We start from the raw sequence: 119584 nt of genomic DNA on the forward strand, positions 1-119584 counted from the left end.
CCCTGTGGTATTTAGTCGGTTCTTAAGTTTCCACCATCTGCTCTGCTTACTACCCAGTTCGACAAAGAAGTACCTGTTCTCGAGCATCCTTTCAATCAATTCTGTTAGATGGATGTCCTTGGTAAGCTCCAGGATGTTGTGGAGAAGGCATCTATGGTTAACAGTGTTGTAAGCAGCTGAGACGTCGACAAACACAACACCGGTTACTTTCCCTTCCTCAAAACCATCTTCAATGTGCTGAGTGAGGTTGAGTACTTGGCTCGTTGTTGACTTGCCGTGGCGAAAACCAGCTTGCTCTGGGATGAGTAGATTATCAACAACAGGTTGATGACCTGTAGCTAATACTGGTTCTGGTTGATTACTGCGCCAACACCTCATAAGTGGTTATCTCGCACAGACCATCCATTAAGAAGCAGGTATACCTGCTTCTTAATACAATACGATACAATATGATAGGATAAGACGATAGAACTTTATTTATCCCAGGAGGGAAATTGATCTGCCAACAATCATAAAAAAACACAAAATACATGAAACATGAAATTAAAGTGATGAGTGGAAAGGATGAGGGATGTGCAAAGATTGCGGGGGGGGGGGGGGGGGGGGGAGGGAGTCAGGCTCAGTCTCAGTCTACCCCACAACAAGGGATGGAGCTGCACAGTTAATCAATTCCCGCTCATCGAGGCATCATTCTGGTAAAACTTCTCTTTCCAAAGCCTCTTTCCACATCCTTCCTGTAACTGGGCGACCAGAACTGCATGCTCCAAGTGTGCCCCAGCCAAAGTCCTATAAAGCTGCATCATGACTTTGTGATTCTTATACTCAATGTCCCAACCTTTGAAAGCAAGCATACCATATGTCTTCTTTACCACTGTATCTACTTGTGTTGCCACTTTCAGGGAGTTTGTGGACTTGGACCCCAAGATCCCTCTGTACATCAATGCTGTTGGGGATCATTGCCTTGACTGTCTGCATGAACCAAGGTACAGCCTCAGAGACATAGGATATCAATGTGATCTACTAGAAAGAATGTAGTTGGTGCTGCCAGGGCTCTGACTCCTGCTACAATTTAACCTGCAGATCAGTAGGAAAACATATCAGCACGTAGGCAGAGGAGAGATGGAAAATCTGTAGAAAATGATTCAGAGAGTGAAAGAACAAGCAGAGGAGAGATAGGGATTGAGTGAAAAGGGGAAGGAGGAAGGAGAGAGAAGGGAAGTGGAGATGTGAAAGTTTATGTTTGAAAGCCTAGTCATGTACCTCAACTATCTACACCAGTAACTTTCAAGTCTATGTTTTGAAGACCTCTGAGCTAATGTAAAAGGTATACATGCTTCTTAATGGATGGTCTGGCAACTTGTGGGAAGATTTATGAAATAGCACCCTGTGTAGCTTTTCTCCCACCTGTTTAGGTCACAGGCTGCTAGACTGCGGCCAAAAAGAAGAGAATTAAATAAAATCTTAATATTGCAAAGTAGCACAGAGTTTTACTTTTTGATTTCATCTTCACACTCTCGTGGAGGATGGTATTAAATCTTCCAAAATGTCAATAATCTGTTTATAATTTGGCAGGGTTGATTGTCCCAAATTAATTTAACTCGAGGAAGATATGAATTTTGCTTTCCTTTATTTGATGACTACATCAGTAAAATGTTGATTTGAAAATCTTCTGCCATTGAGTTGTTTTGGTTTATTCAACTTTACTTTTGGCATTTTTCAAATATTCCTTCTTCTAAATTCTCCAATTTTGCAAACTTTCCCTCCTTAATTCATGCAATTATTTTATCACTCCTCATGGTCTATTACTTTGTTTAGCAGGCATTGTGTGCATTGTCATATGTTAGTTTTAACTCAATTTTGCATAAATACATTTGTATATTAAAGGTAGTAATAAGTTAGGCATTAAATAAAAATATACTATTTTTGAACTATGCACCTAGAACTATTGCAGTAAATCAGTTATGTGATGTTTTGTCCCAAATTTATCTGAAATAGGTCATACTTAACCTTGAACAGAAATTGGGCTGGGCCTTACCGCTACGAATGGTTCCAATTGGAATTGTTTGTATTTGGCTATTAAACCTGAGTCCCAAATTTCTATGTGCATGGAATCAAACACTGAAGCACGGGACATATTGACAGATTCAGAAGGCTATATCTGTCAATTTGCTCCATTACTGAACTCAAAAGGATCAAAAATCCTATTGATTTCAATGAGAATTATAGATCCAAGGACTTTGCATAATGTTTTTAATTATCTAAGTGTTTTAATTGTTCTGAGACAACTTCATTTTTAAATCATTTAAAAAACATATTGATGCCTTTAACTTTATTTTCAATGATTTACTTCATTTTTAACAGTGTCAGATATATTCAAAAAACTATAATGAATCAGTCATGGCTTTTACAGCTGTCAGCTGTCAAAGCTTATCAGGAATGTTTTGGGCAGGATCCTTTCATTTTGCTGGAGTTAAATTAATTTGGAACAAATAATCTTGCCATTGGCATACAGGATATGGAGGACAGTTGAGATAGAGATAGGTAAGTGCAAACTTGGGGGTAGGAGGATCTGAGGCGGCAATTCAAGGCAGGTAAATATTATGTTGCCTTTTGGATGAAATCCGATCTGTAATATAATTATCTTAATTGGTGTTTAGGAAAAATCTCATTGCTTACAGTATTTCTTTGTAGTTGTGTTTACTTATACGTGATAATCCATACTAGCAATAAAAGATCAGAGTAGCACTTTTTCACTAGAGAGTTAGCAGGCATGCACATCTTTCTTTAACAAGTACAGGAGTCCACCGTAATCCCTGATACTCCTTCTTAAGCAGAGTACATGAAGATAGAGGATGACTTGATTCCTCTCTAGTTTCGTTCCTTAATGACACCAATGTTGGAGCTGAAGATTCTTCCACAGATTGGGCGGGAGGCGGCTGGGAGGCCAGATGGATGGATGATTTATGAAGTAGAACACTCCCCTCCTGCTTATGTTCAGCTTCAATGCTCTCAAGGTAAATACATCCCATGACAGAAATTAATGGAGTATTTGTTTGGCAGTCAGGTATAGGTCACGAAATAATGTGGCTTGCCCAAAGTAGTCGATTGAGAGTAACAAAGTGGGGGATATTGGTCTAGGAGAGATGTTGACATTGATTCCCTCATCTCTCCAGTGACTTTGGAGGGATTTGTGCAAGCAATATTGATTGCATTTTTCAAATACCTTGACAAATCTGCTTTATGTAGTACAGGTCCCAGAAGCATTGCGGGACCAACAGAGACAGTTCATGGTAATCTCAAGCAATATTGCCAGAAGATTATCATGTGTTGTGAAAATTGATTGATCAGTTGAGTTTCCAGGTTTACAAATCCTTGGCACCTATCTGCAAACTTAGCGATCTACTGCACATTCAATTTTTTATTGGCGAAGTGCAATCTATGAAAAAGAACACCAATCTGTAGACTTAATGGTCAAAGCTGTTTGAATTTGTATCTGTAGGTGACCATTGAAAGATGATTAAAGTTTCAGTTAAGCAATCTATGTAAAGAGAATATATTTCTTATCTGAATAAAAACTACCTAAGCCTACTTAAGTTGGCAGACACCTCTCTCTTTCAGCAATTGTTTCACAACTTGGTTTGGGAACCGTTATGTCCAAAACGTAAGAAATTGCAGTGAATTGTAGATGTGGCCCAGTCTATCACACAGACCATTGACTCCATCTGCACTTCACGCTGCCTCGGAAAACTAGCCAACATAATCAAAGACTTTAAACTGCTGGAGTAACTTAGCGGGTTAGGCAGCATCTCAGAGAAACATGGATAGGTGGTGTTTCTGGTTGGGACCCTTCTTCAGAGTGATTTTGACTCGGGGGGGGGGGGGGGGGGGAGGGAGGGTGGAGATAAAGCTGGAAGAGAGGAGGAGCAGGACAAAGCCTGGTGAAGGGAGAGGGAAAGGTGGGAAAGGTCAGGGGGAGGTGGATACAGGTGAGGGGTGAAGGGTTTGACAGACAGATGGTTGGACAAAGGCCAGAGATAAAAAGACAAAAGATGTGAGAAAAGGATAGAACAGATGTGAATTGTGAAGCCAGAGGAAGGAATACAGTTGGAAGAGGAGGAGGGAGAAATAGGTGGAAGTCCAGTTGGGGCACCTAGGTGCAGAATAATAAGGATGCTTGTAGGTTAGTTACCTAAAATTGGAGAAGTCTTTGTTCATACCATTATGTTGTAGGCTATCCAAGCAAAATATGAGGCACTGTTCTTTCAGTTTGTGTGTAGCCTTCTTTTGGTAATGGCGAAGGCCCAGGACAGTATGGTCGCAATGGGAATGGGAATGGGAGTTAAAATGGTTCGCAACTAGAAGATCCAGCAGGTCCACCAAGACTTTTGGTACATTGGCATTCATCCTTCAGGATATTGAGTATGGAATTTGGGATGAACAAGATGTTGGTGAGGCCACATTTTGAGTATTGTGTTTAGTTTTGGTCACCCTGCTATGGGGAAGATGTTGTTAGGCTGGAAAGAGTACAGAGAAGATTCATAAGGATATTGCCAGGACTTGAAGACCTGAGCTATAGGGAGAGATTGGACAAGCTAGGACTTTATTCCTTAGAGCACAGAAGGCTAAGGGGTGTTTAAATCATGAGGGAAATTGATAGGGTGAATGCACAAAGTATCTTACTCAGGGTAAGGAAATCAAGCACCAGAGAACCTGGGTTTAATGTGAGAGGGGAATGATTTAACTGAAAACTGAGGGGCAACTTTTCACTAAGGGGGTGGTGGGTATATGGAATGAGCTGCCAGATGAGGTGATTGAGATAAGTACAATAACAACATTTAAAATATACTTGGACAAGTACATGGATAAGAAATGTGTAGAGGGGTATGGACCAAATATGAACAAATGGGACTAGCTTAGATGGGGCATTTTGGTCAGTATGGACAAATTGGGCTGAGGGGCCTGCTTCCGTACTATATGACTCTATGACTCTATGAATACTTATCTCAATTTCATTATCTTTCAAGTAACTATAAAGTGCACATTTAGTCAATTTAAAATCCAGAAATTCCGAAACATTGGGGTGGCAGACCATCTTGATTGTATCTATGTTTCTGAAACTGACAATATATCAGAGATTTGTGCTATTTCCTCAAAGATTTCTATTGAATTAGACTGGTTGTTGGCTGAAGATTTGAAGCCCACATGCACCAATGGGGCAATATTATCATTAAAAGTGACCATTGTATTGATACTTCATAATGCACTTTCAGGCAGATTTGAATGACCTATATCATGCCAATTTAGCAATTAAGAAGTCACTGATGCTATGTTCACTACAAACACTACAAACTCTTTAAAACACTACAAACTCCAAATACATTGAATTACATAGACTTGGGAGGGTTGTTTTTGAACAAAGCAGGCCACACAACCTTGCTCTCAACATCAATAAAACCAAGGAACTGATTGTCGACTTTAGAAGAGGAAGGCTGAGGATCCACAAGCCTGTCTTCATTGACGGGACAATGGTGGAGGAGTCAAAAACTTCAGATTCCTTGGTGTGCATACTTCTGAAGATCTGTCCTGGAACTCAAACATTGATATATCTACTTCCTTAGAAGATTGAGGAGATTTTGAATGCCAGCAAATACTCTCTTGAACTTCTACAGGTGTACAGTAGAGAGCACCTTAACAGATTACATCGCGGCCTGGTTCAGCAACTTAAACACCGAGGGATGAAGAAGACTGCAAAAAGGGATGAACACTGCACAGTCCATCACAGGTACTGACTTCTCCACTGTTGAAGGGATCTACAGGAATCGGTGCATTATAAAAGGCAGCCAGCATCATCAGAGACCCACACCACCCTGCCCACGCTTTCATTTCACTCCTGCCATCGGAAAGAAGGTATGGGAGCCTGAAAACTGTAACAATCAGGTTCAGGAGCAGCTTCTAACCAACAACCATCAGGCGATTAAACACCTCAACCTCCAAATAAGCTCCGAACTACATAGACTTGGGGGGCATTGATTTTGTCTTTGCATATATTACTATGTTAACATATCTGTTATGCTGCTGCAAATAAGAATTTCATTGTTTCATTTCAGGACATGTGATAATAAAACACTCTTGACTCTTGACTTGAAAAAGCAATGACTTGAGGAAAAGAATAATTCCAATTTTAAACAAATGATCTGTGAACATGACTCAACAATGTTACCATGTCCCAGGGCAGCTCAGCTGAGAGCAGATGTTTCTTTATCCCTATCACAACGATGTCCATATTCTTCATTTTTTACCACAGGATCTCCTGCTAGTTCTTCTCGTAGTTTCATATTTAATTCCTCAGAGTGAGCATATCTGCACATTGCTTGTTAGCTACTGCCATGTTAGCTACTATATGGAGTTAGAATTGTTACCCCTTTTTGTTGAACCTAATGCGTCAGTCAATTCTGAACTGATCATGAGATTTTCCTACAAGGTTAAAGAAAAGAATAATTTTAGAAAAAGTTATTGCTTAGATATTATGGCCATTCCCACAGTCCTGCAGCAGAGTTCCAGCTGGTCACTGTCTCCTTCACTCTGGCATTAAACAGTATTTCTTGAGGCATTGTGGAGGACAACCTTGAGCGAATCCTGTCTGCTGGCCTTTGGAGATTTGAGGCAAAGGTAAACTTGTGGGTGAGGGGGCTGGACTTCATTCAGCCATCCTGCCTCTCCCAGCTCCTAGTAGAGAAATCTGGCTAGTCCAATCCACTTGCTCCATGGACATTGGCTTGCAAACTATTTTACTTCAAATTGAAGTGTACATCGCATGGATTGTGGACAATAATTGGCATATTAAGACGATCATTCCGTCAAGGAATGTATCACTAATAGTTCTCTGGCTTGCATCAATGTCGGATGAAATTCTGGGGCACTCTGTGAAGAACTCTTAAATTAACTGCACTTGCCGTCCTTTTGCCTCATGCGCATCCGTCTGTGCACTCTGTAATACATTTCATGGGAGATTAACATCCCCTCAACCCACTTACTTTCCTCACACTAACCCTGTTCAATCTTGACCATCCTTTTTGGTTCTGTCTCTACTAGTTCTGCAGGTAGCCAGTTTCAAGACCTACAGTATAACCTTCCCTCTGGCTTTGCATTTCACTCCTCTCTTATCTGATTTCCTTTTTGTCTGCTTTTCATCTCTAGCCTTTGTGAACATCAACGCTCCCTCACCTGGATCCACTTATCACATAAAGAAAGACACAAAATGCTGGAGTAACTAAAGGGGTCATACTGAAGAAGGGTCCTGACCCGAAACATCGCCTATCCATGTTCTCCAGGAATGCTGCCTGACCCGATTTTGTGTCTTTCCTTGGTATAAACCAGCATCTACAGTTCCTTGTTATTCCACTTATCACTTGTCAGGCTTTGTACGATGGCCCCGCCTCTTTTCCAGCTTTCACCCCCCCCCCCGATCTCAGATCAGTCTGAAGAACAGTGCCAACTCAAAACGTCGCCTACCCATGTCCTCCAGAGATACTGCCTGGCCCACCGAGTTACTGCAGCATGTGGATTTATTTCCAAGACATGTCCCCTTGGATATTTTGAGATGGCTGAGAACTTTTGACTTTCTATCTGGCTGATATGTTCCACTTGGAACCTATATTTAGTGTCTCAGATGTGGCTGGAAACCTTTGACATGAGACGGTTCTTTTTTCAAGATAGTGGCATATTCCAACCCAATGATAAAAAATGGCTTAAACTACCCAGAGTAACAATTAGAGCCATAGCTCACAGTAGCTATTTTCTTGGACTCAGTCCACAGAGTTATTTGTACCTATGTAGTGAACATCAATGTCTCATTTCTCAATAGAGCCCCTGGATGAATTACAGAGCATCAGGAACAATAGGAAATCACAATGATAAGCAGCAGTTTGACTCATTTATTATAGATTTAAAAATATTACATATATATTTTGATTTGAGCACAGGCCCATGTGGTCTTGCAAGATCTGATAAGGTAATAATCTATTGCCTTGAATGAGATAGAGATAAAAGATATGTTTGTTTAGAATTGTAAGAAGATAAAGAAATGCTGCAAGAATCTGGAGAGAAGGTAATCTTCCTGCTTCATTTGAATAGCAAATAGAAAATGTATGCTGGTTAGTGGTATCTATATACGGTGGGTAGATGTTTGAAAATTGGATGGTAACCAGAGACTCCCTTATCCTAGAGGTTTATGAGAGGTCAGAAGCTCCAGAAAAAGAAATAATTTTAACCAAAGATCAGAAACAGATTCCCAGATTGTTCAAAAATGTATCTAACTCCTCTTGAATGAATGGTCTGGCCTCTATTACACTCCAGGCTAAAGAAGTTGATAAATTCACCATCCTCTGGAAGAAGAGCATCTTCATTTTAAAGGTAATGGACACTGCGTATTGTATTCCAGGCATGGCCTCATCAACACCCTGTACAATTATAATGATAATAATAAACATTTATTTTATATAGCGCTTTTCCAAATGCTCAAAGACGCTTTACAAAACAGTCAAAACATAAAAACAAACAAACTGATGGAGAAGCGGCGAACAAACAGCGCCAGCGTCCTCTCACGTCAGGATCCAGCAGTAAACAATAAAAAACACAAGACACACAATTACAATTTAACACAAACAGCCATCACAGTGATTGCTCCAGGCACACCCTCACTGTGATGGAAGGCAAAGAAAAGTCTTATCTCCTCCTCATTCTTCTCCCGTGGTCAGGCAGTCAGGACAACCGGGCGATGGGCGATTGTAACAATATATTTCTATTTCTAAATCCATTTTGCCTGGCATGAACGAAAATATTAAATTTGGCTTCTCAACTGCTTACTTCACCGGATGCTAATCTTTTGTGTTTCATATTTAAGAACATGTAGACCCTTCTTCACTTGATCATTTACAATCTTTCTCATTTAGGTAATATTCTGACTTTTGATTTGTCATATGGAAGAGTATGACCTCATGTTTTCTTGCATTAACATTCATTTGTTGTCCATCACTCAGTCATCCTATCTATATCCTGTTGTGAAATCGAAATATCTTCAAAGAAACATAGAAACATAGAAAATAGGTGCAGGAGTAGGCCATTTGGCCCTTCGAACCATTAAATATGATCATGGTTGATCATCCAAAATCAGTACCCCGTTCCTGCTTTCTCCCCATATCCCTTGATTCCCTTAGTCCTAAGAGCTATATTTAACTCTCTCTTGAAAACATCATGTGAATTGGCCTCCACTGCCTTCTGTGGCAGAGAATTCCACAGATTCACAATTCTCTGGGTGCAAAAAGTTTTTCCTCATCTCAATCCTAAATGGCCTACCCCCTTATTCTTAAACTGTGACCCCTGGTTCTGGACTTGCCCAACATTGGGAACATGTTTCCTGCATCTAGCCTGCCCAATCCCTTCAGAATTTTGTGTCTACACTTAAGAATTTTATGTTTCTATAAGATTCCCTCTCATCCTTCTAAATTCCAGTGAATATAAGCCCAGTCGATCTATTCTTTCATCATATGTCAGTCCCGCCATTCCGGGAATTCATCTGGTGAACCTACGCTGCACTCCCTCAATAGCAATAATGTCCTTCCTCAAATTAGGAGACCAAAACTGCATACAATAATCCAGGTGTGGTCTCACTAGGGTCGTGTACAACTGCAGTAGGACCTCCTTGCTCCTATAATCATAGCATCTGTTTTAGTGGCATCAGCAAACTTTGATAGCTTACATCGCCTCCGCCTTCATATCACATATAGATAGAAAATAACTGAGGGAATTGTACTGATTCTTGGGACACCACTTCATCCTCCAAGCCTATTATTGTACAGGTTATTTGCTGTCACATGACGTAGCCTGTCCAATCTTTCCCCATAAGACAACTTGTTCATTTCAGTTATAATCCAGAACACCTTCTCTGAACTGCTACCAATGCATTGACATAATTTCATAACTAAATAGAACATTTCTATGCACAATACTCCAGATGTGGTCTCATCCATGCTCTATTCAAGTGAAGCATAACTTCACTATTTCTGTATTTAATTTCCGTTAAAATAAATGAAACCTTTCTAATGATTTGCTAACTGCACACTTGCCTTTTGTGAATTGTGTACGAGGACACCCATAACTCTCTGCATTTCAGAACTGTGATTTCTCACCTTTGATATAATAAGCTTCTTTATATATTATTAAATAGGCAGTTTCATATTTCCCACATTATAATTCAATAAAGCAGGGCCTTGCCAAAAAACTTAATCTACTTATATCTCCTTGGAGCTTCCTTATAGCTTATTTCAGAGTGTACCTTCCTATCTATTTTTATGTAACCCGCATATTTGGCAACTATACATTTGACACTTTCATTCAAGTCATTTACAAACATTGTTAAACCTTGAGAGTGATATTTTATGTTAGCCGACCATTTTTCAACCTATGCCAATGTTACTTCCTACACCATTAGCTTCCACAATAACCTTTGACGTATCAAATGCTTCCTGGAAGCCTTAATATATCCATTGGGTCCTTTTTAACCATTGCACATATTTCTTCAAAGAACTTCAATAAATTGGTCAATCTCTTTCAGAGAACCACCGTGCTAATTTTCTCTGTAACAGATTTTGAACTTGATGTTTCCTGTTCTCTGTCTCCTTCCCATTTTGAATAAGAAAGTTAAATTACACATTTTCCATCATCAGATCTTCTGCAAATCAAGGGAATTTTGAAAAATTACAATCAACACGTCATTCATCTTATCAGCCATTTCTCTAGGAAATTATCATATTTACTGTGTGGAAGCATAGCTATGAATATATGCATTTAAAAAAATGTATCTGTTCATTCACAGGCATTTGACATTGCCAATAGCTTTATCCATTCTTAATTGTTCATAAACTGAGGGATAGTTAAGAACCAATAACTAATGTCCGTAATGACACATATGCCAGATAATAATGAGCCAGATTATTTTTTTTTTACAATTTTAGAATAATTTTGTGCTAACTGTGACCAATACCAGCTTTTTAATTCCAGAGTTCCACAATTAATTGTACATAAATCCTCCAGCTGCTGTGGTGGAAATCAATCTCATGTTTTTGGGTACTGGTTAAGTGACTGAACTATTGTGCACAGAGCCTGGTTTGCACACTGGAGTCAATAGCCCTGTCATCAGTGGAATAACATGGTCACCCTGTAGCCACCATTTTCTATAACCCTCATCCCTCACTTATAGCGCTTGTCCTGTTCTGCATTGTTTCTGTTCAATTTCTCATTATTCCAAGGATAATATTTACTATTGAACCCATATTCAAGAGTTTGAGCAGAGGAATTTAATGTCTATCACATCATTTTCCACAGACCTTTCTAACTTGAACCAGTTTTAGAAAACAACCAGACACTGAATTATAGCAGCAGTTGAAGTAAGTCAATAGGATTGAAAGTGCAAGGAGATAATCTGCTGAAATTGCATTGCTGGGGTCTTATTTCTTGTTGCAGAATGCGCACTTAACCGTACAAGGTTAAGAGAACATGTTGGCTGGAACATTGAACCTCAAATGTGCAGTGCTGGCTCAAATCTGCCTTGCATATTGATTGATGTTGATATCTGTCTGTGCTGCATACTTCCAGTGGACATATACCGTATATGGTATAATAGTTTTAACAATATGAAATCCAGCATAGAATGTCTCATGAGTTTATAAGTCTGCCATAAACTACTTTGGCACTCTGAGTACTTGCAACATCTTAACAAAATACTGTGGATGTGTTTTAATACATGTTAATTTCAGTTGCATAAATAGGCTTTATGAATACATTTGAATATATTTGTTTTACTGAATCAAGTTATTCATAACATTGTACTCTGAACAAATGCAAGCAACCTTCGCATAGTACCATCATCAGTGACTTCAATATATATTTAATCTAACAGTAAATTTGAATAAATTATCAGAAAATCCATAGCCAATTTCTAAATGACTCCATTGGTAATGGTAGTCCATTAGTAACAGCTTGGTAAATGTTAATTATGGAGAATGTTTCCTTAATTATGCATTCTATATCATTTGGTGAAAGGTGTAACCTCCTCAGAGAATATTATCTTATTTTTTTCAAAATGTTAAACATAAAGAGAAAATTAATAATGAAAAATTGCTAGCATTTCTGAATTTCTTCATCAATAAGAACAGTTTGAGGTAACTTGTTTTGCATTGAGTTCTAGGTTAACCATGGATGGAAGCATAAAAGAACATTATATTCTGACCATATTGGCTGGGTTATGTGCCCTCCTGGATTGAAGTGCTGATAGAGTATTTTATACCAAAGTAATTGTTTGGCAACCTGCTGTTTCCCAGATCTAGAAGAAAACCAAATGTATGTATGTGTACCACAAAGTTATTTTTGGTGGGATGAATCACCACTGTTAGAAATGGACGACGAATCTTTGTACTGCTTCCAAAGAAAGTTGAACTGTTCTGCACATCATACAATGGGTAACCGCAATAACTGTTAATTTGGGCACAAGGAATGCAGATGCTGCTTTACAAAAAAATGTACAAAGTGCTGGATCTGAGTATAATCAGGGTTATCCTAACCTGTGAGACATATCTATTTGAAAAGATCTTGAAGATAGAAAAGTTCTGATTTCTTTTGGGTCACATCTCATGTGATATTCCTCTGATGTGGAGATACTGAGCTTGTGGTGCTTGTGCACTGGTGATTCTATGTTAACCTTTCTGCAATTTGTATTAATAATATTAAGGATCTGACTCTGCGTCTGGTATCTTTCCTCTACCATTATCTATTGGTTTATGTCATGTCTCTCGGGGTCAACTTTTTTTGTTGTTCAGTTTCTTCCTCATGCAGGTCACAATGCAATTGTAACGAAGCTATGACCCCAAAATGCTGGAAGTTAAAAGACCGAAGGCTCAGATTGAAATGTATAAATGGTTGATAATAAACGTAGAAAATGCTAACAAAAGATTCAGCTGGACAGGCAGCATCTAAGGAAAGAGATATAGAGTTAATATTTCAGGTTGAAGTCATTTGGGTCTTAAATTATTGCAGGATTCTGAAAGTGATGCTTCGTTTGGTCATGTTGGAGAAATTGAAATTAGTCTTGTGGCTGGAATGGTTAGAATTTCGTTCTTATGAAGCAAAACCAGTCTGGTGATGCCTTTTTCATGGCAAACTAATGTGAAGTGAGCCTTTCTGGTGTTCTTCCACCATACCCTACTGAGGAGAGGTGTAATTGGCATAATAGCGTCTTCAGGAAGGAAAATAATTAGTTATTTTTGTCTCCCTCTTGTTCTCTTGATCTTTTGACCCTTGCCAAAATTATTCCATTCGATATTGCAATTTTTCGCTACAGTACCTAAGACATCAATCAAGTGGTTCAAAAAAGACGACGTGAGAACCATTGAAAATATTGTTTGGTTTTAAAATGTAAAGGAGTTAATATCGAAGAAACTCTGGAAATATTATTGACGAGTCAATTTAGTCAGAGATCGGGTTTAAAGACGTGCTTCAATGCAAGAAACTTCGGCAATTATAATAGCCGAATCTAGTTACGCTTTGATTTAATAGTACAAATTAGAAAAATAGCTATTTGTTATTTGTATGTTTTAATCCGTCAAAATATAAGTGACTTTAATGAATCACGACAGATTTGAAATTAAGCTTCAGCATTTCAGAGACTCTGACATTTGTGCCTAATTATATATCATGGTGTTTGAATAAAAAGAGACGCTAACTAAATCAGGGGGGGTGGGGGGAAATAATGACGTTTGCAAACGAGGCAGTAGCGTGCATTAAGGAAGTTGTGAATAATTAATAAGTAAACTGGAAACAAAACAGCGAGGGCCGCATAAGAGAAGCTGCAGCAGTATTGCAATGTTTAGAATGAATGGGTGGGCGCGCGCTGACGGGCGTTTGTAGTTTCAAGTCCCTCCGGGAAAGGGGTTGTGGAAGTAGTGCTGCCCGGCGGGCTGCTACACGGCAGGCAGGCAGGGTGATGCGGCGCAGGCTGGCTGACGCCGGGCTCGGCGGTTTGCAGCTTGTTGAATGAGCCGCAGATGGAGCGGCGGCGGTGGTGGCGGCGAGGACCGAGTGGAGGTGGCTCAGGGCAGGCACAGGTAATTAAACACATAACATTATCCCTCCCCCGGTCACAGATGCTTCTCTCCTTCAGCGCTCGACTCCCCTTTTGCTTTATTTATTTATTTTTTCCGTGGGGCGTTTAAAACGAGGAAAGTTGTCGCGTTTCTTCGCCTTCTTTTCCAAAAGTACTTTTCGACCAACATGGCGTCACTGGGGAGAGGGGCAAAAGTAGTCGGATCCAGAGGGGAAAAATGCAGCTCATCTCCCGGGAAAGTTCGTTTTTGTTTCAAGGCTCCCCGCTTCCCAGCTGCAAAATCTGTTTGTTGGTCAATTCTTTTGTGCGACTATTTTAACTCGTGCCGTTTGTGCTACTACGATTAAAGTTTTTTTTCCTCCCTTAAAAGTTAATGGGATGTCTTTTTCCTTGGGATAGAGTTGGGGTAACAACCACTTACTCCTTCCTGTCTCCAACGACGTACATTGTATTGGAATGATTTTCTGTATTCAGCTAACCCTGGTTGTGCGCCAAATACTATTTAACAGCGTTAAGGAGCCTATCTTTTTAGATCATACTAATATTTCGGATTATTTGTAACTGATTACACGATGAATCAGTTTTTGACTATCCAACTTTGATATGAATCTTATGAAATTGCCTTCCTGATTTCAATGTCTTTTTCATGGATCATTCGCTGAAACACAAAGTATCACAGCTACGCCACGTTTATTTTTTTTTCTTGTAATTAAAATATAGTACTACTGGACACCTAGCAACATGAGGAATGTTACAGTAAAATATTTATTTAAAAACACTTGGATTGTGAAAGATCTAATTTAAATGTACTTTTTACAATGATCTGATTATATGATAGAAAACGAATATTTTTTTGCCTTCCAAGCAGGTCTCTCTGAGTTTGTATAAAAGTATCTACTCTGGTTTTGATTGGTTTAGTTTATATTTGCATTTTAAACGAAACCTTTTATGATGAAAACATCCAATGTGAATAAGCATTTAGTTTGCAATGTCATGTGTTCAATACATTTAATTTATCTGTATTGGAGTTTTTTTTCCATATGCTGATGCATTATCTGCCATGCATTCTTCTTGGCGCTTTGACAGGAATCTCTTCAAGGCAGAGATTCAGTTACGAAAAGGACAGGAAATTTGTCCTTGTCTTGCTTTTTGTTCCCACCTCAATGTATCCTCTCATTATTAGCACTTTTTAACCAGCATTTGTTCTTCCTTCCTTTGGGTGAGCTTGAAGTTCAACTGTTTAGTTTAAAATGTTTTAAAAATAAATAGTATGTCCTTAAATTTCACTTTGAGCATGTTTAATTAATAGCTGGACTCTGACCAATTTATTAAACTAATAAGTGGTTCACATGTACATTGACATAAGTTTATCCCTGTTATTGATGAATACATATCCTTTAAGCTTGCTGTTTCTGTTAAACAACTGTGTATTATTAACATGCTGTTTTTTTTTGAACAGCCACGGTATATTTTTGAGGTACTTCTCTGAATCCTGAATTACTTTTGTGCATTTAGGATAATTTTTGCCCCTTGTGTTTTCTTAATACATGTGTTCATGTATTACCCCCTCCTTCCTGACTTGAAGATACTTCATGCACTTGGGAAGTAGTATGGACTGAGTTTGCATAAGGTTTTGCAGACACAAGTTGTATGTTGTCTGGGTAGAAGAAGCGATAGGTTAAGTGCAGTAGCCAACAATTTTAAAAATATCCTTCCCTCCAAATACTGGTGCGGAGGTTGAAAGCTTAATTTCGGGTAAGTTGATTAAAATTCTCAACTGAATAAAATACCTAGATTTGGAACACGTAACCTGGTTGCAGATGGTGATGGAGTTGTGTCATTAGTTCTTTACAACAGTGGTGAGTCATTTTATTACTTCATATTTGATAAAAATCATAATTGAATTTGGTATTGCGGTCCTTGAAGGTGTAGTTATGCTTGTGCTCAGCCAAATACCAGCAGATACATTTCCATTAGTAGGTTTAATAGACTTGTTAGTATTGGAGAACATTTTGGTCAAAATTTGAATAGGGATTTGAATTTAAAATAAATTTACTTCCTGTCAAATAATATTTTTTAAGTGAGACGTGCTTCTGTTTTGAAGTGCATTTTCAGTCTTGCACATGCTAGGTGTAATGCTTTGCATTTTTAAGATTCAGAATTCTATCTGAGAAAAATATTGCTAATTATACTGTATCTCATAAGGATTAAAACAGGATTTGTGTGTAATAAAAAGCATAAATAGTTTTCCATGGATGGAGAATTATTTTGTTAAAGTAGAGTTATGCGTTCCTCTACAATTTGGCTGTTGACTGCTTGTGTATGGTGTCTAGGTCCTTTGCTACAGTTTGTTCATGCTATTGGTCTTTGGTCGTCTTCCCTTCCATTGCCCAAGCATGGTGGGAGTGGGGATGAAAAGTGATTAAATCGGGTTTTAAAACTACAGTGAACATTGCACAACAAACAAAATTCAAATTTAAATTATAATGTTTTAAATATTTAAAAATTACACCATGAGGCTAGTGGACCCGATTAAGGCCTTGTTCTTGCATTGAATGCAAGTGAGATTGTGTGAGCAACAGCTGTTGTAGCAAATAAGATATGTTTTTGTATCATGCCTTTCAGGGTCTGAAAGCACTCTTTTGTCATTGAAGTATTTTTGGATATGTGTAGGAAAAGGCTTGCTATTTTACAGACAGTAAGTATTCTCAAATAGCAATGCGATAAAGACTAGGTAATAAGTTTTTAGTGATTTTTGTTGAGGCTTAAATGTGACCAGTGTATTGTTTTTTAAAACAAATTGTCCTAGGAGTGGAATACTCTTTACTTTTCTCAGGTGTCGGCCTAGATTTTGTGCTTTGCTCAATGAAAAGTGGGTCTTTAAAGGCAAGACTGTCACGGTAGACCATGACATCAACTGACTCATCGCTGACAATAAATAAGCGTTCAAAGCATCAAATTTTGTTTGTTGGCTCGATTGAGGTAAAAGAATATTTATTGGTCCATGAGAAACAAATTGTATGGTTTGTTTTGTCTTTTAGATCATCCACTTTCTGCCTCCTGCGCGACACGTTGATAATGTTCATTGTGAAAAATCAGTCATTCATTATTCTCAGTGGATGTTAGTTGAAGTGTATATAGCCGCATCCTGAGTCTGTTAAGCTTTGATTTTCCAGGTTTAAATAGCTTAATTGCATCCATTGCCATCTTGTACAAAAAAAACTTCTACCAGAAGCTGTACCATTACGAAACCAATTTTATTATGTACTCTTCCTATGTAGATATAATTAGTCTGAAGGGTCTCGACTAATTAGCCACCCATTCCTTCTCTCCAGAGATGCTGCCTGTCCCGCTGAGTTTCTCCAGCATTTTGTGTCTACCTTCGATTTAAACCAGCATCTGCAGTTCTTTCCTACACATATAATTAGTCATTGAGCTTAGAAACAGGCACTTTAGTTCAAACTCATCCAAGATGCCCCATCTAAGCTAGTCCAATTTGGCCATATCCCTCTAAACCCATCCTGCCCATGTAGCTGTTCAAGTGTCATCTAAATGCTGTTGTAGAACCTGCCTCAACTACCTCCTTTGGCAGCCCGTTCCATTAACCTACCACCCTGAGTGAAAAACTCACCTCTTGGGTTATTATTAAAACTTGCCCCTCTCACCTTAAACGTATATACTCTTGTTTTTGATTTCCCCTAAACTTGGAATTGCAAAAAAGGTTTTAATATAAAAAAAACTAAATTACCTTGAGGTGCACTGTCTTGTTTTGTTCAACACTTTCTGAAAATGACTAGTGTGAAACTAGACAGTGACAGGTGTTTTATCTGTTCCTGCAATAGCTTGATATGGTCAAGAAGAACCTTTTTTCTCTCTGCTATTGGGTAGCTTTTGATAATTTTCACTGATTATTTTCAAACTAAGCTTCTCGATATATGAGAAATAAAATGTAAATGCTCATGAATGTGATTTAATTGAGATTGAGAGTTCATGGTCTTTGTGGAAACCTAAATATTTGCTTCTAGGTTAATCTTCAAAAACAGTGAAGTATGAGTGTTGCTCTTTTAGAGATTCTGGTTTTTTTTTTGGATGAGAAGTTTAACCCAGGGCTCATTTCTTCCGTTGATGGGATCTAAAAAGATCTATAGTGCTGTTTTGAACCTCGGAGGGTGAACCTACATGTTTGCTGAATAATGTCAATGTCACATTACAACAGTAACTAAGAAAGTACTTAATTGGCTGTCAATGACTTTGGGACATCTGAAGTTGTGAAAGTTACAATTTTGGCAGCCTGTGTGTGATGGGATGTGTGACTTGCTCGGTTTTGTTAAATTGATTTGTTCTACAATTTGTGGGCTTTTGTTTGGGTTTTCATTGTTATTTGCCAACTTGAGTCTTCTGGCTCTGTCTAACAGAGTTACAAAGTACAATTTAAAGTTTTTTAATATATTGTTTGGATAAAAGATGAGATGTTGCAACGTGGTTCAGGAAGAAAATTGTGATATTTGGAAGAGAAAAATACCGAACACACATTATGAAAAGTACAGGCGACACTAGGGTTACAGTGAGTGGGGGTGGGTCAAGAAACAGGTTTAAAACAAAACACATTCTGTGAGCGAATATATCTTTTTGGTAATAATTTGTGAATTTCGCTACCTGCGCTGTTGTAACACGAGGTTTCCTTTTGCTGATAATTTATAATTGACGAGAGCTCCATAAAGAGAATATTTGAGTGCAGCATAGGTTGTGACGATTGAAATGCAAAAGCTCTTGTTTACTCTGAGCCTGAAAGCTTTAATGGACACACCAGCTATTCTTTATAAATAATGTACATTCCTTGTAATGTGGAATCCCAAGAGACTGCAGAGAAAGCATCATTACCAGGCTCTTCAACCTTCTTTGAAATCCTCAATTGATTTACAGCTCAGAAATGGTGCAAAATGATACTCTAGTCTACATCAGGTCAGTCAGTGAAAGTTAAGATGTGAGCCCATTATCCCAGATGTAGTAATTAAACCATTTGATTGGACAGGAAATCAGTGTATGGTGAGGCCCTAGTGTTCTGAGCAGTGGGTGGCCAATAGATTTGATTACTACGCAGTTGTTTTAAAAAAATAGTTCTATTTTAAAAATCATGTCAGTAGATCTGATACTATTTTTAAAAAAAGTCTTTGACCTGTGAAAATTGACATTTGGGTCAGCAGACTGATGGGTCAGGATAGTTTTTGTTTTTAACATTTCCCTATGCAATGAAGCATTTAAACTTTGAATAATTCTTTGCTGTTCAAGGGGTTTCACTTTTAAAGCCTAGAACCCCCACTTTCATCTACCCCCGTCTTAAATCAGTGAAAAATAAGATCACTAGCAATATCCTAATGCATTGTTTATTTTGCTGCGGTATCTATATTCCATGCAGGGTAACAAATCTCTGGGAATGAATTACAGAGCTGTAATTCAGTTGTGTTTTACTGATGCTGTAAAATGTGAGTGGTTGGCGAACATCAGCAGATCTAGAAGATTGAATTACTTTCTGCCAGGCTTGTTAGAGAACTGTATGGCTGCAGCAACTGCAAAATAGGAAGGCTTTGCTGTTTTGCCTTGGTGTCATGTTGATATCCTGTTCTGGATCCACAGCGTGGTATTTGTATAAAGTTAATGCTTATGGGATGATTCTGTGGTGTAAATACTGCATTCAGTTATATTCTGTGTCATGAAGGATTTCTTTACATTCCTATTTTAATTTATTTTGTCATTGAATTGCTTTTGTCCTTCAGATTTCATGGATGTAACAGATGATGAGGCAGAGAGTAGAATTTACTTGCCATTGTGTGGAGTGGAGAAATAATGAGGTTGAAATTGGGACTATCTTTTGCAGACTTCATTATTGTCAATCTTAATGTTTCCATCAAGTGCTATGCAGTCAAGAATCCATAATTTTTTGTGGTTTTTGAAGTACCATTTTACGTGAAGAAATATTTTGTAATACTGGTTTTAAATTTGCCTCTTATGAAATCAATCTTTATCCCACTTTTAATTTTCTACATGCACTTTACACCATGACACTCTGGCAACAAGTTCGTGCATTGTTATTTTTAATTACTTTCCTTTGTTGTTTAGTGACTTCCTTAATTTGTCTTTAATACTTTGCATATCCCCTTCTTGATTAACTGTCAGAACTCGTGTCATAGTTAAATGGTAGGAGTTTTATTTTGAACACTTGCCTGTGCCTTCAAGCAAAGTAAAATCAGCAAATTTAAGTAAGTTTTGCATAACCTTTGGGAAAATTCATAGTGTGCAGTTAGTGATGGTGTTTCCCTTCAATTTTTTTTGTGCCTATTTTGGCTGGTGAGATTTGTCTGATATCTAAACAAATGTGTTTGGAAAAACTGCATCTCCTGAAAATGTATGACTGTAGCTATCGTTTATCTGAAATTGGCTTGAACCTGCTAATCTATTACAATTGAGTGATAGAATTTTGCTTGTAATAGATGAACAACTTGGGGAGTTGAGGAACAAAAGGACAGAAATGATGCATGTAAAATTGGATCTATTGTTCGGCTAAAGAAAAGGACTCCATACTGGAGTAACTCAGCAGGTTAGGCAGCATTTCTGGAGAACATGACTAGGTGACGTTTCGTGTCAGAACGTCTTCTGTTGTATTTGTTCCCGATGTGGCCTGCTTTACATTGGCAAAAACAAGTGTGGACTCGGTGACTGTTTTGCCAAACACTTGCACGTGGTCCAGGGAGGACTGCTAGTTCTCTCGTTTGCTAACCATTTTAATTCCCATTCTCATACTGACCTTTCCAACCTAGGTTGTCTCATTGCCAGAGTGAGATAGCATGCAGACTGAAGGAACATCACTTTGTATTCTGCTTGGGTAGTTTACAACCTAATGGTATGAACATTGAATTCTCCAATTTTAGGTGACTAATCAACAAACAATCCCCTTTTCTCTCTTTCCCTGCCCCTACCCTCTGCCCCACCTGGACTCCTATGCATTTCTCCCCTTCTGCCCACATTTTTTCCTCTGGCTTAAGAATTTACTCTTCTATCCTTGTAACACTTTTTTGTCTTTTCATAACAGGCCTTTGTCCAATCATCTGTCTATTCTCTCTTTCCCCCACCCAAAGGCATTCCCATCTATTTGCAGTAACCTTTTTTGCTACCTTGCTTACCCTGCATCCATCTGTCAACAAAAACTATATTGATGAACACTTTGGTAGTGTACATATAACTTTTTGTTTTGCTGGACCTGCCTAGTCTTTTATTGAGAAGATTTTGTACACTTTTCCTCGTGATACCAGATGATGTATATGGTTTACTTCAACTTTAAAAATTACTGTAAGACATTAGGCTTTGTCTGAAATTAGATCAGAGTTTAAAGCCCAAGTTATGTGGTCTAGCTTGTCTGTGATTTTAATACTAAATAATGTGGTATATTTATAAATCATTTGTGGTATTTGCTTCCCCGTAACCACAATCAGCCCAACAAAGGGTCCCAATCTGAAACATTACCTATGCACGTTCTCCAGAGATGCTGCCTGACCCATCAAGCCTTCATTGTTTTTCACAGAAGACCTTTGTCCAGCTTATCCTGATCCTGATCGCTTTGGTTCTTGGTACAAAATTAGACTCCAGAGCATTGGAAAATTATCACCATTGCAGGTTTGCTGATCATCTGAATTATGAAAAGGTTGCACACCAAACCACAAGAGAATTGGCACAATACTATCTGGAGCCACTGGGTGGGGAAACCATCCACTTCTTTCTTTGGATCCCCACTTGTGCATCCATGTTCAGATCATTAAAGGTACATTAATGATCTGCTCTAAGCTAGTGGTTATTAAATGTCTGAGTAATGTGCAGTAGTCTGCCTTTGTTAGTAAATTAAAAATCCTCAAATTTGGTTCTAAACTTAAGTCATTTTGAGTCGTAGCCATGCAGCATGTATCATAAGTGATACGAGCAGAATTAGGTCATTCGGCCCATCAAGTTACCACCATTCAATCATGCCTTATCTATCTTTCCCTCTTAACCCCATTCTCCTGCCTCCTCCCCATAACCCTGACATCTGTACTAATCAAGAATCTATCTATCTCAGTCTTTAATATATCCATTGACGTCCTCCACAGCCTTCTGTGGCAATGAATTCCAGAGATCCATCACCCTCTGACTAAAGAAATTCCTCCTCGTCTCCTTCCTAAAGGAACGTCCTTTAATTTTGAGGCTATGACCTCTGGTGTGCCTGCGCTGCCCTAGCAGCTGCGGCTTGCCTGCAGTCCTTTTGTGTTTTTTGGTGTTTTTTTGTCTTAGTTGTAGTGTTAGATATGATGTAGTTTTTTTTGTGGTTATGTGGGGGGGAGGAACTGTAAAATTGTCTCTTCCGAGCGGAGACGCGACCTTTTTTTCTGGGTCGTGTCTCCGTTCCCGCTGCAGCCTACCATCGGCCAAACACCTGGAGCTGGCGGCCTCAAGCTGGGACCACCTGGGCTCTGGTTTGCAGAGCCCGTGGGCTGGACTCACCATCTGCGGAGCTGGCTGCCTTCGGAGGCTGTGATGGCGCTGCGAGAGCGGCTGTGACTCGCCGTCGGAGGCTACTTCGGCCGCGTGGACGTCGGAAGCTCGCAGGCCCCTGGGTGGGGGCTGACATCGGGAGCTCCGGCAGCAGCAGCGTCTTCGCCCGCCCCGAATCGCGGGGCTTGGGTTGGCCCGCCGCGGACCTTTCACCGTCCGGCGCGGCCTGGAATCGGCCGCGGGATTTTCTCTGCCCGGCGGGGGCTTCAATGTCGGGAGCCACGACCGCCCCGACGTGGCAAGTTCAACAGCCTGACCGCGGGAGAAGACGGCAGGGGAAGAGAAAAGACATTCTGGCCTTCCATCACAGTGAAGAGGTGACTGGAGGAGACTCACTGTGATGGATGTTTCTTTTTGTTTGGTGTTGGTTTATGATTGTGTGTGTGTTATTGCTTATTTTTATTGGTCTTAGTATTGTTGGACTGTGGGTAATCTTTCATTTCACTGCACATTTATGTGTATGTGACAAATAAATTGACTATTGACTCCTACTAGTGGAAACATCCTCTCTACATACGCTCTATCCAGGCCATTCACTATTCGGTAAGTTTATAATAGGGTCCCCCATCACCCTTCTAAACTCCAGCGAGTAGAGGTACAGGGCCATCAAACGCTCATCATATGTTAACCCACTTATTCCTGGGGTCATTCTTGTAAACCTCCTCTGGACCCTCTCCAGTGCCAGCACATCCTTCTCAGATATGGGGCCCAAAATTGCTCTCAATACTCCAAATGTGGTCTGGCGTGTCTAATGGAGCTTCAACATTACATACCAGTTTTTGTATTCTAGTCTTCTCGAAATAAAGGCTAGCATTGCCTTTGGCTTCCTTACTACCGATTCGACTTGCAAATTAACTTTTGGGAATCCTGCACCAGCACTCAAGTCCCTTTACACCGTCAATTTCTGAATTCTCTCCCCATTTAGAAAATAGTCTCCGCCTTTATTCCTACTACCAAAATACATGGCACCACACCTTGCTACGCTGTATTCCATCTGCCACTTCTCTGCCCACTCTCCCAACCTGTCCAAATCCTTCTGCTGAGTCGCTGCTATACTATCTGCCCTCTCCACCTATCTCTATATCATCTGCAAACTTGGCCACAAAGCCTTCAATCCCTTCATCCAAATCATTAATATACAACGTGAAGGGTAGTGGCCCCAGCACCAACCCCTGTGGAAGTGTGCTAGTCACTGGCAGCCAACCATGCATGTGAGGGTGGTTTTGATCGGTGGATGGATGGAGTAAGTGACAAAGTCTAGAGGTGAAAGAGAGATGAGGTGAGAAGAAGGGTAAAATTTAAAGCCAGGAGGAGTGATATAGATGGGGAGGGTGGTGGGGGGGTTATGGTAGAGGTGCATTAAAAGGGAGATGAGCTTCAGAAAGTCTTTCTTATTTCCCCTTGGACAGATCAACCTGAATTTTGAACCTCTGACTTCTGTCTCATTCAAAGCTTTCCAAATCATTTGGCTTTTTTTAATGTTCAGCAAAAACTTAATCTTACATATTCTGGTTGTTAGGTAAACCACCTGAATGTACACCCATAATTCTCTACATTGTTTATTCATTTGGTGTTGTCCCCTTTCTCCTGAACCCAAAGCTTTGTGTAAATTAGTATTTACGATTTTGATATGAACACTATCCACACCTGTTTCCTGTGAGGAGCTATGAAAAGGAACAGATGGGAAAAACATTCTATTTCCCATGACTTTTGTGATTCGGCTTAATTTTTGGCGGCACTCAATTGATATATTTGGAGGTTCATATAAAGTGTGTTCTTGGACAGACGTACCCTTAGTGCCAGCTTTGTACTGTTGTGTTGAATGGTTTAAATTCAAAAGAGGGATTTTCGCACCAAGATTGACAACTGGGTTATCTTGGATGAGGCATTGAAGTCTTTTGAGGAACTTTCTCCACAATGATCGCAATAATGATACTTTGATGAATATACAATGTTCATTATCCCAATTCCTTGTAACACCAATTTTTTGTGATCCTTTAGATGCAAAGCAGGTTTTAAATTTGCTTATAATACTCTTAAAAAATCTGCTTAATTGATGAATCATTATCCAGCTTGCGTGTGCATGTCTTTATAAATGTATGGATGACAGTTATAAACTACTAGACAGGTGTGCAGTGGTTGGGTGCAAATCTCTGCTGCGGGTGGTCCTGCGGGCGCGGCAACCCCAGTTGGGTGGAAACCTCTTCTGCGGGCCCAGCAACCCGTGGAGCCGTTGCCAGGCGGGGAAGTGTCCTCCGGGGCTGTGGGTGGGCGAGGGGGGGAAAGCCACTGATCTCGGCCCTGTTTCTCCTGTGGGCCGGGCATGGACCCGAAGCCTCTCCTGCAGCTCGACTGCGATCGGTGGGGAATGGCAGCGACTGCCATCTTGTTGGACCCTCTGCCGCCGCGTTGCACCACGGGAGGAAGGTCAGGCACGGGGCACTCCGGGGGGAGGGGGCGGAGATGCATTTATTAAAGTTTATTAGGTAAATTGTTTTTAAAAAGTAACAAAAGTGGATTTATTCAGACCGCTGGGGAATGGTGAGTAGGGTGGGTCTAAATTTGTCACACTACCGTGTACCTTTTTTTTCTGGATGAAAACCGCACAAAAAAACATACGAGACAAGCTAACGGGGGAATAAACATACACTGAGTGGGGAACAAACAAGATGAGAGTTTTATAAATATATTGCATTGGAATTGATCTCATTCAAACTTTGGTTATTGAGAAATTAAATGTCGGGAGGATCTTTCCTTTGGGGAAGGTAGACACAAAATGCTGGAGTAACTCAGCGGGATGGGCAGCATCTCTGGAGAGAAGGAATGGGTGACGTTTAGGGTTGAGACCTTTCTTCAGACTGAATTTCCTTCGGGGGACTTTGAACATGATTGGGACTGTGTTATCGCCTGAGGGGTTGATCATTTAAGACAGAAGTGAGAGAATTCCTTGTTGTGGATCTTAATTTGCTTGAGAAGTGTGGATGCAGAATTATTTAGTATATTCAAATTGAGTATTTTTAGATTGCAAGAGAATTGCATGTTATGGGGATTGGACAGGAAATGGAGTTTAGGTCAAAAGTTCAAATCAGCTATGATCTTCATGATGATATGCTCTAAAGGATGAATGTTAATGCTGTTTGTGTAAAAGATCAGATTTAAATTTCTATTGACATTTTTAAATTTTTATAAGAAATCCTGAATAATGACTCATTGGTTTAGCTTTCTAATCAATTTGTTCATGATTAAGCATTGATAAGAATTTTATTAAAATTAGATCAATGCAATAATTGTATATACACCGTTTTCTCGTAAAACACCATTTGAACTGAATTCCACTTCCATGTGAATATAGGTGTGATTAATCTTGTTTGCAGATGACATGGAAATTGGTGGTGGTGAGGATAGTGACAAAGCTTGTCCAAGGCTACAGCCGGGCATAAATCATATGGGAAGCTGGAAAGAGTGTCATACAGAATTGACATAGACTTGTCATCTACGCCGCCTTCCTCCTACTCATGGGGATGCAGCTTTGCAACTATGTATTAATTTGCCTTATTCTTCCATTTTTTCTTCCACCAGCATTTGGCATCAGCAGTAATCTCAAGATTATGACCCTAAAGTTTTTTTTTAAACCTTCTTAAATTCACTGTGGAAGACCTCATCCCTCTATGTCCCCATGTCATCAGTGCTAGCGTTCTATGAACTCGGGCTGTTTTCTATCCCTCCTTCAGAATATTCTGTACCTGCTCCGACATCCCTGATTCTGGCACCAGGACGACGGCATACCATTTCTGGAGTCTCGCCTTTGGTATAGAAATGCCTGGCTGTTCCCCTTATGAATTTCTGACTACTATTGCTCACCTAGTATTTTCTCTTCCCTGCTGTGCATCACAACCAACCATGTGCTACAAACCTGTTTGAGTGGGGATTGACTACAGGTAACTCTTACAATGCATTTCTGCCCTTTCTGGTGTTCTCCCATCTTTCTTCCTGTACCTGCAGTGTGTCTAATCCATTAAATCTACTATCTACCACATTTCTTCATAACAGATAATCTTCTGAGACTGACTAGGTTCAATTGCTCAGAGTTGGCTAATTTCCATTAGCTCTGAATATTTGCCCAAAAGATGTGTCTATATTTTTAGCAAGCTTGACAAATGTGATTATGAAGCTTCTTGGTTGCCGTGCATCTGCTCTCAGTACAGTCTCACCTGTACGCAGTTTAATTTATCAAGTAACACTAAATGTGCTGTGACTTGAAAAGAATTTAGCAAAATCATGTTGGAACATTTGATTTGACTAAGGTCCTGATGTCAATAAAATAATGTTTGTGTATTTATAAAAGGTAATATCTGCATGAGAATATTGTGCTAAATATTTTGGCAAAAGGCGAACTTTGGGCTTTGGACCAATGAGTTTTAAGTGAATAAACTATTATCCAGACTTTTGTTTAATTTCAAAGCAGTCGTGTGTTTTGGGATCATTAGTTTTATAATTCCTTTGGAGCATGCGAATGCTCATTTAATGCTATCTGCTGAAAGTTTAAAATCCAGCCGTACAAATTAAAGCCCTTTATATGTAAATGTAGCAAAGTCAGCAGGCTTATTTCTGTAATTAGCCATGCTGTATTGTTCATCCTCCTTCTTGATCTATTTGTATTCCCAAATAGACAATAGAAGTATTCATTATTAACTAACTCTAAGTGTGGCCTCTAGTTGTAGTCAGAGCATTTCCAGTAGATCTTTGTGTTCTCATTCTTGCAAGGGCACCACCCTTCATAAAGGATGTATCCTTGACTCTGACCTCATTTTTGCATGTGTTTTGTAATCTCTTCCTTCCATATGACCTGCATCCCTGCTGTGGTATTGATAGCACTGCGTTTATTTATCTAATTCCTAATCTCTGGAATTCACCTTGAACCATGCTACATTTCCATCTACCTCGGTCTCTTTAAAAGATCCATCTTATGATCTTTACTCACGGGGAAACTAGGTCCTTCCGTAATTACTATTTTCAATAATAATTTCCCTGACAAGTTGATGACAAAGTAAGAATTTTCAGATTGGTGTGGTTGGACTGGGAGCTAAGAGGTTAGAGAGCTTGACTTGAGTTGGGCATTGCTGATCTCTCGCCACTCTGCATCTAGAAATATAGCCATAGTAAGTCTTGCTTTAAGACATTAGCAGAATATACTTTATGCATTAAGGCATATTGATAATTACAGATGCTGACATGGCCAAAAATGAATGTTAATGATGAACATATGATTCACTGTACTCCGCTTGTCTTCCTTGTTGCTCACGATACTCTACATGTAGGTCAAAATAGAGCTCCCCATCACCTCAATAGAACTACATTCTATGTCCCTGGTGGTTCAATTTGTAACCTGTCTAACTCATCTTCCTTCATCTTTATCAATTCCCCCAATTAGAGGTTTATAATACAGTGAACTTAAACTCTGTTCCAATTTCATTTAATCTTTTTCTCGTTAATGATGTTGAGGTTTTGTTTGGAAAAAGTATCCTATCATGTCATGTGGTTAAAATACTTTCAGTTTCTTATGAATACTACATTTTCAGCCACATAATAATGTGTACATAAATACCTACACAGTTTAGTTTTAAATACTCAAAATATCCAGGTCAGTTTAACTAACTGAGAATAAAGTGGAGGCTGGTGGTAATGGTTTGTGTCCAAGTGTCTGCTTCCCCACATCCCCAACTAGGATACTCCTAAAGAAATATTGTAAGGAGTGTGCCTAAATTAACAGCAGAAGGTGGAGGATGTGAAAACCCTGTTGGCTTTTACAGCATTCAATTAGATAAGTCAATACATAATAGGCATGCATGAGAGTTTTCTGTCTATAAGTGATCTGAGCAAGGGGCAAATGTGGCCAATATTAGGTGCACACCAAGGGCATATAGGGCTAAAAGATGAGGTGCATGCAAACTGTCAGGATGAGCAGTGATGCAGGATATGGTTTGTGGCAGGGAAGATTAGTTTTGGTTTGGCAATTTAATTGAATATCTTCTGTGCAGGATGTCAGACTATCAGCATGAAAACATAGAGCCCAAGTGATGAACAATTTTGCCAAAGTATATGTGGTATGGGGCATTATGGGTGAATTTAAGAAATTAGAGACTTCCAAGGATAGAAACTTGCTGGGTTGAACTTGTGCAACAAGGCTCTTCTGTTCCCTTGATTGTATGACTAGTTAAGATAGGAATGGAACCAGGCAAATGCAGAAACTAGCTAAGTAACAGGTATTGCAGGAGGATAAAATGAACACTGACCAAAAGATATCAAGGATGGAGATGGCAGCTTATGTCCTTGTTAATCTTCAGTGTTTTTTGGTGGGTTATCTCTGTACAAATCTTGTCCAACTGCACCAGAAACATTAAATATGGGTGATACTTTGCAAGGAGTAAGCTCCAGGAGTGGGTGTCAAGGGTATTTTTCTTGAAGTGATGATGACACTTCTCTGCTTTTCACTCTTCCACTCACACATTGCTAATTGTTGCTGCTACTATTTTCGTAACTGAAATATGTTTGGGAATTTTGGGGAGAATAAAGAAATCATTTTAGTTTGTAATTCTACCAAAGGTTCTTAGGGCAACTGGCAGTTTCTATCAAACACCTGTGAAAATCCATTGTTTTGAGGAGGAGGAAATTATGTAAGAAGAATTCCACATGGAATGTTCCCATGAGTATTATGCAACAATGGAAAAATGTTGTGGCACAGCCTATCATTTTAAGTATATCTTCCATAAATATTTCCTTTGTTCATAATGCAAGTATAAATCCCATTACACTATGGAAAGTTGTTTGCACAGAACATAATTTAATGTGTAGGAAAGAACTGCAGATGCTGGTTTAAATCGAAAGTAGACGCAATGCTGGAGTAACTCAGCGAGACTGGCAGCATCTCTGGAGAAGGAATGGGTGACGTTTCGGGTCGAGACCCTTCAGTCTTCAGACGTAATTTAATGTTTGCTAATTAGCTCTGGAACATGTTTGTCCTTCGTGTAACATTGCTCATTGCATCCAGCCTCCCTTTGTAAAGATGATTGCCCAGTCTGTTTAGGTAATTAGATATCACAGTTTGTGTTTTAATTTTACTAGAAGGTAGAGCTTGGCTACTAACCTTACCTCTGTATGTTGTGGGTTTGTAAACTTTAGAATATTTGTAAAGAAGGCTTCAGTATTATTAAAGTCATCATAGCCCAAACATCCAAGGCCCACTCCACTGAAAGTCAGGGGGTCAGCTTGTCAGAGCTGAGATGGTCACTGCCTACTGAAATGCACACTTTGAAGACCACCTCAGAGTCATTCTATCCATTGAGAGGCGTGCACACGACTCCAACAGCACCTTATTTAGTCTGTCAAAATGGCTGTGTTTCAACTCCAACACAACCCTGGAAATGGAGGATAAACCTACTGGCAACCTAAAAATGCTTTGTCTGATTGTGGTAACCACAAAGATGGCTCTTTGCTGTTAAGCATAGAGAATCACCACCAGCATCCTTAACTGCCTCACAGTGAGTGAAGGATTGCTCCCCAATAGACGTGGATTTCATCCACCTAAAGACAGTGACTGATGTCCACTGTGTAAATCTCGTGTGCAGTATCGGCCATTATACATGGCTTTTTTTCAAATCTTAGCAGCCAGCAGAATGTGGAACACATTACTAAATAGTTTTGTTTTTTTAATGCAGATGTTGGATATCTTTAACAAAATCAGAAAATGTTGAATACAGATGCAGCCTGGCCTGTTAAGTATTTCCTGCACTTTTTTGTCTGAGAATGTGGAATACCTTTCACAAATTTAGCCGCCCAAGGACCTAAAACATGCTCCACAACAGCGCACAGGCCATGACACTAATGTGTAGAAGGAACTACAGATGCTGGTTTAAATCGAAGCTAGACAAAAAATGCTGGAGTAACTCAGCGGGACAGGCAGCATATCTGGAGAGAAGGATTGGGTGACGTTTCGGGTCGAGACCCTTTAGACAGATGTCAGGGGAATGGGTGATGCATAGATAAGGAAGTGTGTGGATAAGAAAGTGTAAGGTGTGAAAACAGGACATAGGGAATTGAGATCAAGGAAAATGTAGAATAGATCATTGTTAGTTGGGTGAAGGTAACAACAAAGCAAACAGATAAAATGTAGTCGGCAGTAAGACTGGTCGGAGAACTGGAAGGGGAGGGGATGGAGAGGGAAAGCAAGGGGTACTTGAAGTTAGAGAAGTCAATGTTCATACTGCTAGGGTGTAAGCTACCCAAGCGAAATGAGGTGCTGTTCCTCCAATTTGCGCTGGGCCTCACTGACAATGTAGGAGGCCCAGGCTAGAAAGGTCAGTGTGAGAATGGGAGGGGGAGTTAAAGTGTTGAGCAACGGGGAGATCAGGTAGGTTTAGGCAGACTGAGTGGAGGTGTTCAGCGAAACAATCGCCGAGACTGCGTTTGATCTCGCCGATATACAGGAGTCCACACCTGGAGCAGCGGATACAGTAGATGAGGAAGTGCAAGTGAACCTCTGCCTCACCCAACCTCATCTTCTGTATCTGCTGTACCTCACTTCCTTATCTATGCACTGCCCACTCCCATTACACTAGTGGGTCTATAACAGCACCACCCCTGAAGATCCACAATAACTGGAGGTCAAATTATTGGATATTTTTATAGCAGAGATTGATAGGTTCTCGATTAGTAAGGGAGACAAAGGTTACAAGGAGGTGAATGAGGTTGAGGGAAAAATAGATCAGCCATGATCGAATGGGGAAGCAGACACGATGGGTAGAATGACCTACATCTGCCCCTATGTCTTATGGTCTTGTGGACTAGTGGTCAAACAAGGCTGCATCATTGCTCAACACTTTTTTTGATTTTTCTTGGTGCAATGTTGAAATTGCATCAGGGGCCCTCAAGTATCTTTGATCGGACTTTACTGGCATTACCTTGCACTAAACATTTATTAACTTATGTATCTGTACACTGGCTCGATCATAATCGTGTATTGACTTTCTGCTGGCTGGTTAGCACGCAACAAAAGCTTTGCACTATACCTTGGCACATGTGACATTAAACTGAACTTAAATTTGCCTCCAACAACCATCTTGTGGGAGTGGAGCTAACATTCAAAATTTGAGAAGTTCAACATACTGCAGACTTTAATCCAAACTTCAGTAGTTGAACAGCAGTTAGTACTTGCTTTTGAATATGCTCTGGCCAAGCTCAACTATCATTTTCATTGAAACGTATAAGACAATGGCCCTTGCACTCTTGTCTTTTTTGGCTGTTAAAAGCCCCCAAGAGACCAATAGGTGAACTTCCATAGAAAAGAAAGCAGCGGTCAGTTAGAAGTTTCTGTGCTCGGATTCATTTATTTGCAAATAAATGAAAGGTGGAGTTGGATGTCATAAAGTCCCAGTGAGTAACTGTAGAGCAATGAAAAATACTGTCAATGAAAGGGGTAAACATTCTCTTGGAAAACTGTTTCTAGTTGGTTAAAAATGTAAGTGGATTTGTTTATAAATAAAGGGTCTCCAATAAGGTAGATGATAGGTCAAGATTGCTGTCTATCGGTGATAGGATGGCTTGACCAGCCAGTTTGGACAAGATTTATTTTTTTAACATTTGCCTGGAGAGTACACAAGCCAATTGATGTGAACTGCAATCTTGAGGCAGTGGTTTGATGGAGGGTGTCAGTATAGACCAGGCAACGTCAGTCATTAAATGATTTTCTTAAGCCTCCTTCGTTATTTGAGATCAATGTGTTAGGATCCAAGATGGATCATCAGAAATGTGCACAACCAGGAACTTGCAGAAACATAGAAAATAGGTGCAGGAGTAGGCCATTTGGCCCTTCGACCCAGCACCACCATTCAATATGATCATGGCTGATCATCCAAAATCAGTACCTCATTCTGACTTTTTCCCCATATCCCTTGATTCCCTTAGCCCTAAGAGCTAAATCTAACTCTTTCTTGAACACATCCAGTGAATTGGCCTCCCCTGCCTTCTGTGGCAGAGAATTCCACTGATTCACAACTATGGGTGAAAAAGTTTTTCCTCATCTCAGTCCTAAATGGCCTCCCCCTTATTCTTAAACTGCGACCCTTGGTTCTGGACTCCCCCAACATCGGGAATATTTTTCCTGAATTTACCCTTCCAATCCTCTAAAAATTTTATATGCTTCTATAAGATTGACTCTCTTCGCTGCCATTCTACCAATGGAGATGGATGCATGGTCCCTCTGCGTTCCATTCTTGAAGTCAACAGTTAGTTCCTTGGTCTTACTAACATCGAGAACAAGATTGTTCTGGCACCCCTTAACCAGATTAAAGTAGTGCATGCCTAAGTTTCCAGTTTAGTCTGGAAATATTTCTTTGCATTCTCAGTGGCCCTCTGCAGGTTGTGCCTGGATTACTTGCATAACTCTGGATTTCCTAACTTGAATGCCACCTATCTGGTCCAAAATGTGGATAACTTGCTTCATCAAAGGCTTCTAGTTGGCGAATGGACTGATGATCTTTGTAGAAATACACTTCTCCACATATTTCCTTATAGTCGGTAACAACAGCAGCATATTTGTTCCAAGTCAATTGGTGAGTCGAAGGTAGACACAAACTGCTGGACTGTCAGCAGGACAGGCAACATCTCTGGAGAGAAGGAATGGATGATGCTTCGGGTTGAGACACTTCTTCATACTTTTTGTCCCTTTCTCCTAGTGTTTTGTACAATTTGCAAATAGTTTGTTTAGGCAGTTTTGAAGTTTGGACCTCGTGCAATTGGTATTAATTTTGTCTTGACAATTAGTCCACTAAAAAATACTCAAAGTGAGCTTTTACAAACATTTTAGAAGCAGTGTATAAGTAGTGCGACAGAATGAAAATGCATTAAATCATTGTGGATCAATATTTTGCTCAGCCATGAGCAAAAAGTTGCATTTCTTTGGTTGAAGGGCCCATATCACATAATTCTTAGTTTTGACTAATTGGAGAGAGCAAAAATACTTCTGGAATCTGTCCTTGCATTTCTGTGAAATTTTAACATTTTATCTGGAAGATTTGAAATTGTGGAACATTTCTTGGCGTCAAAAATAATGAGAGGATAATATGCAGGTACTCGTTTTGGGTCTGAGTATCTAAAATATTTTGCATCAGAACAGCCATGTTGATGTAAAAAAAAATTCAATGTTGGGCTAAACTAACTTTGAAATGGGACAATTATGTTCATAATTGATGAAACAAGTACAGTTTGTTCATACAAAGCAAAATGCAACTCAAATTTAATTAATGAACGTAGAGTCCCATTTGTTTTTTGCTGTAGTACCATCCTCGGCAAAAATATATGCATTATAAATGCCTGTCCTTATCATGGTGGAGGACATCATTTTAGAAATATGCTTGATGTTTTCAAGCTAAAATGTATATATATATAAAAACAAACACATTTTCAGTCTAACTTTTTGCTTTTGTTTTCATAGATCTGGAGGAAAATTATCTGAACACATTCCAAACCAATTTGTGATTCTCTTTACCTGTGGATTTTTATAAACTTGACTGCGGAGTCAATTCTGCTGAAGTACAAACAGAGTTTCATATCTCGAGACTGGTTTGACGCTTCAACGGTATTCCTTTTTAGAACCACTTCTTCGGAACTACTTTTAATCTCTTGAAACCATAGCATTCCTGCAATTGGTTTCAAAAACTTTTTGAAATGACGACAATGGCAAGCTTGTTCTCGTTCACCAGCCCAGCTGTGAAACGACTACTGGGCTGGAAGCAAGGAGATGAGGAGGAAAAGTGGGCTGAGAAAGCAGTTGATGCATTAGTGAAAAAGCTCAAGAAGAAAAAAGGAGCCATGGAAGAATTGGAGAAGGCATTAAGCAGTCCAGGTCAACCTAGTAATTGTGTCACTATTCCTCGGTCTCTAGATGGTCGTCTTCAGGTATCACATCGAAAGGGCCTACCACATGTTATTTATTGTCGTGTATGGCGATGGCCGGATCTTCAAAGTCATCATGAACTGAAGGCACTAGAGTGTTGTGAATTTCCATTTGGCTCAAAGCAGAAGGATGTCTGCATTAATCCATATCACTATAAACGAGTAGAAAGTCCTGGTAGGTGGCTTAGAAAATATATACTTTGACCGTGTTAACTTCTTGACAGTTTATGATAAAGATGAAATATGTATTGCCAGATTGTTTTTTTCTAGCTTTAGCAGTTGTTTTTAACAAGACTTTTATTCTTCATATTGTATGGTTTAAGAACAGATGTCAAGCTCAACAACAGTGTATTAGTATCTTCACTGCAATCACCACTGTGGTTCCAAAAGGCAGCTCAACAACCATTTTATCAAGGTTAATTAGGGAATGCTGCCCTTGTAATATCCAGATCCTTTTATTGAATAAAAATAGCACGATGATAATTCGCAGACAAAACTGCCACAATGATTAAAATTGACCTTTTGCATGACAATGCCTAATATATACACTTATTATATTAATGGTGTCTCCTTTGTACATTATGAGGGGGAGTTTCTAAATTTTGGTAGAAATTCTCTGGAAGCCATGGACTGAAAGCAGAAGTAACTTTTACAGCGTATTGTCACTAATGTTGAGAAGAATATGCAGGAGAGCATCCATATGCTGCTTAGATGCCAGTTTTGTAAAATAAGGTTAAGCAAGCCACAATGCTGCTTTCAATGACAAATTAGTCCTGTTTTAATATTTGGAATCCTTTCATTTCTTGAAAATGTGCATTAATTGCTAAGACAGCCTTATTTTGGTTGGAATATACTTAATTCTATAGTTGCCATAAAAAAAAAGCTTCCGTGAGAAGGTAGTGCCCCATGTGAACTAAGTTGTTGTAGTTATTTATAATGAGATGTCCCAGTTCTGATGATACGATATTTTAACCAGAGCTTACTAGAAAAAAAAATTCATTGACTGGTTAGCACGCAACAAAAGCTTTTCACTGTACCTCAGTACACATGACGATAAACAAACTAAAATATACATGTACTTTAGCTATGAGCAGCTTTCTGCACCTGATTAATAGTTCTTGGGTTTAGTTTAATTTAGATTGGATTTATAATTGAACATTTCCTCATGTCTATCCAATGAGTGAACATTTGATAGAAAATTGGTTTTAATCGAAGCAAGCAGAGGGTGATAGTGCAAGGTTGCTTTTTGTACTGGAAGCGTGTGACAAGTGGTGTGACGGTTTGTTGCTGGGCCTATTGCTGTTTGTCATGTATGTACATCGATAATTTGGTTGTGAACGTACAAGGCATGATTTGCAAGTTTTCAGATAACACGAAAGTGGGTGGTATTATAGATCGTTTATAGATGGGAGCATTTAATAGGAACCTGGGAGGTAATATTCTTACACAGTGGTGGGTATATGGAACAAGTTGCCGGATGAGATAGTTAAGGTAGGTACTATCATAACGTTTAAGAGACATTTGGACAGTACATTGGATGGGATGGGTTTGGAGGGTTATGGGCCAGACGTGGGCAGGTGGGACCAGTGTAGATTGGGCATGTTGGTCGGCGTGGGCAAGTTGGGCCGATGGGCCTGTTTCCCGCTATAGGCATCTATTTGAGAGTCTTCAGTCTGTTTTAGTATCTTATTTTCAGTAACCAGTAGTACACAATTTGAAAACAAAATCGAAACAATGGATGGGAGCAGCCTTATTAAAAGGGTCATCAAATTGTGAGAACGGTATTGATTGGTTGAGTTTAACTGGTTATGGTGAGTTGGTGGTGGTTAACATCGAACATCTGAGAATGTTTTCTAGATTTTAGTCATGGATTTCTGGATTTCTCCTAAGCATTATGTGCTGGCAAAGTGAGTGCAAGAGTAAGCAACAATGCGTCTAAAGTGCAGGGAGGAGGCTACATGGCGAAAACTAAAGTGTAATGGGGAAAATAAATCCCAGATAATTTGCTGTGAAATATAATGCAAGGAGGCTGCACAGTTCAATGAGACTGTTGTAGGACTACATACCTGATGATGTAACAAGTGATTGCAAGTCAATGCTAGGCTGTGCCTGGTGACTAAAGTCTGTATTATTATCTCGGGAATATTCCAGGTTGCAGATGTTATTCAAACATTGGCCAACCATCTCACATCAACCTGGTAACAGACTTCAGCAGAAGCCATGAACTTCAATTACTTAATCCAACTATAAAATAAAAAGGGCACAACGACTCAAAGCATTTTGTCAGTTGCAGAATATTTTTGACATCAGTTGACCCCTAGGTACTTTAGGAAAATTACCCCTATTCCAAGCACTAACAAACCTCAAATCTTTCCAACCCTTGTACAATAAAATCCAAACAACCTAAGTGATGCTATGTCATTTTATGAAATTTGTTGAAAAGTTGGGTGATTCAGGGACTTTATCCCACAGAGAGCACGACATGCCCTTTGTTACCTATGTCATATGAACCTTTTTATGTGACAGTCAAAACCATGCCCTTGTGTAAAATCTGGAACCTTGTACAGGTGTTCCCTGAATCCAATATCTATTAAGCTTTCATTGAAGCTATTGCCAGCATCTCTGGCAAAGGACTCTGGTTTAACTTTCACATGTTTGACCATGTAGACTGGGTATAAGGTTGCCATAACGGTGCCCGATCAACCCTTATTATTTCTCCACACTAACATGCTGCATGTGATTACCAGCGAGTTTTCAAATACAAGCGAGTGCTTGCCATTAATCTTTTAAATGATGAATTCTGGAAGATCACTTCTGCTATGAAGCAAGGATGCAACCTGTCCTTTCTTCTCGCCTATGCACAGACACTTGAAACCCACCTCCAAATTATGTACTGTTTCTTTGAGATGTGTCTGACAGTGCTTCAGGAATCAGTTCTACATCTTGACTGCATGCAAACATGTACGCGTTTCCACATCCATGGCATTATTGCATCCTGTCTCAACTCATTTAAACTATGGCATTGTTGAGTTAACTGACTGGGTGTCAGTCAATTATCTCCAATGTGCATGCTAACCTGCAATGGCTCAAATTTAAAATGTTCATTCTTCTCCTGCGCCTCCAACTCTGGAACCGTCCCCCAATTGTGTAAATCCGTCAAAATAAAAGGACTTCCCAGTTTTTTTGTTGATGATTTTAATCATTCCACTACCAGCTATGAATTGAGACTTGCGCTCCAGGCTTGGGATTTCGGCCTGTATGCCATCTTCCTTCTCCGACATGCTGCTTTAAGTCTACTTTAACCAACATCTGTTTTCTTCAATATTTGTTTAATGAGAAATTTAATTTTGATAATGTGTCGTTAAAGTAGCTTGGGACATTTGCTATCTTGACAGCAAAATTAAAGTTGTTATTAAGGGTTGGTTTCAGCCCAGAGGGAAGTATACTACAGTTTCCCCTCAAAATTGTTATCTTATGTTTGGTAGAAGTGGTATCATTTTAACATTCACAGATTGCACAATACTAGTCTGAAGTAAATGCTAAACTAAATGATAGATTTGAAAAAGTATTTACCATCTTGATTGCACCAGTCAAGGAACTTGGTCATTTATATCCAATTTATTTTGCAGAATCTTTCTGAGCATGTGAACTTATTGATTTGCATACAAATGTGTGAGAATTAAGTGTCCTGTGATATATCTTGAGGATCTGAAAAGCATTCTAGAAATTCATCTTGCTGAATCAGCATATTTGTTGAAAAAGTATTTGAGGCCCCTCCCATTTTGCCTTTTCCGACCTCCTATCCAGAATTAGTATCTGAATCGCAAACCTTCATGACCGCGCCCCCAGTGGGACTAATGAGATCTTCGGATCATCGGTTTGCTCCCTCCCTCTGGAAGATATAAAATTATTTGGATTTAATCCCTAATTTCCTAAATTCCATGTTCAGGAGAATTTCAAGCAACTGCACCAGTGTTCAGATTATTAATGCTTGTGAAATGAGAATGGCCAGAAAATGAGGAATATTGAAAGATAGAATGGCTGCTAAATCCTGAGCCAGAGATTGGCAGGTAGTTATTAATTTTTGAAAAAACCCTTTTACGTAGTAGTGACCCTTTAAACGATATCTCTGTGTGCTTTCTTTGGGTAAAACTCTTTGTCCCAAGTCGATTGGATGTACTACCTCCTTAAAAAAAAGTGTAATATCTTGTAGTGTTTCTCCCAATTGGAAAACATTTCTTAAAGTTAACCAATGAATGAGTGGTTGTTCAATAGATATTAAATAGTACTTCAAAATTCTGTAGCCCCCCAATTCTTGAAAATGGAAGAAAGAATATTTCTAAAAATGGGTGCATTTTTCAGTGTGATTGAGCTGTGCTGAAATAGAAATATTGTCTCTATATCCCCTTGTCCATCATCCCATTTTTTCTCTCTATTCTCCATAAAACATGATAACCCATTCCCTTCTACCCATCATTCTAGATATCCTGCCCACCCTGAAAGCATGTTCAAAATTTGGATCTTTCTGTTTACTAGATGTATCTCTGTGTCTATTGTAACCAGTGGTCTATTAAACGTCAGTAAGAAACTACCACCTTTAACCACTGCGTTTCCAAACGTGAGCATTCTCCTACTCTGCTGTGGTAGTAATACGAGCAAAAAGATAGTAAAAACATAGAGCTGTCAGTGGAACTATTTAATCTGGAAAAGAAAGGCCAAATGAGAAACGATATCCCAAATGGAATTTTTCTAAAAATGCAGAAGGAAGGCAGCAACTGGGTAGGGCCCAAAATATTCCAACAGATATCAGCACATGACTTAGTATATGAAAGATTTTAACTTCAATGTGTTTGAATGATGTGCAGAATGGAACTAATTATGCCAGAATTAAATACTATTGTGATGTGAAGTGCCATGAGTTGAGCAGGGTATCATGGCTCATTTCAACAAATAGAAAATAACCTGGCATCTAGGAATATGATATTTCCAAAAGACAATGCTGAGAAGAGGTGGTCATAGAAACATAGAAAATAGGTGCCGGAGTAGGCTATTCAGCCCTTCGAGCCAGCACCTCCATTCAATATGATCATAGCTGATCATCCAAAATTAGTACCCTGTTCTGGATATTTCCCCCATATCCGTTGATTCCTGACCTAAGAGCTAAATCTAATGCTCTTGAACACATCCAGTGAATTGGTCTCCCCTGCCTTCTGTGGCAGAGACTTCCACCGATTTACAACTCTGGGTGAAAAGGTTTTTCCGTATCTCAGTCCTAAATGGCCTACCCCTTATTCTTAAACTGTGACCCCTGGTTCTGGACTTCCCCCAACATCGGGAACATTTTCCCTGCATCTACCCTGTCCAATCTAAGAATTTTATATGTTTCTATAAGATCCCCTCTCATACATCTAAATTCCAGTGAATACAAGCCCAGTTGACCCATTCTTTCATCATACATCAGTCCTGCCATCCCGGGAAATAACCTGGTGAACCTATGTTACACTCCCGCAATAGCAATTATCTCCTTCCTCAAATTAGGAGACCAAAATTGCACACAATACTCTAGGTGTACTCACCAGGGCCCTGTACAACTGCAGTAGGACCTCCTTGCTCCTAAACTCAAATCCCCTCACAATGAAGGCCAACATGCCATTGGCTTTCTTTACTGCCTGCTGTACTGCACGCTTACATTCAGTGTAGGAAAGAACTGCAGATGCTGATTTAAATTGATAGTAGACACAATATGCTGGGGTAACTCAGCGGGACAGGCAGCCCTAATGGTGGCGCTGCCCTAGCAGCTGCGGCCTACCTGCAGTCAGTTTGTCTTTTGTGGTTTTTGTTGTTTTTTGTCTTGATTGTAGCTTGATTGTAGTGTGTAGATGTGATGTAGTGTTTTTTGTGGTTGTGCACTATGTGTGGGGGGGGGGGGGGGGGTGGAAACTAAAATTATCTCTTCCGAACGGAGATGCAACCTTTTTTCTGCGCCGTGTCTCCGTTCCCGCTGCGGCCTATCATCGGCCAAACACCTGGAGCTGGCGGCCTCCACCTGGGACCACCTGGGCTCTGGTTCGCAGAGCCGCGGACCGGACTTACCATCTGCGGAACTGGCTGCCTTCGGAGGCTGTGGTGGCGCTGCGGGAGCGGCTGCGACTCCCCTTCGGAGGCTCCGGGGGCTTCGACCGCGGGCCGCGTGGATATCGGAAGCTCGCAGCCCCCTGGGTGGGGGCCGACATCGGGAGCTCCGGCAGCGGCAGCGTCTTCGCCCGCCCCGGATCGCGGGGCTTGGGTCGGCCCGCTGCGGACCTTTCACCGTCCGGCGCGGCCTGGAACGTGGCAACTTCAACAGCCTGACTGTGGGAGAAGATGGCAGGGGAAGAGAAAAGACATTCTGGCCTTCCATCACAGTGAGGAGGTGACTGGAGGAGACTCACTGTGATGGATGTTTCTTTTTTTTTGTTTGGTTTGTGATTGTGTGAAATTGCTTATTTTTATTGCTCTATTGCTGGACTGTGGGTGACCTTTCATTTCACTGCACATCTTGTATGTGTATGTGACAAATAATCTTGACTTCGTTCCAGACCCGAAACGTCACCCATTCTTCTCCAGAGATGCTGCCTGTCCCACTGAGTTACTCCAGCATTTTGTGCTTACATTCAGTGATTGATGTACAAGCACACCCAAGTCTCATTGCACCTCGCCTTCTAATCTGACACCATTCAGATAATCTGCCTTCCTGTTCTAGCCACCAAAGGGGATAACCTCACATTTATCCACATACTGCATCTGCCATGCTTCTGCCCACTCACCCAACCTATCCAAGTCACCCTACAGCCTCATAGCATCCTCCTCGCAGTTCACACTACCACCCAGCTTTGTTTCATCCACAAACTTAGAGATGTTACATTTAATTCCCTCGTCTAAATCATTAGTATATATTGTAAACAACTGGGGTCCCAGCACCGAGCCTTGCGGCATCCCACTAGTCGCTGCCTGCCATTCTGAAAAGGACCCATTAATTCCTACTCTTTGCTTCCTGCCTGCCAACCAGTCCTCTGTCCATGTCAATACCCTACCCCAATACCATGTGCTCTAATGGTGCATACCACTCCAACAAGCGTTTTCTGCCCTTGGCTATTTCGCAGTTCTACAGCATCCAAGCTAATGATTCTCCTTGCTATTGCATTAATCTCCTCTTTAACCAGTAATGCTACCCCACCTCCTTCCTTTGTGTCCATCCTTCCTGAATATTGAATACCCCTGCATGTTTAGCTCCCTGCCTTGGTCACTCTGGAGCCATGCGAGTAGGTATTCACCTTGACCTGGATTTGCTAAAGTCCCAACCAGTACTCCAGAATTAGAAGATTAATCAGATGCAGAATTGAATATGTGCTTTTGTCAGGTTTAGAATGGAGGATAAATTCAAAGAAATGGTGGAACTAAAGAGTGAAATTGCTCAGTAATATTTCTGCTGATGAGGGAAAGATATTGTAAATGCAAGTTGAACATATTGCTAATATCAATATAAAAGTAATCAAATTAAATGTGAAAGATTGAAAAGTATATATACGTCCTGCATAAAGTAAGAAGGGAAAAGGTGGGCTGGTAAAGTAAATGAAAATGTGGAAGCAATTTGCCATCCTCCAGATCATTAATATAAATAGTTGACAGTCAAGAACTGATCCCTTGGGTACTGTACTAGCTAGTTACATCCTTCTTCCGAACTGGGGAAAAAAAACATTTATCTCCAATCTATCTTTGAAAGTTAGTTTTAATCTATGCTAACACACTTCCACTAATTCCACAAGTTATTAATTTATACACCAGCCTCTTGTATGGCAACATCAAATGCCTTTTGGAAATTAAATATACTACAATGGAAAGTTCCCTTCTATTGAGTTTCTCAGTTACATCCTCAAAGAACGAGATTAAGTTTGTCAAACATAATTTATCTTTCATAAAACCATGTTGACAGTTTTATTATATTAAGCTTTCCTAAATGATTTGTTATATCCTCTTTGATTATTGACTCAGGCGTTTGCCAACAATAATTTTGAGCTAACTGGACTACATTTACCTGCCTTTTCTCTTGAATGAGGGATTCATGTTTATTGTTTTCCAATCCTCTGGTTAAATATTTTCAAAACTCACTAAATTTCAGGAAAGTACCAATGTGTTCACTATCTCTACAGCCAATTTCTTAAACCTTTGAGTGCAGACTTGTTGGAGGATGAAATCGGGTCAAAGAAGTTCATGTTTGAAGCTGCTTCTGTGTTAATGCAAGGCTGCCAGATAGGCTTGGTAGGTCAGGCTGTACCTATGGGGGAAAGAAAAAAAACTGAGCCAAATTATAAATGGGTGACTTCAAGCAGAATTGTTCCATTGTGATTATAACAGAGGAAACTAAAGTTGGAGAATTTAATGTTGAGTCTGGAATGCTGCTGCTTATCCAGGCAGCCTTTTGTGAGGCTCTAAATTGTTCACATCAGTTACTTCAACTCACAATCTGGACTGAAAGCAAGTCATCCTTGATCATGAGGGACAATCTGAGGAAGAAGAGGATAATGGTACTAGTGGATCAGAAATAATCCAACATGGAGATCACATTTTTAAATAGTGTAGAAATTGTGACTTGCAAGTACAATCCTTACCAGACCTGATTCTGTTTTGTGTAACTTACATGATTGGTTATCAATTGACAAACTTAGAATTTGCTGTTTCCAAAAAATTAACTAATAAACAGTTAGGCTCCATGACTTCAGACGGGAAAGATTCAATTTTACTAGCTTTCTTTGCGACATTGGGGAAATAACCAAATTGAACCATACTAACTCTAGAGCTAGATACAATCGGGTAAGGATGAGGGAGGGCCTGTCCAGTTATAACTGAGATAGAACATTTCTTACTTTGATTTAAAAATCCTTGGAATTATCTACTCCATGGTGGTTCTGTCCATAACACTAGTTAATTGGTACAGTTTTGGCTGTTGAAATCAAGAATGTTGAATATGATGGTGGACAGAGTTCTGTCAAGCCTCCACTCAACCTCTGACTTCCTAAAAAGTACAATCTAAGTCTATCCTACTTCTCCCTGTAACTGAAACTCTCTCATCCTGGCAGCATTCTGGTAAACCACCCCTCCATCCTACTTAAAGACTCCACATCTTTCCTGTAATGGGGCAATCCAAACTGTACTCATTACTTCAAATACAAACTAACCAAACTCCAATAGGGCTGCATCATGACTTCATGACTTATATTCAATGCTCCTAGCAATGAAGGCAAGCATACAATATGCCACTGTAACCGCCCTATCTACTTGTGCTGCCACCTTCAGTGAGCTATAAACTTGGACTCCAAGGTCTGTGCACATCAATGCTGTTAAGGGTCTTGCCATTAACTATATATTCTCTTACATTCATACTCCCAAACTGCAACACCTCACATTTGCTCAGATTAAACTCCATCTGCCATTTCTGCAGCTGGTCTATCCCCTGCTGTATCTCCTGACATCATTCCTCATTCCTCCAATTTGACGACATTAAAAAAATCATCCGCGCATTCATTTCCTCCCGCCTAGACTACTGCAACTCCCTATACACTGGGATCAGCCAATCATCCCTGTCCCGCCTGCAATTGGTCCAAAACGCCGCAGCGAGACTCCTGACGGGTACCTGTAAAAGGGACCACATCACCCTGATTCTGGCCCCTCTCCACTGGCTTACAGTACAGAATCAACTTCAAGCTCCTATTCACATACAAAGCCCTAAACGGGCTTGCCTCCCCATATCAAAAATCTTCTAACCCACCACTCTATCTCCAGGTCCCTCAGGTCGGCCGACTTGGGGCTACTGACTATCCCGCGGTCTAGGCTTAAGCTCGGGGGTGACTTCACTTTTGCGGTTGCAGCTCCTAGACTGGAACAGCATCCCTCTCCCCATCAGAACTGCCCCCTTCATTGACTCCTTTAAGTCCAGGCTCAAAACCTATTTCTATTCCCTAGCGTTTGAGGCCCTCTGAGGCGGCGCTGTGAACTGTTTATGTATGTGCTGTTATGTTTGTGTGCCATTGTATGTTCGTTCTTAGTACCTGAACTGATGTACAGCACTTTGGTCAACGTGGGTTGTTTTTAAATGTGCTATACAAATAAAATTGACTTGACTTGAATTGACTTGACTCATTGTCTGCAACTTCAATTTTGGTGTCGTCAGTAAACTTGCTCACCAACCCATCTGTATTTATGTCTACCTTCCATGAAAATCTACTGTCTTCGCTAAATAAGCCACTTCAATCTCGTTTGTTTAATCAAAATTCCTATCTTGTTTTCAAATATCGGGGCACTTTCCTCCCCATTGCCTCGGTCACAAATCATGTCCTTGGCACTCAGTCCATGTTCATGGAATTCCTTCCTCAGACCAGTTCACTTAGAAGGTGCCTTCACCTCACAAAGGACGGCAATGTTGAATTCCTTGAAAAAGGTCTGTATTGTGATTTTCTGTAACATTAGGGCGCTCCATCTGCATGCACCAAGAAGCATGAGTTGAAGAAAAATACATTTTTGTAACTTAATTCCTTGAGTGAATTTTATTCCCGACGTCAGATTTCTGGGTGGTGATTTGTGAATTATATAAATGTGAATTTATGTTGAACTAATAACTAACTTGGGGTTGCCTGTACTATTTAAAACTTCCTCCTGTTGTGCTGTTAGATATCTGCCTTGTATCATCTTGGGGCTTGGTGTCAAATTTTGGATATGGTTGTGCTGCTTTGTTATTATTAACAGCAGTGTGCAAATTCATGTTGATATTTAAATGTCATGAAAATCAGTTTACTTGGGATTGTGATCAATTTACAGTTTTAGTCTAGTTTTCAATTGCTCAGTTTTTCCCTTCACAATTTAAAAAAAAATTCACATAGAATAAAGATTTTCCTGGTGTTATTCATGTCCCCATTCATTGTCTTATTTTTAGTCTTATGCATTTCCTAGCTTTATGGTCACATGTAATTTAAGAATGAACATTCTGAATTGGAGTTGCTGATAAACTTAGAATCTATTTGCGATGCAGCTGATGCCTCACGGTGCCAGAGACCCAGGTTTGATTCTGACCTCTGGTACTGTCTGTGTAGTTTGCACATTCTCCCTGTGCTCTCTGCGCAGCTTTCCTCCAGGTGTTCCTGTTTCCACAAGGCAAAGGCAAATAAATACAATGGTTATGCAAAGTAAAAAATAACATGTTCAAGTCTATATAGTTTAGAGCCTATTTGGAGGTTGTAGTGTTTAATAGCCTGATGGCTGAAGGGAAGAAGCTGCTCCTGAACTTGGGCGTTGGTTTTCAGGCTCCTGTACCGTCCTCCTGATGACTGGAGTGAAATGAGAGTGTGATCAGGGTGGTGTGGGTCTCTACTGATGCTTGCTTCCTTTTTGAGGCAATGACTCTTGTAGATCCCTTTGATGGTGTGGATATCAGTACTCCTGATGGACTGGGCAATGTTCACCACTTTTTGCAATCTTTGTGGTTCCTGGGCGTTCGAGTTGCTGAACCAAGCGAACAGTCAATATGCTCTATTGTACACCTGTAAAAGTTCCAGAGAGTGTTGACATACCAAGTAGAGGTATTGATGGACTTTCTTTATGATTGCATCAATGTGCTGAGTCCAGAACAGATTTTCAGAGATGCATGCCCAGAAATTTGAAGCTTTTGACTCTCCACCACCCTCCCATCAACGAAGATGGGTTTGTGGATCCTCGTTCCTCTTCCAAAGTCCACAATCAGTTCCTTGTCTTGGTCTTATTGAAGTTGAGAGGAATGTTCTGGCACCATTTGATCAGTCAATGATCTCCTTCCTATACTCCGACTCATTGTCATCTGCAATTTGTCCAAGAATGGGTTGTGTCTTTGGGGAAATTGAAGATGGAGTCTGAACGGTGTTCGGCTACACATACGTGAGTAGAGTGTGTAGAGCAGGGGGCTGAGCACGCAGCCTTGAGGTGCTCCTGTGCTGATATTTATCGAGGAGTAAGTGTTGCTGCCAATGCGTACAGTTCATGGTCTGCTGAGAATCCAGTTGACGAGGGAAGTGCAGAGACCCAGTTCCGTATGCTTGGTAACCAGCTTGGAGGGGCTAATGGTGTTAAATGCTGAGCTGTAGTCTGAACAACAGCCTAGCGTATGTGTTTTTGTCCAAGTGGTCCAGTGGAGAGCAGTGCGATTGCATCCTCTGACTCTAAATTATAGTGGATTCTTGTTAAGGAAAGATTTGATATGGGCCATAACCGACCTCTCAAGGCACTTCATCACCACGGACGTTCGTGCCACCAGTCGGTAGTCATTTAAGCATGTCATCTTGCACTTGGTTGCTAGTATTATTGATGTCCTTTTAAAGCAGATGGGAAGCTCAGACCTCAGTAATGAGAGGTTGAAGATGACCAGTTGTTCTGCACAGGTTTTAAGAATATGACCAGTTATACCATCGGGTCGAGATGTTTTGAGGGTTCACACTCCAGAAGGATCTTCTGACGTAGGCCTCTGTGACTGAGATTGTAATACCATCAGGGGCTCTGAAGACCCAAGTAGGCACATCAGCATGCGTAGAATTTATTAAGCTCGTCTGGGAGTGATGCTTTGCTGTCACTTGAGCGGCCCCCTGATATCACCTTGTAGAGAGAGATGCCATGTAAGCCCTGCCACAGCTGTCGAACATTTGCCTCGTCCTCTAGTTTGGAGCAAATGTTCCTGTTACCCTTTTTGATGGCCTTATCAAGACCATATCTGGACTTCTCCTATAACTCCATGTTGCCAGAACTTGAATGCCCAAGATCTGGTCCATAGAAAAATACGGACCTCCTAGTTTATCCAAGGTTTTTAGTTGGGGAACACTCTGGTTTTTGTAGGAACACGTTCCTCCACACATTTTCTTATGAAGTCGGTAATAACTGTGACAACTTCATTAAGCTCTGTTGCCGAATCCTTGAACATCGCACAGTCTACTGACTCCCAAGCAATCCTGGAGTCATTCCTCTGCCTCCCTTGTGTTACCACTTTCAGGGAGTGATAACTTGGACCCCTAGATCCCTCTGTACATTTAACTTTTAAATAATGTCAAATGTGCAACCTCTGTCAAATCTTTTTTATTCCAGTAAATGCCAAAAAGAATGACCTGCAAGATTATTTTCTCCATGCCAAAGTAGTTCATGCACATCTATGGCTAATATTAGAAACATCCATATAGTGTCTTCGAAATCCTACTACAAGAAGCTTCCTTGGCTCAGCGCTACTCGTATTAAGTGCCTTTTAGCTTTGGTCTACAGTTGCTTCTCCACGTTCAATAAACTATTGAGTACTCTTTCCAATTCTCTTGCTACCTGCTATATAAATGCTTTGCCCTCAATAAGCATCGTCACTGTTCCTTTCAAAATCATGGGTGAGCTCTCCTTGGCTCCTTTGACCTTGTAAGCTACCACCCATCTCCAATTTCTGTTTCCAACCCTTAAATAATGTGCTATATCCTACATGCATGTACACCTTTTCAGGCTGAGAATACAATACTTTTGGCTGCTCTATCAATGTCAAGCCTCATTTGATTTTGTTGACCTTTTTTCCTAAACTGCTCATTGCCCAGATAATTTAAAATAAGCCCCAGATTTTGACTTTTTCCAGTTTATTTTTCTAGCCATGAAACAGCCCTATTTGATGGTGCATATGTAATTCTTTGCAGGTTTTTCTCGTCATGGGAACCAAATTTTCTGAAATTTACTGCCAATCTGACTGCCCTTTTTGAAGGGAGTGCTATGCCATCTTTTTGCGTGTTAGTGTTCAGTGCATATCCAAGGATTTTTGACTTCTCTATGGTGGAAAACATTAGATTTCTGAGTCAATAGGACAACTTATATTGGTGGAATTTCTTTATTCCTTGAACTGATTTCTGTGTGTCATAGAAAAAGATAGACAGAAATGTCAGCCTATTCAGTGCACTGACCGTCTCCCACTTATTTCTCACTATGTTAATCTGATTTTTTCCCCCCAATTTTCCCAACATTCTCTTCAACTTTCCTCAGATTTTACCACTGTGGTGGGGGGGGGGAGATGAATATCTCGGGTGGTGTTACTGAACCATGCTGCTTTATTCAGCATTGTAAGCTGCTTTAGGTTGTATTTGCGGTTGATTAGGTCAGAATATTATATCACGCGCTTGACGGATCTTTTGGGTGATTAAGAGGTGCATGCAAGGAGTACGATTGAAAATCAAGAATGAGTCTTTCGATGCAGGGACTACAATTTGATTTTAAGCTTCAGGTCACTACTAATCTAGCATGTTGATGGTGGATTCCAGCAAAAATAATACTGTTGAACGTCATTGGGATGTGGTAAGAAATCTTTGTCAGCAATGGTCATTGTCAGGCACTTGTGTGGCAAGGAATATTGAAAACATACCACAAAATCTGTAATCTCTCGAGTCAGTTATTCTTTCAGAACTGTCTTACTATATTCCACAATTCTCCACTTTGCTGAATAATGGATCTTGGACTAATCCTTGTTGATTTATTATGAAGGTCACATCCACCTTCATGTCTTGCTTCACCCATAGTGAACCTGCAAACATTAAACAAAAATGTTCAAGAATAAACTGATCCATGAAACCTGTTTTAAGCAGTGTAGATGCTTGAACCACTAGATACAATAACGGTTATGCATTAGCATCCAGAGTTAGGCCTTGTAGGTTGGTGCTTTGTTTCTGTTTAGAATTTACCGACTTCATTTTAACGCAGATCAACCTGTGCATTGGGAAAGCTGCCACAATTCTTCTCCAACTTGTCTTAAAAAAAGTGTGGCTAAATAATTAGTTCTTCAAACCTTCAGGCATGTATAGATAACAAGGACCACTAAAAAACAGGTGCTCAGGGTTTCATTCAATGGAACTGCAAACTAAGGTCTCCAAAGGAGAATGAGACCCCGTAGGAATAATAAACTGTATATGACGGGACTAAGTTCGTCTTCAAGAGCAGAGATGCAACTTGGGTTGTTGCTCCGGTGTGGGCCTCAACAAACATAACAGATGCTGCACTGCAACAGATTATGTACACCTATATAGGGTGTGAATTCATAATCTCTCAAACCTGAAGGATATTATGAAAGGTTGACTCATTGACAGCTGTGTAAACTACTGAGGAAACAGAACACAGGAAATTCCAGACACTCAAACGGGGGCCTGGTAAAGGGTCTGTAAAATGCTAGCAAAACCTCCAACCCATTGTCTTTCGAAATAAATCACAGGCTTTTCAGCCACTGAACATGTTTGTGTGTGGATATATATTTTAATTGATGGTATCTATATAAATGACGTAAGTGCTCAGTCTTGCCAATTGGATGCAAGTGGTTAGAGGGGTCTCGCCGGATGAATGCGAGTGGTTAGAATGGGTCTCGCCAGCTGGAAGACAAAGAGACAAGCAGGCAGCAGACAAATATCCTTGGTTAATAAATCCAGAGGGCAGACTGAAGGATAATTATTTTATTCTGGGGCTATTTATTTATCCACTGTAATACAAGATTACTTAAATTCTACTAGGCTCGAATTAGTCTTTCAAATTATGGAATATCCTGCAAAGCAAAGGTTGTGAATCCAAGAATACCTTTGAAATTTAAAAAAAGGCTGATTGCTGTGTCACCAATTGTTAAGCATTTGTTGTACAAGTATTATTTCCACTACTAGCATAGACTTGGAAGGGAAAATGGGATGCTCCAAGCAAGTGCTGTGCGGGGCCCTGCTGGAGCAGACCTGGGTGGCGGCCGAAATGACCGCCGAGCATGGGTTGGCCAAGGGCCACCAGGAATGAGGACCCATCGGCCACATGCAGCGGAAGCTTGGAAGCCCCAAAGATCGGAGAGACGAGGTGGGATCTGCTGGCGGCGAGGGATGCAAGGAGAGGGATCCGGGTATTGCCTCCAGTGCCTGGAAGGTCGGTTGCAGGATGTGTTCCCTGGTACGCAGTGGTGGTCGGCTGAGCAGAGGGACATCGGGTCATGGGCCTGCAGGCTTCCTGGATCGGGGGGCTCCAGAACTTCCAATGTGGACTTTGGGCTGTTTCTGTTTCTGTTCTTTTAATAATGTTAATGGGCACCAAAATTGTGGTGACTGCATTTGTGGTTGTGTAAAAGAATTTCACTATGCTGTGCATATGTGACAATAAAGAACCATTGAACTTGGGGTTGAGGCAATACAGGAGATTTTGTCATGGGGGCCGCATTGCTTGTTACCTCCCAGTGCCTGATTTATCGGGATGTTCAGTGGATATGTTACAGAAAACCGGTAGCTGTCGAATGCAAGGTTAAAAAAAAAAAGATGCTGCTGAGAGATCTGAAGATTTGGTTAAAATAGGACAACATAGATATAGCTTTGAAACTAGGTAGCATGGTGGCACAGTTGCTGCCTAACAGCGCCAGAGACCTGGGTTCAATTCTGACTGTGGGTGCTTGTCTGTACAGAGTTTGTACGTTCTCCCCATGACCTACATGGGTTTTCTCCAGGACCTCTGCTTTCCTCCCACAAGTTAATGGTTCCATCCATTTTTGCTAAGTTGCCTCCCAGCCTAGCATAATTGACCATATCCCAATTTCAATCTTTTATTCTTATTTTTGTCCATTGGTGTTACTCCACTAAATATAACTGATTATTGATCACTATCATGTGTTTTCTCCACTGATATATTCCTCGCCCTCCCTTAAACCAAATCCCGGTTTTACTCGCTACTTGCAGTTGCTCCTTTCCCACCTCTATGTTCCACTTGATATATATTGGCTTTAAAAAACCTTCAATGCAGTTGAAGTATTCTGCATTTTTCTGTAATATTTGGGTAAATTAAATCCCCCCACTATTATGGCCCAATTTTGCACGTCAGAAGTTTGTCATTTTATTCTTCAATTTCTCTCAGACTAGAACTTTTAAATGTCCCTTTGTTTTATTCTATCCATAAAATCTCATCTGATCTTTCCATCTTCTCACTGCTGTTTGTTTTGGGAAGATAGACACAAAAAGCTAGTGTAACTCAGCGGGACAGGTAGCATCTCTGGAGAGAAGGAATGGGTGACGTTTCGGTCCTGCCAACTCTTATAAATGTTTTTTGAATTTTCATACTCTCATTCCTGCATTCCATTCCTGAAAACCCTGTGTGAAGGTAGGTTAAGCATCATTCCCAATCGTCTTTAAGCCATGCTTCCATGCTGGCTATAATATCATCTTGCATCTCCACCAGTGCCTATCGCTTATCTGCCCAGTGCACCGTGCAGTTTATACTTAAAGCTGAAAAATAAACTAACTTCAAAGACAATTAAGGAAACTGCCAAGGCCTCAATAAAAACAGGATTTTGTTCCTACCAATGTTAAAATATTCTGCAGACAAATAAAATAACTTGCAAAAGAAATATTTAATACTTCACCTTTGTTCTAGAGAGAGATTAACATTGACATTGGAAATCAGAATATTATTAAAGTGGAAAGTTGGGATGGTAATAGGAAAAATAACTAGCCCTTTTGGTCAGGATTAATTTCCAGAAAGTAATCAGAGTTGTGATGCTGCTGGTATTAAAATAATTAAAAAATATTAGAATTGGGACAAATCAAGAGGATTATAGATTGAATATTTTAACGTTGCTGGTAGGAAGAATTGGAGGCTTTTATGACCAAGTAATATTTACCTAACACTCAAACATGCTTTAGGTAGTCAATACACATTTCAGAATTTACTACTATAATTTTATTAATGCACCAAAATTGGGAGGGATATTATTAATACTGGAAATAACTCTATAAAATACATTTGAATTAGTTGACCTAATTTTGTGATCAGCAACAAGTGAAAGGTATTCATTTTGCTTGATGCTGGCTTCAACTTTTGCATGGATTTTTACAAGTAACTTTAAGTCTAGGAAATGTCTTCCAAGATCTGTCCTCTTATTCTAGAAACCTCCAAAACAAATAGTTTTTGTGTATCTACTCGATCAGCTGACTTATTCAAGTTAAAATGCATCCTCTGAAAAACAGTACATACTTCCTAAGTTCCACTATCCAGAAATGCAATGTGGTTTATAATGCATATAAAGAACCATTTTGTTCAGAACCAAATTACTGTTGGATTGAGATGATAGCAGTTTGTGCTGGGTTGAATCTACATAAAACAATGTATAATTAACAGTTTTCGTTCTATAACATACTGAATGAATGATGTGATGTACCCAGAATGACTTGTTACCAGTAGTGAATTTTATATTGTTCTCATGAACTCAGACAGGGAAATGTGGAATGGTCTGTGTGTATTATGATGTATTATCTGAAGAGCAAGTGAACTAATGTAATTTAGGATTTTTAAAAATCTTGTAAGATGTGCACTAGAGGAATTGCAAGAATGAATGGGATTAGGTTTTTGAAAGTGTGAAAAATGCATATTAACTCATAATGAATTAGAGGGTTTTTTTATGTTGTTCTTGAAAAAAATAACATTGTCTTGTGCGGTTTGCATGTCAGCTTGAATTGTAGTCACGTTGGCAGGAGGTTGATGGGATCTATTCCTAATGGTCAAGCAGAATAATCAGCATTGTTCATTAATCAGCATTGTTCATCTACTCTTGTACTATATTTTTATTGATATTTTATTACTTGAGCTGCTTTTCTTGCACAGACTCTTCATTGATTTCTTTTGACTGTGGTAGAGAAATAACAGATTGATTGCAATAGGTAAGGTGATCATCAGATAGCTTGTCTGCTTAATATCAAGGTTTTGTTGCAAATTCATAGGCAAAGGATAACACTGTTTTGCTGAGTAACTATCAGTAATTTGGGATTCTGTTGTTGAGAAGTGGATAAAAGGCATTTGGAATTGTGAATATTCAGTCAAAGATCAAATGCATTCTTTTTGTACCAGAGCATCAACCTTTCTCAAATGATTATGGTACTTTGTATGCATGTGCATCCTGTAAAGTTGATGGTTGAAGAAAACTGTCATTAAAAATATTGAACATTAAATCATTGGATCCAATGTACAAATTTAAAGAAGGATGATAGAGGAAGATCTTTCAAGTACCTCCCCATCTGCTTGACATTTGTATAAATTTATTCAGAGGTGTCTGTAACCTTGAAATACTGTTTTTAAAAGAACAAATTCCTCAGATCATTGTCAAGTTAGAAACATAATGACAAACTATACGTGAAAATGTCAGTGCATTATGAAGTTCAGTTCAATAGAGCAAGTGAGTCCGTATATATTAAAGAAATAAAAAGCCGTCACAGGATATTAATTGGAGCAATTACAAATGAAGATTAGTGCAACTTGCTCACAATTATTTTCCTCATAAAAGAGAAAGGAAATGGGACTTTTTGAGGAGCCCAGTTGAATCTGATTATAGTCAACGTTTAATTTGAATCCTGCCTTTAGAATATTAGTTTTGCAAACAAGTTGCGGCTTTCATTGAAATTAACTTAGTCGCGGTATTAAAGTGTGCTGCGTGCGCGTTAAAGGACGTGCTGGACTATTGCTGGAAAATCGAAGGTGGACCTGTATGTGCAGTGGCTGCATGCTATTTTAAAAAATGATGCATTTTTGGAGAAGTTATTTGCCTACTTTTAAATCATAGAATTAGTATTTGCTAATCAAAATATTAAAGATTTTCTTGTAAAATGTTTAATTGTCTTTTCTTTCTAGTTCTTCCTCCGGTGTTGGTTCCAAGGCACAGTGAATTTAATCCACAGCATAGCCTACTTGCACAGTTTCGTAATTTGGGACATAATGATCCTCCTATGCCACAAAATGCTGCCTTTCCAGTTTCCTTTCAGCAACCAAACACCCATCCCTTTCCTAACTCTCCCAATAGAAGTTATCCAAGCTCCCCTGGAAGTGGTACCTATCCTCATTCTCCAGCAAGTTCTGGGCCGAGCAGCCCACTTCAGATGCCAGGTAAGAGCAGTAATATTTAGCTATAACATAACCTTTCCTGTTTATGTTGGCAATCATATACATCTTGTACAAATCAGACTTGATTTATAAATACTTCCCATGAAATAGACAATATTATAAAAGTGGAGTTAAGAGGACCATTGCCACGGCCACACAAATAACTTGATCTTAATACCATAAATGCATACTTACTATTTTGCGGCCACACATTGGTCTGAATTAATAAATGGGACCTAGCATTTCACTGTTACACCAGACTTGTCAGGTACAATTTCTTGTTATGAAAATAAAATTTGATCAAGATTGCAGTCAATAGTTCCATTGTTGAAATTGATTACGAGGAGGAGTTTATGAATAACAAAACCGGTGATAAAATACTGTAGTTGAACATCTAATTCAAAGTTAAAGTAAAATGTTTAGATAACATTTCTGTCAATGCGTTGGAGTGTACATTCAAACTAAATGTAAAATTTCAATTATTAATCTAATTTTATTCAAGAAATTAATGCCAATCATGGAATAATAAGACAGTACATTAGGAAGCTGTTATGTTTGTGATGTCACACTTAAGTGTGCTTGATGAACAACTTGTTTAATTTTGCATTTGCAATTATTTTATCTCCTGAATTTGTTTAAGTGTGTTTGAAGAAGTTGGAATGGAGCAGTGTAAAGTTAATGTTACCATTGAATACATAGTGGTTTTTATAGAATGCATTTATAGATAAACCACACAATCTATCTTGGCAAGTTAAAGCAAAAGTTTTATTTTTTATTTCGACAGCCTTTGTTCAGTTATTATGTAAAATGCATGCATGCGAGTCATTTGCCATCGAAATACTTTATCACGTTTTGACCCTTTCAGCATCCAGTTATTTCATTGTTTTTCCTCCACTATCTAATCAGCAAGCTCATTCCACTAATTAATTGTTTTTGTTTGGAAAAGTTCCTGATAGCAGTCACAGATTTCCTTCCTTTTTAGTTTGATCACTTCCTCAATTTCATTCCACTGACTTGAATTCATTTAGTGTTAAAATTACTTTTATTTCTATGTAGCATTTTGTATCATTGGATCCTCTATAAGTTGCCTATGTCCAAGATGAAAATTCAAGGTTTCTGCAGACATTGAAACACAAAATCCCCTGGAACTCATTTATATCAGCGATTCAATGCATACATTTCCTCCAAGTCAAAGGCCCCCTTGCACCTTTTCCTGTAATCCCAAGGTTTTCATTGTCAATGCTCTGGTTTTCAATAAGATGTACAACATAGTGGTGTGTAAAAGAAGGTAACCATTTTTGTTTTTAAAATGTTAATTATCTTTTATGGTCCTTTTTCACTGTTTGCTTATAAGTGAAAAGGTTTTGTTGCTATCAATTTTGAATCAACGCTGTCATTTCTGAAAATGGTAAAAACTTCAGATGTTGCTGAATATGATGTTGCAGCATCTGACGAAAGAGAAAGAGGCCTCACTTTCGTTCCCCTTCATCCCCACCTCAACGAGTTCCTGGTCCGCCATGATGTCGAGCTTCCGTCGCCTCCGCCTTGAAGCCTTTTTCTTGGGGAAGGGGTCCTCAGCACCCAGTGTTGATCCCATCTCCACCGGTCCCTGTCCTCTTGGACTCCCCCAGATGCCTTCTATACTCTTTAGGCCACTTCTTTTCTAACTGCTGGCGTGACATCAACCATCTCAACTTTTCCACTTCCCTTACGTATTCTAACCTAACCCCCCCCTGAACATACAGCCCTCCGCTCACTCTGCAACAACCCTGACATTATCAAACCTGTCGATAAGGGAGGTGCCATGGTAAAACGAAATGTACATTAAATGCACTGAGATCACATGTCTCAGCTCTGGAATGTGTAATTTAATTGCTCTTTCCCCAGCTGACAAAATCTCTTAACAAATGTTCAGTTCCAATCCGCTAAACATCGTGTGTGTCCTTCTTCAGGTTAAGAAGTTACTTGGTCTTGAATACATTTGGTAAGGAATTAGCATCCCTACGAGCTAAACCTGAATAGTTTTTGACTCGCGTACTGTTTTTTATGATAAAGTTATATTGATTTGGAATTGTTCTTACGTTTTGTCTGTTTACAGCTGATACACCGCCTCCTGCATATATGCCTCCAGATGATCAGATGACACAAGATGGTTCACAACCCATGGATGTATCAAATGTCGTCGTACCTACAATACCAAATATAACTAACAGACCAGGTAAAATATGGGACTGATCTGATTTCCCGGTCGAGCACTTCAACTCCCTCTCCCATTCTCAGTCTGACTTTCTGTCATGGGCCTCCTCCAGTGCCATAGTGAGGCCCACCGGAAATTGGAGGAACAGCACCTCATATTTCGCCTGGGCAGCTTGCAGCCCAGTGGTATGAACATCGACTTCTCCAACTTTAGATAGTTCCTCTGTCCCTCTGTAACCCTCCCCCTTCCCAGATCTCCCTCTATCTTCCTGTCTCCACCTATATCCTTCCTTTGTCCCGCCCCCCTGACATCGGTCTGAAGAAGGGTCTCGACCCAAAACGTCGCCCATTCCTTCTCTCCCGAGATGCTGCCTGACCTGCTGAGTTACTCCAACATTTTGTGAATAAATACCTTCGATTTGTACCAGCATCTGCAGTTATTTTTTTATAGGTAAAATATTGGAAGTGTGGTAAAATGGGAAAAAAATTAAAGCTTTTGTTGTGTGGACAAGATGCAAACTGGAAATGTTTGAGCCATTTGGGAACTGTTTGGGATTGTTTGTTTTGACTGTACGAAATGTTAATTGGTTTGACTATCTTTCATTTTATCTTAATTTCACTTTGATTTTATGGAACCAGATCTATTGAAGCATAAGATTGTGACAAAAGATTAGAATTATTTGATATCCAGACTACTATTATTTATTTCAATTAGTATAGGGCTGTTCCAATTAAGATAGGCTAAGGGGGAATATCAACTGTTAATTGAGCGGTGAGTGTGCAAGAAGAAGAAATGAATTCTCTGTATTGTATGTTAATAAATATGTAAATGAAGTAAAAACATTATGAGCAATTGTAAATTATTTCATTTTGTATTGAGCTAGAAAAATATTGATGTGGTTACTGCCATGCCACTTAAGTTTGCGGTTTTCCTTGTGATGAGACTGCTGTGGCAGGACCATTTTTGTTGATCTAAGATCAGGTACCTTCTCCCTTGAACTAGATTATTTGTTGTGTAAATCATTAAAGGGAGGTTTTGTGTAGAATTTTCAAACTGATCCAATGAAGTTGAGGAATATATGGCTAAATCAGTATTATATGTAGTTTGGAGATGATTTATCTACCATAATATTACTAAGCTTTTTGGGTAGTAGAGGACACTAGCAGGGATACCATTGACTTAAATTTGGCCTTTTGCAGTTGGTCAATAGATCATACTTTGGATGCTTAAATTCTGAGTTTGGGGCCTGCAGTTAAGTGTGTTTGCATTACATGCCTCATGAATGTATACCACTAGAATATTTCAGTAGAATACTAGTGACGAACATTTCATTTGACTGAAACCTTGTGGAGGGTTTAAAAGTTCCAATGGGTTCAAAATAGTTGGTCTGGTTAAAGAGACTGTGGTAATTGTCCATTACACATGCATTCTTCGGTTTTGCTAAACCGCTTGTTTCGATCTTGCCAAACACTCTTAATTACCCTTCCCATTGCCAAACACATTAATTCCCCTTCCCATCCCACAACGGCCTTACTGTCCTGGGCCGCCTCCATTGTCCGAGTGAGGCCAAATGCAAATTGGAGGAACAGCACCTCATAATTTGCTTGGGCAGCTTACAACCCAGTGGTATGAATATTGATTTCTCCAACTTCAAGTAACCCTTGCATCCCACCTCTCACCATTCCTCCCCCACTCATGCCATACTAGCTTCAAAGTTGTAATGTCTTGTTGAGTGTCATTGTCTGTAACTCGTTTTCACCTAGTCCCTAGCTAACAATGGCCTGTTTACTTTATAATCATTTTTTTGCATATCTTTCATTCATTTGTTCTATATCTTTCGGTATCTCTTGTTTCCCTTTCCCCTGACTCTCAGTCTGAAGAAGGGTCTCAACCTGAAATGTTGTCTATTCCTCTTCTCCAGAGATGCTGTCTGACCTGCTGAGTTACTCCAGCAGTTTGTCTTATCTGGTTTAAACCAGGATCTGCAGTTCCTTCCTACACATTCCATTACTCAGTCATCCCCTACTCGGTTAGAGCAGGCAATTGGCAATAATGGACACCATTCCTCCCCCCCCCCCCCCTTGGTCCATTATAATGAGGGTTTACTGTGCTATTCCTTCATCAAATCTTTACCTAAGTATAGTGGCAACATCACCTGAAGGACTGCAGTGGTTAGGAAGGTGACTCACTATCTCAATGGCAATTGGGTGTGTGGATAATAAATACTTGCCTTGCTAAAGATGGCAGCATCTCCACAATGGCTACATTAAAAATGAAAATCTGAATAAAGTGACTTTTATCAGAATTGAACAAGCCCACAACATGCAAACATCTGTTTTTACAGTGCTGTCTATTTTGTATGTTGCTCCACTGTCTACTTTGAGCTAATACTGGCAAGTGGTTGCTTTTTCATTTTGGTCACTACTGTGGTTTTTTGTTTTGATTGTTTTCCACATTGTGGAACTGATAGATGAATTTGGATTAGTAGTGTAATTCATATTAGCAGTTCTGAAATGATTTGTTGTGGTGCTGCACTGAAGTGCATTTCCCAAGTGAAGTCTTGACCATTTGTAATTTTAATTGGGGGTGAAATGCTAATAATCAAGAGTGTCAAATGATGTCACAATTATAGGAACATTTAGTCCATTGCTCTAAATGATCAGATTTTTTTGTTGCAATCTCTTATTAGCCTTTATTTCAAATCAGATTTTTATGCAGCAGAACAATTTTCAAGTTTTACATTTTTTGCTTTAAAAAATGAGTTCTATCCAGAATATAGGGTTGTACATTATTGACTATCCATCATAGTTTGAAGTACTCCATGCTTTCTTTGAAAACGATCAAGTGCTGTGATTCGCCTCCATGTGTACAGTTATTTTTGTAACCATAGTCATACAGCATGGAAACGGCTGCTTTGGGCCAACTTGCCCTTGCTGACCAAGATGCCTCATTTACACTAGTCCCATTTGTCTGTGTTTGGCCCATATCCCTCTAAACCTTTCCTATCGATGTACCTGTCCAAATGTCTTTTAAATTATGTTATAGTAGCTTCTAAATTTTAGCAACTAAATCATCTGGCAGCTTGTATATCCAACACCCTCTGTGTGGAAAAAGTTGCCCCTCAAGTTCCTCTTCCCCTTTCTCACTCACCTTAAACTGTCTTCTGGTTCTTGATTCCCCAACTCTGGGTTAAAGACTCCGTGCATCTAACCTATCTATTCCCCTCATGATATACACCTCTAAGAGATGATCGTCCTGCGCTCCAAGGAATAAAATCCTAACCTGCCCAACCTTTCCCCATAGCTCAGGACCTCAAGTCCTGGCAACACCCTTGCAAATCTTCTCTGCACTCTTTCCAGCTTAACATCTTTCTATATAAAAGGGTGACCAAAACTGTACACTATACTCCAAATCTGGCCTCGTCAAAGTGTTGTACGAATGTAACCGCAAAACATTCCAATTTCTATACTCAATACCCTGACTAAGGCCAATGTGCCAAAAGCCCCTTGACCATCCTCTAGATAGGGTGGTCAAGGCACTGTGCTGCCACTTTCAAGGAACTATGTACCTGCACTCCAATATCCTTCTGCTCTACAACACTCTCCGATCCCTGCCATTCACTGAGGGTCCTGCTGTGATTTGACTTCCCAAAATGCACCATCTCACACTTATAATCTGCACTAAACTTCATTAACCATTCCTCAGCTCACTTGCCCAACTGATCAAGATCCTGCTGTAATTTTTGACAACCATCTTTGCTATCTACAATACCACCTAATTTAATGTAATCTGCAAACTTACTAATCTTGCCTTGTATGTTCTCGTCCAAATCATTGATATAAACAGCAAACAGCAAAGGGCCCAACACCAATCCCCGAGGCACACCACTAGTCACAGGCCTCCAGTCTGGAAAAAAAACACAACCTTCCGTGATCTCTCTGGTTCCTTCCATCAAGTCAATTTTTTATCCAGTTGGCTAGCTCTTCCTGGATCTCATGATCTAACCTTCTAGAGCAGCCAATAATGCAAAGCCTTATCAAATGCCCTGTTGAAATCAATATAGACAATGTCTATGGCAATGTCCTCTTAACAGTTTTGGTTACTTCTTCAAAAAACTGAAGATTTGTGAGACTGTCCAAATCCATATATCTTATCCCCAGAATAGTCTTCAGTAACGTGCCTACCACAGATGTTAGGCTCACTGGTCCATAGTTCCCAGGCTTTTCCTTTGCGGCCCATCCTAAATAAAGGCACAACATTAGTCACCCTCCAGTTTTCTGGCACTTCACTCATTTCTAATGATGATTCATATATCTCAACCAGAGCACCTGCAATTTGTTCTCCAGCTTCCCACTGTGTCCTCAGATATATCTGATCAGGCCTTGGAGATTTCTCTTTGTTCATATGCTTTACGACATTTAATATCTCCTCGACCTTAATACTGACTGTCCTCGAGACACTTCCATTAACTGTCCGAAGTTCCCCAGTCTTCATCTTTCTCCATGGTAAAAACAGGAGAAATACTCATCGAGGACGTTGCCCATCTGCTGTGGCTCTACACAGAGATAACCAATTTAGTTTCTATGGGGGCCTATTCACTTACTTTTGATCCTCTTTCTCTTAATGTACTTTTAAAATTTCTTTGGATTTCCCTTAATATTATCTGCCAGAGCTATCTCCTGCCCCTTTTGTCTTTCTGTTTTCTTTCTTAAGTATGGTCTTCAGTTACCAAAATCCTTCCAGGAATACTCTTGATCCTAGTTGCCTATACCTGTTCCTTGCCTCCTTTTACCTGGCCAGGGCTTCGGTTACCCTCGTCATCCAAGCTTCCTTACACCCACTTACCTTGCCCTTCACTCTCACAGGAACATGCATGCTCTGAACTCTTGACATCACACTTTAAAAAAGTATGCTCCTTTCCAGATGTTTTTTTGCCTGCAAACATCTACTCCCATCAACTTGACCAAGTTCCAGTCTAAGACCAGTAAAATTGATCTTGCCCCAGTTCAGAATTTTGACTCGTGGTCCTGCCCTGACTGTATCCATAACTATCTTAAACATAATAGAACAAAGGTTGCAAAAGGCTCACCCACAAACACCAGTCACTTGTTCTTCCCAATTTGATATAAGTAGATCAAGCTGTGCCCTCTCCCATGTAGAGCCCTCTACATATTGCCTGATGAAATTTTGCTAAACACATTTGACACATTCCACCCTGTCTAAGCCTTTTGCACTATGATAGCCCCAGTCTATATTGGGAAAGTTGAAATTCCCAACTATGACAACTTTATTAGTCTTGCATTTGCCATTGTATTGAGGAAATTACAAAGTGGCACTTATTCACTTGTGTGGTAAATTTCTGATTGTTACCCAGTTGGAAGAATTGCTGAGAAATGGAAAGTATCTTTTTCCGGGGGACTGGTCTCCTCTTTGACAATCCTCTACAATCTCTTGTGACCATGCAGCTTCTCATAGTTCTATGGCAGCTTGTCCACCATTGTATATTTCTTCTTTGAAAACATGGGGGACCAAAGTCTTGGCTAAAATTGGATGGCCCTTTTTAATTTGACTAAGGTGGTTTTGCACATGTCTTTTAACTGAACTGGATTAAGGAGTCCTGACTTTTTAAACTAGTGAACCAGCTTCAGAGGAAATAACCATCTGTGTTAATTGTCATATATCCTTTGATCCCATGGCTTACGCTCATGAAATGCCTGTTAGGTTAGCTATATATTTGAGGTCTCCGAATATCTGAGATATGTAAAACTACACCCAAACTGTATTTATTCCTTCAGCGGAAGAACTGAAACACTGAATATTTCAGATTAATTACCTTCCTGGGGGAGTAAATAACATAGTGACTCATTGGCTGGTTTATGCTGCTTCAATCATCATCTAATCTATTCAATGTAATTTTACAAATCGTTAGGCACATTTCTTTGTAGCTCATTTGTTATTGATGGTACAGCTTTTTAACCAAAATAATAATGCTGACTTCTTTTTTCAGATGTCCAACCAGTTGCTTATGAAGAACCAAAGCACTGGTGCTCCATTGTCTATTATGAGCTAAATAATCGTGTGGGAGAAGCTTTCCAAGCCTCCTCTACCAGCGTCCTAGTTGATGGTTTTACTGATCCCTCAAATAACAAGAATAGATTCTGCCTCGGTCTTCTTTCCAATGTGAATCGTAATTCAACTATTGAGAACACCAGGAGACACATTGGCAAAGGTAATCTCCATTTTATAGAGTTGTTAATTTGACATATCAGATCAGTTTTGCAGCCCTTCTTTGGACTGAATGCTACATTGTAAATATTTTTGACATTGTTGAAGATGCTACATATCTTTGAAAAGCAGATAGTGTTCTAAGGCCATTCTGCAGGTAATGATCATTGCCAACCTATAATGTGTCAATGATTATAAGTAAAAATTCAAGAGCATGTTAGTTTTCAAAATATTTTGGTGTATTCTGATTTCAAATGCAGAGAGATTGTGATCATTTTGTGAGCTTACTTCCCTTTTAAGTGACCTCAAAACCTGTTCTTGCATGCACCTAATAAATAATCTTAATTTTTGTAAATCCAACATAAATGCACCCATTTAATTTTGCAATTGCAATTTGCAATGGGGTGACTACACTGCACACAATACTTCAAATGTGGCCTAGGAAACATTTTATAAAGCTGCAAAATGACTTCCTAACTCTTGTACTCAATGCCTCCACAAATGAAGGCAAGCATACCCTATGCCTACTTTACCACTCTCTACTAGTGTTGCCACTTTCAGCAAATGGAACAGAAGATCCCTTTAGCATCAATGTTGTTATGGGTCTTGCCATTATCTGTACACTTTCCCCTTATTTTCGACCTTCATGCGACTCTTCTCACTTGCTCGGATTAAACTGCATTTCTTATCTGCAACTGATCTTAATCCTGCTGTATCCTTTGACAGCCTTTATAGAACATAGAACAGTACAGCACAAGAACAAGCCATTTGTCCCACAATGTCCATACTTAAAATGTCAAATTAAACTAATCTCCACTGCCTATATGTGGTACAAATCCCTCCAATCCTTGGATTTCCATGTGCCTGTTGCAACACCTCTTAAATGCCACTATTGTATCTGCCTCCACCATCATGCATAGCAGTGTGTTCCAGGCGCCCATCTGTGTATTTAATAAAAGCTCGTTCATCACATCTCCTTTAAACTTTGTCCCTCTCACCTTAAAGCTATGCTCTCTAGTCCTTGACATTTTCACCCTGAGCAAAAATTTTCTGACTGTCTGTCCAATCTATGCCTCCCATAATTGCATATACTTGTATCAGGTCTCCACTCAACCTCTAATAGAGAAAACAATTCTAATTTGTCCAACGTCTCCTTTTCGGTAATAATTCGGGCAGCATTCTGGAAAGCCTATTCTGCACCCTCTCCAAAGCCTCCACACTCTTCCTCTAATGGGTGACCAAAATGGTGCACAATATTCCAAATGTGGTCTGATCAAAATCCTATACTCACTGCCGTGACAAATGAAGGCAAGCATGCCATATGCTGCCTTTAGCACTCTATTTACTTGTGTTACCACTCTAAGGGTGCTCTGGACATGGACTCCAAGATCCCTCTGTACATCAATGTTATCAAGGGTGTTGCCATTAACTGTATTCATAACCCATATATTCACTATCCCAAAGTGCAACACCTACTAAAACATTTTCACTGTCTGCAACTCCTACAATTTAGCTGCTGTCTGCAAGCTTACTAGCCAACCCATCTATTTTAATATCCAAGCCATTTATACATATCACAAACACCAGTGGTCACAGCACAGATTCTTATGGAATACCATCAGCCAGAACAACACCTTTCTACCACTATCTTCTGACATCTGTGGATTGGACAGTTCTGAATCCAAATGAACAAATCACTGGCCCCATCCCCGAACTCTAACCTCCGCTACATCGACGACTGTATTGGTGCTACCTCTTGTACCCATGCAGAACTCACTGACTTCATGCACTTCACTACCAATTTCCATCTCTTAAATATACTTGGACTATCTCTGACATCTCCCTACCGTTTCTGGACCTCACCATCTCCATCACAGGAGACAGACTAGTGACTGACATCCACTATAAACCCACTGACTCGCATAGCTATTTGGGCTACACTTCTTCCCACCCTTTCTCCTGCAAAAAGTATCCCCTACTCCCAATTCCTCCGTCTACGCCGCATCTGTGCCCGGGATGAGGTGTTTCACACTAGGGCATCAGAGATGTCCTAATTTTTCAGGAAACGGGGCTTCCCCTCTTCCCCTCCCCTCCCCTTTCTGTGTTCCGCAGAGACCGTTCCCTCCGTAACTCCCCGGTCCACTCGTACCTTCCTACCCAAAACACCCCATCCCCGGGCATTTTCTCCTGCAACTGCAGGAGATGCAACACCTGACCCTTTACCTCCCCCCTCAACTCCATCCAAGGACCCAAACAGTCTTTCCAGGTGAGACAGAGGCTCACCTGCACCTCCTCCAACCTCATCTATTGTATCCGCTGCTCTAGATGTCAACTTCTTTATATTGGCGAAACCAAACGCAGATCGTTTCGCACAACACCTTCGCTCAGCCGGCCTTAACCAACCTGATCTCCCGGTGGCTGAGAACTTCAACTCCCCCTCCCACTCCTAGTCTGACCTTTTTGTCATGGGCCTCCTCCAGTGCCTTAGTGAGGCCCACCGGAAATTGGAGGAACAGCACCTCATAGCTTGCAGCCCAGCGGTATGAACATTGACCTCCAACTTTAGATAGTTCCTCTGTCCCTCTCTTCCCCTCCCCCCTTCCCAGTTCTCCCTCTATCTTCCTGTCTCCACCTATATCCTTCCTTTGTCCCGCCCCCTGACATCAGTCTGAAGAAGGGTCTCGACCTGAAACGTTACCCATTCCTTCTCTCCTGAGATGCGGCCTGACCTGCTGAGTTACTCCAGCATTTTGTGAATAAATACCTTCGATTTGTACCAGCATCTGCAGTTATTTTATTACATTAAATCACTGACTTCCATACATCTTAATCTTCAGGGTCAGCCTACCATAAAATAAACTATCTGCTGATGACTGCTCACCATATGAATCAGGGCTTTATTAAAACTATGATGAGGCATTGAAAATGGGGAAGGCATATTGCATTTTTGATGTAGACCAATCATTGAATTAGGGCCTTGTATTGGTAATGCTGGCCTCAAAGACTTGGCATTACAGGCATAACAAATCTAACCTGACCAATTGCAACTTTCATTCCTGAGCTAAGTGGCGAGATGTGTAATCACTTCATAATAGTTCTCTCTTGTTCTGTTCTGGTTTCATCAGAGCCACCTCTGGCCATTAGAATGGTGATCCAAGGTGACCAAGAGCTGAATTGGTACCATGCACGTCATTACTGTTGACATTAAAACAGCATTCAAATGAGTGTAGCATTAAGAAGCCGAGTTTGGGGCAATGATTCCAGTGCCTGGAAATGTACTTGATGTAAATAAACGTGGTGGTGATTGTCGGAAGCCAGAAGTTGTTATTCCAGAAGCTGCTTTGAGGTGTTTTGGTGAGACAGTAAAGCAGGCCCAGTTATCTTTCTACAACTTTGTCTTTAACCTTTACTCCATTATATCAGGAAGCTATTTGTCCAATATTCATATAGACATGTCTGAGGAAATGTGCAGCAGCAAAAGCTGAAAAAAATCTGGATACTATTTGCTCTTGCAAATAAACAGTAATAATTGTCTGGAAGTTCAGAGACATTTGCATTTTTTAAATGTTAATAATCTTTTCAGGGATTGTGATTATGTTCTGACAAATTCAACAGTGTCAGTGCACAAATGCTGTATTTGTAGTTGTAGAGCAAGTCAGAAACATAGGTACTTTGGGGAATACTTTGCCATCAATTTCCCAAAAGGTATCCACTGTACATCAATAAGATCTGAAGTGGAATGCATTAAAGATAACTTGTCACAGTCAGAGCTTGACATTGTTCAAGACAAAAAATATTTGTTGGTCTGAGCTTAAATATCATCTCCCTCTACAGTGTACATTCACTGTTACATATCCCATAGGATGTGCTACCACCTGTTGCCAGTTCATCTTCAATAGACTCCAGAACCCATGATCTCTCCCAGCAGACTGGGTTCTGAAAATCTTCATGCCATACAGCATCCAAGTCACTATGCCTTCTTTCTTAACCGAATGGAACTCCTGCAATTTCCTATTGACTACATTATTAAAGTAGTTTCATTTCACGATACAGTACAATGATTTAAAAAATTTAAAATAATTTGTAAATACGGAGATGGGCAACTTGAGAGTAAAACAAAATAGAGGTATGCATTCTGGCATGTTGAAATTGAGATGCAAAAATAGAAGCTCCAAACTACAATCTTTCAGGGGCTGTAGATTATGGAAATTGTATTGAATGACTGGAGGACCAATAGTGTTCCAATAAGAGAAACTAAGTCTGTGAAGGGTCTCGAACCAAAACCTGGTCTGTCCATTTCACTCCACATATGATGCCTGACCAACTGAGTTCCTGCAATACTTTGTTTTTTGCAGCAGCATCTGCTGTCCGTGTGGCTCCGGTCACGTGTGGCTGCGCCTAACGGCTGCGCCTCTCTGGCAGTCTGTTTGTCTTTTTTTTGTGTGTGTCGGTGTTGGGATGGTTTTTGTTTCTGTTTTTGGCTGTGTATGTGTGGGGGGTGGGGTGGGGGAAACCTTTCTTTTATTGGGTCTCTTCCCCGGGGCGCAGCTCGGCCGCGGGGCCTTCCATCGCCCGCGGGGCCTTCCAGCTCGGCCGCTGGACTTAACATCGCCGGCTCGGCTGCGGGACCTAACAGTGCCCGGCGCGGCTCGGCCGCGGGGCCTTCCATCGCCCGGTGCGGCTCGGCCGCTGGACTTAACATCGCCGGCGTGGCTCGGCTGCGGGACGTTTCAGTGCCCGGTGCGGCTCGGCCGCTGGACTTAACATCGCCGGCTCGGCTGCGGGACGTTTCAGTGCCCGGTGCGGCTCGGCCGCTGGACTTAACATCGCCGGCGCGGCTCGGCTGCGGCACGTTTCAGTGCCCGGTGCGGCTCGGCCGCTGGACTTAACATCGCCGGCTCGGCTGCGGGACGTTTCAGTGCCCGGTGCGGCTCGGCTGCGGGACTTAACATCGCCGGCGCGGCTTGGCCGCGGGACGTTTCAGTGCCCGGTGCGGCTCGGCCGCTGGACTTAACATCGCCGGCGTGGCTCGGCCGCGGGACGTTTCAGTGCCTGGTGTGGCTCGGCCGCGGGGCCTTCCATCCCCTTGCGGGGGCTGTGCATGTCGGTTGCCTCGGTAGGGGTCGAGCTGCCTGTCCGTGGGCGCGGGGGGAAGAGAGTGGAAGTTTTGTTGCCTTCCATCACAGTGAGGGGGTGTTTGGAGTCACTGTGATGGATGTTGGTGTTGGGGTCGTGTGTCCTGTGTTCTTTTCTTTTTTGCTGTGTCTTGTGACTGCTGAAATTTCGTTCGGTATTTATACCGAATGACAATAAAGTTCTGTTATACTGTTATACTGTTATTAATTTGGCTCCTCTGCCATTTTCTGGCAGGGATGAGTGGAGATAATATTCTTTCATAAATGATCATAGTGCCTTTTAATTTGGTCTCCTATAAATGCAGAGTGAATCAGGGTAGGTAATTGGCGTAAATAAATTTTGCACAAAGCCCAGAACTTAAAGGTAAGTTTTGGCCGTGGCCAGATTGATCACTTTGTCCAAGAGGTTAAAGCTATCGATATGAAGCCAGCAGGGCTAAAATATTTCAGAAATGGGAAGAATAATATAATCTCATTTGGAATGCATGGCTTCTGATAATGCTGTGCTCATGGTTTTCAGGTATTGAATTTGATTGTTTTTTTATTATTGCACTTGAGTGTCCGTAGAATATTTTAAATGTATTACCTGCAGATTGCCACAATTTAGAGGAGTTTGAGTGTGCAGTACATTTTATTGAAGATGTATCAAAACATTTCCCAATCAATGAAATACTGTTCTTATTTAATCAAATGTAATTGACTATATTATGGAAAGCAAACTTATGTCTGTTGGCTTACAGGTGTTCATCTCTATTATGTTGGCGGAGAGGTTTATGCTGAATGCTTAAGCGACAGTAGTATTTTTGTTCAGAGTCGAAACTGCAATTACCATCATGGCTTCCATCCAACAACTGTCTGCAAGATCCCCAGTGGATGTAGTTTGAAAATCTTCAACAATCAGGAGTTTGCCCAGCTTTTGGCACAGTCAGTAAACCATGGCTTTGAAGCGGTTTATGAACTTACTAAAATGTGCACCATACGAATGAGTTTTGTAAAGGTAATAAAAATGTCTAGTAACTCTAGTTAATATTTATTAATAAAGGAAGCTAATCAAGTGTACAACAAACAAAGATGAAATAAGTAGAATGGGAGGAGACTTGTGTTCACACAGGCACATTTGGTATTTGGCGATTAGATTGTGGGGCCAAAGTTTAATTTAGAGATACAGCATGGAATCAGGCCCTTCAGACCACCAAATCCAAGCTGATCATCAATTATCTATTCAGAGTTCTAAGTTATCCCAATTTCACATCAACTCTCGACACACTACGAACAATTTAGAGACCAATTAATCTACAACCCCTTTTGGTTACAAAATCTTTTTAGGATGTGGGAGGAAGCCTATGTGGTCAAAGGGAGAACATGCAAGCTCCATTCAGATGGCATCAGAGGTCAGGATTGAACTTGGGTCTCTGGCGCTGAGAGGCAGCAGCTCCACCAGCTGCACCTCTGTGCATCCGTGAATGTTAGCTTCCTGAAGTGAAGCTTCCTGGCACATTTAATTAAATGCTCTAGACCAAATCAGCTGTTTATACTCAAATTCTATAGTTGGGTGTACTATGTTATGATATTGACACAAAGATACAAATGGAGCTATTCTTCTGCTATTCCAGATTTTGTAAAGTGCTCAGCACCTGTTCCACCATTCATTGGACTGCAAATTATCAAATTTTATCTATCTGCCTTGGCTCCTGTTCTCTCTCCTACTAAAATGATGGTTCATAATTTAAAATCGTTACTGTTCAATGCTTTTTGTGGCAGTATCCCACATTTCTATCCACTTTCTATCTTCTCGCTTTAATAGCATGCCTCTGGTTTTAAGTTTGGATCCCTTAGCACTAACCAATAGGAGAGAATTCTGTATATATCCGAGTAACAGCTTCAGTCTAATTACCATATAAAATACCTTGCATTCCATATTCTAGCAAATTGAATACAGTTGGAACCAAATGAATATGGTGTGTATCTATTGTAACCTAATGAATGGTTACTTCACCACTTCCAAGGACATATAGTTTGTACTATTTCAAGGCTTTGTGTACTTTTAGCAATCTTCCATGTAATATTCAAGTTGTCTTGTTAAAGCTAGCAGTTCATTAGTTTTTAAAAAATGGTCCCATTTTAGTGGTCTTTCTATAAGGATCCCTGAATCTCTGGATTTGTACTCTTCCTATCTCTTCACTATTTAAATAACACGCATCTTTTCAGTCCAGATTGGATAACTTCACACCTATTAATAGGCATCTTTCATATTTTTTCCTATTTGTCTATCTATCAATCTATATCTCTTAGTGAGACCAAGTGTTCATCTATACTCTTCTGTTTTTAAGCCAACCTGGACAAGGGACTTTCTTATCCTACTGTATTAATTAAAATAATTAATAATAATGATCTTAGATATATCCTTGTGGGAGACAACTAGTCCTTCTGGCTCCAGTAAATATTAACTTTGTGTGCATTGTTAAGCAGCAGAAACAAAGAATACACTACATAATTCGGTTTGATCTTATTGAATTCAGTCTGAAGAAGGGTCTCGACCCGAAATGTCACCCATTCCTTTTCTCCAGAGATGCTGCCTGTCCCGCTGAGTTTCTCCAGCATTTTGTGTCTACCTTCAATCTTATTGATTATCTTCTGGAAGACTATATTATCCTCCTGCCATCTGCCGCAGCCAAATAAGAACATTTATTAGATATATAAGTTGCTCCTTAAGCACTTATTTTGATGCTCCAATCACATGTTTCTCAACCTTCAGTCTTTCTATGAAAGTCCTTCAGTGAAAGAATCTGAAATTCCCAGCAATTGATAAACTAATGGGTCTATAATTAAACAAGTCCTCTTTTCCTTTCCCACTCAAGAGTAATAGAATCATACAGCACGGAAACAGGCCCTACCCACGGAAACTTTCCCACCCGACCAAGGTGCCCCATTTACACTAGTCCCACCTTCCCATGTCTGGCCAATGTCCCTTTAAACCTTTTTTATCTATGTATCTGTCCATGTCTTTGATGTTGTTATATTAACTGCCTTAACTACCTCATCTGGCGGCTCGGTCCACATATCCACCACCTTATGTGAAAAAGTAGCCCCTCGGGTTCCTGTTAAATCTTTACTTTCTCACCTTAAACCCATGTCCTCTGGCTCTTGATTCCTCTAGTCTTGGTAAAAGACTCTGCATTCACCATATCTATTCCTCTCATAATCTTGTATGCCTCTTAAATCTTCTACACCTCGGCCTCCTGTGATCCAAGGAATAAAGTCCTAGCCTGCCCAACCTCTACTTGTAGGCCCTCAATTTCTGGCAGCATTCTTGTAAATCTCTGCACTCTTTCTAACTTAATAACATCACTCCTATAGCAGGGTGAACAAAACAGAATACAATGCTCCAAATGCGGCCTCACTAATATCTTGTGAAACTGTAGCATAACATCCCATCTTGTTTACTCAATACCCTGGCTGATGAAACCCAATGTACCAAAAGCCTTTTTGTCCACACTACTTGTGACACCAATTTCAAGGAATTATGTACCTGCACTGTGAATGTCTTGCCCTGGTTTGACTTCCCAAAATGCAACACCTTGCACTTAACTGCATTAAACCCCATTAACCATTCCACAGCCCACCTGCCCAACCGATTGAGATCCTACTGTAATTTCTGATAACCATCTACAATACCACCCACTTTAACATCATCTGCAAACTTACTATTCATTAACATTATAGACAATAGGTGCAGGAGTAGGCCATTCAGCCCTTCAAGCCAGCACCACCATTCAATGTGATCATGGCTGATCATTCTCAATTAGTACCCCCCCTGCCTCCGCTATCTTTAAGAGCTCTATCTAGCGCTCTCTTGAAAACATCCAGAGAATTGGCCTCCACTTCCTTCTGAGGCAGAGAATTCCACAGATTTACAACTCTTTGACTGAAAAAGTTTTTCCTCATCTCTGTTCTAAATGGCCTACCCCTTATTCTTAAACTGTGGCCCCTGGTTCTGGACTCCCCCAACATTGGGAACATGTTTCCTGCCTCTAACGTGTCCAATCCCATAATAATCTTATGTTTCAATAAAATCCCCTCTGATCCTTCTAAATTCCAGTGTATACAAGCCTAACCGCTCCAGTCTTTCAACATACGACAGTCCCGCCATTCCGGGAATTAACCTAGTGAACCTATGCTGTACGCCCTCAATAGCAAGAATATCCTTCCTCAAATTTGGAGACCAAAACTGCACACAATACTCCAGGTGCGGTCTCACTAGGGCCCCGTACAACTGCAGAAGGATCTCTTTGCTCCTATACTGAACTCCCCTTGTTAGGTACATTCTCATGATATAAACCACAAACAGCAATGAGCCCAGCGCTGATCCCTGATCTCATTTCTAGTTACAGGCCTCCAGTCTGAAAAATAATTTTTCATCATCTGCTTTCTTCCATCAAGCCAATTCTCTATACAGTTAGCTAGCTCTCCCATGCGATCTTGCCATCCAGACAGCTATCATGCAGAACCTTATCAAACGTCTTACTGAAATCCATATAGACAACTCTTACAATTTTGTCTGTATCAACCTTTTTGATTACTTTAAAAACCTTATGAATCTAATTTATAAGACCCGATCTCCCACGATCTGTAATTGGCCCCTATCAATCCAAATGCATATAAATCTTATCCTCCTGCATCTTCTATAGTAACTTGTCTACTGCTAGAGTTCCCAGGCTTTTCCTTGCAGCCTTCCAGTCTTCTGGCAATTCATCTCTGTCTAGCGATGATTCATATATGTCAGTCAGGTCAGAACTTCTTCCCTAGCTTCCCACAGTGTCCTCTGATATATCTGATCAGGCCCAATAAATTTACCTACCTTCATACGCCTTAAGATGTCCAATAACTCCTCCCCCGCAATATGGATTGTCCTCAAGACATCCCCATTAACTGCCCTAAGTTCCCCAGTCTTTGTCTTTCTCCAGATTAAAAATAGAGGTGAAATACTCATTGAGGACCTTGCCCATCTCCTATGACTCTATACATAGATGACTGCTCATCTAACCTAATTCTGTTCCCTATTCTGTCTCCCTTAATGTATGTATAAAATCTCTTGGGATTTTCCTTAATATTATCTGCCGGACATGTCTTCTGCCCCTTTTTGCCCTCTTATTTCCCTCAGTGTGCTCCTCGGAACATATATGCCCTAAACCCTTGGCATCACACTTTTGAACAGACGCCATTTTCTGGTCAATCCTTTGCCTGCAAAAACCTACTCCAAATGACTTTGACAATTCCTGTCCAACACCATCAAAGTTGGCCTTGCTCCAATTCAGAATTTTAACTTGTTCCCTATCTTTATCCATGGCTATTTTAAAGTTAATAGAACCGTGGTTGTTGGTCCCAAAAGTTCACCCATTGACATTTCAGTCACTTGTACATATTTTGAGTATAACTTCAATTGTTTAATAATCTTTGTCTTGGTTAATAAAGGAAAACATCCCGCAGGCCCTGTGAATCATCATATTGATCTGAATAAGAACAGATTTTTGGGAACGTACTAAGTGCTGTGCAAGATGAATTTGGCTTGCTAAAATGACTCTTGTAAGAAGAAAACCTCTAATGGGCTCTAAATTCTAAGTGGTTGTGCCAGGCCAAAAGACATGCAGGATCTGTAGTAATCACGCACAGAGACGTTTCTAAAATTGGGTGCTGCAGCAGTACGGGCTACCGCCTCATTATTTTAAACTGAAACTGTTGAAACTCCCAGGTTCAAAGCTGACTTTGGGAGCTATGTGTTTGCACATTCTCCATGTCATATGTCATTGGGTGCTCTGGGTTCCTCATGTATGACAAAACATGCAGGTTAGTAGGTTAATTGCCTACTTGAAATTGTTCCGAGTGTAGGTTGGTGGCAGCAGAATTGGGGGAGAAGGTTGATGGAGAAGCATGATAGTTTCTTGTAGGCTTAGTGTGCTTGATAGTCATTTTTGATGCAGTGGGCCCATTGGCCTCTTCCTGTGATATATTGTGTTGTATTAGTGCAAATTGATAATGAAGTTTACTGTAGTTAACCAAATAAATTGTTGCTCTCAGAAAATGTATTTTCTGTGTATTTTAATATTTTAAAAACTCATAATTTTTATTGTTGCATTTTTAGGGTTGGGGAGCTGAATATCATCGACAGGATGTAACAAGCACCCCATGCTGGATAGAGATTCATTTGCATGGCCCTCTGCAATGGCTTGATAAAGTTCTCACCCAGATGGGTTCCCCACATAATCCTATCTCCTCAGTGTCGTAACGGTGCTTGCTGTGCTGCTTCAGAGTGCTCATAAATTCTTGAGTGTTGATTTTCTGGAGTTTGTAATCACTTGAAGGACTTTTAAAATGGGTACATTCTGGACTGTACTAAATGGGAATCTGGAAGTTACTTGACCTTTTGTGACCAATTGTTGGACAAAGATGATCAGTTTTTTTTTAGTCTACTGCTGTTCTTGTGAAAGTGTTCAGTTTACACTGTAGTATTCCACTTCTGCCTAATCTGATGAATTTATATAGGATATGATTTTAGAATGCTAAAATGATGAAAGGTGACCAAGCATAGATAATTCACGAATGTTAACTGTTTTAGACACTAGTTTGTGGTAAAAAATAAATGCAGTCTTTTTCCATTGTAGCACAATTGCTGCATGGTATGCTGTCATTGAAGGTATATTGCATGGATGACTTGCAAAACCTCGATACATTAGGTCACTTTACATCTAAAGTACAATGTGGAAGTGGACCAAATGAGTCTTGTGTGCAACTCTGTCTTAACAAGTGCTGACATCAAGTTTTTAAAATAATTAAATCAGATAGTGTCAAGTTACAGCTTAATTCTCAGTGCATTTCCAAAGTGTATGGATGTACAGGTATGGCGAGATTTAAAGTAGTTACATTTGTCCTCTCTTCAATTGAATTGGGACTTTCAATTTGACAATAGAAAGATGTGGGCCATGTGATCTGTGCTGTTGTTAAATTCAGTATTTTTAACTATTGCATTTAATGTGTACTTTAAGTTTACTAGTACATAAGTTTACTAGTAAGTTCACTTACTAGTAGCTAAGCATTAGTTCAGAGGTTGTTAATTAAACGTTTTTAAAAACACCACTTTGGTAAACAAAAATGTTGTGTATGCATTATTCTGGCTTTGTCACCTTTTATGTGCTAATTTCTCTTTAAAGAGAAGCATTGAGATATTTCTATAAATCCTCTGAGTAGCTGATTAGTGGGTACCAACAGGTTAGATATTTATACAATGATTAAAATGGTCTTGTACATTTTTCTCCAGTTTTATTGATTAAAGTTGGCTGGATATTTGCAATACATTGTTAGTTTTCCAAGTAGTAGGTCAGCTTGTTTTATAAATAATGCTCAATTCTTTTCGGTTCTTATATGCACTTTTACACAAACCTTTGCTGTTGTGCTGTGGAATTGGGAAGCAACATTTATTTTGAGGATTGCAAGTCCTTCATTAGAAACCATGTAAATTGTTTTGTCATGATTTTTAAAGTATATGTTTCCTTTGACATTTTGTAACAAGTTTAAGAATTGCACCACAACAAAATATATGGTAAAATAACTCAAATTCTATCTTTGAAGACATTAAGGACATTTTTATCCAACTAACTCAGATTTGCATTTTTTTGTTCATTTGTTTAAATATTTTATCTATCTTTGGATTAATATTTACTTGTGTGTGCTAGGTGAGCTGAGGGGCAAGGCAGGGGAAAGTTGTGGTTTTCCAAGACAAAGTTATAGATTGTCACCCTGTTCCCAGACCTGTGCAAAATAATCTAACTAAACATAGGAGAAATGAGGTCATAGTTCGTGATTTTTAAACAAAAACTTATTTTGTACTGAATCATCATTGGTGTATGCAAATGTGGTTCATAATAGGAACATTCTAATATGTTGAAATTTCAATGTTCTAAACATCTACAATAAACCATGTAACTGCACTGCAAATGTTGTCATGGTTGAAATTGGTTTATGCCATAATATTGAGTGATTTCTCTCTGATAATACAAACATGTTGCAAAAGAATGAAAATATTTTGAAAGATTTATGAAAACTTTGCAATGACGACTTATAATTCAGTATGATTAATACTAGAATTGGCTTCCGTGTGGTAGGATTCACCACCCTTGACAGTTCAAGCAGAATTATCTTCCAGCATTTTGGACAAGGAGGTGACAATGTCCAATTGTTAGGAGGAATTCTCTGGTTGAGTTTGCAGATCCACATTACCCATTTGGTTGCGTGCACTGAAGTCAAGTCAGCTGCAGGATCTAGTCATTTTTGGGTATATTTCATAATGTTATTCGGCAGGTAGTATAACTGTCCTTAGTTCTTTGGGAATGTTTAGTATTGAGGCATAGGCTCTTGTGCATGTCAGAAACTTATTATATCACAGTGGTCTCCTCAATGTCATTAGGTTATTGGATATTCAGATAGGTTGCTATGCATTTTGTGATGGAGTTTCTGAGTCTTAACGTTGTGTAGATATTTTGGGGGATTCCTTGCAACCTGATCAGTACAAAGAGTATTCTTCTCTAAAATAACTGCTTTCACATAGTCTAAGCAAGGAATATCTTTTTGAAACATGTCTCTCACTTTTAACGAGATTGTTCTGCAAGCTCAAATTTTCTTTTGTGAAAATGGATATTTGGTTTTCTATCAGTCAAGGGAAACCAGATAGCATTTATGATGTGAGCCTTTTCTTTCCCTAACTTTTATAGGGGGTACTCTGTGTGAACTAGGTGCGACTGCTTTAAGGTTGCTCAAATCACCTATGTGGACCCTTGTTTCCTTTTGCCATGTGACCATCACATATTGGCTGTTTGTTTGGACTTGTGGGCTACTGTCTTCTGCTGAGGCCTTATGTTACAACTAGGAAACATGCAGTGCCTTTTGGCGAAAGGTCAATGAATGTCAGTATGAATGACAGTGTATATAAACTAATGGCACCAGCAAATTGTCCACTTAAAATAGTTTAATGACCTGCCTATGGTGCTTAACAATAAGCCGTGTGCTCTACAATGCTGTTTCACCCAGCTGAAAGCCAAGGCTCAGTGACTGAGGATGTGCCTGAGCAGTAATGCTGAATTATTCAGTTGTTGGCCAAAGTATGTTTATGCTGTCATCTGAATATGATAATTTTATCATTTGGGGTCCTTGCCATTTATCCTATTGACAAAATATCATTTACTGATTATTTTGCTCAGGTGGGGTAGTCATTCCATCAAAAACAACATAAAAATGGGTTGGAAACTAATTGAGAACTTTGTACCATAGTCTGTTAAGATAATGTTCTATTGGTAAAAGGGCAAGTCTTGCATTATTTTGTATTATTCTTTCTTCACTTCAACTGTTTCATATATAAATGGTAACTAGTTTAGCTGATTCAATACACCAGTTCCCTCATCCATGAAAGGATTACTCTTTTCCTACTATCATAATGTGAGGTAACTGATTCGAATGGGTTCATCATTTTTGTAAGCATGTTGTATGATTACCTTTCTGCTTGTTGTTTCTCTTGTCTCCATCCACAATAACGCAGTCTGTAAATTGAAGACCCCAGAATTTTAAAGACGAGGAAGACAGCAAAGAAGTGTTTTACAGAGATAACATGTACAAAATAAACATACTTTTCACTCAACAGAAAATTTGGGATATTCTTGTTCTATGTTGTGCTTTGATCGCATTGCATTAAATATTTCAATAAAATTCCATGAATTACCCAAGACCATTTCTACAATGTAACATTTGGCTTCAAGAAGTAACTAATATTATAGTGACATAAATTTATCTCTTGTGCTGTTTAATGGACAACAATTAAAGTTTAAGCTTTAAATGTAAGTTTAAAGTTTATATTTGCCTTTGACTTATACACGTTAATTTCCTGTCTTTGTATGTTTTTACATTCGAGAGTTAGAAAGTACTGGGCCCAAATTTTCCAGTATAGATAAGTGAGGAACTTAATGCAATTGACAATGTAACACACCTCCACCTGTACAGAATTGTAGAGAATCGTACAGCACAGAAATAGGGCCTTTGGCCAAACTTACGCATGTTGCCCATTTACACTAGTCCCACCTGCCAGTGTTTTGCCTATAATCCTTCAATCTTTCCTGTGCATGTACTTGTCTGTATGTCTCTTAAATATTATAATGGGATCCTTTTTGACAAGATTAAGTATTTTCAGAAAAGTACATAAGATTTTCAACGCAAGATTGTATATTGCTTATTTGCAATCAATACATTCTTAGACATTTTTGAAAAGTACGTTGCAGATCATAGCTCAAATTGATGAAAATTGGGTAGGTTAAACAGCATCTGTCAAGGTGGGGGGAAGCAATTGGCATTTTGGGTTGTAAACTTACAACAAAACCAAGAAAATGTTAACAATTAATCTGTTTTAACGGAGAAGTGAGAGGAGTAGGAAGAACAAAAGGAATTTATGAAATGAGGTGGTAGCCAGAGACAGTGAATGAGATTGATGATGAAATTTTGTTTAAAGACAACATGGAAGAGACACTAATGTGAGAAGATGAATGGAAATGAGAAGATAAAAAAATGCTGATGTCTTCCATTTTCTTAGCTGTTTCTGCACCATCACAGTTCACAAAGCTTTCATTCAAGTGTGGAATATCTTACTAGTTATTACTTTCATCCCCTTGCTTCCCAACCTGAACAAAAATGAGTTTTCACATGTCCTGCCTTCCATCACATTAAATTCCACATTCAGCAAATTATCCTCTTTCTACCACCAGTCACAAATTCCCCTTCACTCTTTCAACATTCTAAAGGGACTGTTCCTACCACAGATTTCGGGTTCATATTTCTAACTTCAACATCTTGCAGCACCTTCCCATGCAACTGCAGCACCTATCCTTGTACCTCTGTCCACTAATCAGGGATACAAACATTGCTTCAAACAACAGTAATTGTATTACTGGCATTTGGTGCTCATGATGTAGTTTCTCATTTTGGAGAAGCCATGTGCAGCTTGGGTGGCAGCTTTCTTGGATAATTTTCTTTAGACCTGGAGGTTGACCCTGAGTTTCCAATTACCTGTTGTGTTTATATCTGTCAATTTTCCACACTTTGATTTTGTCTCTGTCCCTTCCACTTCCAGCAAAGTCCAATGCAAGTTAGTGAAGAACATCTTGTCTGCTGACTGGGCAAGTTATAATCCTCGGGATTCTATTTAATTCAACAAATAAGGGCAACCAGTCTTTCCGGTTTGTATTAGAACTGGCCAATTCTCAAAAACTCAAGTTGTAATGTTCATTCTTTTACTTCTCTGCCCACTGTTATGGTCAGACTTGGTTCCAGCATCTTCTGTTGTTTGGATTTTGAGGAGGTGCAGTTTATTTGATTTTTAGATATATCCCCATGCATTGTATGTAAAGGAGCTTAGATGTCAGCATTATGTATTAGCCTTCCCTCAGTATCCTTTACATTGATTGCACCCTGACTGTCCTGCAGTATATACTCCTGGACTTTAGAATGTACTCGAGGAATACATTTACTTTAAGAATACAGTGAAAGTCTAATCTTTTTTCAACATGCAACCCCAGTAGTAGGGTCCGAATTCTTGTCTTACCTGTAAGCACACTGGGGTCCTACATTCCCTTGAAACTTAACTGGGTTCACTGGAACCCATTGTCAATGGACTATATCAAAGTCTGTATTTACAATATGGCTGGCTCCTTTATAGATCTGGCTGCCATGTGCTGATAACATGGTGGTTGGTCCTCCTACGAGATTGACAGAGAAACCCCTTGTTCAGGGGTATCTCAATGTTCATTGATAAATTCTTAAAGGAATCTGGATTGCTGAATGGAGACCATGGTCATTGAAGCTTCCAGCAGCCTTTCAGGGAACCAGATGTACATACTGATGTAAGATTGATAGTTTGATGATCACTAAGTGAGTCTGCCAGTCCAGTTGCTTTCAAACCAGGAAAGAGACACTGACCATATGGTCTGTGGGTCAGATAATATTGTGCTGCATTTTAAAAAAAAACATATGCCTTGAGTATTAGAATTATAGAGTGATATGGTGTGGACACAGGCCCTTCAGCTCAATTTGCCCACATCGGCCAACATGTCGCAGCTACAATAGTCCCACCTCCCCGTGTGTGTGGTCCATATCCCACCAAACCTGTTGTATCCATGTACCTGTCCTAACTGTTTCTTAAGTGTTGGGATAGTCTCTGCCTCCACTACCTCCTCTGGCAGCTAGTTCTGTACACCCACCACCCTATATGTGAAAAGGTGAATAACTGGAAATTAAAAACTGTTTTCTAAACTTTGTAATTTCAATGTTCAATAATTTGAATCTATTCATGAACTAAAATGGCAAGTCTAGAGATTTTTTTCTTGTTAAAATATTCCTCCCACCAACCCAATTTTGTGTGGAAATGTATGTATGGTGAACTGTGGTTTAACACAAGCTACTGGATACTTTTGACATTTTAAAGCACAATGTAGACTGAAACACTCGAATGGGAAGCAAGTGATAGAACAGTCACGTAGGTGACTATGTGTTTAATGTGCCCTAATCTGGCAGACATTGTGTGGATGCAGTATGATAACCATTGTGTGCTGTGACTTTCCAATGAAGGGTATCATATCCTTTTCACGGAGCAGGGGATAGACTCAAAATGCTGGAGTAACTCAGCGGAACAGGCAACATCTCTGGAGAAAAGGAATGGATGATGCTTCGGGTCGAGACCCTCTTTCAGACTGAGTATGGAGAGGAGTCTAGAGATATGGAAGGGTAAGGTTTGGAAAAGGCAGATCAAAGCAGATGCTGGTAAAGAAATGTAGAATGGTTCATTGTTAGCTGAGGGGAAGATGACAATGAGGCATACACAATAAGTAATATTTAATCAGGAGATTGGAGAACTAGGAGGGGGTGGGGAAGAGGGGGAAAGTAAGGGTTACTTGAAGTTAGAGAAATCTAAATACTGCTGGGTTGGAATCTGCCCATGAGGGCAGATGAGGTGCTGTTCCTCCAATTTGCGTTGGGCCTCACTGACAGTGGAGGAGCCCCAGGATAGTAAGGTCAGTATTAGAATGGGAGGGGGAGTTAAAGTGTTTAGCAACCGGGAGATCACATCGGCCTGGTCGAGTGGAGCAGGGGTGTGGGATTATTATTGATATTATTATGGAACCTGAAATGGCTTGTGTGAGATAACAGGTAATTCCTGGACATTATTAAAACGATTGTGCAGTATAATATAAAATCTGTCCATGTTTGTTCATTTATAATGTTTAAATATGTAACTAAATTTGTAATATTTGTACTGTTAACCATGTGGCATCCATGTAGAAAAGCAGATGCAGGATGCATAATGATGCTGGTTGCACGAGAATTGCTCAAAGCAATTGCTGTATGTATTCTATCTATAAATCTTTAAATTCTGAACTGAATACTCATCTTTGCGGTATATCGAATATTCGTTTGGACTTCTACAGGTGTGGACAGAGCATATTGACGCGATGCAACACAGCCTGGTTCAGCAACTGGGTCAAGGAGAGTACAAAGTGGTCGACATTACCCTGTCCATCACAGATACTGAATTCCCGACCATCAAAGGAATCTGTTAAAAACAGCAAATAACATAGATGCACACCACTCTGGCCACTCAGTAGGTCAGGCAGCATCTATGGAGAACATGGGCAGGTGCCCTTCTTCACTCCCGGTCTGAAACGGCCTGGAATCCAGGTGAGTCGACTTTTCCAGCTTGCTGGCGGCCGGGGACGAGATGAGGCCAGACAGTCATTGGCCGCAGCCTGCAGGCGGCTTGAGTGCAAATAAGGGTTGGCGGCAGGCACGGCATGGGAGAGGTCAGGATGGCGGCGTGGACCAGGGGGTTTCGTGGCAGCCCGATCTGGCAGTGAAGGTCAATCCATTAAACCAGAGGTCCGCAAAAACGAGCGTTTACTGTAACCTGAGCAAAACAGGTGGAGGAACTTCGTGGCTGAAACAAGGATATGTGGAGGGAACTACACTACGTAGAAGGGTCACGAAACGTCGACTGTCTTATTTCCTTAAGAAATGCTGAGTTTTTCCAGTAATTTGCTTTTTGTTGGGGTTTTTTCTTATAATTTCTGAAAATGTGCTATTTCCATGCATGCTACCGGGTCCGCTAAGTTCTGCCAGCGTTTTGTTTTAAATTCTAAAGCTATCTCTGCTTGAGAATTGTTGTTTCTTTTTAGATGCAAGCATGGTAATTGTATTTTGCTTTTGGCGTTGGGTCTAAAAGGATAGAATACTCCTCTATATGAATTTACTGCTCTTCATTCGAACGAAGAAGTTGGTGGAGCTTTTAACGAGCTTCCTAGCAATCCCGAAGATGGACACAGTGCTGGAGTAACTGGGGGGGACGGAGGGGACGGACGGGGACGGGACGGGTAGCATCTCTGGAAAGAAGGGATGGATGGCATTTCGGGTCGGGAATCTTCAGACTGAGAGTCAGGGGAGAGGGAGACTAGAGATATGGAAGGGTGAGGTGTGAAAACCACAACTGAGAAGGGTATGAGGTAGGGTCTCGACCCGCAACGTCACACATTTCCCCTCTCCAGAGATGTGGCCTCTAGCACTTTGTGTCTGTCTTCGGTTTAAAGCAGCATCTGTAGTTCCTTCCTACACAACTGAGAGTCAGGGGCTCTCTGTCCACCTTGCGACGAAACAGGTGGCTCCTGCCAGGGTGGGAGCGTCAAGCAAACGTGTGCGTGCAAAGTAACAATGCGTCGGACGTATACGTGAGGAGGGCAATGTATGCTGGGTACCATCGACCTTTAAACACAAGTCTCGAGTTGCTGGCGTGAGGGAGAGAGGGTGATGGACCGGTCGGTCACGCCAGTGAGTGAGTGAGTGGGATGATGTTGCAGGCGGTGCGGCCGCCGCCGCTGCTGCTGTTGTCTGGTGCGTGGTGCAGCTGGGGAGGCCGGGCTCGCGCACCCGCCCTCCGGGGATCCCCCGCCGCGCGCCCGGGCCTCGCTCAGCGCCGCGCGCCCGGGCGGCAGTTGCTGGTGTTGGGGGCGCGGGGCCTCCGCCGGTTACAGGCCCCGGCCCCGGCCCCCACTGCGGCTCCAGCTGGTCTGCGGAGTCTCCGCCCGCTACAGGCCCCGGCCCCCACCGCGGCTGTTCTGCGGAGTCTCCGCCCGCTACAGGCCCTGGGCCTGGCTGGCCTTCGGGGCCTCCTTCGCCCAGTCCCGGCTCCTGCTCCTGCTCCGCTCGGCCTACGGGGCTTTCGGATGGAGCAGCAGCAGCAGATAGCGATGACGCTGTCCGACTGGGAGAAGCGGCTGCTTGAACGTTTGTGCGACGGGCTGCTGGGCGGAGACAGGTCCTGTCTGGCTGAAGGCATCACCCTGGCGGAGTCGACCAACGGGCAGAAGAAGCACCTGGCTCGGCTACTGCTGCAGAAAGTGCTGGACTGCCAGAGGGAACGGGAGCGTCTGAATGACCAGAGACCGCTGGCCTTCAGAATGGGTCAGTACAGCAGCACCTCTTAAAACACCGCCGTGCGGAGCAGCAATGTCAACCTAATCAGATGAGGTTGTGGTTACTGCTCATGTTGCAGTTGTATAATAGACAATAGGTGCAGGAGGAGGCCATTCGGCCCTTCGAGCCAGCACCACCATTCAATGTGATCATGGCTGATCATTCTCAATCAGTAACCCGTTCCTGCCTTCTCCCCATACCCCCTGACTCCGCTATCATTAAGAACTCTAGCTCTCTCTTGAATGCATTCAGAGAATTGGCCTCCACTGCCTTCTGAGGCAAAGAATTCCACAGATTCACAACTCTCTGACTGAAAAAGTTTTTCCTCATCTCCGTTCTAAATGGCCTACCCCTTATTCTTAAACTGTGGCCCCTGGTTCTGGACTTCCCCCAACATTGGGAACATGTTTCCTGCCTCTAACGTATCCAACCCCTTAATAATCTTATACGTTTCGATAAGATCCCCTCTCATCCTTCTAAATTCCAGTGTATACAAGCCTAGTCGCTCCAGTCTTTCAACATATGACAGTCCCGCCATTCCAGGAATTAACCTAGTAAACCTACGCTGCACGCCCTCAATAGCAAGAATATCCTTCCTCAAATTTGGAGACCAAAACTGCACACAGTACTCCAGGTGCGGTCTCACTAGGGCCCTGTACAACTACAGAAGGACCTCTTTGCTCCTATACTCAACTCCTCTTGTTATGAAGGCCAACATTCCATTTGCTTTCTTCATTGCCTGCTGTACCTGCATGCTTCCTTTCAGTGACTGATGCACTAGGACACCCAGATCTCGTACGTCCCCTTTTCCTAACTTGACACCATTCAGATAATACTCTGACTTCCTATTCTTACCACCAAAGTGGATAACCTCACACTTATCCACATTAAACTGCATCTGGCATGCATCCGCCCACTGACACAACCTGTCCAAGTCACCCTGCAACCTCATAGCATCTTCCTCACAGTTCACACTACCACCCAGCTTTGTATCATCTGCAAATTTGCTAATGGTACTTTTAATCCCTTCATCCAAGTCATTAATGTATATTGTAAATAGCTGCAGTCCCAGCACCGAGCCTTGCGGTACCCCACTAGTTACTGCCTGCCATTCTGAAAGGGACCCATTTATCCCCACTCTTTGCTTTCTGTCTGTCAATCAATTTTCTATCCATGTCAGTACCCTACCTCCAATACCATGTGCTCTAATTTTGCCCACTAATCTCCGATGTGGAACCTTGTCGAAGGCTTTCTGAAAGTCAAGGTACACCACATCCACCGGCTCTCCCCTGTCAATTTTCCTAGTTACATCCTCAAAGAATTCCAGAAGATTATTCAAGCATGATTTCCCCTTCGTAAATCCATGCTGACTCGGATCAAAGTCATTGGTGAGGCCGCATTTAGAGTTTTGTGTTCAGTTCTGGGCACCATTTCAAAGGAAAGATGTTGTCAAACTGGAAAGGGTACTGAGAAGATTTATAAGGATGTTGCCAGGATTAGAGGGTGTGAGCTCCAGGGAGAGGTTGAATAGGCTGAATCTCTATTCCTTGGAGCGCAGGGGGATGAGGGGGGATCTTATAGAGGTGTATAAGATCACGAGGAATAGATCGGTTAGATGCACAGAGTCTCTTGCCCAGTGTTGGTGAATCGAGGACTAGAGGAGATAGGTTTAAGGTGAAGGGGAAAAGATTGAATAGGAAAAAAGGGTGGTGGGTATATGGGACATGTTGCCAGAGGACGTAGTTGAGGCTGTGACTATCCCAACGTTTAAGAAACAGTTAGACAAGTACATGGATAGGACAGGTTTGGAGGGATATGGACCAAACACGGGCAGGTGGGAGTAGTGTAGCTGGGACATGTTGGCTGGTGTGGGCGTTGGGCTGAAGGGCCTATTTCCACGCTGTATCAGTCTATGACTACAATTAAGCTACAATTTTATAGGCAAATTTTAATCCAGGAAATGGAGGGATACAGATCCAATGCAGGCAGAGGTGCTTAACTTGGCATCATTTGTACGAAGGAACTGCAAGATGATGGTTATGTTGAAGATAGACATAAAAAGCTGGAGTAACTCAGTGGCTCAGGCAGCATCTCTGGTGAAAAGGAATAGGCAATTTATTCAAAAGCGCAATACGGTGGATGCTGGATATCTGAAATAACAATAAATATTTAGACATCTGGTGAGAGAGAAACATTTAACAGTTTAAGTCAGTGATTTGCCATCAGAACTGGGAACTTTTAAGATGCAGTAGAAGGAAAGAAGAGAATAAAAATAGATGTTTCGGGTCAAGACCCTTATTCAGACTGAGAGTCTGGGGAGAGGCAAACGAGAGATATAGATGGTAACATAGAGAGATACAGAACAAATAAATGAAAGGTATGTAAAAAAATAACAATGATCAAGGAAACGGCCCATTGTTGGCTGTGGGCTAGGTGTTAACGAGTTACACAGACAATGAAACTCACCAGAATGACAGTGAAACTAGTACAATGACTAGGGTGGGGGACAGAGAGAGAGAGAGAGAGAGAGAGAGGGGGGGGGGGGGGTCCAAGGGTTACTTGAAGTTAGAAAAATCAATATTCATACTGAAGATAGACACAAAAAGTTGGAGTAACAGTGGGACAACATCTATGGAGAGAAGGAATGGGTGACGTTTCGGGTCAATCAATAGTCGTTTATTTGTTACATACACATAAATGTGTAGTAAAATGAAACATTACCCGCAGTTGAACAATAAGACCAATAAGATTAATCAATAAAAATGCAATAACACATACAATCACAACTAACACCAAACAAAAAGAAACATCCATCACAGTGAGTCTCCTCCAGTCCCTCCTCACTGTGATGGAAGGCCAGAATGTCTTTTTCTCTTCCCTGCCGTCTTGTCCCGCGGTCAGGCTGTTGGAGTTGCCACCTCGGGGCGGTCGGGGCTCCCGATATTGAAGCCCCCGCCGGATGGTGAAAGGTCCGTGGCGGGCCGACCCAAGCCCCGCGATTCGGGGCGGGCGAACACGTTGCCTCTGCCGCTGCCGGAGCTCCCGATGTCGGCCCCCATCCAGGGGCCTGCGGGCTTCCGACGTCCACGCGGCCCGCGCCGGAGCCTCCGGAGATGAGTCGCAGCCGTTCCCGCAGCATTCGCAGGCAGCCAGCGCCGCAGGTGGTGAGTCCGGACCGCGGGCTCTGCGAACCAGAGACCCAGGTGGTCCCAGGTGCATGGCCGGTGGTAGGCCGCAACGGGAACGGAGACACGGCACAGAACAAAGGTCGCGTCTCCGTTCTGGAGAGAGAATGTTACAGTTACAGTTCCCTCCCACCCCCCCCCCCCAAAACATAACATACAACACTACATCATATTAACACTACAATTGAGACAAAAACAACAAAAAACACAAAAGACAGACGGACTGCAGGCAAGCCGCAGCGACCTTTCTTCAGACTGGTTAGGGATAAGGGAAATGGGAGATATAAACGGTGATGTGGTGAGATAAAGAACAATGAATGAAAGATATGCAAAAAAGTAACGATGAAAAGAAATGTTGTTTGTAGGGTGAAAATGAGAAGCTAGTGCGACTTGGGTGGGGGAGGGATAGATAGAGAGGGCTACCTGAGGTGAGAAAAATTAATATTCATACCACTGGGCTGTAAGCTGCCCAAGCGAAATATGAGATGCTGTTGCTCCCATTTGCCTCACTCTGACAATGGAGGACAATCATGCCATTGGGTTGTAAGCTGCTCAAGCAAAATATGATGAAACGGCATCATGCTTGGCACGGGCATTGTGAGCTGAAGAGTCTGTTCCTGTGCTGTACTTTCTATATTCTAAACAATTTATTCAAAAGCGCAATACGGTGGATGCTGGAAATCTGAAATAACAATAAATATTTGGACAACATCTGGTGAGAGAGAAACATTTAACAGTTTAAGTCATTGATCTGCCATCAGAACTGGGAAATTTTAAGATGCAGTAGAAGGAAAGAAGAGAATAAAAACAGTTTGCAGAAAGCAATAGGTAGTGCCTGTTCAGGTCTCACTTGAGAGAGGAGTAGACATTTTGTGTCTACCAGGTCTCACTTGATGTCTGTACACAGATTGCCTATTGCTAGTGAACACTAACATTATCAGGATGGTGTGAAAGGTCTGGGGCTTATTTGTAAGGAAGGGTCCTGACCTAAAACATCACCTATGTTCTGCTGCATGGCCCTCTGAGGTACTCCAGCACTTGTGTCCTTGAACCAACATCTGCAATTCCTTTTGTCTCCATGTAGATTGTCCAACATGTAATTTGCAAAACTTAAGTGGTATCTTGCCTTTCCTTTAAATCTTTGGATATTATTACTGAAGATGATGCTACGCTTTTGTTTGAAGATACTCCTTGAGATTGCTGGATTGTCATTGCGCTACCAAAACCAAACAAGCCTGCGGACGACCCAAGGAACTATTGGCCCATTCTCCTGGCCCGGCTTTACCCGCTGAACAAGCCGGATTTCGGCGTGGTCGCTGCACCACCCACCAAATAGTCAAGCTGACCTATGACATCGAAGACAGTTTTGAAAAGGGTCACAAGGCGGGCATCACACTGGTAGACCTCACCACCGCCTATGATACTGTGTGGCAATAGGGCCTGACCTTGAAGCTCCTCCGAACCATCCCTGACCGTCATTTAGTGCGGATCCTTGCCAACATCCTTGCCAACCGCAGTTTTGTACTCGAGACCAGCAACGGACAATCTAGCCGACTGCAACACCTAAGAAACGGAGTCCCCCAAGGCTCGGTACTGGCCCCCATGCTCCAACCTCTATATCAGCGATCTGCCACGCACGACCTCGTGCCAGTATGGATAGGCAGATGACTTGGCCCTACTGCACTCGGACAAGAGTTGGTCAAATGTTGAGGATGTGCTTTCGGCGGATATGGAACTTGTCGCGGGCTACCTTAAGACCTGGAGACTAAAACTGAGTGTGGCAAAAACCACCACAACGGCCGTTCACCTGAACAACAAGGAAGCTCAACGCCAGCTAACCGTCACCCTCAATGGGTCACTCCTACCCTACAACCCATTTCCTACATACCTCGGGGTGAAACTAGATCGGCAGCTGACCTACAAGCAACACCTTGAAGCTCGCCGTGCTAAAGTCTCGGCACGGAACAACCTCCTGCGTTGCTTGGCCGGATCGTCATGGGGCGCCAGGACATCTACTCTTCGAACCAGTGTTCTTGCACTCGTGTACAGCGCCACTGAGTACGCCGCCCCAGCATGGTGCCGCAGCGCTCATACTAGCAAGCTAGACACTACCCTCAACGACACCATGCGGATCTTCACTTGCTGCCTACGCCCTACCCCGACAGATCTCCTGCTGGTGCTCGCAGGTATCGCACCCACCAAGCTTCGCAGAGACTTCTTCATTCATAGGCTGGTGTGCAAGGCCCCATCGGACGCCAAACACCCTTTGCACCACCTCGCTCAGGATTCACAGCACCTGGGACCTCAACGCCTGTCATCTCATTCTCCCTTAAGATTATTAAGGGGTTGGACACGTTAGAGGCAGGAAACTTGTTCCCAATGTTGGCGGGGTCTAGAACCAGGGGCCACAGTTTAAGAGTAAGGGGTAGGCCATTTAGAACGGAGATGAGGAAAAACTTTTTCAGTCAGAGTTGTAAATCTGTGGAATTCTCTGCCTCAGAAGGCAGTGGAGGCCAATTCTCTGAATGCATTCAAGAGAGAGCTTGATAGATCTCTTAAGGATAGCGGAGTCAGGGGGTATGGGGAGAAGGCAGGAACAGGGTACTGATTGAGAATGATCAGCCATGATCACATTGAATGGTGGTGCTGGCTCGAAGGGCCGAATGGCCTACTCCTGCACCTATTGTCTATTGTCTTTCTCCTGTCATGCAGCGACCCTCTGTGGCTCCGGTTTCAACATACTAGGAGCATGGAGAACCAGCTGGGAACAGACTTCGCGACCTCCTCAATTCACTGTCGCAGTGAACACCACAGCCCCACCCGGCTCGGACATGCCCCCGCAAAGAGTGGGTCGCCTTGAACCGGCTCCGCACAGGGGTCGGCCAGTTCAACACCGACATGCATCGTTGGGGGTTGCGTTCATCAGCAGCCTGCGTGTGTGGAGCAGACCAGCAAACAGCGCAGCACGTCATTTTCGACTGCACTGTCCTCCGTCCCCCTGGTGGAGGGGTAGACCTCACGGTCCTTGACAACAGCACGTTGCACTGGCTACAGTCCCTGGAGGGCCTTACATAGTTACTGCTGCCTCAAACGCAAGAAGAAGAAGATGATTGCTGGATCCTTGCTTCAGAAGAAGAGTTTTAATGAGAATGAGTATGAAGGAACTGCAGATGCTGGTTTAAATCGAAGATAGACACAAAATGCTGGAGTAACAGCAAGACAGGCAGCATCTCTGGAGAGAAGGAATGGATGAAGTCTGGCCATGAATGGAACTCAACATCCACATTTGGAAACCCCTGATTTCAAACTTGCCCATCTCCCTTGCATCAGAGTTTCATGCACATTTGCAACCTCGGGGACAGTCATTTGTTCGGGCTGTAAAGCTCTAGAGTGAAGCATTGTTTGTGTAGAATCCTTGACTGGAGGTTTTCCCATTGATTTATTATGGCTCTTTTATGCGATTATTTATGTATATTGGGCACCAGCGGAAAAGCAGCATTTGTTGCCCATACTCCTCTCTGCTCTCTGTACCCTGCTGCTTGGCTTCATCCATTTCTTGACGTGAGTATCCTTCCCCTCTGACCCTTTGCTCTCCTCCTTTATATTTTCTCATCCATCCCATCCACCTTCACTTTTTCAGCTTTGAGTAGTATTCTCTTAGCAACAGTCTAAAGTTTAGGGCATTTGATTGTCATGTGGCTGTTCAGCCCAGAAATGGGCCTTTTGGGCCACCATTCCTGAGACTATTTCTACCGATCTATGCTAATCACTTTTGCCTGCAGATCCATATCCTTCAATATTTTGCCTGTTCAAGTGTCTGTCTAAATATCTTTTAAACCATGTTTGTATTTGATTCCATCACCATCTCTGGTAGTGAGACCAAATATCAACCAAAACTCCCTCAAATCTCCTTTAAAACTCAATTCCCTCACCTTACACCTAAGTCCTCTGGATTTTGGTTCCCTTGTTTCTGATCGTGACAGCTTTAGATTGGCGATTTGGCAGAGAGATGGTCCTTAGTTGTGGTAAGGTTTTGTATCGAAGCTGGTAGGAGGGAGCCTTATGCTGGAAGCCTCTGGATCACAGTAACATAAGCACATCTTGCTATACCTGCATGATTTCATTTTTTTTAGGGTCATGTTGCTTTTCCTACTTAATGACCTCAACTGATGATTAGTTTTGCAGGCAAAGTAAATGAAAGGATGAGTTCTGTGTTGGGTGTAGAAAGAACTGCAATAACATTCTCTTGATAAGTATCTACAACAAGAGTTTATATTCCTTGTGCTATCAATCCAAGGAAGCCTAAAATGCAGAAGATATCAGCGAGATATCCATACTATTCACCTCTTGCAGACAGCTTTTGAGTGTCGTGTAGCAGATTCCAATTCATTATGTGTACTTTGTATTTTTTGCAATGAAACTGAGGGATTATGCAAAGCATAATTGAAATGAGAATTGAATGGGCAGCACAATAATTTAGCTGAATAGTGTCACAGTGGCACAGCTAGTAGAGCTACTGCCTTACCTTGCCAACAACCTGGGTTTAATCCTCACCACCAGTGCTATGTGGAATTTGCCGGTTATCTTTATGACTGCATGGGTTTCATTGGACGCTCCGGTTTTCTCTTGCAACCCAAAAACGTACAGATTGTTAGGTTAATTGGTCATATCAATTTATGCTAATGTGCAGTTAAGTGGTAGAATCTGGGGAGGTTTGATGAGAATGTGAGGGGAGTAAATATTGGGATTCATGCAAGATTAATGCAAAATGGGTTATCAATTGCCTAGGCTTGAACGGTTGTACCATGCTATATCTATGACTATTGCACACCTTAGATATTATAAAACTGATCAAACTTATCCGAGCCTGTATCAAAACAATAACTTGACTTATTTCATACCTTTTCCAATTCTATATTTATTCAATATCACTGAATTAAATGGAAGAGAGTTCAAAGATTTGGAGCTGGTGAGAAACAAGTTTAGCCGATGGTGTCTTAATTTACTGATTTGCTCTTTAGGACTGTCTGGCCCACCTGGTGCTGGGAAATCCACATTTATTGAAAAATTTGGGAAAATGTTGACAGGAAAAGGACATAAAGTTGCTGTTCTAGCTGTTGATCCATCTTCAAAAGCCACTGGAGGTATGTAAAGTTGCATATACAATGTGATACCTTCAAAACAATGGAAGGTCATACATTTTTTTCTCATGATCAACCATTTCAAAGGTCTGTAATATGTTTTTTTGGTTTAACTGCAAGCTGGAAATTCTGTGCTGAATATCAGAAAATACATATTAGAAAGGCAATGTTACAATGGTCATGGGGATTTCAATATGCAGGTAGACAGAAAATCAGGATGCTCCTGGATCACAAGAAAATAAATTTGTAGAATGCATATGAGATGGCTTTTTCGAGCAGCTCGCAGTCGAGCCCACTAGAGAAAAGGCAATTCTGGACTTAACGGTGTGTAGATTTGATTAGAGAGCTTAAGGTGAAGGAACCCCAAGGAGGCAATGATCATAACATGATAGAATTCAACCTGCAGTTAGAGAGGGAGAAGCCAAAATCAGATGTATTACTGTTGGTATTACTGTTGAGTAAAGGTAACGACAGAGGCATGAGGAAGGAGCTGGCTAAAGTTGATTGAAAGTGTAATCCTACCAAGAATGATGGAACAGCAATGGCAGGTGTTTCTGGGAGTAATTTGGGAGATACAGGATCTTTCTATCCCAAAGGGAAAGAAATATACAAAGGGGAAAATGAGACAATTGTGACTGACAAAGCAAGTGAACGACAGTGTAAAAGCAAAACAGAGGGCATACAATATGGCAAAGATTAGTGGGAAGCTGGAGGATTGGGAAGCTTTTAAAAACCAACAGAAGGCAACTCAAAAAACCAATGAGAGAAAAGATGAAATATGAAGGTAAGCTGGCCAATAATATAAAATAAGATACCAAAACCATTTTTTCAGAATATATAAAGAATAAACGAGAGACAAGAGTGGGCATTGTACCACCGGAAAATTACGCTGGAAATGTAGTAATAGGGAACAAAGAAATGCCGGATGAGCTGAATAAGTGTTTTGTGTCGGTCTTCACAGTGGAAGACACCACTGAATGCCAGCAATTCAAGAGAGTCGGGGGCAGAAGTGAATGCAGTCGCTATATTCTGAGGAGGAGTTGCTTGGGAAGCTGAAAGGTCTGAAGGTGAATAAGTCATCTGGACCAGAAGGACAACACCCCAGGGTTCTGAAAGAGGGAGCTGTGGAGGCATTAGTAGTGATCTTTCAAAAATAACTAATCAGGAATGGTTCCAGAGGACTGGAAAAATCACAAATGTAACTCCACTGTTAAAGAAGGGAGCGAGGCAAAAGAAGGGAAATTATAAACCGACTAGTCTGACTTCAGTAGTTGGTAAGATTTTAGAGTCCATTATCAAGATGAGCTTTTGGGGTACTTGGAAACATATGATAAAATAGGCCAAAGTCAGCGTGGTTTAGTTAAGGGGAGATCCTGCCTGACAAATCTGTTGGAATTCTTTGCGGAAGTACCAAACAGGATAGACAAAAGAGAGACGATTAATGTTTTTAACTTGCATTCTCAAAAGGTATTTGATAATGTGCCGCATGTGAGGCTACTAAGCAAGATAGGAACCTGTGGTATTAGAGGCAAGGTACTGACATAGATAGATTGGCTGACTGGCAGAAGGCAAAGAGTGGGAATAAAGGGGCCCTTTTTGGGTTGGCTGTCAGTGACCAGTAGTGTTCCACAGAGACCAATGCTGGGTACTTTTTCACTATTTTTCATGTTATATGTTAATGATCTGGATGAAGGAATAAAGACGTAGACTATTTTCTAAATGGGGAAGACGATTCAGAAATCAGAGGTCCAACGGGGGCTGGTGCAGGATTCCCAAAAGGTTAATATAAGTTGGTAGTAAGGAAGGCAAATGCTATGTTCATATTCATTTTAAGGGAAATAGAATATAAAAGCAAGGATGTAATGCTGATACTTTATAAGGCACTGGTCAGACCACATTTGGAATATTGTCCCCAGTTTGGGGCCTTATATCTGAAAGAAGAAGTGCTGTCCAGAGGAGGTTGAGGAGAATGATCCCAGGGATGATTAGGTTGACCTATGAAGAGTGTTTGGTGGCTCTGGGCCTGTACTCACTGGAGTTTAGAAGGATGGGGGGAGGAATCTCATTGAAACCTACAGATTAATGAAAGGCCTAGATGGACTGGATGAGGTGGGGATATTTCCAATATTGGGAGAGTCCAGGGCCAGAGGGACACAGTCTCAGAACAAAAGGAGAAAGCTTTAGAATGAATCTCTTTAGTTAGAGGGTGGTGGATCTATGGATTTTTTTTGCGACAGATGGCTGTGGAGGTCGGCATTGGGTATTTTTAAAGCAGACATTGATATGTTCTTGATTGGTACGGGCATCATAGGTTACAGGAAGAAGGCAGGAGAAAGGGTTTGAGAGGGATAAATCGATCAACCATGATTGAATGGCAGAGCATAATTCCAGAAAATACATTAATTCCTGAGACAACTGCTGCATTGATTCACCAATACAATAGCAGTAGTTATAAGAAGAGATTTTGGATTTTGGAATCACTTCATAAGAACATAGGAGCAGAAGTTGGATGCCCAGTCCATCAATATAATCACAGCTGATCTGCCCCAGGCTTTGTCTCGTCTGGGCTGGTTTTCTATAGCCCTCAATTCCATGATCTTTCAAACATATTTCTACTTCCTCTTTTTAAATACTCTCCATTTTAGTCTCTGTCACACTCTACACACCCGTTTTAAATGGCCTGTCATTTCAAATTCCCGCGTTAATAAAAACTATCCTTTGAACTCCCTTGAGATCTTGCATGTTCTTCTAAACTCCAAAGAACATAGATCTAATTTATTTTGCTGTTTATGGTAGGACACTGGTGTTATCCCAGGAAACCCTTGTGAATTTCTTTTAGTCCACATTACGAACACTTCTCAGGAATAAAACCCTGTCATAACTTGGGGAAGATCATATATCCTATTTAAATACGTGAAATCTGGCTGTAACAAAGTTACACAGCATTTTTTCCCCCTGTTGGAATAAACAGACATTGGCCATATTAGAACATACAATGTTTGCAAGTTTACAAAAGGGTGTCAAATATATTACTGTATTCTGTGAAAGAAATTAAATTTAATAAAAGTTTTGCATTTCCAAATTTTAGGTTCACTTTTGGGTGACAAAACACGTATGATTGAACTATCAAGGGATATGAATGCATATATTCGTCCATCACCCTCTTTGGGTACTTTGGGAGGAGTTACCAGAACTACAAATGAAGCAATTATTTTATGCGAAGGGGCAGGGTATGATATAATTCTTGTAGAAACTGTAGGTAAGTTATACATTTTAATTTTACATAATATAAATTATTTCTTGGATAATAATTTGTGTTACCATCTTCATTTAAGCAGCCACTGAATGTCATGTTTCTGCCAGTGATTTCCATCAGCATTTGCATTTAAGCAATGAGAATGATTGATGAGGATAGGGAAATGAATGTTGTCTACATAAATTCTCAAATTATAAGAGGCAGGGTAGACAATTGGTACCTTTTTCCCCATGGTAGAAATGCCAAATACTGGAAGGAATAGGTTTAAGGCAAGAGGGGTGAAACTTGTGGGGATATGAAGATATGCGGGGCAAGTTTTTTACATAGAGAGTAGTAATTACCTGAAACATGCTGCCAAGTGTGGTGGTGGAAGCAGATACAATAATGGCATTCAAGAGGCTTTTAGATGGGCACGTGAATATGCAGGGAATTGCAGGATACAAATCATGAAGGGATTAGTTTATCTTGGCATCATGTTCAGCACAGATCTTGTGGACTGATTCCTATGCTGTACTGTTCTCCAGTGCCCTCCACAATGTTTGGGACAAAGACCCATCATTTATTTATTTGCCTCTGTACTCTACAATTTGAGATTTGTATTGGATCAAATCACATGTGGTTAAAGTGGACATTGTCAGATTTTATTAAAAGCCATTTTTATAAATTTTGGTTTTACCATGTAGAAATTACAGCTGTGTTTATACAAAGTCCCCCCATTTCTGGGCACCATAATGTTTGGGACACATGTCTTCACGGGTGTTTGTAATTGCTCGGGTGTGTTTAATTGCCTCCTTAATACAGGTATAAGAGAGCTCTCAGCACCAAGTCTTTCCTCTAGTCTTTCCATCACCTTTGGAAACTTTTATTGCTGTTCATCAACATGAGGACCAAAGTTGTACCAATGAAAGTCAAAGAAGCCATTATGAGACTGAGAAACAAGAATAAAGATCAGAGTGATGGCAAGAACAAAATATGGAGGAAAGAAGGAACTGCCCAAGATCCAAAGCATATCACTTCATTGTGAAACACGGTGGTGGGGGTGTTATGGCCTGGGCATGTATAGCTGCTGAAGGTACTGGCTCACTTATCTTCATTGATGATACAACTGCAGATGGTAGTGGCATAATAAATTCTGAAATGTATAGACAAATCCTATCTGCTCAAGTTTAAACAAATGACTCAAAACTCATTGGCTGGCGGTTCATTCTACAGCAAGACAATGATCCCAGACATACTGCAAAAGCAACAAAGGAGTTTTTCAAAGCTAAAAAATGGTCAATTCTTGAGTGGCCAATTGAATCACCCGATCTGAACCCAATTGAGCATCCCTTTTATGTGCTGAAGAGAAAACTGAAGGGGACTAGCCCCCAAAACAAGCATAAGCTAAAGATGCCTGCAATACAGGCCTGGCAGAGCATCATCAGAAAAGACATCCAGCAAACTGGTGATGTCCATGAATCACAGACTTCAAGCAGTTATTGCATGCAAAGGATATGCAACAAAATACTAAACATGCCTCCTTTCATTTACATGACATTGCTGTGTCCCAAACATGGTGCCCTGAAATGCGGCGGGGGGGGGGGGGCTTATGTATAAATGCTGCTTTAATTTCTACATGGTGAAACAAAAATGTATAAAATGGCCTTTATTAAACATCTGACAATGCACTTTAACCACATGTGATTTTTTTTCTGTTATAAATCTCAAATTGTGAGGTACAGAGGCAAATAAATAAATGATGGATCTTTGTCCCAAACATTATGGAGGGCACTGTGTGTATGGCCATTAATTAGTAATGCATGTTTAACAAATTGCCAATTTTGTCCGAGATTTGTCACTACCGTTTAATAGCATAAACATTTGACTGCCCATTAGTTACCAGATATATCCAGATATACCCTCTTTTATTTGGTGAAAGCTTTGCAGATCTTCACTCCTTTGGCACGATTCTTGTGTGAAAGGAGGATTGAAAGATTATGGCAGGAACTTCATGCAGGAAGTGCATTCTCTTCAGTTAAGATTTTTGCTTTGAGCATGGCAACATTTTAAATACCATTTTATTTTTATCCTATCTGGGTTTTCTGTTGCATCCTCTTTTACTGTGGCATTGGCAGCATTTTTTTGTTTTGTGAACCAGGTCCAAAATACTAATTTAGAACTTCTGCCTTCACAAGATCAAATTTTTTTGAATCCTTCCTTTCTGTACACGTTTGTAATTATCTTTGTGCACGAATGTAGTGTTCCAGTTTAAGTTGCCTGTTAAACTTTTCAAAGGCAACCCCTTTTCCCTTTCTATTTCCCTTGCTGATTTTTTAACTTTCTGTAGGTTGTTTAATTCTTCACCATTATGAATCTGTCACCTCAAACAGATTTTTCCAGTTTAATTTTAATGTATACATCTTTTGTCATTCAAAGAGCTCTTTCTCACTCGGGGCAGTGACGATATTCTTTAATGTTTTCTGATTGACCATTAACTGTTTTACGTGCCAACCTTGGTATCAATTCAAACCGTGCAATGTCCCTTTTCAGCCCATTGAAATTGGTGCTCTTTAAATTAAACATTATTGATTGTTTCTTAGAACTTTAGATTGATCTAAACCAATTACTACACTTATTGTTTCGTTATTTTCTCCAAATGAAGCATATCATTTACTAGCATTACTCAGCACCTGTTCCTTTCTCATTGATTTAGAAATGTTGAGTTGTAGATGATGAAAAGTATGAAAAGCAAAAGTCTGTTTTGATGAATTGTCTTGTTCTTTCGTGGGTGGGTAATAGATCTCATGTTATAGACTATTTCATATTGATGACAACAATTTTACATGACTTTAAAATATTGGCAAATGTATGAATTTGGGGAAAACTAGAGACTAGGAACTCTTTAACTATATATAATTGATGAAAGTTAAGATAGCAGAGGCTTATCTGATTTGTTTCTGGTGAAAATCGGGTATTTTGTCTTGGCTGCATCACTTGTAACTTCTGATAAATGTGACAGGTAATTGTGCATCCAGCTATTTGTTCACCCTTTGACTGACATAAACCAATTTTTACACAATGAGTTATAATATTTTCCTGTTGAGACTGTTCCAACATATCCCATCTGTTACAGCATTGTCACAACAAGAATAATATTGGAATCCATCTAAAAACTCAACAAAAAGGAGGGAAAATAAACTTCTTCAGGAAAAAACATACCTTAGAATCCCCATCAGATACATTTGAAATGACAATTTTAACACTTCAATGGTTGACTTCAATGGCCAGTTTCTGAACTGTAGTATTAATTTATATTGCAAAATAAGAGTTTATGTCTTCCTTACTGTGAGATCCTTTTACACAAACCATTTAATGTGGGGGCTGAGCTAACTGGATTCCAAAATGAGGATCTGGAAACAAGAAAAAAGCATGCTCAATGCTTCTATTGCAAGCAGCGTCTGCATTGTATTATCCGCTACTTGACATAGCTGGAGTATTAACTGCAACTTAATATGATTCCCAATATGTGGCCACTGCCAACTTCACTGTTGAATGGTTGCATACATCAACAGTGAGTATGCAACTCATGTTTGATGTATGCAACCCTTCAACCGTGTGGTTGGAGCAAATTTAAAAAGTGTATTGAGAAAGCAGTTAGAATACCAACATAACTTGGAAGATGTTGAGCTTCATGATTTTCCAACACTTAAGGCATTACTGATGGAAGTAGATTGAAATACTTATTCCATGGAGGACAAGAAGGCGGCTGTCTGGATAAACCTGGCAGGGTACTAAATGCTATAACGATCAGTTCAATGAGCCTGGATTTGGTAAAAAATCAATGTTACATATGGCCAAAATTTGAATGCATCTTCATATAAACTATCCTCCTAACTTTCACATGACACTTGGGAACTGTTCAGTACACCACCATTATTAACAATTTCCATCAATGAGAATTACAATGTCCAACTTGCTGATTGTCATCTTCTTACCAGAGGGTAGTGACTTTAGTGCATGCTGCTCAGAGAACTCTCAGTAATATTAGCATTCGTTTCTTGCTGCAAATCCAGTGCCATGTGATCTCAGTGCACACAAGAGGTCACAAGATTCACGTGTGTTGATAGTTCCAGCAATGAAGGTAAACTAAAACAAATCTTCCAAGTTCCTCGGGAACCTCCAACACCTGATTTCCCTTTGGTATTAACAATTCTGGAAGAAAAATTCACCAGAACAAAAAAGACAGTTTGTTTTTGTTGATTGTGGTCCAGGAGGCTGAAAGTTAATTACCTTGCAAAATAGATTCAAAAACTCAAATATTTTCCAATTATCAAAATTGGCGTACCTGATAAACTGTGAAACACCTGTCATTGTTGTGCACGCCACTACCACATAATTCGTTGAAAATTCTTACATAGCATTAAAGTACTATTAGTCCTACAAAGCCATCTCACTGGTGACACAAGGCAGAGAGCAAATTTGTATTTTTAACCTGTAAAACCACATTTGATATTTTCAGCATTGGTATTAGCTGGTGAAGTAAACGTGTTCATGTTGTCTCTATTTGTATGAGGGGTGAATATTGCTAAGGGCCTGTGGGGATGGAGAGGCCCGAGGGGAAAAGTTGGGTCCTTCCCTGTTATTTCATCATGTAATCGGAGTAAAAATATATCTTTGTTGCCCCTTTTTGGTTGAATGATTAAGCAAACTTCCTGATTAAAAGGAACATTTTTGCATCCAGTTTTTTAATAAATAAATTACCATATTCTTAAAATATGGCAGCTTCCGCAGTACTCCTTTCAAGTGATAACAAATGTGCCCTTCATGATTGTGTGCTTAGTCCAATTGTGCAAGTTCCTTCCCGAGATCTCATTTGGCCAGGTCTTCTTGCCTTTACCAGATAGCATAAAACCATTTGATGGCGCTTGGATTGCCAGTTCTTGCATTACATTCAGCCCTGTATCACCTTGACAATACAAACAGGATGCTACTCAATGATTACAACTCAGCTTTCAACGCCATAATACCGATAGCCCATACCTAAATTTCTGGACCTTGGCTTTGGGACCTCCATCTGCAACTACCTTTGGTACCTCTTGACTGACGGACCTCAGTGGTTTAGAATTTCATCCACCCTGACCCTCAATGTTGGTGCCCTTCAGGAGTGTGTGCTTAGTCCTACTTTCTGTGCACCCATGACACCGGCCAAGTACAGCACCACCTCGATCTTTAAGTTTGCCGATGATATCACTATTGTCAGCTGACTATACGATGATGAGACAAATTTTAGGAAAGAGATTGAGAACCTAGTGTTGTGATATTGGGCCAATAATCCAGTCCTTAACATCATCGAGTTGAAAGAGTTGATTGTTGACCAAATGAAGCAAGGGGTGAGCACAAGCCTCTCCTCATCAATGAAGCTGCTATAGAGATGCTTCAAATTCCTCAGCATCCATGTCACCAACAACCTAACCTGGTCCCTTCACCCTGATGCTGGGACCAAGAAAGTGCATCAGCGTATTTACTTTCTTAGGTGTCTGAGAAGATTTGGTATGTCCATGAGGATTCTCTTGAACTCTTATAGATGAGCTATAGAAAGTATTCAGAGGGATGCGAATGACTGTACAGGTGCTCTGCTCTTGACTACTTGAATTTTCAGAGATTGGTGAAAGATAGCCCAGTTCATCAGTCTTTCCATCTAATCAATCATCGTGGTATGTTGCATCAGACAGGCTACAAGTATAGTCAAAGATGCCTGCCACTGACTATTCCCTTTTCTCATCTATCTCATCTATCTCCTGGAGTTTGAAAACTCGGATATACAGACTTAACATCTTCCATACTGCTATCTGATCTCTGAACCAATCTCTTCTCACACATCACATTCTTGGAGATGTTGCCACATACTCTTAACTTTAAGTGGCAACATCACAGAGAATGTGATGTGTAAGAAGAGATTGGTTACTCTTAGCTTTACATCATTGGTCATTCCGTTATTGTGTTTTAATATTCTTTTGCTCTACAATCTTGCACCATTTTGCTATTTTGCACTTTGTATTTACTGTTGTATTTATCATTACAACATGTATACTATTTACTCTGCAAAGGATAAGAAATTCTTACTCCCAACAACCTGTTGGGAGTTTAATTTATAAGGTTACAGAAGATTTGTAATTTGGCAACATGGATGTACTTCCATGTCATTGCAGTAATTAATGGTGGCAAATCAGACAAATTTCCTAGATTTGCCTCATCCGAATACTGCAAAGTGCATACACACATCTCAGAGCTTGTTTATACTGTCAATTATTAAACTATGAGAATTATATTAAACACTTTGCACAACATTCCCACACTTAACCTTTACTTGCAGGTCACTAGAGGCAGCACAACTAATCAGGGTACCAGCATTCTATAATCTCTGAATCCCAAGGAGGAGATGGTGACACTATGATTGGAGCAGCCTTTACTGAGGTTATGATCAGGTTATGATGTATCAGCACTGAGGCTAAAATGATAGAACAATATTGCATATCTGACCCTACCCTCGACAGAAGTATTTCTCCTTTGTTCCACAAACTCCTTTGATTTAGACTCTCTCTAAAGTAGCTAGGTAGTGGTAAAGAGCAGCTGATGGAAGTGTAATAACATAGTATTAGGAAAGAATGCCACCAAATGATTTAACATTTGTAGTAACCATCTCAGATACCGTAGCAAACATCTCAGATACTGCGTCGATTGAAGGAAGTAGTTTACATGAAGGGGCCAGCACATGGTGAGATATTAGATGTTGATCGCCAACAGCCAAGACAGCAAATATAACGTAGGTGTTGGGTCACCAGGGGTGAGGTTGCCCACATGTTCTTCTAATGATGTTTCAGATGAGCTCTTTAATGGGATAAAGGATGTTGAATGTTGAGATGTTTGTTATATTGGTAGTCTTCTCAGAAAGCCTGCAGTAATATCAAGGAATGTGGAAGTGCCAAATATGGAGCTTTCTTCAGAGATCAGACCCCATCCTTTCCAGTTTGCTAGTTGTAGGAAACTCCCTTATCACAAATTTAGCTCCACCTCTGACAGTAGAGATCTTAGTTTTCATTGTAAATTAAGCAAATCTATCCACTTTCTGGATGCTGCAGTTAAAGTTCAGACTTCCACAATAAAACGCCAACTTACTTATTTTCTAGAAGTCCAAAGATGATTTGCTATTTCAGAAACTCGGACTACTGCTAATATTGGCAGCAATATCCTATGTTCAAAGTAGCTTTCAATATATTGCAGCATTACTGTAGTCTGTTGTTTCCCAGATTCTCTGGGTGCCTCAGCAATCCAAGTAGTTGCATGGAGCAATGTGTGAGAATGCCTTCATTTTCTATCGTTTCAGCCCCATTGCTGTTCACCAACTCTTTAATGGCTACTCCAGTCATAGCACAACCCTCCTCCTTGGAATTCAGGACATGCAGTTATGCTAGCATCCTGGTCAGCTGCTGCATCCCTTGACTTGCAGATGAAAGGTAAGTTCATAAGAGAGTGTTGTATAATGTTGTTAAGATGCGATTGCCATGGATTAATAATGCTGACTATCTCAGTGTGATTACAGCTGCCCTGTTTCATGAGGACAGGACTTATCCTTCCATTTCTGCCTCCTTGCCAGTCCTATTGCTATTAGCTTTTCAGATCCATAATGCACCACCTCAGCTGATGTGGACTATAATTCATTAGCCCGTCGTTACCTCTGATGGGCCACTGCTTAACTGGTGTCATAAAACTGTCTTGCCACCCCTTTTCCTGCTGTCATGTTAGCCCTACTCAGCCAAACTACTGATTATAGGTAACTAATAATTTTGAGCAAATCGCTTGTTTCATTCATATAATTTGCACAAAGAGGGATTAGTAGGGCATCTAATTTCTAATAAGGACTGATGTGCTTTAAATTTTGCAGTTAATAGATGGTAAACTAGATTGCCATGGATTAATAGTGCTGAATAAGTCTGAAGAAGGGTCTCGAACCCAAACGTCACCTAAACCTTTTCTTCGGAGATGTTGCCTGATTCACTGAGTTACTCCAGCATTTGTGTCTATCTTCATTGTTAAACTAGCTGAGGTTGTCTGATGAACAATTTGGAGACTAAGCGATGTGCTATCCTCGGCAGATGATGTTGCAGAAGGGTGAAGTAGGAATGAGCCAAGAATAGATGTTTGAGAGACATCAGAAAGAACCACATGGGTGCAGAATCTCTGGTTTAATTTGAAGAAGTAAGACTGGCACTAAACACAACAAATAAATAGACAATAAAGAATAATACAATAAGTTATCAGTTTTACTACAGAGTAGTAGTACTCTTTTCTACAGAGATTTGGTAGAGTATTAATGCAAAATAAATATAATTTCAAGGCATTACAACTTATCATTATTGATAATTTCATATTTTTGCTGGTTATTTAACTTTATTAGCAGTATGATTTCTCAAAGTGAGTCAAAATTGGTACCAAATCCTGCTTTTGAATTACACGGCGAAGCCGGTTTTTTTGTGACTTTCTTTATAACATTTTAATTAAAGTTGATCCAATTTCTGATGTCAGTTGGTGATCTTTAATCAGAATTTACATTAACTCTGATCTGCTCTCCGTAATTGCTGGATGCTCGGCTTACTGAGTATTTCCTGCATTTTCTAGCTTCAGATTTCTAGCTTTTATGAGCCATACCATATCAGATTTTATAAATCATTTGACTGAATTCTTCTTCTTTCCTGTCCATCATTCAAATGTTACATCACTGTCATCGTTCGTCCTGAAAAGGGCGGAAGCTTCTGGCGTCAATCAGTGGGAGCCTCACTTGTACAGTAGATGATGGTGGTAGCAGAATTAGCTTGGGTCACTTCCAGTTTCCAGCCCCGCGATGGGGACGCTTCTGCTATGGGGCCATTTAACTGAATAAGAACATAAGAAATGGGAGCAGGAATAGTCCCTTTGCTCTGCACCTCCATTCATGTGTTCATGGCTGATCTACCTTTCTGATCTTCTCTGCACTATCTCCATATTCCTCGATGCCATTAATATTCCAGAAGTGGAGTAAGCTCTTATGAATGAAGCCAATTACAGAAATGATTTAAACCATCAAAAAAAATTGTCCTTCAAAGTGGTATGAGATTTCATTTTTGCAGTCAGTAGAAATAAGGATTACCTAATTTTGCCATAGTTTTATTGGTTGTTTTCTAGTTTGAGAATTCTTAACCTTGTGTTCTGTCGGTCACACTGAAACTATTTATTTCTGTGTTGATCATACTTTTCAACACTTTTGTTGATTCATAATCCTTCCCATTTCCAGTTGCTTGATGTAGTTTAACTAAATCACATTCAGTAAAGCAATGCCAATAAGCTTTGTGTTCTACACAGGTGTGGGCCAATCTGAGTATGCAGTGGCAGACATGGTGGATATGTTTATATTGTTTATTTCACCAGCAGGGGGAGATGAACTCCAGGTAAGATGGAAACTACCAAATCATTTTGTTTTAATGCATTGCTCGTTGACACGTGAAATTAAGAATAAATAGAAATGATTTATAGTAAATTATTTCATTCAACAAAATAATTCAATGTTTTTCATTTTTAGAGGATAAACAAACAATTGAGCTTTTAAATAGTATTGTAAATTATGAAAAAGGATAATTAATCAGCGAGTCAGGTAGGATCTCTTGAGAACATGGATAGGTGACATTTTGGGTCAGGTCTATTCTTCAGAAAATTATGATTAAAAAATGATTAGATGGGAAGGAAATTCTGAGCAAGGGTGCAGAGGAGATGTATGTGTAGGAAGGAACTGCAGATGCTTGTTTGGACTGAAGATAGGCACAAAGAGCTGCAGTAACTCGGTGTCTCTGGAGAAAAGGAATAGGTGACATTCCGGGTCGAAACCCTTCTTCAGAGGAGGTACATAAGATATTAACCTGGGTTTGAGCTCATGGGATCCAAAGCAAGTTGGCAACTGGATCCAAAATTAGCTTGGAAATAGGAGGCAGGAAATGATGATGATGAAGGCAAAGGGGTGTTCTTGTATTTGGAAACCTTTGATCAGTGTCGTTCCACAGAATTTGGTGTTGGGATCCTACTATTTGTTATATACATTAAGAATTTGGATGTAAACACGTGAGATATGATTAGCAAGTTTGCAGATGACACATAAATTGGTGATGTTTGTTGAAACTTTGGAAAATAGCATTAGGCTACATGATGATTTTGCTCAGTTGCTAAGATGGGCAGCGGATGGTAGATGAAATTTAATTCCAATAAATTGACATGGACGTTGGACTAAAGGACCTTTGTTCCATTCTGTGGAACAAAGTGCAATATGTACTTTTGGAGGACTAATGAACGTAACAAATACATAGAACAGTACAGTTTAAGAACATGCTCTTCAGCCCAAAATGTCTGAACCGGACATGATGCAAGACCAACTCTTATCTACCTGCACTATTTGAGTTTTCCATCCTGGGAAAAAGATTCTGGCTATCTGCTCAATATATGCTTCATAATTTTATAAACATATCAAATCTCCATGCAACCTGCAGCATTCTAGAGAAAACAATTCAAGTCTGTCCAACTTCTCCCTGTCGCTAATGCCCCCTAATCCAGGCATTCTGGTAAACCTCCTCTGAGCCCTTTTCAAATCCTCCACATCCTTGCTGTATAAGTCCAAAGATCCCTGAAGGTGGCGCACAGTGAATAAGATTGCAACGCAGGCTTGCTTTGCATTAGCCCAGGCATAATATATGAGCACAGAAGTTACAGAACAAATGGAGTATGGCAACCAGGTTGTGAATGTAGTCCATAGCAGGAGTATTATGGACAGCCTATTGTCCTGGAGAGTGTGTGTAAGAGATGGTCCAGAATATAGCTATGGATACAGACATACATATGAGAAGAGACTGGATAGGCTGTCTCCTTTGAAGTGAAAGATGCTGAAGGGGAATACACAAAATTATGAAGCACCAGTACAGGGTAGACAGTATGAAATTTTTCCCTGTAGTAGCAAAATATCTAATATCGTGATGGTAGAAATTTTGAGCAAGTGGTTTAGACTGAATCTGAGAAGTGATTCTATTTTATACATGAGTTTTTTGATATTGTTGAGTCACTCTATGGAAATAAAAAATATATGAAAGTTTATTTTCTGTATCTGAGTATGTCCTTTTAAAATATTCCTCTAACTTTTCCTTTGAAGCTTTGAGAAATATTGATAAATAATCTCTCTTATCTTACCTAACTTATTTTCCACCCCCTTCAGACTCTAACACCTTTACCAAATCTATATTAACTGTTTTCCATTCCTTCCTTTCACTTGCCCTAGGCCATTTAACTCTAGGTTTCAGCCCACTGCTCTTCTCCCTGACTGGCAGATTAACTTCACCACCTCCTACATCCCCCTCTACAGCGCTTGTTCCCTCCTCGTCAGTGACATCCTGTGAACTGTGGTTTTCTTTGTGTTTGGAGCTGCTGTTATCCAGAATAATTCTATTGCATCCCTGACCTGTGCTCAGCAGATAGTGGAAATGTTATGAAGACTTGAATAGTAAGTCACTCATAGCAGAGTACTGAACCTTTTGCACCATAATGTTTTGGACCTTTAAGTTTCTGGTTGATGGTGATCTTTAAAAAATTCTTATTGAGTACTGAGGGCATGTGGTTAAGATTGTTTTATTGAATATACTCAAGTAGTTCAAATATTACTTGTTACCTACCAGCCCAAGACTAAATGGCCCCTGGTATTTCCTTGTGTAGAGCACTGCTTCATTATGATGGATTGTGAATGGAACTGCACTGGGCAGTTATTTGGAAACATGTGTAGTTCAATGATTAATGACTGGGAAGGTCTTTGATGAAAACGATAGTTGGGCCTTAGACATTTTCATAAAGAACCGCTATAACAATGCCTGATTGAGATAACGAATGAGATGATTGGAGGAGGATTTTTTTTCAACCAGAGGGTGATTGGAATCTGGAGCATGCTGCCTGAGGGGGTGGTAGAGGCAGGTATCACAGCAGTCAAGAAGTATGCAGATGAACTGAATCACAAAGGCATTGCAGGCTACTGACTCAGCTCTGATAAATGGTTTCGTACAGTTGGATATTTGATAGTCAGCATAGACTTGATTAGCTTAAATTTCTGTTCCAATTCTATATGATTCTATGACTTTCTACCAAGCTGTCTTGACCCCTTTGATTATTTTTAGTAAACAATTTGACTTGATGCTAATTCAAGGTGTCTATTTATCGTGAGTGTTGAGGAACATGCCTTCAAAGATGTTTCTCAGTGCTTTCCAGATTTATAAAAAAATCTCCACTTGGTCGTTATTTATTGTTCTGTTTTAAAATGTATATAACGATTATAATGGATCCACGTGTAACATTGTATCACAGAGCTTTAAATGATAAAGAAACAGCATTGAAATTGAGAATAATGAGATGTGCTGAGCATGATTGTTCTGCCATCCTTTATTGATTTTTATTTACATATTTTACCTTGTAAGCACTTGCCTTGTTAGCAGGGTATTATTGTAATGTTACTTGTGCCCAATCTTCAATTGGTTATCTGTAAGTCTAATTAATACATATGAAAGACAATTTGATGACAAAAGTGTAATAATGGAAAATGGTCCTGTATTATCTCAATGGTTGCAAGTGAATAGTTTTCAACAAGAGCTACCTATATATTCTGTTAGGAGAGGAAGGAGCAACTACTGTTTCCATTTTCCCAATATATAACCCTTTGCCACTTAGCAACTTAATTTGGGCAGGATGGAGTATTTAAACCAGTTAAACTCGTACATTCATAAGGCACATAAATGAGCGCTTTGGTCCACTGAGTCCATGCTCATCAAGTAGTTATTTATGGTATTCCTACATTTATCCAATTTTATTCTCCTACATTAACTCCTCCCAGATTCTACCACTCGCCCATCCACTGAGGCAATTAACCCGTTTGTTGGGAGGCACTGCAAATGTTCGAAGACAGACACAAAAAGTTAGAGTGAGTCAGTGGGTAAGGGAGCATCTTTGGAGAAAAGGGATAGGTGACATTTTGGGTCGAGAAAAGGGTTTTGACACAAAACGTCACCTATTCCTTTTCTCCAGAGATGCTTCCTGACCCGCTGAGTTACTTCAGCTTTTTGGGTCTGTCTTTGGGGTAATTTACCCACTGACCTGAACATGAGAGGAAACCAGAGCTCCAGAGGAATCCCCCATAGTCATAGGAAAAACATGCAAACTTCACACAGTCAAATGCCAAGATCTGGATCTAACAGTCATTGGAGCTTTGAGGCGACAGCTGTGTCATTGTACCACTGTCCTCTCCATTGCATATCGTTATTGATGGGAACTGTAGAGCAGTCAATAACTAAGCTTACCTATTCCATAGAAATGAAATTGGGATGCAGCTGAAAATTATGAAAGGAAAATAATGAAATTTTAATGTGCATTAAATTTAATTTCATATGTTGACCTCGATGACCCTACTTGTGTTTGATTATGAATAATTTCACTTTCTGCTTGATGCCAAATTAGAAAGTGAACACTGTAGAATTCTGAAAGGGATTTAAGTTTCCACAGCAATTTGCAGGATAATTTCAGCTACTCTTAAATTACTTTCAGTTGAAATGACAAGAAACAATGCAATTCACATCAGTGTTCCAGAATTGGGTAATTATCAATATGGTGCCAACTGGAAAATGCATGTATATGATCAGAATAGAATGTTCTGCAAAGTATGAATCATGCACAACTTTTAGATCATTCCTGAAATTCATCTGATCAGGTTTAGCAGCAATGCCTCTTATGGATAAGCATCCTGCCAACGTTTTAATGTTCAGGGTTACAAATGAATAATAATCAAGAATGTTTGTCACACTTAAGTCATTCCCCAGCAGCATTACGAGTGCCTTCCTAAGTGACAGGGCGAAAATTATTGAAGGGGCCATTGGATTTTAAAAATATAGCATATTTCATTGCATTTCTTTAAATAGATTCCAAAGTGTTCAATGTTTTTTTTTTTCTTCCTTAGGGAATTAAACGTGGTATAATAGAGATGGCAGATTTGGTTGTGGTAACAAAAGCTGATGGAGAACTACTTGTTCCTGCGCGAAAGATACAAACTGAATATACAAGTGCTTTAAAGCTGCTTCGTAATCAGTCCAAGAGTTGGAAGCCAAAGGTAGTATACATAAAGTATGGGTGTGCATAACTAACAAATGAATCCCACATCTTGCTCTGAATCTTACAGTATTTTTACTGGCAGCAACGTAGAATTGTGCATCATCAAAGTAACCTATAATTTTCTTCAGTTTTTGATTCATTAGTTAAAGGACATTTTAACCTTTATAACACTTACACAGAATTTCCTTCAAGTCTCAGTCTTTGAAATACCGTTTTATTTCCCTTTTTTCAGTTAATGAATATTATTGACTATTATCGGCAAGTAAAAACATTATCAGGAAATTGATAATGCCAAAACTTTGGAACATATTCCAAATAAGTGATTCCTGCTCAGAAAAAAAGTGCAGACGAGCTTAGCAGGTCAGCAGAATGTGTAGTGAGAATGGACAGTCGATTAAATCAGGACCCTTCTTCAGATTGATGGAATCAGGAGTAGAAAGCAGGAACAGAGGGGTGGGACAAAGTCTAGCAAGTGATAGATGGATACAGGTGTGGGGGGATGATTGGCAAATGGGTGGATTAAGTGACAAAGTTAGAGGAGAAAAGAAGGCAAAAGGGTGTCAGATAAGGAAAAAAAAGTATGAAATGGGAAACTGGAAGGGCGGATATGGGTGGAATGGGATAAAGAGGAGGGGGGGAAAGCAGAAAAGGAAATATTGGATTCCATGATGGAAGATGAGCATGCAGAGGAGTGTATGAGAGCAGAGTCACAACAGTGGTGGGAGAAATGTGTGCGCACTGGAATGAGGGTGGGGCAGGTGAAAGAGAGGTGAGATGGGGGCGGGGAGTATTACCTTTCATACCGTTTGGTTGTAGGCTACCCAAATGGAATACAAGGTGCTTTTCTTGCAGTTTGTGTGTGGCCTCACTCTAGCAATGGAGGGGTCCAAGGACAGAAAGGTTAGTATAGGAATGTGAAGGGGAGTTAAAATGGTTAGCGACCGGGTGCTCCAGCAGGCCTTGGCAGACAGAGGGCTAATGTCTGGTAAAACTGTTACTTAGTCTATGCTTTTTGTTACCGATGTAAAGGAGGCTACATTGGGAGCACCAAGCAACAGACTGAAAGAGGTGCTTGTCTCTGACTCACCTGGAAGTTTTACTGGGAATGCTAGATGAAGGCATAGAGGAGGTGTAGGGAAAAGTGTTGCATCTCCTGAAGCTGCAGTGCAAAGTGCCTGGGGAGGGGGTGGGATGGGTTGAACAAACCCAGGAATTGCAGAGAGAGTGGTCCCAGAAGAAAGCGGAACAGGGTGCTGATGGGAAACTGACTAGAGGTGGGATCACGGCGAAAGTGGTGAAATAGTCGGAGAATGATGTTTTGGTTGTGGAGGCTGATGAAAGGTGAGGACCAGAGGAACTCTATCCCAGTTCTGTCTGGGGTAGGAGTGCAAGAGTTTCCTCTAATAAGCAAAACATCCTCTAACTTGCGGAGGCCAGGTGTCAGCTCTCGAACTCCTCAACTACCTGTTGACCGTGACACTACCGATGATCACTAAACCACCATCGCTCAGATTATCAACCTTTTTTTCCTCTGGGAATCTCTCCTAGATAGCTTGCACCCTTATAATTCTCCAACATTCTCAAGATTCCATCATCTGCATTTTTTTTGTCTCCAAGTGAGTCCTGCTCTTGCGCTTGCACATTCCACACTCTGATTACAAAGGGACCATTTAATGATACATGTCCAAACTGATACTGCAGTGAAAACATTTGCATTTTCCAATCTGTACTCCAGGCACGCATAGCCCTCTCAAGAGCTTTTAACATATTCTTCACGCAGCCTTGGAAAAATAGCCAACGTAATCCAGGACCACTAACACACCAGTCATTCTCTCTTCTCCCCTCACCCGTCAGGCAGACGATAAGAAAGCTTGAAAGCACATAACACCAGATTCATGGTTATCAGGCTCTTGAAAGGACTGGACCACTCATATGCCTGGCATAATTTCTTGATCTTCCAATCTACCTCATTCTGGCCCTTGTACTTTTTTTTATTTTCACTTTCTCTTTACCTTTAATTTAACACTGTATTCTGCACTTTGTTTTCCTGTTTTACCTGATGATTTCGTTGTTTGGTATAATTTTCCTTGGTTGCACACAACTGTTTCACTGTATCTCGGTACATGTGACAATAATAAATCAATACCAATACCAAAGTTATATCAACTAACTATTCCCTAAATTAATTAACTCCAGCGCTTTGCATTCTAGGTCCTCACTCACCTAATGCATCCTTAACACGGGTATCTTCATGCATTTTGTTTCACAGATTAATCATTTGAAGTACAGACTGAATTTGTGCATTAATTTTTTTAAACTATTTAAGTGTTTCCCACAATCCCCAAAACAAATTCTCAACTCAACACCGGTGAATGGACAGTTTCTGAGTAATGAGTTGGCCACAATCAAAAATAAAAATATTCCGCAAGACAAAAACAAATATGGCTGGGTTGGAGGCGGTTGGGAAATGCTGAGGGATGGTGTGTGAGGCCAGTTCTCTGAATGCTTTCAAGAGAGAGCTAGATAGAGCTCTTAAGGATAGCAGAGTCAGGGGGTATGGGGAGAAGGCAGGAACGGGGTACTGATTGAGAATGATCAGCCATAATCACATTGAATGGTGGTGCTGGCTCGAAGGGCCGAATGGCCTACTCCTGCACCTATTGTCTATAGGAAGAATACTTCAAAAGTAGACTTACCGAGGGCGCACTAAAAAGAAACCCCATCCCAACAAGTAAACACTGCTCAGAGTGTAAGCAGGGGAAAAATTACATGGAACATATTGAATTTTCCAATCCTGTGGAATTAATAGTGAAGCTATCTCATTTACTTTATTCCCAGATTTGACTTTTGACAGAATGAATGCTATTCATAGTCTTTCACTCTCTCACAATATACAAAAAATACCTTAATCTTCAGCCTCAGAACTGTGCAATTGTGTGCACTAATTGATGATTATGAATTTAATGGAAATTTGATTATTTTATGGATTACATCATATAGAGTCTTGCCCAATGTTCTACAAATAAACCTTATACAGATTTTATTTGTAGCAGAGTAATGAAATTAGACATTATCTAAATGTAGGTTTAATTGTTGAAAGGCAAACGAGAGTTCCAAGCCAGGCATTGCCCAGTTGAAAAATATTTACAAGTCATGAAATGCAGGAATCCATTTAGGTTGCAATCCATATTGATTTATTCTTTTTGAATACTTATTGTACATCTATGTAAAACGATCTTGGGTTCATTCCACTTTAATAATAAATATTTTTTAAAAACTATTTATTCTAAATATCCCACATAAAAATGCATGTATGTCACTTTTACTTTTGATTAGCTCAAATAACTATTATCAGTGTCCTTTTATGCCACATTCTACTTAAAGATAAAGACTAATAGATTAAGGTACTCATTTTTACTTTTTCTTATTTCTTTCATCGTCATCTTATTTCCTTGGCAGAAATAAGTCTTCAATAATTTGTAAGAATTTCAACTTCACAACAGTAGGTTGTGCCCTGGTCTGTGCCTTCGTCACAGCTTACTATCCTTGGCCTCACTCCTTTTTTTTCCTTCTCGAAGTATATCCAAATCACTTAATGTCCATTCATCATCCCATGCTTCAGTCAAACCCTTTCTTGTTTATCTGAACTTCCCATAAACATCTGAAACCTCTTACCTGGCTGCTCATAGGCCAAACGAATGCTTTGGAATTCTGTGGAATATGTCTTTTCCCTGCCATTAAAGCAGGAGATAAACACTGAAGGGTTATAGCAGACAATACTCCCCCTCCGCTCATAGAATTTCAGAATTGCAAAACCAATTTATTTTTCGATCCCCTACTGTGTATTCATGTGACTGAGTACATCTGTAAAATAACATATGTGTATCCCACATTGCCAAAGGAGACACTTGCAGAGTAAGATAAACAATGGGAACCCGGCATGGGGGAACCGCTCGGGGGGGGGGGGGGGGGGGAACAAAAGGGGGAGCCGGCGTGCTTTGTCACTTTGTCAGCACAGTAGGTGGCTGTTATTTGTATACATTGGTTATGCAAGCAAAGAATTTCACTGTGCCTCATCACATGTGACAGAGTATTCCATTCCATTCCAACAATGAGAAAATAAATGATTCCCAATTATAAATACCTATGTGATAAATGCTAATCACAGCGTCAGAAGACTAATGATTTGTCTAAAAATTGCAGACGTACTTAAATGGAAACCCTAAATAGAAGTTGCAAAATAGTTACAGAAAAGATAACTTGCTTTTGTATAACTTGCCATAGTCCAGGAGCAGAAAAACAAAAGGCTCAGGTGCTAGAAATTAGATTGCGTCCACCATTTTTATGCCACAGACTAAATTTGTTTTGTTGGGGATTTGGTATGAATGTCAATAGAAATGTTTAACTTTCAACTTGTAATGCCATGGAGCTGCTTCAGTTATATGATGGCATGGATTTGAATTTACAGTTTGTATAGTAAAATACTGGATTCAGAGAATTATTTATTTTGTAAACCTTACTAATTTTCCTTTTTTCTTAGGTGATGCGTGTGTCTTCAAAATACGGCGAAGGGTTTACTAATCTCTGGGAGAAAATGTCAGAATTCCACACCATATTAGTTGCAACTGGTGAGTTGCAAATAAAAAGGCAAAGACAGCAAAAGGTGTGGATGTGGAACATGATCCAACAGAACATTACTGAGTACCTCTGTAACCACCCAGCTGTCAGGAATCAAATTCCCAGCTTAGAGGAGAAGGTTGTCAGGGGTGATATAACTCCTGGTCTAGCTGCCGACATCCTTTTGAGGATATTTTCAGAAAAAAACCAAATACAGTAAATGCTGTAAATACTGATTAAAATATAGATTATATGTTTATGACACAAACATATTTACACTGCTAATGTCTGATCGGCCAAAAGGTGTTGAGGAACTTTCCTGAGGGGCTGAGTAGAATTTTTATGTTACAGCATCTTTATGAAGGTTTTCTTGATTTCTATTACGCACAAATAAAAGCATCCTTTGCACTTGTACAGATTATTTCTTCGATTTTGTGCAAAACGATCTGGTTTCCTATGCTGAGCTGAAGTGATTGTATTTTATTCATGAGATTTTTAATATTGTTGATCATCACCTAAGAAATTGGTATCACCTAAGCATCACCTAAGATATTGTTTATGCATCACCTAGGAAAAAAGGAAAATGAGTAAGGTTTAGAAATAAAAAATATATGAAACAGTTTATTTTCTGTATCTGAGTATGTCCTTTTAACATATTCCTCTAACTTTTCCTTTGAAGCTTTGAGAAATATTGATAAATAATCTCTCTTATCTTATCTAACTTATTTTCCACCCCTTCAGACTCTAACACCTTTACCAAATCTATATTAACTGTTTTCCATTCCTTCCTTTCACTTGCCCTAGGCCATTTAACTCTAGGTTTCAGCCCACTGCTCTTCTCCCTGACTGGCGGATTAACTTCACCACCTCCTACATCCCCCTCTACAGCGCTTGTTCCCTCCTTGTCAGTGACATTCTGTGAACTGTGGTTTTCTTTGTGTTTGGAGCTGCTGTTATCCAGAATAATTCTATTGCATTCCTGACCTGTGCTCAGCAGATAGTGGAAATGTTATGAAGACTTGAATAGTAAGTCACTCATAGCAGAATACTGAACCTTTTGCACCATAATGTTTTGGTCCTTTAAGTTTCTGGCTGATGGTGATCTTAAAAAAATTCTTATTGAGTATTGAGGGCATGTGGTTAAGATTGTTTTATTGAATATACTCAAGTAGTACAAATATTACTTGTTACCTACCAGCCCAAGACTAAATGACCCCTGGTATTTCCTTGTGTAGAGCACTGCTTCATTATGATGGATTGTGAATGGAACTGCACTGGGCAGTTATTTGGAAACATGTGTAGTTCAATGATTAATGACTGGGAAGGTCTTTGATGAAAACGATAGTTGGGCCTTAGACACTTTCATAAAGTACCTCTATAACAATGCCTGATTGAGATAACGAATGAGATGATTGGGCTACAACAACAACCACTTTTGTCATAGAGTTAATCATTAATCATTTTTAATCATCAATCTACACACAATACCCCAGAATGCAGAAGTGAAAACAGGTGTTTAGAAATGTTTGCAAAGTAATTAAAAAGAAATAACTGAAATATCATATTTACATAAGTATTCCAACCCTTTGCTATGACACTCAAAATTGAGCTTATGTTATCCTGTTTCCATTGATTATCCTTGAAATGTTTCTACAACTTGATTGGAGTCCACCAGTGGTAAATTAAATTGATTGAACATGATGTGGAAAGGCACACACCTGTCTATATAAGGTCCCACAGTTGACAGTGCATGTCAGAGCAAAAACCAAGCCATGAAGACGAAGGAATTGTCCGTAGACCTCCGAGACAGGATTGTGTTAAGTCACAGATCTGGGGATGGGTATGAAACAATTTCTGCAGCATTGCAGGTCCCGAAGAGCACAGTGGCCTCCGTCATTCTTAAATGGAAGAACTTTGGAGTTCTTTGGAGTCATAGAGCTGGCCACCTGGCCAAACTGATCAATCGGGGGAGAAGGGCCTTGGTCAGGGAGGTGACCAAGAACCCGATGGTCACTCTGACAGAGCTCCAGAGTTCCTCTGTGAAAATGGGAGAACCTTCCAGAAGGACAACTATATCTGCAGCACCACCAATCGGGCCTTTATAGTAGAGTGGCCAGACGGAAGCCACTCCTCAGTAAAAGGCACATGACAGGTCGCTTGGAGTTTGCCAAAAGGCACCTAAAGGACTCTCAGACCATGAGATATAAGATTCTCTGGTCTGATGAAACCAAGATTGAACTCTGGCCTGAATGCCGAGCGTCACGTCTGGAGGAAACCAGGCACCGCTCATCACCTGGCCAATACCATACCTACGGTGAAGCATGGTGGTGGCTGCATCATGCTGTGGGGATGTTTTTCAGTGGCAGGAACTGGGAGACTAGTCAGGATCGAGGGAAAGATGAATGGAGCAAAGTACAGAGAGATCCTAGAAAACCTGCTCCAGAGCGTTCTGGACCTCAGACTGGGGCGGAGGTTCACCTTCCAACAGGACATCGACCCTAAGCACAAAGCCAAGACAACGCAGGAGTGGCTTTGCGACAAGTCTGTGAATGTCCTTAAGTGGCCCAGCCAGAGCCCAGACTTGAACCCGATCGAATATCTCTGGAGGGACCTGAAAATAGTTGTGCATCGACGCACCCCATCCAACCTGACAGAGCTTGAGGGGAATTGCAGAGCAGAATGGGAGAAATTACCCAAATACAGGTGTGCCAAGCTTGTAGTGTCATACCCAAGAAGACTTGAGGCTGTAATCGCTGCCAAAGGTGCCTCAGCAAAGTACTGAGTAAAGGGTCTGAATATTTATGCAAATGTGATATTTCAGTTATTTCTTTTTAATTACTTTGCAAACATTTCTAAACCTGTTTTCACTTTTTTATTATGGGGTATTGTGTGTAGATTGATGATAAAAAAATGTTTTAATCCATTTTAAAATAAGGCTGTAATGTAACAAAATGGAAAAAGTGAAGGGGTCTGAATACTTTCTGAATGCACTGTACAACCATTACACTAATCATGCATAACTCTTCTATGGATTAGGATTATACCTTGTATATTTAAAAAAAACAGTAATCCTTAGAAAAAAGACTGAACATTTATTGTGAGTAAGTGTTGGTCATAGTTTAAAAATTTGCAGTGTCCTTACTGGAAAATGCAATTTGGAACATGAATTAACTGAACAAAATGTCTGGTTGGTTTCCCAATCCAATAATTTCCTTCTGGATCTGAGACTGTGGAGTGAGATGGGATTCATTCATAACCTCAGCACAATGGTATCACTAGGTTATAGTGATTGATCGTTTTTTAATCTTTTGTTTAAGAAGAGAAGAAAACGTCCAAGACCCGTATTTTAAATTTAGACTAGGTTAACTATCAATGCAAAGCTGACTGAAGTGAAATGGCAAATTAGATTAACAGGTCAATCAGTCAAGATGCAATGGTAGATATTTGAAGGTATTTGGAATGCACAGAAAAGTACGAAGGGGAGGGTCCACAGGCTGGTAAATAATTTAGATGGTGCTGCACAATTGCATGCTTTTTCATTAAATTCAATGCTCAGTCAGATTAAGCAGAATATACAAAAAGGCAACAAATGACTAAAACATTACTAGATTAGAACATTCGAATATAAACATAGAACTTTTCTAGATATTTAAAAAAGTGATATGGCATTTAGTCGTATAAAATGTGTCACGGGCGGATTAATGGAAAACAAACAGATGCCAAATGAAATAAACAGGAAGTTTGCTTCAGCATTCATATAAAGAATAAAAGTAACATCTGAAGCATAGCTGTATGCCAGGAATTGAAAGGGAGGAAGGAACTGGGAGAATTACAATTCCCAAGGTAGTGGTACTGACTGGAGTTATATCCTGACGTTATAATGGTGTTCATTCTAGGTTTTTGGAAAAAAGTGGCTAATGAGATCACGGATGCTGAAAAAGTCCCTAGATTCTGAGCATTTTCCATTAGATTAGAAAATAGCCAATGTAAGCAAATGGTTCGAAACTGCTTGAAAAAATATAAGATTTAGATTTTTAACTGGTTTCACCAATTTCTTTCTTTCTGTGATTGGGACACAGACAATTTGCCATACTGCCTTACTGAACCTATTACTACAGTATGTACTGCAAAATGGAAAGATGTAATTTTCAATCGGTCCTCTGTACTGTGTGAGCTGATCTCAGGTGGATGAGTAGTTGGGCACCAATACTTCCTCAGAATGAAAGAGAGAGAGACGTTTATTCATGTCTCACTTTGTTAACTTGTTATCTATGCACTTTTGGATTTAAACAAAGATAAAATTTATGCTTCGACCTTGCTGCACCTTACAATTAAAAAAAAGCATGAAAAATCTATTTTTTATATCATCTAATGCCTGTCTGTATTAGAAAAGTGAGGAAAACTTTTTTCTGATGTAAGTTTGCTCAGAGAAAAACCCTTTATTTCCAACATCTATAATGAACGATCATCACTTAGGAGAAAGCTATAAGTGGAATTGTAAACCGGTAAGGGATATAGGAACAAGAGTTGCCTACTGAGCTGCTTGACCCTGGTCCACCATTTTAAATAGACCACTGCTGATATTCTTGCACGCTTTAGTTCCATAACCCTTAATAAATTTGATTGCCATTACACAGATTGGCAACAATCTTAGTGATGAGATACAGTCTTAGAAAAAAGGGGAGGCCATTTAAAACTGAGGTGAGAAAAAAGTTTTTCACCCAGAGAGTTGTGAATTTGTGGAATTCTCTGCCACAGAGGGCAGTGGAAGCCAAATCACTGGATGGATTTAAGAGAGAATTAGATAGAGCTCTAGGGGCTAGTGGAATCAAGGGATATGGGGAGAAGGCAGGCACGGATTATTGATTGGGGACGATCAGCCATGATCACAATGAATGGCGGTGCTGGCTCGAAGGGCCGAATAGCCTCCTCCTGCACCTATTTTCCATGTTTCTATGTTTCTAACAATAGCGCTGCTTATCTTTCTGACATGAGTTTTGTATTAGTAAACATTTCTTATTATATTGACTAATGAGCATTAGATAAATACTTTACAGAATTACAGTGAATAGAGATATGCGAATATGCAACCTGGTTCCCAGACTCCCAAAGTCCTTGAGAATAATCCAAGTTTGGTGTTAAATTGATGACACTTGGGTGAGGCTATGTTTGTAATCAGTCTGCTTATAATGTTTTTGGGGTTTTCCTGGGATCTGCAAGCATTGCTTATTATACATGGATGTTCTTCAATCTACGCCTGTTTCAAAACTACATTTATACCAAGAGACGTTAAAGATTTTAATGTACTCTATTTTTGCTGTCATATTAAAAAACTAACTATAGGATGCTGATTATTTAAATCACCTTAAAGTTGTTCAACATTGTTACTTAAGAAATCCATCAATCTCGATTTTGAAGTTTTCAATTGACACTTTTACATAGTATAGAGTCCCATACTTCCACTATCCATTGTGCACCC

The 119584-nt window shown here is 40.4% G+C and overlaps 2 protein-coding genes across 2 annotated transcripts; both read left to right on the top strand.

Moving 5' to 3' along the window:
- Positions 1-14017: 14017 nt before the first annotated feature.
- smad1 (SMAD family member 1) lies at positions 14018-78279 on the top strand. The gene is made up of 7 exons (XM_078406172.1): positions 14018-14156; positions 34221-34856; positions 54368-54619; positions 56715-56834; positions 62821-63042; positions 68914-69170; positions 74313-78279. Exons 2-7 carry the CDS (start codon positions 34454-34456, stop codon positions 74454-74456), a joined length of 1398 nt encoding a protein of 465 aa, XP_078262298.1. The 5' UTR covers positions 14018-14156; positions 34221-34453; the 3' UTR covers positions 74457-78279.
- A 4691-nt stretch (positions 78280-82970) lies between these two features.
- Positions 82971-114712, top strand: mmaa (metabolism of cobalamin associated A). Its single transcript, XM_078406183.1, has 6 exons — positions 82971-83707; positions 91926-92048; positions 95134-95304; positions 104677-104762; positions 109337-109486; positions 114029-114712. Exons 1-6 carry the CDS (start codon positions 83092-83094, stop codon positions 114323-114325), a joined length of 1443 nt encoding a protein of 480 aa, XP_078262309.1. The 5' UTR covers positions 82971-83091; the 3' UTR covers positions 114326-114712.
- The last annotated feature ends 4872 nt before the right edge of the window (positions 114713-119584 follow it).

The sequence above is a fragment of the Rhinoraja longicauda genome, chromosome 1 (genome assembly GCF_053455715.1).
Source record: "Rhinoraja longicauda isolate Sanriku21f chromosome 1, sRhiLon1.1, whole genome shotgun sequence".
In the NCBI taxonomy this organism is placed as follows: domain Eukaryota; kingdom Metazoa; phylum Chordata; class Chondrichthyes; order Rajiformes; family Arhynchobatidae; genus Rhinoraja; species Rhinoraja longicauda.

Bases quoted from the DNA above. Each gene is read 5' to 3' on its own strand.
- smad1 (XM_078406172.1), top strand. From the start codon at position 34,454: ATGACGACAATGGCAAGCTTGTTCTCGTTCACCAGCCCAGCTGTGAAA. The intron at 34,857-54,367 runs GTAGGTGGCTTA...TTTTCTTTCTAG, and splicing joins TAAACGAGTAGAAAGTCCTG to TTCTTCCTCCGGTGTTGGTT. The intron at 56,835-62,820 runs GTAAAATATGGG...TTCTTTTTTCAG, and splicing joins AAATATAACTAACAGACCAG to ATGTCCAACCAGTTGCTTAT.
- mmaa (XM_078406183.1), top strand. From the start codon at position 83,092: ATGATGTTGCAGGCGGTGCGGCCGCCGCCGCTGCTGCTGTTGTCTGGT. The intron at 83,708-91,925 runs GTCAGTACAGCA...TTTGCTCTTTAG, and splicing joins ACCGCTGGCCTTCAGAATGG to GACTGTCTGGCCCACCTGGT. The intron at 92,049-95,133 runs GTATGTAAAGTT...TCCAAATTTTAG, and splicing joins ATCTTCAAAAGCCACTGGAG to GTTCACTTTTGGGTGACAAA.